Source organism: Talpa europaea, assembly GCF_964194135.1.
Source record: "Talpa europaea genome assembly, chromosome: 10".
Lineage (NCBI taxonomy): Eukaryota > Metazoa > Chordata > Mammalia > Eulipotyphla > Talpidae > Talpa > Talpa europaea.
In genome coordinates, this window is record NC_140077.1 from 20,899,900 (window position 1) to 21,004,237 (window position 104,338).

The 104,338-nt window shown below is 38.7% G+C and overlaps 3 protein-coding genes across 5 annotated transcripts; all 3 read left to right on the forward strand.

The window, feature by feature from the left end:
* Nucleotides 1-4,423: 4,423 nt before the first annotated feature.
* CWF19L1 (CWF19 like cell cycle control factor 1) lies at nt 4,424-30,592 on the forward strand (the record flags this gene model as incomplete). Of its 2 annotated transcripts, XM_084245909.1 has the most annotated exons (14): nt 4,424-4,446; nt 7,568-7,652; nt 8,413-8,491; nt 9,291-9,392; nt 13,120-13,334; nt 15,011-15,129; nt 16,023-16,107; nt 17,934-18,074; nt 19,179-19,293; nt 20,015-20,094; nt 25,208-25,417; nt 27,088-27,207; nt 27,713-27,810; nt 30,448-30,592. In XM_084245909.1, the coding sequence occupies 14 exons, from the start codon at nt 4,424-4,426 to the stop codon at nt 30,590-30,592; spliced, it is 1,617 nt and encodes a 538-aa protein (XP_084102035.1). The 2 variants fall into 2 exon arrangements, with proteins under 2 accessions (XP_084102035.1, XP_084102036.1); XM_084245910.1 differs by lacking the exon at nt 27,088-27,207.
* Nucleotides 30,593-32,322: 1,730 nt separating this feature from the next.
* On the forward strand, nt 32,323-63,408 carry CHUK (component of inhibitor of nuclear factor kappa B kinase complex; the record flags this gene model as incomplete). 2 transcript variants are annotated; one of them, XM_084245644.1, is made up of 21 exons in its annotated part: nt 32,323-32,427; nt 36,629-36,723; nt 38,872-38,986; nt 39,648-39,717; nt 40,799-40,887; nt 41,902-41,991; nt 43,934-44,058; nt 44,248-44,355; nt 45,188-45,323; nt 46,922-47,116; nt 47,992-48,094; nt 51,348-51,471; nt 51,861-52,012; nt 54,271-54,332; nt 55,301-55,410; nt 56,059-56,108; nt 59,194-59,290; nt 59,579-59,726; nt 60,248-60,381; nt 62,561-62,657; nt 63,379-63,408. In XM_084245644.1, 21 exons carry the CDS (start codon nt 32,323-32,325, stop codon nt 63,406-63,408), a joined length of 2,235 nt encoding a protein of 744 aa, XP_084101770.1. The 2 variants fall into 2 exon arrangements, with proteins under 2 accessions (XP_084101770.1, XP_084101771.1); XM_084245645.1 differs by lacking the exon at nt 63,379-63,408 and having other exon boundaries at nt 60,248-60,364; nt 62,561-62,629.
* A 5,874-nt stretch (nt 63,409-69,282) lies between these two features.
* ERLIN1 (ER lipid raft associated 1) lies at nt 69,283-104,066 on the forward strand. Its single transcript, XM_084244589.1, has 11 exons — nt 69,283-69,410; nt 71,116-71,197; nt 74,925-74,971; nt 76,714-76,775; nt 81,731-81,856; nt 83,455-83,528; nt 89,881-89,939; nt 92,693-92,784; nt 100,108-100,197; nt 101,111-101,190; nt 103,827-104,066. The coding sequence occupies exons 1-11, from the start codon at nt 69,298-69,300 to the stop codon at nt 104,046-104,048; spliced, it is 1,047 nt and encodes a 348-aa protein (XP_084100715.1). The 5' UTR covers nt 69,283-69,297; the 3' UTR covers nt 104,049-104,066.
* Nucleotides 104,067-104,338: the final 272 nt, after the last annotated feature.

Genomic DNA, 104,338 nt, shown 5'->3' on the forward strand with positions numbered 1-104,338 from the left:
AATAATTCCTTAACTTTTACTTGAATGTTTCATTGTCCATTCAGGACAGGGAGTCTCTCAGAGTTCAGGATAAACCTGGGCTTGCCAGTAAAATCAAATGAGAGGACCTATTTATTGTGGCGGTGGTTGATACTACATTATTTTCTTAGAAGGCTGGTTTTTGAGTTACTCTGTAAATGGTTGTTCTGTTAATGATGCTATTGCATTGCTAACAAGATACTGAAATAAAAAAGGAAAAAAAAACCCTGTTTTTTACATTTTATCATTTTGTGAATGTCACTAATTTACTTTCCCATACCGTTACAAATAACAGACAATCTTAAAATAATTCCAGGCTGAGTCTTCTAGACTGAGCAGAAACATCGAAAGAAGTGTTGCCATCTCTTGGGGTACGTGATGGGGCCCTGCTAACTCTTCTCTATGTGAGTCAGATGTCTGGGAAGTGAATGACATCATGATATATGTTCCCCTTTGGATGTGTATATGTGTGTTGGAGGGGGAGATGGGGCTGCCACTCAGAAAAGAAATTTTTTTTAAAGATTTATTTTTATTTATTTATGCGTACAAGAATGAGGTGTAGGCAGGGGGTGAGGGGATTCAGCAGAGCCAGAGCAGGGAGCAGAACAGGCAGATCTAATGGAATACTGCTGAGGGGAGCACTGGGAGGTCTGCTGCACCATGTAGGTTAGTTTCCTGGCCAGGGATTGAATTCAGGCTGCAGTGGCTAGTGATATCTTGATAGTGCTGAGACTTAACCCTTGCGCCACCAGGGAGGCCTCCCCCCCAAAATTATATAATATTTTCTTGTGCTTTCAAGGTGAAAGGGGGTTTCAGGGGTACCTGATCATCTTCCTTTTAGACTAAGACATCAGAGGATGGAGGATACAGACTGATCAGTCTAATTTGGAAGATAGGCAACCTCATCCAGAGTTAGGTGTTAGTAGTTAAGAAGGTACTTGAGGGGCCTCCCTGGTGGTGCGAGGAGTTAAGTCTCAACACTATGAAGCTGTCCACAGCCACTATAGCACAAGTTCAATCCCCAGCCAGGGAGCTACCCATATGGTGCAACAGACCTCTCCTGACTCACCTGCTGCTCCCCTCAGCAGTGTATTTTCAGTCATTCTGCCTTTCTGTTCCCTACTCTGTCTCTAGGGAATCCTCTCACACCCCTTCCCCCACCTCTTGCCTATACCCCACTTCTTGCATGCATAAATAAATCAAGCTAAGAAAAAAAAGGTACTTGAGGTCCCTGATTCCTCTACAAAAGAGTTCTTAATTCTCTTCTGCCATTTCTCACTGTCCCAGACCACTATCATTCATACTCTGCTCTTTTGGATTATTGCTGCAGTCTGTTTTCAACTATTCCTCCAACCCGTCCTCCATACTACTGCCAGAACAGTCTCTCTAAAATGTAAACTAGCCAAGTTAGTAACCTACTTGGAATCCTTCAGTGACTTAATGGCCTCTTTGGAAAAAACAAAAAAAAAAACAGAACTTTTAACTTGGAAACCAACATTTTAATGAAATATTTTAATTCCCTTTTGTGTTTCTGAGGATGAACTAGTCTGATGTAAGTTTCTTTGGTCCTTTATTAAGCTTGTCTAAGTTTTTCACCAAGATTTGAAACATGGCTAGATCAGCATCCTGACACAAAAATACTCTGAAATTGGTATACACATATATAGTGGACAACCTCCCCAATTACATTTAGGACATAGGGTACTCCCAAAATAGTATTGATGATAACCAGTTTTTCTATGTGTATGTATGTTGAGAGTTAGCGCTTATCTCTATTTCTTCCCCCAACATAGTTACCTTTTGTGTGTGTGGTAAGGACATTTAAGATTCATTCTTTTAGCAACTTTCAAGTATTCATTGCAACACCAGTCACTGTGTTGTATATCAAATCCCCAGAATGTATTCATCTTATCTTGGTAGCTGTACCCTTCCACCAACATTTCCCCATTTTACACCCCTTCCCCCAACCTCAGCAATCAGCAATTTATGTTTCTATGAGTTGTTTTTTTATATATGTACCCAAAAGGGCAGGTTTATTAATTTTAAAAAAGAAGGAAAGGAAAGGTTTGCATAGACACAAGCAGGTAGAAAGCTGTCCCTTTCAGGGACAGGTTTGTGAAGAGATACCTGCATAGTCAGAGGGGGACTGGAGAGCTGCCTCTGAGTTTTAGGTATGACATGTAAACAAAATCAGACAGTATCTTTCTCTATCTGACTTATTTTAGCATAATGCCTGTAGTTTATCCATGTTGTCTCACAAGTGGCAAACTTTAGCACACAAACCCTCTATTCCCCGCAACCTTTTTCTTTTCTTTTTTTTTTTTAAGATTTATTTATTTATTTATACAAGACTGGGTACAGCCAGAAGCGCGGGAGGGTGAGAGAATTCACCAGAGCCAGAGCAGGGAGCAGAGCAGGCAGAAGGACAGAAGTACACTGCTGAGGGGAGCAGCGGGTGGCAGGAGAGGTCTGTGCGCCATGTGGGTCCCTCTTCCGGTGGCCGGGGAGCAGCCGGGGATCGAACCGGTGCTGCAGAGGCTGCAGGCAGCTTCGCAACCCAGTGCTCAACCGCTGTGCCAACGGGGAGGCCTCCTCCCCCTCACCCCCCAGCCTTTTTCAATTTCACTTCCAGTAACTCTCACACTTACAGTGTTACACTTACAGTCTTGAGCTACCCTTAAATTCCTATAGATGTTTTCATAAACTCTTAATACTATAGTAAATTCAGATTTGCAGGGGAGTTGTGAAATTTATACAGAATTCCATGTGTCTGAGTTTTCATATCAGAGTTATTTCCTCTTTCTGAAACTATTACCTGCCCATATTTGCCAAACTTCTACTTTTCTTCAAGATTGTCTTAATCTTCACACCTGGGCTGTGCCCCATTACTTCCAAAGTAGAAAAAAAAAGTGCTTTGTGTGCCAGAAAAGAGGGAGCATTTATATCTATTGGAACTTGATATTTAAAAATAAACAAAATGATTGCAGACGTTGAGGGAAACCAGAAGTTTGAGGTTCTTCCTTAAACTTATTTTTTATCTTATATTTTTGTTAATTTTGAATTACTTTTTTCTGCCAGTAGTGAATCTTCACTCACTATTTTCCAGTAGGAGATACTGGGTAAGGGGCCAGATGAGGAGAGGATAATTCCAAGGTGCCCTGTGATGGACCAACTGGATGACACTCTCCCCCTTAATTGTCAGGAACTTCCTGTCTTGTTTCAGTTTCCCGAACAAGAGAGAATGCAAAAAAGAGAGAGAGATGAATGAAAGTGTGAAACTTGATTGGATCATAAATGAAAACAAACCCCAGGTATAAAATAAATTTGGGAAGGTAAATGGGGAACTTTAAATATGGGTATGTATTAGATGATATTATTGAATTAATGTTAATTTTCTTGGGCTTGTTACTGGCATTACAGTTATTTAGGGGATATCCTTATTTTAGGAAATTCATGCTGAAATATCTCTGAAGTCTGTGATTTATTTTTAAGATTCCATTAAAAGGGAACCACTAAGCAAATAATCATTAAAGCTCCATGCTAAAGGGTCTTATGCCTGGAGCAGTTAATAATCCAATGCTTTATAATTAACAAGTTTTCTCACTTAACAAATCTTTCCTTAGAGAACTTTCTGACTAAGTTTTAGCTTATTTAAACAAAGTTACAAGGTTGGGCAGCCAGCCAAGCTGGTCTCTCTCTCCAAGGCCATCCCTGAATGCCTGTATCTTTCCCCCTTTGCCTGGGGACTTTGCAGCAAATAGTTGTGTCTGCTGAAAACCGATGCTATCAATGTAAGATAGTAATGTATAAAATAAACCCTTTATCTTTAAACAGGTGTTCAGACCTTACAGGGCTACCCAGATCTGGGACCTCATGCATGAATAATAAAGCTTTTCCTGACCTCACCATTCCTGAAGTACCGCCTGTTCTTCCTCTGCCTGGGAAAAAGGCCAGAATTTCTGCAACACCATGAGAATAAAAGTGCTTGTGCATCTTGAAGCGGAGTGAGAGCAGACGCGGGAGTAATGTGGCAACCTGTTGATACTGAATCGAAGTGATAGCGATTATTCTTTTAATAGGTTAAACTAATAGAAGCATGTGGAGGCAAATTGTCTTGTCCACCAGACTGATATGGTTAAGTTAGAGCACAGCATTTTGCCAAGAACTTATATTGGCTGGGGGTGGGGGGGTGGGGGGGAGAATACAGCCTAATAAAAATCCTTTCTGGTCATATTCCTTCAACTTCCTGAGTCCTTGAAGAAAAATCGCCTAAGAGGTTTCTGTCCCTCAGCGCTCTCCGTAGATAACTGACTCCTCATTGGCTGGGAGCGCTGACGTCTTATTGTGGTGCGGTCGCGTTTTTCCGAGGAGGGGGTTTGTGCTGTAACACATGCAGCTGGGACCGATGGCTCAGAAGCCGCTGCGCCTGTGAGTGACCCTGAAGTTGAAGAGTGTGTGTGTGTATGTGTGTGTGTGTGTGTGTGTGTGTCCCTGAAGTTGAAGAGTGTGTGTGTGTATGTGTGTGTGTGTGTGTGTGTGTCCCTGAAGTTGAAAAGTGTGTGTGTGTGTTTTACTTGTAGGGGTCTTCCTCAAGACTAGAAGGGAGGACGAGTAGGCAGGGGTGGGAACCGGGAGCTCAGATCACTTCTTTCAGTGGCCGGCCGGAGGGAGCGCGGGGGGCTCTGGTCACTTCTTTCCGTTGTCGGGGCGTGTCTGTTTCCCGGCGGCTTTCGTTTCCTAGAGGTAGTCTCTTGGCAACCCTCGCTGGGAGAAGCGGAAGTTGCCAGTCTCAGGTCTCCATCTTAGCCCGTTCTGCCCCAGCACGTAAGTTCCACTTTGTCTCCACATCCTGTTTATTTATTATCATACTTTTCTGGGCACGGAGTCCATTGATGGACGCTGGTCAGTGGTGTGCCCTGTAGATAGATTGATAGGACTCCTGCTCTGGTGCACCTTTTTGGGAGAAGGGTGGTAGAGATCTTCCGCTCATTCATTCATTCAACAGATATTTCTTGAACAGTTGTAATTTGTTCAGTAGGCAATGTGTTTAGGTGTTGGACAGATGGACTTTCTGCTTTAGTGGAATTTGTATTCTAGAAAAACGTAACAACCCAGTAATTGTAAAATCACAGTAATGATAAATGTCAGAAGGAAAACGTTCACTGGTGTGGGACAGTTTATAATAGGGCTTAATATGACAATTCAGCGAAACGAGGATTGAACCTGGATGAATATTTTTGTCTTTATCCTTTATAAGTCAGAGAACTGTTTAAGGACACCTTGGCATGATCAAATTCTTATTTTGGAAGCGATTCTGGCTGCTACTTGGAGAACGAATTAGAGCCAAAGTAGAGGACAGCTGGGTTTAGGTAGAGCGATGTCAGAACAAAAGTGCAGGGATTCCATGTATTAGGGAGATGGACTCAACAGGCGTGGGAGTTGGTTAAGTTGTGAGAAGAAAGAGTCAGCACTGTCAGGAGCCTGAATTTGTTTTTCTTTTGTGGGATAGGAGATATTGGGTAAGGGGCCAGATAAGGAGAGGATAATTCAGAGGTGCCCTGTGATGGACCAACTCCGTGACGACTCTCACAGAAACAATCAGAGTCACACATGACAACTGCTATGATAGGGGAGGTGGAGGGTGTTGTGATGGGAGCAGCAGGAGCTGGTGGCTTATAAGGATTGGAGTGGTCCCTAGAAGAATTGGTGCTCATAAGATAAAAATGTTTAATAGTTTATTACAGAGCTTGCTCTGAAATTCTGTATGGGTTTATGAAGTTTTGAGAAGAGGGTGACTTTCAGAGCCTGTCAGGAAGGCTTTAGAGATGTGCTTGGCCTTGAAGAATGGAAAAAAATAGACTCAGGATGGTTAGGGTGGAACTGTTAGAAATCACTACCGCAGGACTGGCAGAGGCAGAGAGTGATCAGATTGGTAGTAGGAAAAGTTTCTGGTAGGATAATTTGGAGAAGGCACTAGGAAGAGTGATCAGGGACTTGTGGAAGGCTGTTTTAAGGCAGTGGTGTTCTGATGTTTTGGAGGAAATTACATTAAACAAATGACTATATGTAGGATGAATAGGAATAAGTAAAAGCTTTGGAAGAGAATTAAGTGCCTTTTATGCACTTAATATAATGAATTCCAGATTCATTATATTTCTCTTTGAGTCTCCATCTACTGTATCACAGGATTCTCAGTCCTGTAGTTATCTCTATTTTTCCTCTTACCTCATTTCCCATCCTACTTCTCCATTCCAATTTGTGTTCAGGTCTTCATAATTCTAAATTTCTCATTTGTTTCTCTCTTCCCCATCTTCATTTGACATTGCCTTTTTGCTGGAATATTTGCCTATAATCACTTGTTTCTCCAGACCTTCTTTCATTCTGTTACTAAAATAATTTTTCTGAAGCAAATTTGGTCATTCCACTACCCAACTTGAAAATGTTCTGTGAAATGGACAATGACATTTCGCACACCAGAAAAAACATGCTGACAAAATATTAAGAACTGTGATAGCTGAAGATGAATTAAAATACATTAAGAAGGTGATATGAAAAGTGGGAAAACCATGTAAATCAGAATTATAAAAACTCAGAAATGAGATGATAGAATAAGTTATTTCACAACTTGGGGTCAGTCTGATTTATGAAACTCAACTCTTGCCAGTTTCTACCTCTCTGCCCCTTAACACTTTAGCTCCTATTATTGGCCTTTTCATGGAAATTTATAATTATCACAGTATCCCCTTCCCTGATGGTAAACTCCTTGAAGCTTGAGCTGAGCATTCCTGCTCTTTATACTCCTAAGATGTCCTTAGGATAGTGCTTGGATATTATACTTAGCATATTGTTGGTGTCCCAGACTATTTGATGAATGGATGACAAACATTCGGTGCTGAGATAGTGGCAGTGGAAATGAAAAAGGACAGAAGGATTGTGAAAGATATTTGGAAAATGGAATTGATGAAACTTAATGATTGGATGGGGAATTTTTTTTTTAAAGATTTATTTATTTATGCATACAAGAGCTGGGGTACAGGCCAGAGGTGTGGGGCGTGAGAGAATTCATCAGAGACAGAATCGGGAACAGAACAGACAGATCCACTGAAATACACTGCTGAGAGGAGCAGTGGGCGAGACAGGAGAGGACTGCTGCGCCATATGGGCCACCTCCCTGGCTGGGGATTGAACTCATGCTACAGTGGTTGAGGATAGCTGCAGATAATTATAAATTTCACAGTGCTGTGCCTTAACCCCTTGCACCACCAAAGAGGCCCCAAATGGGGAATTTTTGACTTGAATTTTGACCCATCCACAAAACTTGGGAAGAGAGAAGAAACTGGGTCAATTTTGGAGGAGATAGTAAGCTAAATCTTAGATATGATGTCTTGGAAGTAATGTTGAGGCCTTACTGGAGTGGTCAGTAATAGTTCACATGCACTGAACCTCTCAGGGAACCTCAGAGAGACTGAATCAGACATCTGTTTAATAAGGAAAACTGGCAGGCCTTTGTGTTTCTTGAATTGCCTTAATGTTTATCTCTTGTTTGCAGCTTGGCTTGTGGAGATGTTGAAGGAAAGTTTGATGTTTTATTTAATAGAGTTCGAGCAATTCAAAAGAAAAGTGGAAACTTCGATGTAAGATGTTTCTTTTTACTGAATTTAATTTTACTGTTGTAGACAAACATACTGAAATAGTTTGGGTTTCTTATTCATTTCTAAATTGAATGCATACTCTTCCTTTTTTGTCCAAACGAATTCCTTTTGTGAGCATAGGCACACAAAACTCCAGAGTAGTGGGGAAAAAGAAGACCTGTTTACCTTTTAATAATTTTAAAATTTGAGCCTTGTTACTTTATATAAAACTGAAAACAGACTAGTAAAATCTCCCTGGGTTAGATATATTTAATCCACATTAAATCAGATAACGTGTACAAGTGTTTCACAAACTAAACAACCCTATAAACATGTTTTGTGTGTTGCCAACTAGACTGTAGACTCCTGCAGCACAGAAGGCTCTCTTTGGAATGCAGATAATTTGTTCATAGGGCTAAAGATTGAGTAAAGAGGCAGGTTTCTCTTCTGCCTTCTCTCTCTCTCAGTATCTAATATTTTAAAGTTTTGTATTTCACAGAGGAAATCGTTAAGGTCCATTTTTCTATCTTTCCCTGACCACCTCTTCCCCATCCCTATTTGAATTTGATTGCCAGTGAACCAAAATTTAGTAGTAATAATTTATAGAATTAAATAATTACTGTAATCACTACTAAAGAATTATGTGTTGAAATTTTGCAAATTGATTTGGGATCACTGAGTAGGATGATTAGCTGAATGATGTTATTATCAATGGTGTACCATTTGATTAAAAAACTCATATCTGTTTAAAAACTCATTTTAGCTGCTGTTGTGTGTAGGAAATTTCTTTGGCTCTACTCCAGATGCTGAGTGGGAGGAGTATAAAACTGGCATCAAGAAAGGTACAGAAATTATTTTTATTTAACAAATGATTTCTTTTTTTTTTTTTTTTTAAGATTCATTTATTTATTTATATAAGAACCGGGGTACAGGCCAGATGCACGGGAGGGTGAGAAGATTCACCATAGACAGAGCGGGGAACAGAACAGACAGACTGATGAAATACACTGTTGAGGGGAGCAGTGGGCAAGACAGGAGAGGTCTGCCACGCCATATGGGACCCTCGCCAGTCGGCCGGAATTTAACCAGTGCTGCAGTGGCTGCCGATAGCCTCACAGCACTGCGCTCAACTGCCTGCACCACCAGAGGAGGCCCTAACAAATGATTTCTAATGAAGTTTCAGCTTATACCATTCTTTCTGGGTTATTTTTCATGGATGTTAGTTATTTAAGGATTTCCCTTTGAGCTCTGCATTATGCTGGGAAGAATAACCATGCATCTAAATGTTTACATTTTTAATTTGGTTTTATTTAGTTTCAGAAAAATAACTCTTCTAAGTAGCAGAAATTGAGTAAATGCAGTCTGTATCCTTTTTCCATTTTTAGTATCTATATTAAGGTTTGTAGGGTCTGTGTTTTTCTAATTATATATTGACCATTATCTTTAGGATGTCACATCATCAGCCTAGTGATACCATTTAATAGTCGGGCCATAAGGTTGGTTATAGTGTACCCTAAGCATGTTTCACATATAGGATTGCAGGCTCTACTTTGGCTGTGAATATTTTCTCCTTTAGGGAGGCACTTTTCTAGTTTCAAAGCAGGTCTAGTAACTATATGGTATCGTGTTTCTTCTCACTAGCTCCTATTCAGACATATGTGCTGGGTGCCAATAACCAGGAAACAGTAAAATATTTCCAAGATGTTGATGGGTGTGAATTAGCTGAAAACATTACTTACCTGGGTAAGTCAACATTTTTTGCATTTTTTTTCTTTTTTTTTTTCTTTTAACATTTATCTTTTTTTTTAACCTTTTTTTAGACAATATTTGCTTCCCCCCACCCCCATTTTTTGCATTTGTAATGAACATAATATAGTGTGCCAGGAATTAGTCTTCCAGAAATTTGTGGCTGAATTCTTCTGCCATTGCTGCCTAAACATACAAAGCTTAAAGTTCTTTTTCAAAGTCTGTGTCTATACCCTTAATACTATGGCATTTTTTTTCTTTGTGTCTTTCCCACCTGTGTTTCCACAACCCAATATGTACTTTTTCAGCACTAGAGGAATAAGCTACTTGACTGCAATGCATGAAGTACTTCAGGTTTAAATTAAGAAATTCCATGTTTGTGGTCTCATCATAAAACACTGCTTGCATGTGTGCTAGTGATCTCTCTCTCTCTCTTTCTCCCAACCCCTCCCCCCCATATATATAATACTCTAAGCATTTGGAAATTCACATTTTCAGTGCTGATCTTGAGCTTTTCCACTCTGTCATTCTGGCTCCAGATCCACTTTTCAATTCCAGGTTAAAGTTGTTCCCTGCATAATCCCCCATATCTCTAATGGTTCTTTCAATATTTTTAAAAAATATTGAAATACTATCAAATTTTGCTTTTGTCTCACAAACAACCCCCTGCTGCCAGTGTACTGCTTCTTCTATCAGTCAACTTTTTTGTTCTAAAATGATCCCACTGCTCTTTATATTTCCTCTCAGTCACATTTCTCTAAAAAGCTGTGTTTCCTTTGTCACTCTCTCTCCCCATCATGGTCTATCTTCACCTTTATTCTCTACATCTGACTGTGGCCCTCATGTAAACAGTCTCATCTCATCTTGCTCCAATATTATGGATGAGTTTTTGTTCATGATTTTTTTTTTTTTGAAGATTTATTTATTTATTTATACAAGCACTGGGTACAGTCAGAAGCACAGGGGGGTGAGAGAATTCACCAGAGCCAGAGCGGGGAACAGAACAGACAGACTGACAAAATACACTGCTGAGGGGAGCAGTGGGCGAGGCAGGAGAGGTCTGTCACGCCATGTGGGACCCTCGCCGGTGGCCGGGGATTGAACTGGCGCTGCAGAGGCTGCGGGCAGCTTTGCAGCCCAGCGCTCAACCACTGCACCACCAGGGGAGGCCCTGTTCGTGATTTTTAACCACAGTTGTGAGATGCATATTTGGAAATCCTTTTGTTGTACATCTAACAAAGGGCTTGATGTTCATAAGGATGTGGCAGTTCTCAATGTGGCTATTAGATGTATAATAAGATCACTGCTGTAAGGTATTTGGCAGTCATTTTACAATATGAGATAGTGTCAGGAATGTAAGAGCATTTGAGGTTCTAGGGTTATTTTTTGAGATCTGGTAGGATGAGTAAACAATGAGTTTGATAGTGAATATGTGCTAGAGAGCTTGAAGTGCTGGCATAACATCCAATGTACATTTGGAAAATCATGTACAAGGTCAGTATTGTAGAGTACAGGTTTTGGAGAGTTGGTCCTATAAAGATGAAAAAGCTGAGAAGAGAATTAACTTGTTAAGGAAGAAATACAATAAGGGAAGATCAGTATTGTAGAGTACAGGTTTTGGAGAGTTGGTCCCATAAAGATGAAAAAGCTAAGAAGAGAATTAAGTTGTTAAGGAAGAAATACAATAAGGGAAGCAGGCAGATAGTAATACCTGTGGTGGAGGGTGTATATCTGTCTAGAGGGCAGGCAGAGAGAGATGAAAGTGATTGCAGGGGTATTTGGACAGATAAAGAGGTATTGTCAAATTCAGGGACCCTAAGTGAAGAGAGAATAGTGTCGAAGGCCACTCTCGGCAAAATGTCATGTCAGGAGTCCCTGAAAGGATGAGACAGCGTCGGTGAAACTTGAGGGCTGAGGAGAAGGGGAGTGAGGCAGACACAGACACTTTTTTTTGGTGCAAGTATCTCCTACTGAGGGACTCAACGGGTCTTTATTTATTCATTTTTTGCAAGCAGTGAGATTACACCAATATATGCATAGAACAAAGCAGAAACAATCGGTGCATTCTTTTCCCATAAACTTATGGCTCCTAAAGGTCTCAGCAAGATGGTAGCCTTCAAGGTTAATAGATAAAAAACTAAACCTTACACTAAAATTTATTATTTCAGTTTAGATCATTACCTAAGACAGCCTATAGCCGTCAGTATAGACTCTTCTTATTATATGGCCTTCAGCCGAAGACCAGCTGCTTTCTGGTTATCAGCTAACAGGGTTTTCTACCTAGGAACTTCTTAACACAATTAGCGTCATTTAAAAGCTTTCCTAAGAAACTTCAAAAAAAGCAAAAGAAGGAATTACTATAGTAGTTGTCCTGGATTGCTTGTCAGGCAGGTATAATAAATTGTTTCCCCTTGTCAAGTAGACCAAATTGTTTAGTGATTAATTTTTAAGCAGGTAATTTTCCATGCCATGTGCTTACAATATTCTTATACATATACTTTATTGCCCAATGTATTTTTCGAGAATTTTTTTTTTTTTTTTTTTATGACCAAGAGCAAAAAACAAAGGGAGATTTATAGGTTATAGATTAATCTTCAGCCCCACGGTGTGAGACTCTTTGGAAATCTGCGGCCCCACGGTGTGAGGCCCTTTAAAAGTCTTCGGCCCCACTGTGTGAGGCCCTTTTCTTAACTGCTTGCCAGCATCTTATCTGGCTGGGGCAGCAAGGCCCCGCAGAATAGTTTCAGGAAAAGAGATCTTTGGCAATTAAAGGGTGATAGTGACCTTTGAGAGCCTGGTGGCAGAGGGGAACCATGGCAGTGTGCTGAGGACTAACTAAAGGTAAAACTTTTCAGCATCATGTCCTCCTCATTTGAGAAATTTGAAACAGAACAGGAACTTTCTTAGTGTGCTTGTTCCTTTGTTGTTTTTTTATTGGTATGTTTGTTCCTTTCTTGGTTTTTATTAGTATATGCATTCCTTTTCACTAGTCTGTCCCTTTAGTTAGTTAGCTTGTGTGTTCCTTTGTTCCTTCGTTGTTCCTTCATTATTCCTTGTGGTATGTATGTTCCTTTGTTAGTATGTGTGTTTCTTTTCAGAAAAGAATATGATGTTCTGTTCTTTTCTGACTGGAAAGAGCCCTTTGAGAAGAGACTCTGGATGAAAGGAGGGTGAAAATTGATGGAGCAAGGTCTTAGAGGCAACAGGAAGGACTGGAGTCAAGGGCACAGCCAGGGATAAATTTAGAAGAGGGTAGAGTCTCTAATTTTTGCCAACAGTTGTTCTTTCCAAATGTTTTCCTTCAATTAGAAGTTGTTGCTCCATGAAGAGTACATCTGTTCTAGATTAAATTTCTTCAAAACCGCGCTTATTTTTTCTTCTAATTGCCTTTCCCTGTGTCCAGATGTCTGAGTTTTTTAGTATCTTCTGGAAGTTAGAAAGCTTTTTTCTAAATCAGTGCCTCCCACCTTTTTTCATTTGTAATCTGACTGGCCTCCACATAAGGGCGCCTCTTGCTTACTAACCAGGCTGGCTGTTGTGGTCATGCAGCACCAAAGTGGATGGGGGTTGGGGTGGGGGCCCTGTAGGAGAGTTTATAACTCAGGCATGTAGAAAAAAGGAAAAAACAGGGAGGAGGGAGATTCATGGCACAGGAAGCGTCATCTCTAATGACATTTCATTTTGCAGTTTTGACTACAGCATGTCTATTTTTCTTTGAACCCAGGTCGAAAAGGTATCTTCACTGGAAGCTCGGGGCTGCAGATTGTGTACCTCAGTGGGACTGAGTCCTTAAATGAGCCCGTCTCAGGTTACAGTTTCAGTCCCAAGGATGTGTCTTCCCTGAGAACAATGCTGTGTTCAACATCCCAATTTAAGGGTGTTGATATCTTGCTTACATCCCCCTGGCCCAAGTATGTGGGGAACTTTGGGAATTCTTCTGTGAGTAGTGCTTGTTCAGTTGGAATTTCTAAAAGCAACTTGCACTGGCTTAATTTGGACCTTTTTATTTTTTTGCTCTTTATATTTGAATATTTTAGCTCTCGGTACCATTCAATAGAAATTTTTTATGATTTTTTTTTCAAGACACTTCAAACTCAGTTGGCTAGAAAAAGTTGATCTTTTGAAAGCATGATTCACAGATGAGACTGCTAACACCCTAACTATAAATGAATGGTTCTTTAAATTAACGTCTCTATTTCAAGTGCTCTCTTTCAAGCTGCTTCTTAATATGTTTTGTGGTTCGCTGATGTTCAGTGAAAAGATTTATGAGTAGTGGCAGCTCTGAAGTTGTATTTCTCCCCTTCCACTCTGCATCACAGATATCAGCTATCAAAGTATTTTTAAAGATGGAATCATTTTGGGATTGAGGATACTGATCTAAATGGGAAACAAGATGTTAAGAACTTGGTCCTGCTCTAGTGGGAAAGCTTTCATGTTGGAATACAGTGTTGCTCACCATCTTAATAACTGTATAAGCCGTCTAGAAAAAGGTCCACCAGGTTGGTGAGTGATAGCTGTTATGGGAAGAGAAGTGCTACATTGGAAATAAGCCTGAGGAAGATTTTGAAAGTCTATGTGAAGGCAGAAAGCATGTGCAGGGAAGGGAAATGTAAGATGTATTTTGGCACAAATGTCAATTAATAAATTAAGAGTTATTTGTGGAGACCCAATAGAGAGTCTTGTAAAACACCCCCTATGAACTTTATTACAATCTGTTCATGACCAAAAAGGCCATGAGGTATCAACCGTTGTGAGAGAAGGTGTTGAAAGGAAAAGAAGCAATACTTTCTCCTCCTTCCACAAACCCAGGGTTATTCTTCATCTAGAGTGTAAGAGGCAGCATAGAGGAGATTCAGCAAAGCTCAAGAAGACCCCAATGGCCACTCAAGTGATGCTGGAAGCGGAAAAGATACGTGTAATGTCCCATAAGGAAGGATGAGAAGAGTGAGGCCCCTTCGTTTTGGGGGTACTAAAACAGTTTATAATTTGTAATTGAAGTTTATTGAAGTTTGTAAATAACCATACACACAATTTATAGGGAAGAAACCAACATAATTCACCAGTCCCTAAGATGCTGTAACTAACCTCAAAACCAGTTCCCTGCCCTTCAGGAGAGACCTGAAGGAGGCAAGCATAAGACAAAAAGAAGTTCTTGCTTTATGTAGTAGAAAATTAGTTTTGGCAATTTCTTTATTTCCAGCTAATGCCTTCCCTTGGAATTGAGTTCATAAATAATGTAATGGATGAGAGTTCACTTAATTTGCTATTAGTGGAAACTGGAATGTTCTGGAAACAAGTCTAACTCTTGTCAGACTTTATGTTATAAACTTTGTAACAATTGTAAGGTTGCGCCCTTCCACAAACCATGGCATCCTTAACTGAAGCAAAACAGAGTGCATGTTTATGTGAAGTTTTTCAGAGAGAGATACAAAAAAGATTGAAATTTTTCTGATTAAGTGAAATTTTTCTGATTAACTTAAGTGTGGAATCTACCATGCAAATACTGCTGCCCTCATTTGTATCCACAGATGAATGTCAGCGTTTCAGTATCTTCTTATATCTTTGCCTTTCTTGATAACTCATAGGTCTGTTATGATTGAGTTTCTGTTTCCTAGGGAGAAGTGGATACAAAAAAGTGTGGCTCTGCTTTGATCTCCAGCTTGGCCACTGGCCTGAAACCAAGATACCATTTTGCTGCTTTGGAAAAGACCTATTATGAAAGACTTCCATATCGGTGAGAAGTACCTTGTTCATTTTTTGTCTTATTGACGAACTAGCCTTAAATATTCTGTGTGGACGTCTCATGCTCACTTTAGTCATATAATGTCTTGGTTCCACTGAGCCAGCCAGGCACTGAAATGATTAACTCTTAAATCATTCAACTTCTCTGATTTGTTTCTTAATTTGAAATATAAGAGCGTGGACTATATATAAACCCCATTAAAGATTTGAGTGTCTGTGGTACCAATATTAATGAATCGTCGGAACTTAATATAGCACAGTAGGTCCTGTTTTGATCAGGTCAAACCAGTTTTGAAAACTCAGTTCTCAGTATAATCCCTTCAGAAGTATTTCAATTTAGGAATTAAGAGCTTGTATTGAGCTTTTTTTCTTTTTCTTTTTCTTGTTTGTATTTGTATTTGGAACTAAGTTTTTTAAAGGTTGTTTTGCAGAGGAAAGAAAACCAGTGTTTTTTTGTTGAGTGATAGAGTTAACTCCTCTTAACTGGTAAAGGGCATGGATAATCGCTAAAATAATTTATAAAAACCTTTTTTTTAAACAAAAGTAATATATGTGTTGTTGAAAAATATAGGCGGGCAAAATGAAGAGAATAACCTACCTTTTCCCCAATACTACCACAGCCTAAAATACAAATAGAGGTTTTAGGTTTTAAAACCTAAAGTTGCAGTTTTTGTACTTTGGATATATGATCTTGTTTTTTCCTCATAGCAGTCCTGTGAGCTGCCACCGTCCTGCAGACATGCAGGGAACATCTGAGATGATGTTACTGATGATAATGGACTTAAGACCTGGGCTTTTTTGTGGCCTGTGGAGTTTACATATTTCATAATTGTGAATCAAAAGTAAAGTTTGTTGGTAACCAATTACCTCTCAAATATGTTCTAGAAACCACATCGTTCTGCAGGAAAATGCACAGCATGCCACTAGGTTCATAGCGCTGGCAAATGTTGGAAATCCAGAAAAGAAAAAGGTGAGAATTTGAGTATTTAGGGGTAGGTTAATACTCATTGTCTCTTGCCCAGTGGGGCATTCAGATCTTTTCTTTTCCCAGCTATAAGGTCCTAGAAGCTCAGTGACTCCTTTGTAAAGATATGGTAATGAAAGGTCAAGTTTCCTTGGGTCTTTTGTACAAAGGATTTGAGAAACTAGGACCAGTGGACAAAAGCAAAACTTCAAGTGAACGATGTTGCTTTCTTCCCACATGTTCCTTTCTTACCCCTGCTTCTGAAGGTATTCACGAGTTTGTCCTCGGATAGTACTCTTGCTCTGCTTCTTTTATCAACTTTGTGTGGAAATAATAAAATCCTCCCCAAAATTTATCTAACCCCTTCTTAACTTTGGGAAACGTGGTGATACCTGGAACTTAGCTTTGTATTGGAAAACAGTGCAGGTAAATTTTTCTCATTCACCTGAGAGAGCATTTCTGACTCTCGGGCCAAAAGCAGCATGTGGTTAATTGTGACACTTAAGACCAGAACAGTCTGGCAACTGGGAAAATAGGCAGTAATAATCTGAAGAGTACTCACGGTAACATGACACAAATAATGTACATACCAATGTAAGCAAAGACAAGTTTTGTTTTTTCTATAATATCTTAAGTTTTTTAAGCCCAGTGTATTCTTAGCAAGGTTAGATTTGTAATTTTTTTTTAATTTCACTTTCAAAACCAAAGCACACTCACAGCATTTTCATTCTGCTACTTTACTACCAGAGACATGTTAGCCTCAGCAATTCATACTTCAAAGTGCATGCACAAAATAATTAATTTAAAAAAAGAAAAAACAAGGAAAAGTTAAAAAGAAAAAAAAGTGTTTGCATGTTGTAAAATTTGGCAAGCATCATTAAATTCATCTCAAAATTTTGTTCTAATTTATACCCTTGCTGGGGTGTGTGATTTTCTTTTCTACACACATTCTCACTGGGTAGTGTCAAATTTTTATTAAAGTTTTTGCCAGGCTGATAGGTGAAGATGGTGTGTCACTATTAATCAGTGGCATTGCTCTGATCACCAGTGACATTATGGGTCTATTCTTGTCACATGTGAAGTTTCTAATATGTATGTCATTAGTCTGAGATTGTAGGGGTGTGTGTGTGTGTGTATATATACATATATATGTATGTGTATATACACACACATGTATATATGTACATATACATGTATATATGTTATATATACATGTATATGTATGCATATATACATATATACATGTTATATATATGTACATATATATACACAATTTCTACTGAATATGCTGAAAAATTTTCTAAGGATAAGCAGCAAAGAAGTAAATATATATATATTAGATTCATAGTGCTGGCTGTTGTATAATATATGGCTGTTGTATAATATAATATATGAAGTGGTGAAGTTGTCCAGTTTAATAATTTTCTTTCCTTTTTTTTTAGTTTAGTTTTTATTAGTTAAAAAAAAAAGAATGCTAGTACATTGATTCTGTTGACAAATTATGCAAAGATACAGGTGTCAGAGACAGAAGCAGTTTGTCTTTAAAGGTTTCTGAGCAAATCCCTCTAGGCATTGTAGTGATGGTTGTTCTGTGTAAGGGGTGATTTTTGTAAGGCTGGAGTTTTGATTTGTTGCTTGTTACTTTGTCACTCTTGGTTAGCTCCTGCAGAGATTACTGGATTGGCATTTGATTTACTGTGTTTTCTCTGAGCTACAGATGGGCCAGTTGTACTCAATTTCTGAAACTTTCTGTGAAATCTTCACCATAAAATCGGTTGATTACATTTGAGTAAACAGTATTTCTCTTAATGTTGTTTTGTTTCTCCCCAAAGTATCTTTATGCATTCAGTATTGTTCCTATGAAACTAATGGATGCAGCAGAACTGGTGAAACAGCCTCCAGATGTCACTGAAAACCCTTACAGAAAATCTGGAAAAGAAGCATCCATAGGAAAACAAATTCCCGCCCCGGAGGTATGTTCTGATTCAGAGGTGGCATTTTCTGGGCAGGATTGCCCATAAGCAAATCTGCTTTTCTTGGTTATAGTTTAGTTCATAAGACAAATTTAATCCTTAGCATCTAACTCTTTTTTTAATCCTTGGAAAATCATGGTGGTGTTTAGAAAACCGTAGCAGATTTCAGGTACATTCAGGGTGTTTTATTGTGGTTTGGGTAAAGAGAGGCATATGTTAAGTCTTCTCTGTGTGATTCTGATTCATATGTTGGAATTTCATATATTGCCTTCCCTTTTCTAGTGTTAATGTTTCAGGGCAGATCCAAGTGCTGGGTAGCAATGTAATGAGTGTAAGTAGGTAAATAAGAGTCACACTGAGGAAATTTCTTTATAGTAAGCTTTCCTGATCATTTTTTCCTTTAAACCAAGGAATATTAAGTTCCCTTAGTAGTATTCATGGCTTGCTTTCTCAGACTTTTTTTTCCCTTTATGAGTAAACTCATCTTTATAATTAAAGCTGAGATTTTTGTGACCCTTGAAACTTGTATGATGCTTATGGCCCGTCCCTGTTTTCGGGAAGAATTGCTTTATTACTTGTGGTTTTTGTTTTTGTTTTTTAAAGATTTATTTATTTATTTATTTATACAAGCACTGGGTACAGTCAGAAGCGCGGGAGGGTGAGAGATTTCACCAGAGCCAGAGCAGGCAGCAGAATAGGCAGAAGGACCGAAGTACACTGCTAAGGGGAGCAACGGGCGGCAGGAAAGGTCTGTGCGCCATGTGAGACCCTTGCCTGGTGGCCGGGGATCGAACTGGTGCTGTAGAGGCTGCGGGCAGCTTCGCAACCCAGTGCTCAACTGCTGCGCCACCGGGAGGCCCCCTATTACTTGTGTTTTAACTTGTTTTTGCAAAGAGATGAATTTGATGGTATAAGCCTGATAAGTGTTGAGAAATATTGAAAGTCCAGGCATCAGGGCTGGGAAGATGTTTTCACTTGACTAGGCAGAAAGGGCTGAGAAGGAAAGCTGGACATGACAAAGCAGGTATATTTGTATGTGAATTTTTGACTACTTGTCTAACAGTTTCTTTAATAATGTTTACTCTTCTGCCTTGGCCATTGCAGGAGGAATCAGCCTGTCAATTTTTCTTTGATTTAAACGAAAAGCAGGGAAGGAAGCGTTCATCTACTGGCAGAGACAGCAAGTCTTCTCCTCACCCAAAGCAGCCTCGCAAACCTCGTAAGTACTTTTGTACCAAAGGTCTCCTGTGTGAGCAATAATTGCTATTTCAGGTCTTATTTGGGAAACAGCATGGCTAAGACAGCCTGTTTAGGCAGAGGAAAGTTGTACAATGAATCAATAATAAAAACAATACAAAGATGGCCTGACTTGGAAATAGTCTCAGGTGATTCTTATAAGACTAGGGAAAGACCTCTCTTCATATCTGTGAAACATGGGGTAAAAAGCCTGTAAAACCAACATATCTTCAAAAAATAGTGGAGTAATCAAACTGGTAGAATTTGAAGGCTCTTTTATTGAGATCCTCTTTCTCCACCCTTTTATTTCAAAGATGAAGAAATTGACCTTGGGAAAGTAGTCATCTTATCCAGGGTCACATGGACAGCTAGTGGCTTTGCTGGGGTTAGGATTGAAGCTCCTGACACCCAGATCAGTGTTACCAGTTGCATGCTACTTTAGTCAATGGGTAGTTATCCTTTTGTGGGTCACTTACATATGGATTGGTTACAAATTCAGAAATTTTCTAGTAAAGATTAGTTTTCATTATTAATAGTGAAGGGGTGGGGGTAGGTTTCATAGTAAAAAGCACAACAGCACATGCCACTGTGGCAGTGCTCATACACCAGTTTTTGCAGGATGTAACGATCAGACAAGATTGTATATGCTGGAGTTGTTTGCTGGAATTCTTGACACGCTGACATTTGGCATTCTTCCACATAAGCTCAGCCTCCAGGACCCTGTTGGTTTTGCCTTGCCAGTCCTGAAGTGGAAAAGCATTTGGTGGTCAACATTGGCACACATGTGAGTTACTTCCAAGAATCTTTTGCAGAGGTGATACCTGTTTGTTTTCTATTAACTTTGAGTTATAGTTTATATACAAAAATTACCCACTTTAAATATGCAAGCCATCACATAATGTGATTTTAAAACATAGCCATCACTTCGATCCCTCTTGCCCATTTACATTTAATACCTGTTCCACTCTCTGCATCAGGATTTGCCTTTTCTGGAGATGGCTTGACTTTCTCTTAGCATAATACTCTTGAGGCTCATCCATGCTGTAGTATGTATCAGTATTCCATTTCTTCCTGTTATCGAATGGTATTCCATTATATGGACATACTACATTTTGTGTATACATTCATCTATTGATAGGCAATTGTGTTGTTTCTACTTTATAACTATTAGAAATAACGTTGTTATCAGCATTTGTATGCAAATCTTTATCTGCATGTTTTTATTTCATTTGAATAGACACCTAGGAACTGCGGTAACTTTATGTTCAACTTTTTTTTTTTTTAAACATTTGTGTTTTATTTATTTATTTTTTAATTTATAAGCACTGGGTACAGTCAGAAGCGCGGGAGGGTGGGAGAATTCACCAGAGCCAGAACGGGGAGCAGAGCAGGCAGAAGGACCGAAGTACACTGCTGAGGGGAGCAGAGGGCGGCAGGAGAGGTCTGCGCACCATGTGGGACCCTCCTCCAGTGGCCGGGGAGCAGCTGGGGATTGAACTGGCACTGCATTGGCTGCGGGCAGCTTCACAACCCAGCGCTCAACCGCTGCACCACTGCGGAGGCCCAACTTTATGTTTAACTTTTTAAGAAAGTGTCAAACTTCCAAAATAGCTGAACCATCTTACATGCTCACTAGCAATGTATGGGGGTTTCAGTTTTTCCACATATAAGCCAGCTATTATTGTATGCCTTTTTCATTATAGTAATTCTCCTGTGATTTCCTAGAGCCAGTTTCACAAGATTTCTTGGTTTCTCCCTCCCTGACAGGTATTGATTTTGTAGGGTGATGCTTTTATATACTTTTGAACACTGTATTTTTAGTGTATAACTACTTTGAAGGTGATGAGTTGCCTTTATTAATAATTCGCTTTGTCTTAAAAAGGGAGTCTTATTGTCTAGAAAACCCTATTAGGTTAAAAATGTTTACATTCTTTTTAATATATCTTCAATCAGAAACTTGACTTTTGTGGTATTTATATAGATTTGTATCATGCTGAGAACTGAGTCACACTAAATATATTAAACTAAAGGGAACTGAGTCACACTAAACATATTAAACTAAAGGCAAAACTAATTCTCAGTTTTGCCTAGTAAAGAGTATATAGTTCCTAATGACAGATATACCCATATCCGCATTCTTGGTGTGAGTACCTGGAAACCTGAGATAATAATTTTAAGATTACTTGATAAGCACTGAATTATACTATGAGGACTGGATGTCAAGGGTGATTTTACACAGGCTGTAGAAAACTTATGAACAACTGTGTGTGTCTCACAGGAAAGTCATTCTATTTCAGTTTTTCCTGGAGACTTTTCCGTGGACAGGTCTGTTAGGCATTATACAATATAATTCTCTGACCCTTTGTCTCAGGCTGCAAGTAAACCATGATACCTCCTTTTCTTTCTTTTTTTTTTTTTTTTAAAGTACAGGGTTTTTTTTTTTTTTTTAAAGATTTATTTATTTGTTTGTTTATACAAGCACTGGGTACAGTCAGAAGCGTGGGAGGGTAAGAGAATTCACCAGAGCGGGGAGCAGAGCAGGCAGAAGGACCGAAGTACACTGCTGAGGGGAGCAGCGGGCGGCTGGAGAGGTCTGCGCGCCATGTGGGACCCTCCTCCGGTGGCCGGGTTGCAGCCGGGGATCGAACCGGCACCGCAGAGGCTGCGGGCAGCTTCGCAACCCAGCGCTCAACCGCTGCGCCACTGGGGAGGCCCGATACCTCCTTTTCATTCAATAAGAAGTTTAATTTTCAGTATTATAAGTGTACCTTACTTACCTGTGATTAGAATTGGCTATTTCCCAAGGCTCCTGAGGGAAATCTTTACAGATGTTTCTTAGTATGTGGTACTTCTGCAGACAGATCCTGCTATCCATTTTCCATTGATTTGTTTAAGTATGGTTTTTCAAAGTGACTTTTTCCTCCACTTCTCTTGACAGCCTGATTACCCTTTATTGTGAGTTCTTATAGACTAGAGTCTCAGTTTCATCTTATACTTTAAGTCACATTCCTCTCCTGACTCTGTTGTTTCAGACTGAAGAATCCTAGTCTTTTACATGTAATATTTGTCTTAATTATGGGCACAATTGCATCCCTAGGAGTCTGTATCTGTAGGGGTCAAGTCTGTGACAGAGTTGAACCATGAAGATGAACTCTTCATTGGAAGGAAGAACAAACTTGAAAAACTCCTATTTATACAGGAGTGCTGTTAAGAGTCCAGTATAAATGCTGCAGAATTCATGCATTTTACTTAGGGGAACAGCATTTATTCAGATCCTGTTTGCACATTATTAGAGATAATTCAAGTGTAGAGGTGATTAGAAGATGAGAGATTGACAGGGAGGGAGGATATGGGCAAGTGTGAAACTATTCACAAGAAATGTTTGGGGGTGGGTATTTGTTATTTAGTCTAGACTGGAAACCTTCAAGAACCTCAAAATGTGCAACACAAAGTAATAAGTGGCCTTTATGGCGGTGACTTTCTCCGCCCCAACATAAGAAAAGATGAAAAGAAAGTCTTCAAATACAATACAATAAATAATGGTTTTTATTGTAAACATTTTTAAGTGGTTGTGCTCAGTCCTCTGTCAAGGATATAAGTCAAGGTATGCTTTTAGTTTGGTTCTGATACCTCCCAGGTCAATCTGCTGGGACTTTTTTTCATGGTAGATGAGAAATAACTGATTCCTTCCTTCAGTCTTAACTTTGAACGCACCACATTGAAAGTATAGTTTGGATTGTTTTTTCTAAAGCTCCAGTACTTTCATTTGCCTGTACTGATAGTCATAGGCCCTTTTCTATTCCTCATAGTGTTTTCCCTTCAAATTTGTCAAGAGTGGTAGAGCCTCTTGCATGTATGGTTTTAACAGAAATAATTTTAGTTGATACTTAGGTTGCTGACATCCAGTGTTAGGAACCATACTTTTCTACCCCTTTGAATGTATGAGTATGAGGTTTCTCCTTTTTTCTTCCATCCTTATATGTGTTTGCTTTCATTTTATAGAGGTTAGTCAGCAATTTAAGGCTGTAAGGACACTGGATGCTAATCAAGTCACCTTAGCCTTATTTTGTGAGCCCAGGGCATTGTGTATGGGGTCATGTGGGGAAGGAGTGGGATTGGATGCTATTATAGGGAAAGTAGTCATTTTGAAATCAGAAGTGAAATCTTTCTGTGTCTGAAGGTGACAGCCAAAAAATTATTTTTAAGTTTAGAGCCTGGTTGGGGAAACCAATTGTTGTTTGGGTTGCTCCTCTATTTGAAGCCAACAGCCCTCTTGTGTGCTACTCTTTTGCTCCGAGTTCATTTGAAGGTTGCATAGAGATTTGTTACATTATAGTACTCAGCTTTACAGGCTCAGCCTCATGATCCTGGAATTCCTTCCATAGCTGCCTTCTTACCACATGCTTCTGCCTCTCAATTAGAAATCTGCAGTAAGTCTTGCTGGAAGCTAGAGCTTGGGCTATAATCTAAGAGCTGGATTATATGTTTCCCACACTTCAACATTTGTTACTGATAAATATATTGGTTGGAATGTCTCAGTTTAAAGGGTAAAATAGAAGTTTCTGGTTTTTGCTTATTCATGTGTGAAATAGGTCCCAAATGAATGACTTACTTCACTACAGTAGATCCCAAAATTGATCTCACCACTTTGTGCCCAGCCATCACTCTCTCTTAGTGACTTCCTTGCAGCAGAGCAGGGCTGAGGGGAGGAGTTCTAAATGTTTTATGTGCTTGTCCATAGGCCGGGGAGAATCATGCTGCTCCATCATAAACTGACACTAGCACCACCAATCACCCATTCCCCCTTCCCTGTCCACCACCTAGATGTGGAAGTCAGGCCATGGACCTGCTGCCACTAGGGTTGCTGATGGAAGGCCTGAGCTGTTTGTTTCTTCAATGTAATTTGTAATGTTGTACAACCAAATCTACCATCCAAAGCTCTGGAACCTCATTGGCTCCACTCAAAAAGAACTTTCGGACTAGTGTAAGCCCGATGGGAGAGAGAAATGGGGAGGGAAAAGGGCACACCATCCCTCTAAGTCCTTGATTGCGCCTTTGCATTGAGCCAAGGTTTGTATCTTTCACACCATGTATGACTTGGATGTCTACAGGTTCCCTTATCTATGGCATATATCCTGTGCATTTGGGTTGAAGCACCACTTGACATTACAAGAAGGATTTGGAGAGAGGAGATTTAAAAAAAATTTTGTTGCATGGAATCTTACTCTTTAGCAGATACCTGAGAACATTGTTGTTATAACTTCTAAAATCAGATTTTTTTGCAGGTAGTAATTATTATTATAATTGTATTATTTTTATTGAGGTAATAATGGCTTCCAACACTGTATATGAATTGAGGGTATAAGTTCATACATTGTCAGATGTATATATACCATGCTCACCACATAAAATCAGATTTTCAAAGTCGGAGAATTTCTTTGGATAGCCTCTTAAGCATTTTTTCCACCCCTTCAGGCTCATTCTTTGTATAGGCTTTTCACCCTGAAGAATCATATATTGATTTTTTTTTTAAAAAATGGAGATGGCCTTGATTTAAGTCTAGCTCCAGAAATACTTTTTTTTTTTCAAAGATTTATTTATTTATACAAGCACTGGGGTACAGGCCAGAGGCACAGGAGGTTGGGGTGAGAGAATTCACCAGAGACAGAGCAGGGAGCAGAACAGGCAGAAGGACAAAAATACACTGTTGAGGGGAGCAGTGGGCGAGATAGGAGAGGTCTGTCGCACCATGTGGGAATCTCCCTGGCTGGCCAGGAATCGAACCGGCACTGCAGAGACTTCGGACAGCTTCATAGCGCTGCACTCAACCCACTGCGCCACTGGGGAGATCCCGAATAATCATATATTGATGGCACGATTCTGTGTTTTCTCTTCAGTGCTACCTTGCTCTAGCCAAGGGAGGCTTATCTGATGACCATGTCCTCATTCTGCCCATTGGACACTACCAGTCAGTGGTTGAGCTTTCAGCAGAGGTAGTAGAAGAGGTGGAGAAGTACAAAGTTACACTGAAACGTTTCTTTAAGAGTCGAGGGAAACGGTGTGTTCTATTTGAGAGAAATTACAAGAGCCATCACCTCCAGCTACAGGTAAGTGGTCTCTGTCCTAAAAGCCCTTTGGGCACCTGGATGTTGATAAATATTTAAATAATGTCAGTTTAATACTCAGTTTTAATTAATTTTTAAATATTTGGTCCTAATCTAAAATTAAACACTACTTTTTTAATATTTGAAAATTTACTAGGAATTTTCTTACTAATATTTAAATAATGATCATGTAAAAGGTTAAAAAGTTTCTTTTAAAAGGTGATGACTTGGGCCTCCCTGGTGGCACAAGGGGTTAAGAAGTATCGTGTGAAGCTGTCCGCAGCCACTGCAGCACGAGTTCAGTCCCAGCCAGGGAGCTACCTACATGGCGCAGCAGACCTCTCCTGACTCACCCGCTGCTTTCTTCAGCAGTGTGTTTCTGTCAGTCCATCTGTTCTGTTCCCCACTCTGTCTCTGGCGAATCCTCTCATCCCCCCACACCTCTGGCCTGTACCCCAGTTCTTGTATGCATAATTAAAAAAAAAGAATTTTAAAAGGTGATAACTCTAGAGACTTCACAGGAAGATGCATCATCACTACAATTAACAGCACAGACAGTAAGGGCCTTGTTTAGAAGAGGAATGTGTAGTTGAGAAAGGTTCCAGGAAAGATTTGGGTCTTGATAACTAGGGTTTGGAAGAAGTGAATATTTTATGTGGAGGCCCAGTGTGAGTAAAGACTCAGAGATAGTGTTATAGGACAGGGAGAGGGTCAGCCCAAACCCTGCAAACCTGCCTATTCTAAATGGGTTCTGCCATCCGCCGCATCAACACAAAACATATGAGACTTTAATGGGAAGGAACTTTAATAAAACTAGGAAACAATACAGGTAAGGCAAACAGTCTAGTTTCTAAATGAAGCATCCAGAGTTACCTGTCCCCTCGTGGGTAAAAGTCCATCCAAATGGGATTGGCCCAGAACAAGGCCCCAAAGCCTGCTACAAGTCTAAAGCATCTTCCAGTGGGGACCCACAGAAAAGGGCCAGAAACAACCGGACAAGCCCGGAAGGAAAAGAGCAAAATCAACATCAAGATAAAAGCTGCCATTGTCACCTCCCCACGGGTCTCACCCACATCTGTGTCACCCAGTCCACGACCAAAAGACAAGCACAGTTTCTTTACGTGTCTCTAGGCTCCATGCGCCTCCTCCAGGTCTCCTTCTGGCTCCATCCTGCTTCCTTCCTGTCTCTTCTGCAGCTTCTCCTCTTCCTGCTCAGCTCCACCCTCCCTTGGGTGGGGCAGGGAACCTCCCCCTTTCCTGGGGACCACCCTGTTACAATAGGAAACAGTCCCTGAGAAATTCACTTTGTTTATAGACAGTTTATTTATAGCTGTGGTGGATTTCATTCTGGCACATTTGTTTAAGTTTTCAAATGGGCCTGATTCTGCCACAGATATTGCATAGGAGCTGGTAAAGGCTGGATGACAAAGCGATCTTTCTCCAGCCTTTTCCACATCAGAGATTGGCTCCCACATGTGGCAAGCTCTCTCATAAGTTTAAGTCCTTATAGACAGGCTGACACAGGCCTGTCTGACCTGAGGAGAATTTATGCTGAGGGGTTTTTCTTCACCCCTGTGATGAATTTGCTACTTCTCAGGGACTGTGCAGAAGGTCTGAACACTGTGGGTCCTGCACAAAGAATTGCTGGCAATCTCTTCTTCCCCCACCCCCAGCTTATTCCTGTGCCACTCGGTTGCTGCAGTACTGACGACATCAAAGATGCCTTCATTACCCAGGCACAGGAGCAACAGATAGAGCTGCTGGAAATCCCAGAGCACTCTGACATCAAGCAGGTAAAACAGGAGGGGAGGATGACGTTCAGGGAGAAGGAAAGATCTGGTTTCTGATATATTGAGTTTGAGGTACTAGCAAGGAATTCTAAAAATGTTAAATACAGGTGGCAGTTTGGAACTCGAGCTTAGGGTACTGTTTAGACTGGGGATAGAGATGGCATGACAGCAGTGCCTTCATGCTTTCCTGGGAAGGGCAAAACATTTCTTAAGATAGGAACTAGAAGGATGGGTGTCACTGGGAGAAACTGCCAGTCTGGCTTAAACTCTAGTTCCGCTAAGTGGTTTGGGACCTATAGCTGCTCATATCCTTTTTCTGGTGCTTCTAGACTCAATTCTTTGCAAAATTCAAGCTTAGAAGAGAAGAGTTAGGGGTTTAGGGTTCTAGAGCAGTAGTGTGTCCTCATGCAGCTCTGTTTACTTTTTAATTATAGTACTAATATTACCAAGCTGCTCTCTACTTAAAAAAAAAAAATTAGTGGAATGTTTAATTCTGTTTACTTTTTAGATTGCACAGCCCGGAGCAGCATATTTTTATGTTGAACTTGACACAGGAGAGAAGCTTTTCCACAGAATTAAAAAGAATTTTCCTTTGCAGTTTGGAAGGTTTGTATACATATATATGTGTTTATACGTGTGTGTGTGTGTGTGTGTGTGTGTATTTTAATGTATTTTCAGTGGACCCACTATGAACATAGTAGTGGACTGCATAAAAAGCCACATAAGAAAAAGTCCTTGTCCCAAGAAACCAATAGTCTTAAGGCAAGTCAGATATTTATATATATATATGACAGTAACTTAAGGCAGACTGTAAAAAGTACCATAATAGAGTTTTGAGGGCCAGTGTAGTTTAGAAAATCAGAAAAGGGAGAACTTGTTTCTACTTGGTCAAAGACTTCATGAAAGATAGAATTTGGGTCTGAGAGGTAGATTTACAAGGCAGACATGGGGTGGTTTTCTAACCTGAAGGAGTAAAGTGCTACCATTAATTGAGCATATACTCTGTACCAGGACTATGCCAAGAATTTTACATGCATTGCTTCGTTTAATCTTCAAACTATAAAGTAAGGACTGTCACCCCCATCTACCAATGTGAAGAAAGAGATTCTAGAATTGTATCCAGTGGAACTTTTTTTTTTTTTTAAAGATTTATTTATTTATGCATACAGGCCAGAGATGCAGGGGTGGGCAGGCAGGGGGTGAGAGGATTCACTGGAGACAGAGTGGGGAGCAGAACAGGAGGATTGACTGAAACACACTGCTGAGGGGAGTAGCAGACTGATCAAGAGAGGTCTGCTTCGCAATGTGTGTTTCTCTCTGGCCGGCCAGGGATTGAACTTGTGCTGCAGAGGCTGTGGATTGCTTCCTAGTGCGGTGCTTAACCCCTTGCACCACCAGGGAGACCCGTCCAGTGGAACTTGATGTGATGGAAATGCTCTAAAATACGTACTGTCCAGTATAGCAGTCACTAATCATATGAGACTACTGAGCAATTGAATTTTTAATTTAATTTCAATTAAGATTAACATTTAAATAGCTATATCTATCTAGTGGCTCTTGTAGCAGACTGCATGGCTCTAGAGGGGTTAGGTAGCTTGTCCATGGTCACACAGTGGTAGGTTCAACAGGGGACCCCAAAATATCTTAACCTTATTATTCTGTAATGTCCTAAAGACCTGAATGAGACTTCATTCCTGCTTCTCATATCAAGAATATGACTGCAGAACCATACAAGGAATGGTATAAATTAGGCAAAGACTAAAGACCAGAAGTGGGTGAAAAGAATATGGAGGGGAGGAGAAAATGTGCAGAATAGATTATCTGATGCCAGTGTCATGATATGCAGCTATTTTTTTTCCTTTATTAGAACTGAGCTTTAAGGCAAACTTGAACCCTTTTCGTACTAATTTGGAAAGCTTCCAAAAATTGCCATCATTGGATAAGTGTAGTAAATGCAGTTGTCTGCATTTTCAAAAAGTTAATTGATAAATGAGAACAAATATGTTAGGAGCTTCAAACATCAGACATCATTTTGTTATTGTTGCCATCACAGTAGATGCAAAAGTGGACTCTGGTGACAAAGGCACACGATTACAGATCTACATGGCACATCAGCCACAGAAGAGATTCTTTGAATGACTTTGTGCTCATGATATAGTTAGTTGTTTTGTCAGCATTGAGGATTTTCCAAAATACTAACTGTTACATAACATTTCATTATTAACAAAACACTTAAAAAGACATTTTCCCCCCCGCTCTACAAGAAAGGTGATTCTATCTTCATTTTATAGGTGAGGAGGTAGAGTCAAGGTTCTCCCAGGGAGCTTGAACTTGAGCGCGGGCCCTTTGACCTTAGAAGACTTATGATTTTCCTTTCCTTTTTTAACTCGTGATATATATTCAACTCTCCCATTTATTGTACCTTCATAATGGAAAGTGAGCCATATAGATATGCAAATAAAGTTACTTCTAATGTATCATTATAGGTAAAAATAAATGTAAAGCAGTGGCAATTAGAAGGTAGCATGTGTATGTGTGTCTGTGCATGCACGTAGTTATACTTTAGTCTGAGAGCTAAGATAAGTTATTTTGTGGTGTTGAGCTTGTGCTATTGTGCCTATGTGTGCCCCAGTCCCCTGCAAGGAGAGTCAGGAGTTTTAAGCCAGAGGGCTATGACACACTGTGCCTGACTCTGAACCATGCTCTCAGCAAATTCATGGTCTATTTGGGATGACAAACTGCAGTTTATAGCAGGATGTAAGCACAGCAGGTTTGGTGCTTTGATTGTTACCGCCATACCTCAAAGAAACCCTTAATTTGTATTCCATAGATGAGGGAATCAAGACTGAAAGTTGAAGTAATCTGTTCAAGTCATAGATAGCAAGTGGTGGAGCTATGGATGAAATCCAGCCTCTGACCTTTCTGACACCAGAGCCTGCCCTCTTACTGCTGTGTCATATTGCTTCAGTAATATAGTTCCAAGTTGTTCAAAAGAGAAGTAAATGGAATATGAAGGTTTAGGAAAGAGGTAGGACCTGAGCCAGTCACTTGAAATGCATGTGCACTTGATAGATAGAATGGCAGTGATGGCACTAGGGTAAAAGGAAATTGTATAAGCAAAATCAGAAGAATTTGCCTACCTTTGTTGGGTGATGCTGCGGTGAGGGCTGTGATTGTAGAGAAATGGGAGAGGGAATTCAGGCTGCTACTCTCCATTTTGACTTCCTTGTGCTTTTTCTGCAGGGAGGTCCTAGCCAGTGAAGCCATCCTGAATATTCCTGACAAGTCTGACTGGAGGCAGTGTCAGATCAGCAAGGAAGAGGAGGAGACTCTGGCTCGTCGCTTTCGGAAAGATTTTGAGCCCTTTGACTTCACCCTGGATGACTAAGCAAGGGGAAAAGCACTTTATGAGCTTCATAGGAAGTAGCAATCTGGTTTTTTTATGAAATGACAGTCTCCCATGGGGACTGTTTCCCTGCCTCTTTTTGGTGCATTCCCATGGAACCTGCCTGGTGCGAGAGGCTTAAAATGGAGTATTTTAGAAAAAGTCACATTCTAGGGTGAACATTTTGTTAAAAAGTACAAACATCAGCTACAAATATAGCTTGATTTTGTCAACATTTTCAGAAACGTAAACTATCAAATAAAATCCAGATGCTTTTCTATGGTTGGAAAGTGTGGTTTCATGTTACTTATAACCATTGAAATGAAGTACAGTTGATCCTTGAAAATATGAGTTTGAAATGTGTAGGTCTACATGGGAATTTTTTTTTTGGAGATTTGCAACAATTTTAAAAAAACAAAAACAAATTACTCAAATGGACTGCATTGTCTAGAAGTATTGGAAAAATTAAGAGAAAGGAATGTAATGAATGCTTAAAGTGTACTCTCATTAGGCACTATAAAACATACAAATTTATTTTTTTATTTATTTTATTTTATTTTATTTTTTTTAAGATTTATTTATTTTTATATAGGAATTGGGGTATAGGCCAGAGATGCAAGGTTGAGAGGATTCACCAGAGACAGAGTGGGGAACAGAACAGGCAGACGGACCAAAGTACACTGCTGAGGGGAGCAGTGGGTGAGACAGGAGAGGTCTGTCCCGCCATGTGGGTTTCTCCCTGGCTGGCCGGGAATTGAACTTGTGCTGCAGTGGCTGCGGATTGCTTCATAGGTTGCATCTTAACCCCTACGCCATCAAGGAGGCCCAAAACATACAAATTTATTATGAAAAGTTAATTTATCAAAACCTTCACACAAACAAGCTGAATGTGGTGCCATTCACAGTTGAGAAAAATGTAAACAAATGTAACTACATAAAATTAACTGTAGTATATGCAGTAATTTCATAGCCACGACCTGTTGCTATTGTGAGTTTAAGTGTTGTGAATATTACATATGTCTTGGCTCAACCATGTTACAATATGTTAGTTGGAATCCCAAGTACTGAGCTGACAGGCTGGGTACACACGACTTCCCAGAGCACATGACTCCACTAAATAGAGCAGCACATCCTTAAGTTGTTTGGAATTACGGGGGAGAGTATCCAATAGGTGTATGAGAAGTCAAGCAAAGGAAGAGCTCACGACGAATAGTTTATGGAAGATTAATGATTTTTTTTAAATGAACTATGAAGGCGAGTGCATCAGCGGACCAGTTAGCACGGGATTCTTCCTAGTTCTTAGGATTCCACCTAGTTCTTAGGATTCCACACTATTTAAATCACTGGTGGCCTTTGCCAGTACCAGCGCAGTGGGTGGTGGGGGCTGCAGGAGATGGCAAGGTCTTGAAGAGAGGCGTGTAGGGGAGACTGGTTTGGAACGTGACCGGGAGGCGATGCAGGGTTCGGAGAGAGCTTTGTGAAACGCAGCTAGAAAACGTCCTGGGAACATAAGACAGCGGACGGAGGGCTCCTCAACGCCTCACCCTCTGGAGGGCTGAGCTGCAGCACCTCGCGCGAGCTCGGGGCGGGGCTTTGGGGGACAATAGACACCCTCGCTCGGCCAGTACGGAAATGACGCATCGTCTCGCGAGAGGACGGTTGCGCGAGCCTCGGCGGCCCGGAACCGGCCTTGGAGCGGTGGCGGAACCTGCGGCCGCCTGCCCTCCCGCCCCATGGAGCGGCCCCCGGGGCTGCGGCCGGGCGCGGGCGGGCCCTGGGAGATGCGGGAGCGGCTGGGCACCGGCGGCTTCGGGAACGTCTGCCTGTACCAGCATCGGGTGAGGCGGGCGCGAGGGAGCCGCGCTGGGTGCTTGTCATAGCCTGTGGAGCCGTGACTGTCAGTACGTGAGGCTGTCGGAGAGACCGGGGCACTGTTGTGGCCGGAGAGTGCCCCGCGTGCGTGCGTGTGCGGGGGGGGGGCGAGAGGGAGAGGGCCTGTGAGCCTGGTGACCTCGTCTCAGGTGGTACCTGAGGTCTTAGGTCAGTGTGTGGGGTATATGGAACTGTTAGGGGAACTTTTGGTCTGAGTGTCAAGCTATGACAGGTTGTTTACTGAGTGTGACAGCGCATGTGTCTCTCAATGTAGAGGAGTGTCAGGGCGTGTGAGGCAGACACAGCAGAGTGTACGTGTGAACACGAATGCGTGAGTAAAGGGAGCTGATGAGGAGGGCTGTCTGTTGGAGTGTGTGTGTGTGTGTGTGTGTATTAGGAGGACATGTGATGCCAGTAGGGGCTGGGGTAGGCAGGTTTCATGGAGGGTGTACAATTAAGCTTTTGGAAGCATTGGGTAGGCTTTGGGATTGGGGGAACAGCTTTTTAAAATGATCATGACTTCAGAAAGGAAGGTCGTGGAGCTGGGGTAAGGTTCTCTGGGGGTGGAAGACACCTGCCTTCAGATGTGGGATTTTACTTTGATTTAACAGGAAATGTTTGACTGCTGTAGCAGGAGTTAATAATTATGTTTGAGTTGAGCTTCTTTTGAGGCATTTTACCAATAAAAACTATAAACCCTTTTGCAGAAAAAAATGCATAAATGCACATCCACAACACTATATGCATTGCCATTTGAGGGTGTTTATGCACTCCTAAAGGACATTCTCAAATATGTAAACGCTGGACTATTAATCTCTGCAGTATCACCTTTGTTTTCTCATCTCTTAAATGTGCATAATAATGTAAAATGTTGTGGGTCTGTTTTGAGAGGTAAATAAGATAATAATGTGTGTAAAGCCAAGTATAGTACCTCGCCCATGGTAAGCTGTGAAATATTAACTCCTGCGGCTGTGTTATTCTTGCTATTATCATTCTTAAATAGGTAAATATCAAGATGTAGTGGTGTTCTAAGAAGATTATTTTGTAAAAGATAAATCTGAGTGGAAAAACATGAAACAAGATGAACAATTAAGATTTTACTATAAAATGCCTGCATTTGACCTATAAATGGAGAAATTATGATTTGCTGTCTTAAGGAATATGAGAACAGTGGGGAGAACCCACACTTCAGGGTGGGAGATGAGAGTTTATGTGGCGGAAATAGTAACTTTTGTGCAGTTAGAATGACAGATGTCACTGATAGAGTTGATGAAATTCTGTGAAGCAGATTTCATAAGAGGAAATTTTGGGGAGAGAGAGGATGGAAGGTGAAAAGGATAAGGCATTAAATACTTTGATAGTCAAACAGTATATTTAATTATTCTCCTCATCAGAGGGGATGTAAAGTACTCAAAGAGAAAAGAGAGGGACTCAAGTGCTTCCAGTAGAATATTGCTCATGGCCTTGCTAACTAAGCTGCCCATCAGCCTGGTCTTAAGAAAAAATGTGTTATACATGCTGGCATGCTTTTGTGGATGCTTTCCTTGTTCCCTGACTTGGGGTTGGGTGAATATGTCTTTTTTTTTTTTAACTGTGATAAAGTATACATAGCTTAAAATTTATCATTTTAACCATTTTTAACTGTATAGTTCAGTTGCATTCAGTTGTGCACCCATCACCAACAACCATCTTCAGAACTTTTCAGTCTTCCCAGAGACTCTGATCCCATTAAACAATATTTCCCCATTTCCTCCTCCCCCATTCGCTGACAATCACCTTTGCTACTTTCTGTTTCTGTAACAGTCATCATTTCTTAAATGGAAGACATTTGGCTTCCTTTAGAATCTTAAAAAATCACTCAGGAGGGCCTCCCTGGTGGTGCAGGGGTTAAGTCTAGCACTATCAAGCTATCACTAGCCACTGTTGCCTGAGTCGGCCTGAGCTCTATGGCCTGAGTTCGATTCCTGGCCAGGGACCTGACCCACATGGCACAGCAGACCACGCCTGTCTCGCCCGCTGCTCCCCTCAGCAGTGTATTTCAGTGGATCCACCTGTTCTGCTCCCTACTCTGACTCAGGTGAGGCCTCTCAAACACCTCTCCAACACCTCTCCTCCCACCCCCCCCACCCTGCCCCCATGCCTTTGGCCTACACCCCATTTCTTGTATATATAAATAAATAAAATGAATCTTTTTTAAAAAAAAAAATCTCTTAGGAACTTTCCAATTGCCAGCGTGACCCTTTCCCCAAACTGGGACATTTGACAACAGAACCTATAGCAAGAAGAGAAGACATGCTTTGTCATAAGAGTTGGAAGCAATATCATTCCTTTTCCAAACCTGACTAAGGTGTGCATTTATGGTTTTCAAGATCCCGGTGTTCTGGTACAAGCCACATCCCAGGATTTCATCCACACCTTTTAAAACAATGAGGAAGAGAAAAAGATATGAGATAGTTTATTTAGCTCATTATTTTGCTGGATGCCTATGGTAAATCTCTTTCTCTGTCACACGCACACACACAGACACACACACCCCCACCCCTGGATGATACACACTCACACACACACACACACACACACACACACACACCAAGGAGACTTCAAGTCTAGTGGTGGCTAGAGACACAGAAACACTTTAAGTGCAGTGATTACAATGAAGAATTTTTAAAGTGATATGGAAACAACAAAATAACCAAAGAACTCTACCTCCAGTAGGGTAGCACTTCTTTCTCAAAGTGTGTTTGGAAAAACTAATCTCAGAAAAGAGGTTGGGAAAAGAGGTTATGTTGGTCTGATACATTGGGAAATCGTGCAGTATTCCTTTATTTGGAGATTGACAATTCACATTAGCTTACTACAAGCTCTGAGAAGTTCTGTAAGTAAAGAAACTAATTTAACTTTCTATTTTCCTTTGTATTTTTTAACTGTTGTAAGAGAAGCATAATGTTTCCATTTTAACTATTTTTAAATTCTGGAACATGATGTACATTCATACACTCTGCAGTCATCACCACTACCCCTCTCTTTATTTTTTAAAACAACTTTTTTTTTGGGCAGGACATTTATAAACTTTTCACAGAACATTCTGAAAAGGTAGAGTAAGGAGGAAGGCCATCACAGAGTAGGTGAAATATAAACTGAGGAGTTGAATAATCTTTTAGGATGGGATCTTTTTAAAATACATAGCTTCCTGTCTCATTCATATGAAAATTTAGGACTGTATGTTGTTCATGCTTGTACCAGAATGTCTCATGAGTTTACATGGCACTTAGCCACAGGAAGGTACATGCTCAGAACAAAAGAAAGATCGAGGGGAGTGAGGACTGTAGTTAGGCTAGATTGTAGTCTTAGTTCTTTTCTTCTCTCTGTATGCATTGAATATCCTATCTGTAGCCTCTCCTCTGTGTCCCGCCCCCTCCCGCCCCACCTTTAGACTGTTCCATCCATGTCTTATTTCCTCATCTGTATATTTTTTTCCTTCCTGTTTGGTCCTGACTGCTGGTCCTGAGCCTCATTTTTAGTGATGCCTGTATGTGATGAGCTCTGGCTATTTCCTGTAATGTGCTTCTGGGTGGTTTTAATTTTAGTCAGAATTGACTAAATCATTAGTCAAAGGCAGGAGTGGACAGGTTCATTTTATAATATTTGGAAACAGAAGTATAATCATTGTAGGATTATTTTATATGTCATTTGAAATGTAAAGATTAGGAACTAATTCTGGAGTTTTTATAATAGACTTGGTCATATTAAAACTATTTCTTGGAAAAACTATTTCTTGGAATTCAGGGAATTCTGAATTCTCCTCTTCATTCTATTTAGTCTAGAGGCTTGTTAATTGTCTTAACTAACTTTGAATAGAGTTTGGAGGGACAGGGTCCTTGGTATTTCTCTTTCTAGTAATATATTGTGAGACATTGTACTGAAGAGACCTGATAGAGGATCAGCCTTAGTCACTTTTTGATTGTGTGTCTGAAGGTCAGTTTTAAAACATTGCCTGTGTAGCTTCATAGTTTACCTAGCAAAAGTGTTGACTCAGGAGAGCCATGGATAAATATTTAATGAGTAGAGCTAAAAGAGTTTTGTTTTCCCAAGTTGACATTTCTTTGATAACAAGTAAATATGCACAAGAGCCTAATATATTATTTTGTTCATTTTCTATGTTGGCAGGAACTTGATGTCAAAATAGCAATTAAATCATGTCGCCTAGAGCTAAGTACCAAAAACAGAGAGCGGTGGTGCCATGAAATCCAGATCATGAAGAAGTAAGTGTACTTGATGACATTTTCTCAGTTTTGCAGCCTACCTAGATGGCATCATAGGGAAGGGGGCCAGGAATTTATCCTTCTCAGCATCTTTTTGGGTACATATTTTTTTCTCTCTCATGAAATAAGTGTGTTCTATTTCAAATAGCATCACATTATGATTGTTATAAGGAAGTTTAGTTTAAAAAGTCATCTAAGGGGCCTCCCCTGGTGGCGCAACGGTTGAGCTCTGGCCTGCGAAACTGCCCGCAGCCTCTGCAGTGCCGGTTCGATCCCCGGCCACCATCAAGGGTCCCACATGGCGCATAGACCTCTCCTGCCGCACCCGATGCTCCCCTCAGCAGTGTACTTCGGTCCTTCTGCCTGTTCTGTTCCCCGCTCTGGCTCTGGTGAATTTTTTCACCCCCCACACTTCTGACTGTACCTACCCAGTGCTTGTACAAATAAATAAATAAATCTTTAAAAAAAAAAGTCATCTAGGAATTATAAAACTTTCTCCAAGGGCAGAATCTATCTCTTCTGGATCTTGGGCAATACTCATCTGCTATATCTTCTAGTTAAAGATAAGTTACTCTTATCTCTTTACTCTTATCTATTTTAGTTGAATAGTTTACTTACTGCTTTGACAAAAATTACTTGAAAAATTAGTGGCTTAAAACAGCTAATATTTAATATCTCACAGTTTCTGTGACTGAGGAATTTGGCAGTGACTTAGCTGGGTGCTTCTGACTCAAATTTCTTCTGAATTATGTCAAAATGTTGACTGGAGCTATAATCACCCAAAGATGTGACTGGAGTATTTCCTTCCAAGTTCTTTTATATGACTTTTTGCCAGAGACATCAGTTCCTCAGCTTGTGGGCCTCTCCACAGGGATGCGTGAATGTCTTCATGACATGGCAGCTAGGTTTCCCAACATGAGGGATCTGAGACAGAGAGCAAGAAGGAAACATATCGGTTATGATCTTTCCTTGGAATTCATTTCATCATTTCTACCGCACTGTGTTTGTTAGAAATGAGTCACTAAGAACGGTCTACTCTAAAGGTGAGAAAAAGTAAGCTCTTGAAGGGAAAAGCAGACGTATCTTTAAAACTCCAAAGGTACTGTATTCAGTTCTTTATAAATAATTCTTCTAGTTGTCACAAAAACTCTATAGTTAGGTATTATCTTTGTTTATAGGAACAAAGTTGAAGTTCATAGAGTCATACAACTGGTAGATAATAGAGTCTGGGTTTAAAATAAGCACTTTCTGACTTTAGTGTCTGTGCCCAAACTTGGTAATGTGGGGGCAGCATCAGGAAAGTGTGTTCACAACCCTCCTCCTGGAGATTGTTTCTTTAGGACCTGTGAGTCAATCCTAGGTTTGACATCTTCTGTCTGATGATGATGGTGGTGGTGGTGGTGGTGGTGGCGGAGGCTGGAATGATAATATTGTTAAGTTAAAAAAACCATGTCAGAAAACAACATATAGTGTGGTTCAATATTCATTGAAGAAAATATATTAGTGTACAGATTAAAATCTGGAAGGAAATACAGCAAAATTTTAATAGACTCAGCTTTGAGTGACATTGTGATTATGGGAGAGATGGTCTTATATAGGCTTTGGAACCAGGCTGGCACATTGTATCCTTACACAATCACCTACAAACTGTGATCACATGTTACTTAACCAGTTTGTGCTTCAGTTTTCTCTTGTGTGATATGACTATTAAGTCTACCTAGAATTATTGCGATAAGTCAGTGAGTTAATATATGTAAAGTGCTTACTGTTTTCCACATAGAAATGTAGTAGTAGTAATAGTATTTTTATCTATATTTTCTTTATAAAATTTTTTATTTTTAATTATACAAAAGGCAAATTTTATAAATAATGCCAACCTTCTTTCCCCTCATTGCCCTCCAGTTACTTACCATTTCCAACCTAGTCCGTTTTCATTAGAAGGTAATTTTTATTTTATTATTTTCATTTTTTATTGTGGTAATGTTGGTTTATGCCACTGTTTGTATTTGAGTAGTGTGGGCTCCCTGCCTTCAAGCGTTGTTGCCATAGTGCACCCCCCACTATAGTCCACCAACGCTCCCATAGTCCACCACCACAGTCCACTGATTGAAAAATAATTTTTAATTATATTTTCCCCTTCTTTTTCAGGTTGAACCATGCCAATGTTGTAAAGGCCTGTGATGTTCCTGAGGAGCTGAATTTTTTAATTAATGATGTGCCTCTTCTAGCAATGGAATACTGCTCTGGAGGAGATCTCCGGAAGGTAGTGTGAATTTTTGAGATGATGAGAGTAAATCAGGAACTTTAGCAGTGCTTGAAGAACTTTCAATATGGTCATTGAGATTATGGATCAGAGAACTGTGACCAGTTACCTTTTTTTGGTTGTTGTTAAATAAAATTTTACTGGAACACAGCCAGGCTCTTTCTTATGCATTGTTTATGGCTACTTTCGTACTGCTGTGACAGAGTTGAGTAGAATAAAGTGTTCGCCATCTGACCTTTTACAGGAAATGTTGACTGATCTCCGGTTTACAACAGGCCTTTTTTTGATATTGGTGTTTACAGAATGGAATTATATTGATGTTAGATCAAAATATCCATGTTGAAGGTGTTTATAAAAAAGTTGTTTTCTCTGCTGCAAATCTTTCCTGTCTCATTTTAAATCTACCATATGGCTATTGTTTGAGTTTTCAGGGTTTTTTTTTTTAACCTTCCAATTTCAAATATTTTACTTTACTTACATAAGCTTTGCCATGAAATTTATGTGTCCTCAGTATGGATTTGGTGATTTTTACCCTCATATTTTATTAATTACAACTTATTTTCTTGTCTGAATAATCTTATTATAGTGCTAAATGTGTTGTTATTATTGCCCAGCAATATTGGCAGTATACATTTTTTTAGACTTCTTTTTATTTCTTTAGCTACTGAACAAACCAGAAAATTGCTGTGGACTTAAAGAAAGCCAGATACTTTCTTTACTAAGTGATATAGGTATGTAAGCAATATAAAATTACTATCATAATTTAATGCCCCTGGGCCTCTTTGGTGGCCTAGGGGTTAGGTCTCATTTCTATAACTGCTGTGGCATTGAGTACATAATTCGATCCCTGGCCAGGGACCTAACCCACATATGGTGCAGTAGACCTTTCTTGTCTTACCTGCTGCTCCTCTCAGCAGTGTATTTCAATAAATCTGCCTGTGTTGTTCTCCACACTGTCTCTGGTAAATCCTCTCACCTCTGGCCCACACCCCATTTCTTCTATGCAATTATTATTATATAATGTCCCTTTGGTAGTATAAAAGATTCTCATACTACTGCTTGGGAATTAAGGAAAATTGTTGCTATATATACAAAGCATAAAATTTTAGTATGTATGTGAGACTTTTTAAAAAATTTAACTGTTACTGTGGATGTTAAATTAAAGTTAAGATATTTTGTAATTAATTTTTATTTTTGACTAGGTGTCCATTTTTGGTTAATAGATGAATTAATTGCTGATGAAAGATTATGTGAAATGACCTTTCAATTTTATTCCTCCTCCCCAATTAACATAGTAACTATTTACCAGTGTCACTGTCTCTTGGGCAGAGGTTTTAAAGTCAGCTTTTCAGGTGAAACATCTCTTTATATTCATTACTCCTGAAAAAAGCCCTAAAATAACTAGTACTTAGGCCCTTGGCGGAAACTTGAAGACCAAGAATATGTTTATATATTTTAGTTTTGCTTTCTTTCTTGGGTCATAGTGTCCAAAGTCTAATTGAAGAGGGTGATGTAGGTTGGAGGGAAAGGCTGCAAGGGTAAATATATGCTTTTTCATTTATTTTTAATGTTCTTTTCAATATTAATTTTCATAAGTTAAATGAGCATATATTATAATTCTGTAGTATTTGTCTTAATGTTACTGGATTTTCTGTGGAGAAAATCTCAACTGCTTTAATATCATTTATTCTTTAGTTGTAGTGGCCCATATGAATTTGAGCATTGGAGCGGATTTGTACAAAATGTGAAATAAATTATTTTTTATTTAATTTAGTGTTTGCTATTACCTCAAAATGCATCTTAAACTTTTAGGGTCTGGCATCCGATATTTGCATGAAAACAAAATTATACATCGTGATCTGAAACCAGAAAACATAGTTCTTCAGGATGTTGGTGGAAAGGTAGGTGGAACCTGAAGAAATGACCCATGCCTATTGACTACAGTCTCCCTGATGTGGCTAGTCTTTGAGGTTTGGTGCCTTCCTGTATACCCCTAGCATTTTGTTCTTTGCTCCCCCAGTCCTTACTACACTGAACTATACTTTCGTGTTTAGTTTTTCTTCCCTGCTAATGAAGTAGCTCTTTCAGAGAAGGAACTACCTTGTTTACTTGTTTTTCCAGCACAGTTTCTACCAGAGAGAGAAGGCAGTGAGTACATAATTTGTTAATCCTTAGGAAGCACATCCAAAAAACACACACATCCTACATCTGCCTTACTTTAAGATTAAAAAACCCCAACTAATTTAAGGAAAAAAAACCCAACTAATTTTTCTCCCAAAGGTTCCAAGTGCTGTTATTAAATTAAAATCCAAACCCTTGATTTCTCAGATTCCTAAGTGAGTCATCTTGGGAAAAAAAAAACAAACAAACAGAAATTGTGAATTGACTCCTAAAATTTTTATTTTTATCAGAATAATTGGAGCAGTTTTCTTGCTTCCAGTGCCCAGAATCTGTGTAGACCCAAGAGTCTGAACCTTGAGTTCTTTAGTTAGTGAGATGTTGGTCAGTTTTAGGTGATACGACATAGCTGATGCTTTTTTTTGCAGAGCCTTTCATTTATGCTTTGCACCAGCTTTGCCTTGTTGTGTATCCAGGATATTTTTGAGGTTAGATAGGCATTTGCTCGCATCAGTCCATTCTAAGATGGTATAATGCTGCTTCAATATTTTCACTATTTCGTTGAATCCTAATAACAATTATGTAGAGTAGGGATTGTTAGTAATACCATATATAGGAAACTGAGAGAAGATAAGTAGCTTAATCAAGATCACATGACTAGTAAAGTGGTAGAGATCAGACTTGGAACATATTTGTGTTATTACAAAATGCAAGCTCTACTACAAACTTCTCTAGGGACTGTTAAGGGCATTGTTGCCTTTCCTTTTCATATTTGTCAACCATTTAATATTTTGCAGATTATGCATAAAATAATTGATCTGGGATATGCAAAAGATGTTGATCAGGGAAGTCTGTGCACATCTTTTGTGGGAACGTTACAGTATCTGGTAAGACGTATTTTTTTTTTCATTGTCTTATTTTAGGTTTTTTTAAAATTATCTTACATTGTTTTTCATTTTTTGTACAATATTTGAGTTCTCCTCTTGGGTGTAGTCCCATAAATCTCCCATTAGGACATCACCCTGTGAACCATCACCATAGTGCCTTGTGCTCTTCCTTCACCTGTTTTGATCCCTCTCTCCCTCCCCCTCCCCTGCTGTATATCTCAGATCTCTAATTTGCCTGTTAGTTTTGTCTTTTTTTCTCTTTGTTCAATTTCCCTGTATTCCTCCTCTAAGTGATATCATCTGATATTTTTTCTTTTTCCTTCTGACCTATTTCACTGAGCATAATCCTTTCCAGCTCTACCCATCTTGTTGCAAATGGAATGAGTTTATCTTTTTTGATTGCTGAGTAGTATTCCATGGTGTATATATACATCTTCTTGAGCCATTCATGTATTGGGCATTTAGGTTGTTTCCATATCTTAGCTGTTGTAAAAAGTGCTGCGATAAACACAGGAGTGCAGTTTTCCTTTCAAATTAATGTTTTTATGTCCTTTGGGTAGATTCCTAGGAGTGGAATTGCTGGGTCGCATGGTAGCTCCATTTTTAGGAATTTGGGGATCCTCCACACAGCTTTCCATAGTGGCTGGGCTAGTTTGCATTCCCACCAGCAGTATAAGAGGTTCCTTTTTCTCCACATCCTCTTCAGCATTTGTTGTTGCCAGTCTTTGATACGGGGCCGTTCTCACCAGTGTAAGGTGATATCTCATTGTGGTTTTGATTTGCATTTCTCTGATTATAAGTGAGGTTGAGCATTTTTCAAATGCTTATTGGCCATTTTAATTTCGTCTTTGGAGAAGTGTCTTTTTAGCTCTTTGGCCCATTTTTTCACTGGGTTGTTTGCTTTGTTTTGGTTGAGTCATGTGAGATCTTTGTAGATCTTGAAATCAGTACCTTATCAGTTGTATGGAATGCAGATATTTTCTACCAATCAGTAAGATGTCTCCGGGTTTTGATTATTGTCTCTTTTGCTGTATAGAAGCTTTTTAGCTTGATGTAGTTCCTGCTTTTCCTTCATTTTGTTTGCTTCTGGATGTTCTTAGTGATTCTGAGGTATATGTCATGGAGTGTCTAGCATGTGTTTTCTTCTGTGAATTTTATGGTTTCAGATCATATATTCAAGTCTTTTATCCATTTTGATGGGTTTTTGTATATGGTATGAGGTAGTAGTCTAGTTTCATTCTTTTGCATGTAGCTCTCTGTTTTTCCCAGCACCATTTATTAAAGAGACTATGCTTGTTCCATTGCATATTATTTGCTCCTTTGTCATAGATTAGTTGACCATATATGTATGACTTTATTTCTGGTTTTCAATTCGATTGCACTGGTCTGTGTGTCCTTTTTTTGTTCCAGTACCATGCTACTTTAATTATTATGGCTTTGTTGTATAGTTTGAAGTCTGGGAGCATAATATCTCCATTCTCCCTCATTTAGTTAGGAGTGCTTTGGCTATTCAAGGTTTTTTTGTGATTATTGCTCTAGCTAGAACTTCCAGTATTATATTGAAAAGCAGAGGTGAGAGTGAACATTGGCTGTGGGTTTGTTGTATATGGCTTAAAGTATTGTTCCTTCCATCCCAGGAGTTTCAGGGACCTTCATCATAAATGGATGTTGAACTTTGTCAAATGCTTTCTCAGCATGTGTTGATAGGATCATATGGTTTTTATCTTTCTTTTTGTTGATACTTCATTGAGTTGCATTAATTGATTTTCATATGTGTATTTTTAATTGAAATTATATTGGTTTATAACACTCTAAGTATTGTTTCTTTGAATTTAAGTGGATCAATTTCATTCTTAATTCTAAAAGTCATGAATATAATGGTACAAAATAAGGTAACTTTTGTCTTATCATGACGGCATCTAAAACATTTTTTCTTTTTAAGGCCCCAGAACTCTTTGAGAATAAGCCTTACACAGCCACTGTTGATTACTGGAGCTTTGGGACCATGGTATTTGAATGTATTGCTGGATACAGGCCTTTTTTGCATCATCTGCAGCCATTTACCTGGTAAGAAGTAGAAGAGAGCTTTGGTGTGCTTGGGAAATGGAGATTTTCAATTGCCTGCTTTATTTTTCACTTCTCTATTCATGGTACAATGCTTTTAGATATGTAATTGAATACAATAAAATGGCAAGAAAAATCTAAATGTGTTTATGAGAATCAGATTGTCAACTGAGGCAGCTTTTGTTTTTATAGGCATGAGAAGATTAAGAAGAAGGATCCAAAGTGTATATTTGTAGGTGAAGAGATGACAGGGGAAGTTCGGTTTAGTAGCCATTTACCTCAACCAAATAGTCTTTGTGGGTAAGTGCATTTTAGTAGAGGAAGTTCTTCAGGGTTTAAAAAAGAACAATAGAGGGTCTCCCTGGTGGCTCAAAGGGTTAAACACAGCACTGTGAAGCTATTCGCAGCCTCTGCAGATTGAGTTTGATCCGTGGCTAGCCAGGAAGCTACCCATATGGTGCAGCAGACCTCTTCTGTCTCGCCCACTGCTCCCCTCAGCAGTGTATTTCAGTCAGTCTGCTGGTTGTGTTCCCCACTGTCACTGGTGAATCCTCTCACCCCCTCCATACTTCTGGCCTGTACTTCAGTTCTTGTATGCATAAATTAAAAAAAAGAAAAGAAAAAAGAACAATAGAGTAGTTGTGTTTTCCAAGTAGCATTATCCAATAGAACTGTCTGTGTTGATGTAAATGTTTTATATCTTTGCTGGTCACCTGAGGCTGTTGAGCACTTGAAAGGTAGGGTAGGTACTGTGACTGAAAAATGAATTTTAAATTTTATTTAATTTTAAATAATTTAAATGTAAATTCACGTAGTCACTTGTGACTGGTGGCTACCATATTGGACAGCACAGATCTAGTGGAAACCAGAACTACTGCCATTTAACTATTATCTTCAGTGCCAAGAAAATTCTTGGGATGGTGCAGTTAATGAATTTCTTGGTGAAAGAAACTGGATTCTTCTGTTGGGGTTGCCAGTAACTAGCTTATATATATGGGTTTATCATGTTTATTTTTTTTAATGGGAAAAAAGTTTGTCCTCTGTCATTTCAGAATTGATATAAAATGGTATAGATAAGTAATGACAAAGGACATTGACAACTTGTAAATTACCTTTTTTGTATATTTTCTAGTTTAATTATAGAACCCATGGAAAGCTGGCTACAATTGATGCTAAATTGGGATCCTCAGCAAAGAGGAGGACCTATTGATGTTACTTTGAAGCAGCCAAGATGTTTTGTATTAATGGATCACATTCTGAATTTGAAGGTTAGTTCAAAGGGGGTCTACCTAATAAGTCTAATATTGAAGTTAACAAGTTTATTCAGAACGTGAACATAAATATATTTTAATAATCTTGATGCTTATTTGAAAAATAAAATAATATTCTTAGAGCTGACATTTTAAGCTTTCTCTGTTTTACTTCTTTGTGGTATTGATTATTCCTTTGAAGTTTTTTTTTATTTTCCCCTTCCTTATATTGCATATACTGGTCAGTGTAAGGAATTATATACTTGTCAACAGATAATAATTTTGTGTGACTTACCTAAAGGCAGTGGGAGGAAGAGGATTTAAAATGTTTCAGGGCCTCCCGATGGTGCAGGCAGTTGAGCGCATCGCTGTGAAGCTGTCCGCAGCCTCTGCAGCGCAGGTTGGATCCAGTCCGGCCGGCAAGAATCCCACATGGCGTGGCAGACCTCTCCTGTCTTGCCCACTTTTTTTTTTTTTTTTAAAGATTTATTTATTTATTTATTCAAGCACTGGGTATAGTCAGAAGCATGGGAGGGTGAGAGAATTCACCAGAGCTAGAGCGGGGAGCAGAACAGGCAGACTAAGAAAGTACACTGCTGAGGGGAGCAGCAGGCGTGGCAGGAGAGGTCTGTGCGCCATGTGGGACCCTCGCCGGCAGTCGGGGATCGAACCAGAGCTGCAGAGGCTATCGGCAGCTTCGCAGCCCAGCGCTCAACTGCTGAGCCACCGAGGAGGCCCCAATCTGCCTGTTCTGTTCCCTGCTGTCTCTGGTGAATCCACTTACCCTCCCACGCATCTGGCCTGTACCCCATTCTTGTATGCATGAATAAATAAATCTTTAAAAAAATAATAATAATAAAAAATAAAATGTTGTTTCAAAAGACTGATTTCTAGTTCTGTGGCTCCATGGTAAAGCCCCAGCTGACTCATTCTTGCCCTCTCTTGTCCCCTCTCAGGCTACTTTCACTAGGGCTTTAAGTGAGACTAAGATTTTTCTTATCTAACTTTGGGCCCTTAGCCAGATCAGTGCTCTCAGATTTGGGTCTCATATCTGGAAAATGAGGATAACAATGCATTTTCCTGTTTAAATAGAGGCCTATCTTTTCTGTCAGGTAATTATTTCTTGAGAAAGTAGTCAAGAAATTTATGAGTTCATATTTGAGCTCTTAACAGTTATCAGCTGTGTGACCTGACAAGTTATTTAACTTCTCAGAGAGCTGGTTTCTCTCCATTGCCAAATGGTGATTAGAAGTTCCAATTAACAAAATATTATGCACATGGTTGGCATCTATTAGGCACTTGGTAAATGGAATGTTTTCTTCTAGATCCATGATATGTTTTGCAGAATAAATGTTTTCTTTTTAAATTGGAATTTTTAGTGCTGGAATTTGTACATCCTTAAACCTTTGAAATATTTTCCCTTGAACTAACATCTGTTGTAGTAGAAAAGTAAACTCTGCTCTTCAGCTTCCAGTCTGTCATTTCATAATTATAGGAGATCTCACTTTGAATATGATTGAACCTTGTTTAGTCCAGCGATAGAATCTTTTTCTCATCTTGAATCTTTTATGTACTTGATGATCAATAATCATTTCTCTTTTTTCTTATTTGTACAGATAGTACACATCTTAAATATGACTTCTGCAAAGATAATTTCCTTTCTGTTGCCACCGGATGAAAGTCTTCATTCACTACAATCTCGCATTGAGCGTGAAACGGGAATAAATACTGTTTCTCAAGAGCTTCTTTCAGAGATGGGAATTTCTCTGGATCCTCGGAAACCAGCCTCTCAATGTGTTCTAGATGGAGTTGTAAGATAATTCTAATATACTTAGAGTATAAGAAATCTGTTTGCTGTAAGGGTTTGCATGTCTCATGTTTTTTGTATGTATGTGGGGGATGGCTCACATTTTATAATTCTTTTAGTTTTATCTTACTGTTACTGGTTATCATTGCTTTGCCAAGTGAACAAGATACAAATGACTTTCTCTTTGGTGTCACTTCTCTCCTCCTTCTTCACGTTTTGTACTTAAAGCCTAGAACCTTGAAATTAGACCAGAAGCCTCATAGATCCTGCCAGAGGATAGATGGATGGTAAAATATGATTGTGGTCGTGATTTATTTTTTCATTTTTCTTTTTATCACTTTATTGGGGCATATTGCAACTAAGTGATTTTTTTTTTTAACCAAAATTGTGCCATCACCATAAATCAGTTTTAAAACACTTCATCTCAGTAAGACCTTTCATGTCCATTGACTGTTAATTTCCATTCTTCCCACCCCAGGCAATCACTAATTTACTTTATAGATTTGCTTTTCTGAACATTTCATGTAAATGGAATCATATAATCTGTAGTGTCTTGTGTTGACTTTTGCACTTATGTTTTGGAGGTCCATCCATGCCATAGCCTGTATCAGTGCTTCATTTCCTTTTGATTACGGAATAGCATTCCCAGTGCATGGATATATGTTGCTTTTTTGGGGGGGTGGGGGTGGTGATTGTTTTTTACTTTAACCCATTCTGCAGTTATTTATTTTTCTTAAGCAAAAGTTTTGACCCTAAGTCTGAGAGTTATGTTAATAAGTGTTGGCTTCATTCATTTGCATTTCAATGTAGGAAATCTATGGCTTAAGTACTTAGAGAATATAGGATTTTTAAGAAACTTTTTTTTTAATTCTTTTTCAGAGAGGTTGTGATAGCTATATGGTTTACTTGTTTGATAAAAGTAAAACTGTATATGAAGGACCATTTGCTTCTAGAAGTTTATCTGACTGTGTAAATTATATTGGTAAGTACAGTCCATTTATTAACTGAGTTTTTAATTCTGAAATAATATAATGTTGACTCAACATAATTAGTGGAAATTGTTTTTTGGTGTTTTTATTGTGTCTCATACTTGAGGTTTCTATATGTGACGAGAAATGTATTTATAATTTGAAAGGTGAAAAGACAGATTTTAAACCCTACCAGATTCCTCATTTGGGAGAAGACATATTCCTAACCATAGGGCTCTTATAGATAGAAGAATTGCCACTATTAACTAAGCCTACTTTTTTAGTTGCTCCTTTATTATTTAAGTATGTTCAAATATTTATTTCATTTTGTACTGTATACTGAATTAGGCAACCTTGGTGTTCAAATGTTTTCACTTCTCTGTGAGAATTATTTCTTTCTTTGGAATAAGTTAGGTGATCAATTTCTGTCTAGTCAAAATTAAAATCAAGTACTAACTAGTAAAATCAAGAACAAAATTGGACATAAGGGCTAAAACTATATAATCTTTCCTCTCTGTTACCATTTTGTTGTTGTTTTTAAGTTTTTTATAGTTTGAATATAGTGAAATGAACAGATCCTATAGTTTGGTGATTTTTGACAAATATATGTACATGTATAATTGACATCACTATCAAGATACAGAAATTTCCTTCACCTCAGACAGTTCCTTCATGTCTCTTTCCAGTTAACCCTCCTCCCAGACTTAATTTTATTGTTATTATTATTTATTAATAAGATTTTTTTAAGGAATGGTTTTAGATTACAAGAAGCTGAGCAATATATAGTATTCTTTCTCATGTTACTCCCCTTTCTCACACATGGTTTCCCCGTTTATTAACATCTTACATTAGTATAGTACATTTGTTACAATTAATGAACCAACATGTTAATATTAACCAATGTCCATACTTTATTCATACCTTAGTTTTTATTTGGTGTCCTTTTTCTGTCCATGATTTCATCCAGGATGCCACATTACTTTTAGTTGTAATGTCTGAAGAGGCTCCTCTTGGCTGTTAAAATTTCTTAGACTTTCCTTCCTTTTGACGACCTTGATAATTTTAAGGAGTTACCATGCAAGTATTTTGTAATTTGTCTCTGTTTTATAGATATTGCAGTTTATTTCTGTTGTAATTTATCAGATTTTTCCCCCTACATGATTGGACTAGGGTTATAGTGTTTTCAGAAAAAGATTGCAGAAATAAAGTGCCATTTTCATCATGTTATATAAAAGGTACACACTATCAGCATATTTATGACCTGTATGACTTTGATTCCAGCTATAGTAGTGTTTGTCCATTTTCTCCACTCTAAGTTTAGTCTTTTTTACCAAACCCATACTCTACTCTTTGGGAGGAAGTCACTGTGCATAACCCACACTTAAAGAGGGGGAACTATGCTTTCCCTTCTTTAGGATAGCATATCTACCTAATTTATTTAAAGATTTGTCTCTTCTCTCCCATTTATATATTTATTCAATCATTTATTGTGTCAGTTTGCATTCATGGATATTTTTATGCTTTAGATTATAATCCAGTACTAATGTTTGAGTTGTTGAAGTTTTGCAGTTTGTGTTATTGTGTTGTTGCAGTTTTGGTCATTTGGAGCCTTTCAGTTGGTTCCAGTGCATTTTTTTTAAAGATTTATTTATGCATACAAGAACCGGGGTACAGGCCAGAGGTGCGGGGAGTGAGAGGATTCACCAGAGACAAAGTGGGGAACAGAATAGGTAGACTGACTGAAATACACTACTGAGGGGAGCAGCAGGTGAGTCAGGAGAGGTCTGCTGCGCCATGTCACTCGTGCTGCAGCTGCGGATAGCTTCATGGGTTGCGTCTTAACCCCTTGGACCACCAGGGAGGCCCCCAGTGCATTTTTCTTTTTCATACTTCCCTACATTTGGGCCTCCCCGGTGGTGCAGAGGTTGAGCACTGGGTTGCAAAGCTGCCTGCAGCCTCTGCAGCACTGGTTCGATCCCCAGCTGCTCCCCAGCCACCAGAGGAGGGTCCCACATGGTGCGCAGACCTCTCCTGCTGCCCGCTGCTCCCCTCAGCAGTGTGCTTCGGTCCTTCTGCCTGCTCTGCTCCCCGCTCTGGCTCTGGTGAATTCTCTCACCCTCCCATGCTTCTGACTGTACCCAGTGCTTGTGTAAATAAATAAATAAATCTTTAAAAAAACAAACAAACAAAACTTTCCTACATTTTAGCACTATAAGATGTTCCAGACTCATCTTGTGTGTTTCCTGCCATAGTCATAGAATCAGGTATTTCTCCAAGGATCCCTGGCTTCTTTAATTGAAGAATGGTATTTGGAAACCAAGATCTGGACTCTAGGTGTGCTTGTTGCTAATGGGGTATCATTCCTTTTAAGCTCTTTCAGATTTTATGTTTTAAAGAATATGTTTTGTGGGGAGGTGCATAAGGTTCCCCTCCCTCAGACATTTTATTTCAAAAAGTATTTGGATTGTTTTTGTTTTGTTTGGGTTTTGATATTTTGGTCTATTATAGGAAGTCTTATGAAAATAGAAGAAAGGTTAATTGAGGCTATTAATAATTATTATGGGAAATAAGATTTTTCCAGGTATTGTTTTTTCTTTTTTTAATCTACTTCAGAAAGTGTGGTTTCTCATATGAACACTAGTAGAGCAACCTGTCCATGAAGGTTTTCACTGGAAAATAATCACAGAAACTACCTTAAAGTCTAAGGTTAATTTCTTCCAGTCTTGGAGATTTCAGTAAACTGAACACTTACCTGCCATAGTTTTAGAAAATAGCATTCCCTTTATCAAAGAAAGGATAAAAGATACATAAATGATTTTGTGAGTCTGGCATTGAAGAAACTGTATCTTATTGAACTGCCATTTACCCTGTATGTTTTTCTGAAGCTGGGTTGGTAGTCCAGGAAATGAAATTCATTAGTCAGTGAGGGGATCAACTGTGGTGGATTTAGAACTTGAAAGATAAAACAAATTGGATTAGTGGAAAGAAACAGTATTCCAGTTTAGAGAGAAGCAAGGAAAAAAAGGCAGGTACAGAAAGGGTAGCGACTATGCTCATATTTATTTCCCTTTGCAGCTGAAGCAAGGCTTGTCTATTGTAGGTGCTCAGTAAATGTATATTGAATTGAATTAAACAGTATCAAGTGGTTATTTGTAGCATCTATGGGAATAATATTTAAACATAAAATCGCAAAGAATGATAAAAGACCTTAAAATCTTAAAAAATAACGCCCCCTGTTTTCTTTTTCCCCCATCTTTTTACATGTAGTACAGGACAGCAAGATACAGCTTCCTATTATACAGCTACGTAAAGTATGGGCCGAAGCAGTGCACTATGTGTCTGGGCTAAAGGAAGACTACAGCAGGCTCTTTCAGGGACAAAGAGCAGCAATGTAAGTAGATTCTGTTGCTTAGAGGAGCAGTGTCATGTGCATTAATACTGAAGAACTAATCTCACCAGTTTTCATTTATCAATATACACACAATAGTAAGATATTGGCCTGAATTGAAATGTAATATTGTCAGATTTATAGAATTCTTACAAATAGTCTGGAACTGTCCAGTTGGAATAACTTGAGAGTAGTTCCTGAGTGGGCCTAGTGCAAAAGATTGTTTTATTACAGAAGATCACAGGAAGGAATAGAGAGACCAGATTCAAGAGATTACCAGTTTCTTGTAATTTATAATAGACACAGGCTTTGGTGTATTGCAATTTAAGTTTTTAAATTTTGTCTAATGTTTCTAAAATGTTGATTTTTTTTTCTTTTTTGGTATGATTTAGGCTTAGTCTTCTTAGATATAATGCTAACTTGACGAAAATGAAGAACACTTTGATTTCAGCATCTCAGCAATTGAAAGCTAAATTGGAATTTTTTCATAAAAGCATTCAGCTTGACTTGGAAAGATATAGTGAGCAAATGACTTATGGCATATGTAAGTGTTTGGACAATGTGTTTGAAAGATATCTAGTCTTTAAAACCAGTATTGTTTTGCCTTCATTACTCACTAGCAGTTGTTTCACTTATGTTTTTGTTAGAACAAGAGACAGGGCAATTCGTCATAAACCATGTTTGTTTTGTATATTTGGTTTTCTAACCCTTAGTTGAGCAACTGTACATTCTTATTTTCACAGTTGAATTAAAATTAACTCCAGAAAAATACAGAAGTGATTTAAGAATCTGTGATTTTCAAATCTTCCTTTTAAAATAGATATAAAATACATGCTGAAGTAGCTTCTAGCCAGGGAAGTCTTAAACTCATCTTTATACTGTAAATAATTCTAGGATTATTTCTCCTCCAACCCATACCTTTTACTCTGGAGTTGCACTGTTTTTTATTGTACACAGTCTTCCGTTTTTCAGTATTTCACACCAAGCTTATCTCCCTTCAGTTGTACTAAAGAAATGTAAAAAGCAGAGTTAAAATTTAAATAATAAATTGAAGAGATCATCACCAGTATTTGTGTTTTCTTTCACTTTTTCCTTTCAAATATTATTAATTTGTAAGTTGTTTACACTCTGGGAGCGTATTTTCACATCTTCACATGTACATGAGCTTCACTTACCCTCCACCAAGACTCCTATGCCCATGCCCTGTCCCCTTCCTTCCTGCATCCTCTCTTCCCTCGCCCGCCTCCCCTGTACCCAGTGTATTTTTCAGAGCTGAGAATTATCTTTGCTGTGCTTTGCCAGTTTGTTTTCTTTAGTTATTTATATTCCACAAATAAGTGAAGCTGTTTAGTATCTGGACTCTCTGATTTATTGATATGAGTTTTATTTTCTGTCTTTTTGTGTTTTTTTTTTTTTAATTGTTTTGCCTTTTGGTTGTTTCTTTTTTATTTGTTTCTCTCTGCATTTTTATTTGGGTGGCTTTCCTTGGTGGTTCTTTCTGTTTCTTCATTTCTTCTTCTGTGTCTTGTCTAGATTTTTGCTTTTGGTTACCATGAGGATTATGTCAAATTGTCCAAGAAAGTCCTTTATGAACTGGTATAGACTCATAGTCATTCTGCTTGTTCTCATCTCATCTTCCTCCCCTACAGTGTTTTATTGTCTGATATTACTCTTGTACTCTTATACTTCTGATTCTGCATTCTTATTGTCACTGCTCAAGAATTTGTGTTTTATTTTTTTTCTGTTCTTCTAGAAGAACTTCTTTTAAGATTTCTTGTAGGGCAGGTCTGTAGTAGTTGACTCCATTATGTTTTTTTGGTCTGGGAAAGCCTTGATATTGCAATGATAATTTTGCAGGTTAGAGTATTACTTGACTGGCAGTTTTTGTCTTTTAGGACTGTGAACAGTTCATTCCACTCTCTTTGAGATTAGAGTAACTGCTGAAAAATCTGAAATGTTACCTTTTTTTCCTCCTAGCAGTATTTAATATTTTTTCCTTATTTTTGACTTTTGATAATTTAACAATGATGTGTCTTTTTTTTTATATTTAGAAATATGGCTGTTCTTTCTGCTTCCTGAATCCATGTTTATTTCTTTTCCTAGGTCTGGGAAGTTCTTATTTACTCATTTTACTAGAGTCTGTTGCCTTCTGTCTTTCTTCACTTTCTGGAACACCCATTGTCTTATGTCTCCTTTTTATCATAAATGGGTGCTGAATCTTATCAGTGCTTTCTCTTCATGTATTGATATTTATCATGATTTTAACCTTTATTTTTTTGTTGATGTGTTACATTGGTTGATTAATATATATTAAATTGTCCTTACATCCAGAGGCAAATGTTCAAATTTAAAGTGTTGGCAAGGCCATAATCCCTCTGAAACCTATGGAAAAGAATCCTTTTTTGCTTCTTCCTAGTTACTGATGTTTTGCCAGCAATCCCTAGTTTCTTGACTTGCAGCTGCAGCGCTTTAATCTCTGCCTCCATCATCAGATGGAGTTCTCCCATGACATGTCTGTGACTCTCTATTCTCCTCATTTTGTAAGGATACTAGTCAGAGTGCTTTAAAGGTCCCCCTACTCCAGAATGACCTCATCTTAACTTAGTTAATTGTATCTGCAATGACCCTATTTCCAAGTGAGGTCACATTTTAAGATACTGGGGTTATAACTTCAGCTATCTTTTTGGGTATAGTTTAACCAATAACACCATTTTTGATGGTGGTGTAGCAAGGAGGTAGGTAGGTCAGTAATTGAGGTTGTGATTATTTCTGAGAAAACTAATTTATACTTTTTTTTTTTAGCCTCAGAAAAAATGTTAAAAGCGTGGAAGGAGATGGAAGAAAAGGCTATCCACTATGCTGAGGTAAAACCACTGAGCTCATTCTCTATGCCTCTTAATTCCTGAGGTTTCTCTTTGAAATTATCTCTGCTTTAGGTATGTGAAGTATCTTTCATGTCACTCCTGAATATCAGACAAATATCTAGTGGATACTTAGGGATAAAAACAAGGGCTTTGGGAAAATGAGATTAAATTAAAGCCTCACTGGGGTTCAATTTCCATATTATATTATGGGAGTTATATCTTTTTTGGCAGAGTTATGCAGATTAATTTGAAGGGAGTAAAAAATGGTAGCTCTTGCTATTATTTTTATCACTAGTTTAGATAGGAGGGTGCCGCATCTTGTTAACTTGGGATAGTTCCAGTCTCTGTCTTACCATAATTAGCTATTGTACTCCCTTCACTCTCAAAATTATGCTATTTTGAACAATAATATGGTCACCCAAGGTGTAGAGCGTACTCCAGATTGCAGATTCCTTCTTTACCCTGTACCTGAGCATCATTCTTAGGCCTCCTAAGTTGTTGCTGTCTGTGATGCCAGTTCTTACCTTGAGAACATGGATGAGGTAGTTGATATCCCAGGCTGATCTGGCAGATTACTCTTTATCTCTTTGCCATATTACTCAAGGCAGTAAGGAGTAAGAAGCAACAAAAACTGTGGAGGTAAAAACTAGGGCAGTGAAAACCACATCAATTGTTTTGGTGGTTACTTTCTTGGCTTTGTTAGTGACACTTCCATCTTTTTGCTTCTCAGGAGGAGAGAGTAAATGCTAGTAGCTTATAGTTGTCAGAAAAGGAAGGAGAATGGGAAAAGTATGTTTTTGGTTAGATTAAATGTCAGAATCTAAAAGATAAAAAGACTTGAACAAAATCAGTTTGCATATTGAATGATTTTGTTCTCTTGTGTGGTAGCAGGCCATTGCTTACAATCTGAGTTCTTTTCTGCATTGTGTGGTGGTGAGCCTGTCATTTCCTTTGTTTCTCTGTTTTAGGTGGGTATCATCGGTTACCTGGAGGATCAGATTATGTCACTGCACACTGAAATCATGGAGCTACAGAAAAGCCCCTATGGAAGACGTCAGGGAGACTTGATGGAAACTCTGTAAGAATGTATTCATGTTCTAAAACCGATGTCTGTAATTTTTTTAGCAGGTTGTTTCTGTGTAGATCTGGCAGATTAAGCATGTACATGGTTCTTCTTTTTATAGTTTTTCTTTCCTCAAGTATATTGGCATCATATTTTAAAAAGAGTTTTTTTTCTTAGTCATAGGAAATTTCAGAAATGACTTTTTGAGTTGATCTTTACTTTTTAAATCAAAGCATCTTCTCACATAATGGGTAAGAATTTTTCAAATATGCTAAAATATAAATGATTTCCTTACTTATCATAATTATTCTGGTCTAAGATATTGTGTAGTAAATGCCCTAAGTGAGGTTGATGTCCTAAGTGTTTGAGTTAGAAACTTAACACTTTTTTCTCTAGTCACAGACCATAATATTTGCCCAATTAGGTGTTTCTGTGTTAAGAATTTTGTATATATGGTGGTAGATTAGAACATATATGAAGTACATTAAGCTTTACATTTTAAGACCTTGCTTATTACTCAGTGAAATACTCTGTAAAATATTCATTGGTTATATGTATTTGCTTTAAAAAGTGATACTTTTTCTATTCAAACGATATTAAGTGGTGGATTATTAGCGCCATTAAATTATCTGTACACATAGAAGCATGCCTTCTCTTTTGCAGGGAACAGCGTGCCATTGATCTGTATAAGCAGTTAAAGCACAGACCTCCAGGTAAGACATTTTTATCTCAGTGTACATAGGCTTTTTAAGAAGGCACCAGTAGTTTAGCAAATTCAGGGGATTGAATTTTAAAGAAGCTATAGAATAAATTCCAGCTTTGATATTGCCATTGAGATGTTTATAGTACAACAGCTTTTACGTTTGTGGCAATTTAAGAGATGACAGTCTTTTAAAAGGGAAGTGGGGCCTCCATGGTGGCACAGGTGGTTGAGCATTGCGTTGTGAAGCTGTCCATAGCCTCTGCAGCGCGGGTTCGATCCCGGCCGGCTGACGAGGATCCTCCATGGCGGGGCAGACCTCTCCTGTCTTGCCCACTGCTCCCCTCAGCAGTATATTTCAGTCAGTCTGCCTGTTCTGTTCCCCGCTCTGTCTCTGGTGAATCCTCTCACCCTCCCGCACGTCTGGCCTGTGCCCTGGTTCTTGTATAAATTAAAAAAAAAAAGGGAAGTGAAAGGAATGCATGAAAGAGAAAAAAGGACTCAAGAAAGGGGGAGAGAAAGCAAGAAAATGTATGGAATGATGAAAAAATAAAGGGAAATGAAAGAAAGGAATAAAAGAGTAAAAAGGAAGAGGGAAGAAAATATGTGGAAGTATGGAAAAAGTAAGTGCTCATTTTTAGAGGGGCAGGACAGAAGTTGATGCAGGGGACTCAGGTATGGAATGGTCAGAGGGAGGTCCAGTTCCCAGTACAAAGCAGTTTGCCTTGAAAATAACACCTTTATCTACACTGGTCACCAATTATTTATTTCATTGCCAAAACAGTTTTGGTAGTCATTATACTTTTCACCGCAATCTTAAGTTTCATTTAAGAGTACCCTTGGTAAAGCAGCAAAAATTGTATTTAAGGAAATCCATTTCCACAGTTGTTCACATTGCTTGTTGACTGACCTCTTGTTTAATGCAACATCATTTTTAATTGAAAGAGTGATTGTCAGACAAACTGTGGCTATTCAGATTGGGGTACATGTCATATATTTCCTCAAAAATTAATGAAGCATACCTGTCACTATTAGGGGAGAAACCAGTATTTGTTGGCAATGATAAATTCCATGTGTCAAGGAAGGAATTCTAATTTAGGAAAACTTGTGTCTATCAACTGAAATTTCTCAGCTTCCCAATACTTAAAAGACTTTTCTTATCAGATCAGTGGTGATATTCAAGATTTATAAAAATGTAAAATAGTGCCAGTTTTTCATTATATATTGTTTTGGAAAAGATAGTTATTTTTAATAGCAGTATGTTAATAGGTGAGTTGTTACTATTTTTAAGTGAATACATATTTTAAAATATCTGTTTAATTCCTGAAAAACACTTTGGTGTTCTTTCTTTATTTTTTTTTAAAGATTTATTTATTTATGCATACAAGAACTGGGGTACTGGCCAGAGGTGTGGATGGTGAGAGGATTCACCACAGACAGAGTGGGGAACAGAACAGGCAGACTGACTGAAATACACTGCTGAGGGGAGCAGCTGGCAAGTCAGGAGAGGTCTGCTGCGCCATATGGGTTGCTTCCTGGCTGGCTGGGGGATGAAACTCGTGCTGCAATGGCTGTAGATTTCTTCATAGGTTGTGTCTTAAACCTTTGCGCCACTGGGGAGGCCCCTTGCCTCTTATTCTAAAATAAGAATTGGGGTTAACTGTAAGGGAAGAGGTAATGACATCAACTTTTTAAAAAACTTTCTTAAAGCTGGTGTGTGCACAGGAAGATGTTGCTTACCCAGAACATTTACAAAACAAACAAACAATTCAGAGCAGAAGTGAGAACCTGTGAATTAGTAGACAGCAGAGTGAATGATAGTATACTTTTTTGCTTGTAGTGGTTAGTAGTTTGGATACAGGACTGATAGAGCAGATGTTTAGCCTGATCCAGAGTTAGGATTTTGCTGATAGAATATGAGAACAAAAGTACTGGAGATATTGACAAAAAGTGATTTAAGTTATAATGGTTATAATGGGCATGGTCTGCGGGATGTAGGGAGGGATGCTGTTTGGAGCCCTTTTGTAGCCTCTGTGTCTGGTGGGTGAGGAACAGATGCCGGAAATAAAGTTGAACTATAGGAGAGCTTTTTTGCAGCTTTTTTTTTTATACCTCTTTTGAGACTCCTTTCATAATAAAATGTAGGTAATGATAGTAGCCATCTCACTGCAGTAACAGTTAAATGAGAACACTGTAAGCAGGTAATACCAAATAACAATATTATTTTTGCACCTGAGATTAAATATTGTCCAAGGAAATACAAGCATGATTCATGAGCAACCTTGTAATTTTTTAAAAGCTAAGTGGTCATTTTCTGAAATTTAACAATTAGTGTTAATTTTTTGTTTTGAGATTTTAAGGGTTTTTTTTGTTTTTTGTTTGTTTGTTTTTTTTTGAGGTAGCATCTCCTATAAATTGTAGATCTCATTCATTGTGACCATACAACCTTCCCATTTAAGGACATTTATCATCTACCAGTTTGCCTTGAGATGATACTATCCTCAAACTGAACTTTTAGGGTATTTGGAAGTCCTTTTATTAATGTATCAGATTTGACTTAAGTCACTCAGCTTTTTCACAGTTTTTGTGGACTAGAAACAGATGGTTAAACATGAAATTCCAAACCACATATTTGGGGCAAGGACCTTTTTCCTTTGAGGCATCCAGAGTTTGATGAATTGTCCTTCTGTTTTTAAATGAGTGATGTTAATCATCCAAGAAAAATGGATCTCTTGGCCAGAGGTTGCATATGTGTCTAGGTCTTGCTTTAGTAAAGACTAAACACAGTTAAAACCATTCTTCTCAGAAACAAGCAACTAAGGTCTCTGAAGAAACAGCAGTAAATTTATATATACATTATATGCACATAAACACATTTGTTTTTAGGCATATATTTATAATTTATTTACAGAAATATACTATATAATCTTAAAAATCTTCCATGTTTTAAGATTAAGATCTTCTTAATCCAATTTTTTAATTTAAATGGAGCTGCTTTTTAGTTAAAATTAATTTCAGAGTTTTATGAACTTTTTATTTGGAGGCTGATATATTAATGCAGAAAAGAGTTTGTGCCCACTGACTGAGGTCTTTTCTAGATCACTCCTACAGTGACAGTACGGATATGGTGAAGATCATTGTGCATACTGTGCAGAGTCAGGACCGGGTTCTCAAGGAGCTGTTTGGTCATCTGAGGTAGAAAAGTTGTTTATTTCTTATTGAAAATTAGGGTACTTTATCATGTTACTTTCAAACTATGATACCCTTATTTGCTAAATACACTAGATCTAGATATAGGTTTGGCAGCGCCCTGGGCAGCTTGACCACAACTGTGAGCATGTGTGTCCTGCCTGTGTTCATTGCTTTGGAAATCAGTCATTAAATGTGATGCTGATAGTGAATAACTTCTCCAGCTGGGTTTGGGATTATCATGTACAGTATTGGGGGATGTTTGAGTGTCTGACACTGATTTAATCTCTCCAGCAAGTTGTTGGGCTGTAAGCAGAAGATTATTGATCTCCTGCCCAAGGTGGAAATCGCCCTTAGTAGCATCAAAGAAGCTGACAATACTGTCATGTTTATGCAGGGAAAGAGGCAAAAAGAAATATGGCATCTCCTTAAAATTGCTTGTGTAAGTAACTATTAACAAATTATTTAACTATTAACAAATTATTATTCCTGCAAAAGGGAAGTTCAACAGCATCATCTGTGTCCTCTTGAAGTAGTGTGTATTTTATGTGGGTTGCTGTTCATGTTCCTTGCTTAGTCTGACTATCAACTCAGATACAAACTTCATGATCATCTGTTACCTCTCTCCTTTCCAATCTATTTTTATACACTCTACCCCAATTTGGGGCTAACTTATGCCTGACTATGTAATGAAACCAGTCCTCTGTTCACCTGGGGTGTTTTTTTTTTTCCTCCTACTAAACTAGAATTAGAGGAGCAGATACATTTTATTTTAGTCAATGAAAAAAAAGGGGACAAGGACAGAATAGTTAGCAGTGGTGTGTAAAGGTGAGGGTACTTTGTATAGAAACTCCGGTTGTACATATTATTAATGATAGAAATGTAAGTCCTAGGAATATGGTAGAAAATGATACGAATAAGTAAAGGTGCTTGCATATAATTAATTTTTTTTTTCCGTTTTAGACACAGAGTTCTGCCCGATCCCTTGTAGGATCCAGTCTAGAAGGTGCAGTAACCCCTCAGTCATCAGCATGGCTACCCCCAACTTCAGCAGAACATGAACCTTCTCTGTCATGCGTGGTAACTCCTCAAGATGGGTGGGTTCACTTTATAACAATAGATAGTTGTATTTTCAAGAGCAGTGGCAGGAATGAGGCAGTAGAGCAATGGTTAAGGCAGTCTTCAGTGCCTTATAGACCAGGATTGAGTCCTGACTGTCTCTTTGTAATAGATAACCCTATGCAGTTAACTTGACTTTTTAAATACATTTCCTTATCTATAAAATAGGGACTACTGTGAAAATTTAATTAGGTAATATATGTAACGTGCTTGGGAAGTAAATAACAAATGTTACTCATTACCTCAATTCAAGTTCTAAGTCCTTTGTGTTATTAGCTGTCAATTCTTTTACCCAAACCTTATTCCTTCCTTAACTATTTATCTCCATGAGAAATTATGCTATCTTTTTACATTTGTCACTTGCAGGTCATTGATTACCCCTCTAATAATTGTTCAGTTTATTCTGTTTTATAACTTGGTGTTTCTAAAATCAGGCTTTTTCAATGCCTTAAATCAGTTTGACAAATAAGAACTCACGTTTTAATCCCTATATTTTCTTTTATTAATACCTGCTCTTCTGCTAAAAGCTGAATGACTATCCATTTCTATTATTTTCTCAGCATAAGATGTGCCGTATCGAGAGCCAGTGGCTCTTTGCTAGCTTGTGTATTGTCGCTTTTCTCACAACTCATGGAGACCTCTGCAAGCACCAGCATTTCCTGGAAGCTGTGCCCATAATTAGTTTTGCAGAAGTGCAGCCATGTTACATCACTGCTCAGGAGGTCATGCAGTTGCACATTCTGTTACTCTACTTTTATGACAGAAAAGCACATGGCAGGAAGGCAAGTTGATATCAGGTATTTTATTCTTTTAAAGAAGGCAAGTTCCAGGGTATATCTTGGGGTCATTATAGAATTGGCCCAGTGTAAATACATCCATAGCTGTAGCAGAGACTATAATTAATTATAGATTTTAGCAAATAAACCATCAATCAGAATTGAAGCAAACAAAAGTTAATATTTTGCTAACCTTTTTGCTTTCATTAAAGACATTTATGTTTGTTGGGGTTTCTAATGGTTGCAAATGTCACCCCTATACAGGTAATTTCCATTTGAGGTTCTGATTATTTGCAAAAGTGTATCTGACAGGGATTTAAATTATATTTTATAGTAGGAATATGTTGTAAAGGAAAACTGATTTCACTTATAATGTACCCATGGTACTTAACTGTCATGGATTAGGAACTTTTAGCTTCAATTTCTTCATCTGTTGAATTAGAGCTGAATTGGGATTTAGTTCTGAGTTAATGGTGGCTATCATCCATGGTCCAAAATTAATTCTCGTGGGGTAGGGACTAAGGGCTGGTAAAAGATGAGGATAGGGCCTCCCCTGGTGGTGCAGCTGTTGAGCGCTGGGTTGCGAGGCTGCCCGCAGCTCTGCAGCGCCAGTTTGATCGCCTGCCACTGGTGAGGGTCCCACATAAAAATAAATAAATAAATAAAGATGAGGGTAGAGGCCATATGGAGAGGAAAGCGTGGAAGGTGGAAACCAGAATCAGATTTCCCTCAAATATAAACTTCCAGGAATACTTCTTGGTTCTGGGCACTCCCCTGTCACACTGTTTCTTCTGCTATCCTCAGAAATCAGCTTGCTTGTATTCTTTTTCATTGCTGTCATCTGTAGTTTTCAACCAGAGATTTTTATTTCCCTGATCTTTGCAGAACAAATTATATTTTCATATCTTGTCTCTTCATTTGTGTCTCTGAAGCACACTGATGTTTTAACTACTTGTAAGGAAAGGGACATATTTCAGAAATAAAAAAAAAAAGAGAGAGAAACTTTCCATCTATCAATGCCACAGATTCCCTCCCCGACACGAGTTAGTATTTTCAAGAGGGAAAAGTAGTATCTTGCCACTTATATTTCAGAGACAAATCCAGAGTTCTAGTGAACTTCTTATCATTAGGGTTGGGCGGAGGCAACAGCCTGGAGTAACCAGCAAGGACTCTGCCTCTGGGTGGGACTCTGCCTCTAGGTGGGACTCTACTTCTGGGTGAGGAAACACGAGACTAAAGGAGTCAGCTGCATTGGGGTGTTGACTGGAGGAGGGGCCAGGGTAATTCTGACCCTGAAGACCAGAAATTGGAGGAAATTCACAAGTTCTTTTGCTGAATTTGAAAAGGCTTTGTTTTTTGTTTTTTTTTTTCCATCTCATAGGGAGACTTCAGCACAAATGATAGAAGAAAATTTGAACTGTCTTGGCCATTTAAGCACTATTATTCATGAAGCAAATGAGGAACAGGACAGTAGCATGGTAAGTTTTATGTGGATAGAGGTGTATTTGAGGTATGTTGATTACCAAAAGGTTAAGTTTCCCTGCTAGCCTTGTATAGGGTGTTTGGGAAGCAGATGGGCAAACAGAGGGACTCAGAGGAAAGAGCATTTGAGGACTATCTTCAACCTCAAATCTCCATCTTCTCTTACTCAGGGATATACTGTGATTATGTCATTAGGGGTATTTTTGGTCAAATGAGTGGTGAGCTTTCTTTGCAGTGTAACCACTAAAATTGAATGGTTTGTACCTTTTTGCTCAGCAGTCAATTTTCTCCAATAAAATGGGGCAGAATTTGTATATAATTCAAATATAATAAGTGCTATGTGCAAAATGAATAATGTTATTACTGTTGTAATTAATAGTGTTTATATTAAAATTTGGTTACTTATTAAAACTTGGAAGAAACTCCAATAAAATGTTTATTGAATTAACTTTTACTACATTTAGTTTGCTGTCAACTCTTTGTGTTTCCTTTTTTCATTAAGAATAATTATTTCAAATACTTACAAAAACCAAAATTTTTCATTAGCAGAAAATAAGGTAAACTAAATTTTCTAATTGTAACATATTTACCCTTTTGATTTTTTAACTTTTTATTTAAAAATGTTCAAACATACAGAAAACTTGCAAAAATAAATGCCTGTATACCTACCACTTATAGTCACCTTCTAATTGTAACCTTTTTCATGGCTTATTTTAGAATCTTGATTGGAGTTGGTTGACAGAATGACTATCTGTTCACTGTCTCTCTGTGGAAGTTGTTAACAAGTGTCAAAAACTTGTTATCACTCATGAACCCATTCTTCGGATACTAGTCATCGGAAGAAACGTCTATGGTTAGAAACTACTTATGATTTTACTAACACAATATTTTAACTTTGGGTAATTTCAACTTTGAACAGATAGAACTTTGCAAGAAGTCAGTGAATTTGTTTAAATACTACAGCTATGTAGGGTATCACTGCAATTCATTTGTCTTCAAACTTGGGAAAACATTACTTATTTAACTGAGTAAAAAGAATCTTTTAATGTTTAACTTTTGGGTATAAAGCCACAAATATATACAGAGAAGAAAACCTCAGCTAATAATTATGTATTCCTAGTAAAAGTTGTCTGCCTATGTTTCAATGGAAGAGACTGCTCACAAGTAAAATTATATTTCTTGAAGAAAAATCCCTACCTCCTTGTGTTGCACAGTGCTCTTCCTGGCATCATAAGGAGTTGGCTCAATTACATTTTTGCTTTTACTGCACATTTGACAGTATTCCTTTTCTATATAAGAGATTGTGCATCTGTGTTTTTAATACCAGGTGCCTTACATGAGTGTGCTATGTGTATATGTATTTAAGATGTACATTTAAATAATATCATAGTGATGATGTCTGTTAATTTATAATGTATTTGAAAACTCACCTGTTTTTTCAGTTGTAAAAATGGTTCATTTGTTTAAGAAATCTTTCATTTCTTGTCATACAAATTTATAAAGGTCTATACTCCCTTATCTATAATTCCAAAATTCAAAAAGCTATATACAGGTTTTTTGTAAGCTTGGCAACAAAGCTCATTTGTTTGCAAGCCTAATTTGAACTGACATTGACTACTTCTCCCATCAGTGTGAATATTCATTTATTTTTCTGAAGAACTAATAATGTGTTTCATAATGAGGGGGCAGGGTGCTGTCATAGACCCTGCTTGGTGGGGTGGGGGGGGTGGTTATATAGTATGCTTTGTGCATCGAATTACCTTTGTGAAACCTGAAAATTTCATAATTCCGAAGCATCTGACCCTAAGGGTTTCAGATAAAGAATTGTGGATCTCTGTCTTCAGTTAAGTAAGTTAAAGGGTATTGTTTGTTTTTAAAAAATGTGAAATGCTTTTGTATTGTAGACAGTTTTTCACTTTGCATATTAAATGATTTTTAAATTACTTTTTGAATCTTTATTCTTTAAAATTAGAGTCTAACATAAATATGTAGGGAAAGGAGGCCTCCCTGGTGGCACGGGGGTAAAGTCTCAGTACTGCGAAGCTGTCCACAGCCACTGTGGCACGAGTTCGATCCCTGGCCAGGGAGCTACCCACATGGCACAGCAGGCCTCTCCTGTCTCGCCCGCTGCTCCCCTCAGCAGTGTATTTCAGTCAACCTACCTGTTCTGCTCCCCATTCTGTCTCTGGTGAATCCTCTCACCCCCCACATCTCTGGCCTGTACCCCAGCTCCTGTATGCATAAATAAATAAAAATAAATCTTAAAAATAATATGTTGGGAAAATGTGAAGGGTCCATGATGTGAATTTGGAGTAATGAATAACATAATGGGCTCTCTCTGTACTTTCTTTAGGAATTAAACAGGACTTACAGTAAAGACAGTACTGGGCAGCATGTCTTTTCTCATGACATGTCCCATTGCCACAATCCATATCTGAAAATATGCTCATATCATGTTCAATAAACTGTCATACTCACATCATTCCCATTTCTGCTAGAAATGTCTTTTCCCAGTCTTCCAGGTTTGAAACCTTGGATTAGCTTTGAGCTTTTTAATCATCTGGTATAATATTTTTCTAAAGATGGAAATTCTGTCAGTTGTCATATAGGGGTCTCTCTCTCCTTTCTATTGTTCTGGAAATGTTTAATAAACATTTCTGTACCTGTTGATTGGAAGTTACTGAGCTTGATGGCAAGCTCAGAAACAGTTAACACAGGCAGTACTATAAGAATGCTTATCTGGAGAGGGAGGGATATGGGAAGAGATGACAATGAGGGGGAGAGGGAGCACAACAACTGGTGGAGGACTATGGGTGCTTTGTTGGTGGGAGAGCTATGATAGTCACACCTGAGTGGAGAATCGTACACTGTCAAAATATTTTTTTAAAGATTTATTTATTTTTGCATACAAGAACTGGGGTACAGACCAGAGGTGCCGGGGTGAGGGGGGGGGGGTTGAGAGGATTCACCAGAGACAGAGTGGGGAACAGAACAGGTAGACTGACTGAAATACACTGCTGAGGGAAGCAGCGGGCAAGTCAAGAGAGGTCTGCTGCACCATGTGGGTAGCTCCCTGGCCAGCCCGGGATTGAACTCATGCTGCAGAGGCTGTGGATAACTTCATAGTGCTGTGCTTAACTCCTTGCACCACCAGGGAGGCCCCAAAATATTAACAGATATAAAACAAATGATACTTCACTAACAAAAATATAAATAAAAAATATTTATGCACAGACCAAAAAAAAAGAAAGAATGCTTATCTGGGAGTCTGAACATATGAAGCCATCCAAGCACTAGAATTATTGTTAAAGTAGTTTATTCACTTACTTAAAGGATTATGCATTTTCTAAATGATTACCATTTTTAAGGGGTATGGCTGGGGTGATGCAGCCTGTCTACATGATATGGACAGATGATATGAATCCTAACATTTGCTTTTGGTGCATTAATTTACCTGTGTGTGTGTGTGTGTGTGTGTGTATGTGTGTGACAATGTTTCAGAGTTGAATGGCAGTTGTAAATTGTATACATTTCATCATCTAATTCAAGCACTATTATGAACTAAGAGAACCTACCCAGAAAATGGACAATTTACTTTCTTTTTGCAAGTTGAAATATCTGAGCTCTAGGGCCTCCCTGGTGGCTTAGGGGTTAAGGCTTGGCACTACCACCACAATGGCCTGAATTCAATCCCCAGGCAGGGAGCTAACCCACACAGCAGAGCAGACCTCTCCTGTCTAGCCCACTGCTCCCCAAAGCAGTGTTATTTCAGTAGATCTGCCTGTTCTGCTTCCCACTCTGTCTCTGATGAATCAAACCCCCCCATCCCCACACCTCTGGCCCACAGTTCTACACAAAAATAAATAAAATATTTAGAAGAAAAAGCAAAAAAATACGTATCTAAGGTCTGCAAATATCTGGAACAGCTACCATCCCGGACATTCCTAGGCAATAAAAGTCCAATGAATGATTCAGGTTAGTGCATTTATTGGCGAGAGTGGATAGAGTGGTCTGGGAAGTCTTGCTCTAATGATGACTTGAACTGAGTCTAACCCTTTCCATTTTCATTGTTAGTACTAGTTATACCGCTGTAATTAACCACTTGGAGTCCCTCACTCCCATCTGCCTCCACTCTAAGCCATTTTGCAGACCTACTGATCCTAAAGCTCTGCCTTCCCATATTTTCCCTGCCCAAGTCACAGGTCCCTCCAACCCAAATCTCCTTGTCCAGTTGTGACTCCATCACTAGCCTTGCAAGGTTTACACCATTACTGCCCAATCTACTCTGATATGCTGCTCTTATTGTAATAGGGTGGTCCCCAGGAAAGGGGGAGGTTCCAGGTTTCCTGCCCCACCCAAGGGAGGGTGTTGCTGAACTGGGAGAAGCAGCAGCTGGAGAAGGGACGGAGGAAGGAAAGAAGCAGGATGGAGAGCCAGAAGGAGACCTGGAGGAGGCACATGGAGTAGAGAGACACGTAAAGAAACTCTGCTTGCCTTTTGGTCCTGGACTGATTAAAACATATGTGGGTGAGAGATCCGTGAGGAAGAGACAATGATGGTTTTTGTCTTGATGTTGATTTTGCTCTTTTCCCTCCAGACTTGTCTGGTTGTTTCTGATCCTTTTCTGTGGGTCCCCACTGGAAGATGCCTTAGAATTGTGGCAGGCTTTGGGGCCTTGCTCTGGGCCAATCCCAATTTGGATGGACTTTTACCCACGAGGGGATGGGTAACTTTGGGTGCTTGATTTAGAAACCATTTTCTTTGTCTTTTCTGTATTGTTTCCTAATTATATTAAAGTTCCTTCCAATTAAAGTCTCATATGTTTTGTGTTGATGTGATGCATAGGATGGCAGAACCCATTTAGAGCAGGCAGGTTTGCAGGGTCCGGAGTGCCCCTCTCCCTGCCCTGTAACATTATTTCCTTGTAGTCATCTCACTCATATCTCTACTCTTTAACTTTGTCCTTTTGTTTTTGGTAATATATGCATATAATGGTGAATTTTAAAAGAACAGATGCAGTAAAAGAAAGTCTGTCTTTATCGCCAACCATCCAGTTCCACCTCCCTGTGGAAAACTGCATTCCAACCTTTTAAAATCTGGGCTACAAAAATAGACGACTGGATCAAGAAGATGTGGTATATATATATATATATATATATATATATATATATATATATATATATATATACAAGAGAATACTATTCAGCAATCAAAAAAGATAAACTCATGCCATTCACAGCAACAAGGCTGGAGCTAGAAAGGGTTATGCTCTGTGAAATAAATCAGAAGGAAAAGAAAAATATCGGATATCACTTATAGGTGGAATATAGGGGAACAGAATTAGGCATGGGGGGGAATAATAACAATACTAAACACAACACAACAAAAACAAACAGACAATTATAAGCCAGAGACATCCTGCAGGGGAGGGGGAGAGGTCAGACAGAGGGAGGAGCACAGAGGACTATGGTGAAGGTGCATGGGTGAATGGGTGGTGGAAATTCTGAGGGGACTAAACCAGAGAAAAGAAAGCAAACATTGTTTAAAAGTGAACAATGATGTAAAATATATAAAAGTTAATTTATTAAAACTTGGGATAGCTAGCCTGGCCTCCCACTCCTACCACCGGCATAAGCTGCAAGGAAGCTCAAATGCTGTTCCTTTTAGTCTTCCTGAAGGAACCTCAGGTCCCCACCACACAAACACACTCACAGGCTTGTGCTTCGTTCACTCTGTTCCTATTGGCCAAGAGAGACTTTAAAGTCCTCTTGGGATCAGCATTCTGGCACATACTAGGTGCTTAGAACAATACTTGGTGGTGATGCAGTTAGAGGGAGTATCCTCTTCTCAATTTCCCTAGCAAATTACTTGCAACAAGTCCGACTGCACCTGAAGCGCTTGCTTGCCACACAGTAGAGTTGGCTGTAACCCACAAAAGGACAAACCGACAGCTATCACAGAGAGAGTTCTTTGCACAAAAACAAACGAACAGGTCCCTGACAGAAAGCCCGTCTCCTCCCCTCTGCACCGCTGCCTACTCCAGATGGCCCAGTCCCCTGCTTTTCCGGGCCAAAGAGTAGCTGCGCTGCAAAGGGAAGAGCGCACATTCCTATGCGGGGACCGCGCGGCGGGCGGCTGGGAGAATTTTGTCCCGCCCGCTCGCCGTCTCCCCAGCCGCGGGGCCGGCGCTGCGTCGGCGTGCGTGCTCGCGCAGCCGCAGTGCCCGGCGAGTGGGCGGGGCCGGCCGTTGGCGGCGGTTGGCGCGGCCAGGGAGGCGGTGGCACGTGCGGGCGGGGGCGATGCGTCACTGATCGGTGAGGCGCCGCCGAGGGGTCGGCCCCCAGCGGAGCCAGCGGCTGGCCCCCTCCCCAGTTAGTGCCTCCCTCGGGGGGAGCGTCACGGGGGTCACCGCGCGCCCTGAGCCGGGCTGGCCCGCGGGCCGCTTGCACGGCGGGGCTGGCCCTGGGGGGCGGGCGCCGCGAGAGGAAGCGTGAGGCGAAGGGGGCGCCGGCCGCCCCAGCCCGGCCTGCGGGAGGGCTCCCGGGCTCCGGAGGGGCAGGGCGGACGCTGGACGGGGTGGGCTTGGCGCTCACGGGGCTGGGGGGGCCCTTCTTCCCGCACCCCGTAGGAACAAGCATGAATATGACTCAAGCCCGGGTTCTGGTGGCTGCAGCGGTGGGTCTGGTGGTGGTCTTCCTCTACGCCTCCATCCACAAGATCGAGGAGGGACACCTGGCCGTGTACTACAGGTGAGGCGTGCGCGGCCCCGCGGCGCTCCGGGTCGAGCGAACCGAGGAAGTTGTTGCTTCCAACTGCTGCGTCGGGTCGAGCGCTCCCCTGCCCGAGAAAGTGCTTCACGTCCCGCCGCTGGGGAGAGTGGCCCGGGGCAGGCTCTTGGCGGAGCGTCCTGCAGGTGTTGAACTGTTTTCGTGCCTTGTACATTTTGGGCAGAATTGGAGGCCCCCTACAGCGATCCCGGGCGCAGCGAGCTCAGTGACTGGTGGGAAGAAAGGACGAAGGAAGGAAGGCAGCGGTGACTCCACCTGTAACTGGGGTTGCATAAGTCGTACCATTCCATACGAGTGTAGGCTTTTAGTTGGCAACTACAGATGCTGTTTATTTACGGTTGGCCCAATGTGATGGTGGTTCCGTAGACTTTTTTTTTTACTTTAAAAGCGCCTCGTGTCTGGTTTTGACCTGTAAGTCCGGATGACCATATATCCCTGGACCTGCAGAGCCTAAAACACAGCGTTGACAGGCCACCCTCCTCCCGCCGTGCCCTTTTCAAGTTGAAGAAAGATATGATGTGGCGTGTGTTGCTCTTTATTTGTAAGATCTTGACTAGCTTTTCCTTCAGCATAATTGTCACCAGTTTCTTTTGATAAAAACAGAGGGCAGTTTGGAGAAGTTGTGATAGTGGTGTATTTGAAAGAGCTTCAGTTTTTGTTTTCCTCATTCTGCAAAACTGATGTTTCTACTTTATGTCCATCCTGAGTCTTAGAAAGTCTTCCCTGTGCAGTGCTAGTTTTCAAGGGCAGTTTTAATGATAGTTTTACCAGATGGGTATGGTAGATACCATTAAAAATGGCAGTATTCCATATTTCTGACTAGTTCAGCATTGTCCAACTGACAGTAAAATAACAAAAGAATATTTGAAACTATGACTCTCAAAGACTTAGAGATGGACCTCAAATATTTCATCTTTTCTAAATTATTTGTCAGGAATTCTTTGCAACAGTATAGAAAGCTAAGTTCTATTAAATTGCTATTTGCTATGTAAAATAGGACTTAATTTTTATATTTGCCCCCTAAATGCTTCCTTTTTATAATTTCCAAGAGGTGCTTTCATGCTTTTCACCTTCCAGAATTTGATGAGCTAGTCCACATTTACATTCTATCTCCTTAGAGTCTTATCTCATCTTTCATCTTTCCATGCTAATTTTTTGTTGTTTTTAAAGAGACTGAATGCCCCTAGTAATATAATCACCTTGTAAGTAGATTAAAAGAACCTTACAAATTTTCTCCACCCTTGAAAGTTTGTGTTATTTTCTTTTTTTCAACCTGGTAATTAAATATAGTATGTTTTGATTGGGCTCATGTTATATACACTTAAAGTACAGCAACTGAGAGCCATTAGAATTTTTTTTCCACAAGTATTTTCTCAGAAGAAAGACCAAGCAGAATCCTTTGAAACTGAGAGTGCTATTGGAGACCCAGAGGTATGGTTGGCTAAGCTTATGAGACAAGGTGTAACACTGGCAATTTAATTTGCTCTTTTCACCTTTTTAGATGTGGCAGATGTTTTAGGGAGTGGTTGTTGTTCAGCATGAGTAATTCTTATTAGTGAGGCTTTAGTAGGTCAATAGCATAAGAGTGAATATTATATAGCATTTTAGATTTAGAAAGAGAAGTTCTCTCTTTATAATCTTGTCAAATTGAAACATCTTTTTGCAGGGGAGGAGCTTTACTAACTAGCCCCAGTGGACCAGGCTATCATATCATGTTGCCTTTCATTACTACGTTCAGATCTGTGCAGGTGAGTGATTACTAGGGAAGCCCCACACTGGATAGACAGGTGTGACAGGAGCAGTTACCACACTTGTGGGTGGAGCTGGATTTCCTTATTGCTTAAGCAAATTGGTATTTACTTAAATACAGGACTTAAAGTTCAGAGTACAGTTGTCACAGCAGAAGTCATGATCTTGAACCACCTCCCTCTCTTCAAGTATGTTTAAAGTATGAGCTAGGCAGTTTAGACCAACTTCTCCTGCCTAAATAGTGCAAGTGTTCATAAGCAGGACTTTGGAACACAATTAAGTGGAAATACAAATGAGTGATTCCTTGGTTTAGAACAGTGTTTGGTTTCCCTAAAGGCAGTCTCCTTGCCTACTCTTAACATGAAGATCTGAATTTTTATACACAGCTTTTCTGCTTTACATTTTTGATTGGGACATTAAGCACCATTTTACATTGAACCTTAGTGAATGTTTAATTTTCAAAGTATCCCAGGATGTTTGAAATATGTGGTCATTCAGAACACTGTCTTGGCCATGGGAGACTCTTGAAGTAAAATATCTTGACATAACAAGATGACGAAACAATATTAGATTATGACTACTTTTCAAGCTTGCTGTGAAACAGTATTAGATTATGACTACTTTGCAAGCTTGTTGTGATCATAAATCTTTGGATTCAAGATTTATTCTATCTGCTGTTAATTTTTCAGGAGTCAGAAAAATTCAGTGTATTTAGTTAATCATGTAGGTTTTCTGTTAAGTGAGAGTTCCAGTGAAATTCCTCAGATTTCCTTCCTTTTCCTTTTTTGCATGAGTTAGGACAAGAATTATGTTTGTTGAAGTAAAATATAGTGTTCTTTCCCTAGTCACACTGATTTTTATATCATTTTTATATCCTCTGTTTTGTTCACTCATGATGTGGTTACCTTTCTCTCACATTCTCTCCCTCCATTCCTTCTTCTACACCTAAATCTTACATCTTTTTAAAGGTCATGGTAGGATCCTCCTTTTCTAATCCATAACTCTTAAAGTCTATTATGTATTTTGGGCCAGGTCTTTTTTCCTTTAATCATATTATCTGATACTGTTCTCTAAGTTTTTGTATATATTTTCTTTCCAGAATATCAACCTTAAAGGCAAGGGTTGGGACACATATTTATAACCTTTATAATTGTGGTAAAAGTTGTTAAATTGAGCTGATTTCTCAGGTAGCACTGTAGTATAGTAAACATGGGTCCAGAAACCTAGAGACTTAGATTCTGGCCCTGACTCTACCATCAATTTGGTTACATGACTTTGCAAAAAGTAACAATTGTAGACTTCAGCTCTTCCTCCATGAAAGGAGTTTTGATTATGTCACCTCACCAACAACCCAAGCAGTCTGTACTGATTATGTAAATAGCATCATCAGACCCTCAGAGATCAGGGACTTTTTTAGATTTTATTCAAAGTCAGAAAAATCTGTTTCTGCTTTCTTGGAGCTTGGTGTGTTGAGTCATACTGATGCAGAGACTTATAAAAGAGGTATAGACTGTAAATATTAGAGAGATTTTGGAGTTTAGTTGTATGTATAGCAAATATATAACATTTGTATGTATGTATGTGAATAAATACATAAAATACCTTATATAATATACATGGCAATAAACTATCAAAAGAAATGAAATCAGTGAAAAGTTTTCTGTGTAAATCAATATATTTTGCATTTACAAAAAATATGTTTATGCTGGGGCCAGTGTGACTAAATAGGAATGTACTTTCTTTGTATGTGAAGCAGTAGTATTCTGGGAAATAATTATATTCCTAATTCCATTTTTAAAAATTGTTCTTGGAAGATTGTGATGTAGATTAAATTTCTTTTTGGAGTTTTTCATACATATCAAAAGATAAAGCCTGTAAACAAATGGGTTAACAAACTTGCTAACTGAAAGGAATTTATATGACGCATCTTGGGAAATGTGAAATCCCATATATGATGTAAAGGGGGAAAAAAAATGCTGCTGGAAATGATATGAAAACCTTTGGCCTTTGAAGAATATATAACATAACTAAACACTCATTTTTTAAACATTGTTTGTACCAGAAGAATCACTTGTGAGATAATATTTAAAAAGTATATGCAAGAACATGAAGAGAGGGTATAAAACTGAAATGGAACATTTGAACTCTCCTAGTTCTTTTTTGAAAACTAGCTAGAGAATATCCTTTAAATTTAAAAATGTTTTATTAAAGTTGATGTGGAATATGGAAATTGGATTTGATTAATGCTTTGAAGAAAATAAAATAGAACTCCTATCTTTATCACCTCCCCTCACTTTACCTAGAACTGCCACTATTGTTTACCATCATAACCCTCATCTCTCAACTCTAGATTTGTATTCTTTTCCCTCCTGGGCTTTTTTTATTTATACATTTCAATGTCCATGGCTTTTATTACTAAGTTAACCTAAATAAATACTTCAGCTTCCCAACCATTGTTTTTTTTTCTTTCTTTGCCTCCAGAAGTGATGAATAATGAGAACTGTATCATGTATGAGCAAAGGAATTAAGTAAAAAACAAATTTTTGAGGGTTCATTTTGTGAATGTATGAGATGGACTAGGGAGAGCCCAGGCTCTCCAGTGAGCATTCAGGACCCACTACCCATTCTCCCCAGGTTTTCTTCTCAGAATTTCACCTCTCACGCCTATCACTCTCACGCATATCACTCCTTCTGTTCTAGGCAAGCCTGCTTTCTGTTACCTGTATCTGCAGTGTGTCCTCAACCTGTGTGCCTGAAGAGGATATGATGGAACTTAAGATGTTCCTCCACGTCCTCTCTTCTTACTTCTCCCCTGTAGACCTGATTTATAAATACTTAGAGTTTTTCAGACTATGATTTTACTCTGTCACTTAACACAGAATAGTTGATAGTCTGTTATTTTGCTTCTGTTATGAATTGCTCGTAAGGATTTTATCTACTATACTGGAGTGTAAACTCTTAGGAAATAGGGATCATTCTTCCTCTTTCCTTTGTATTCCATAAAGTATGTTGCTATGTGCTTAATAAGAGGCACTGTGTGCAGAGCACACTTACTCGGTGTTCATCAATTGGAGGCCTTAGAATGTAATAGAAAGTCATTCTGGACCTGGCAAAGGTGTGATGGGGGCATAGTAATTAAATACCAGATTGTTGGTTCATTAGGAGGAAGCAGGACTGGTGGTGGGACTTCTGTTAAAAAGGAACTGAATATACCTTTTGAGAGGTCACTAGGACCTGAACTAAAATACTGATTATAGCTTTAGAGGGAAAAAAGTTGTTGTTAGGTTCAAGGGCCTTTGAGTTGTAGGCTACTTGTTTGCCTATTATAGTTATTTTCTTACTCTCAGTGTAAATAGCAATATTAGCAGTGGAATCAAAGTTCACAGCATAAGTCTTAGCCCTTCTGTCCTTGTGGGTAAGCCATGCAATTTGCAATTCAAGGCCAGTTCCAAGCAAATAAGGGGCTCTGATTTGGAAATTGAACATTGAAACTTTCCTAGTACATCTTGATTCAAACACTAGCTATAAAATATTTTGTCTTAAGTTTTTTATGTCCAATGGAATGCAGAAAGAAATGATTACTTTGATAGCTAATCTTTGGGGACTGAAATTGTAATGGAACTCTCCTGTACTTATCTCTCAGCCATTCTCTAGAGGTTTTCCTCAGAGACCAGTACTTTGACAGTATGTGTCCTGAATATTGATGAGATATTTTTTCCTCCCCAGACAACACTACAAACTGATGAAGTTAAAAATGTGCCTTGTGGAACAAGGTAAGCTTTCTTCCTGCTTACCAAGTTCACTTTCATTTAGTTCTGATGGAGTTTCTTTTCACAAAGCTATGATCACATCTGTTAAATCGACATGATAATAATCCAGGGAAATTTCTCAGGTCTAAGACCTTTGAGCAAAGACCTGTTGCCAATAAGGAGCTTTCCTTCTTAGGAGCCATTGGGTGCTATTAGGAGAAGGGAATAGTGAATTATAGAGCCAGCAGACTTAACTTCATTTATCAGGACTGCCATAGCATGCTTTATTGACTTTTATTTTCAGTAGACTTTATTTTTTAGGTTCATGACTGAATTAAGCAGAAAGCACAGAGAGTTCCCATATGCCCCTTGCTCCTATACTTACTTGCCTTACTGACTTTTCTAAGCTTAGTTTCCTCATTTGTAAAAATCAGGTAATAAGGCCTGCCTTGAAGAATTCCTATAAGGATTAGAACTAATGTATATAAAGTGCTTAATTCAGCACTTGATCTAGGGTAGGTGCTCAGTAAAAGACAGTTAAAATGAAAAATCAGCTGACCTGCTTGTCATATGTAGTACTTACTGAATGCTGTTTAGTTTAGAGTTTGTTCATAAGTCTAGAAAAAGGCCTGAGAATTTGCATTTCTGGCATATTCTGGCAAGTTCTCAGGAGATGGTAATACTGCTAGTCTGAGGAGAGGACCTCACTGAAATTGCCCTAAAAGAGGTTCATAGAGACAGGCAAGTAAAACCCAAATTATTTCCAGAGTATAATTAGTATATTGAATTGTATCAAAAGAACAGTGTGAAATTCAAACTATTTTTTTAAGTATCCCAATTATAAATAACTAGAATGTTGTGTCTTTAAAATCAGCGGAAGGAGAGAAATGCCTTTGAAAAGGAGAAAACCCCCCTTTGTTTTAAGTTAACATATATGTTTATCAAGTTCTTCATAGGCCTATCTGTGACTCTCTTTTATGGATTCTCTTTAGAGATGACTCAAAATTAGCTGGTGAGATTCTGGATAAATTTTATTTTCATCTTCATACTGTCTTATATTTCTCATTGCTTTTAGTAAGCCTATATTGCCCTTTTTTAATCAGAAAAAAAGGTCATTGTAAACTGGTAGAAGGCTTAATTGTTCAGTCTCAAAAAGCTCATCTTTAAATTGCAGTTCAATTTGAAGGTCTGTGTTGGTAGGCCATGAAGTGTGGGAAGCTATGGATTACCAAGACACGTCTTTCTGGAGTGTCAGTTTTACTTGAAGGTTAAGGGGAAATTTCTTTTGTTCATATTGTTTATATTAGAATAAAGACAGATTAAAAAGTAGATTAAAACTCTTGATCAATCATTAAGATAAAGCAGGAATCCAAGAGTTTCAGCCTGTCATTGGTCTCCATATCTCTTGGGGAATTTTTTTTACTTTGTTCCTTGATGGAAAAGTTTGAGAAGTATGCCCCCTAAATGTTGACTTCAGGTAATCAGGACAAAGCGCTAAGTTGCTCTTGGCTATAGGTTTAGTATTCTTGTGAGCTGACTTGATCACAACAGTTACAGAGGTGAGCTTTTAGTTATGAGAAATGCCAGCTAAGTATGTGTAGTGTTACCTGAGTAGTGATTATTGGGGTCATTTTTTTAGCAATATATATTTCTTTAGATTTCACTTCTGAATTTCTATTTGTGGGATATGTTTGGCAATGTGGGATTAATCTGAGATTATAATAGGTTTGTATTTGGCTCACATGTTTTCTATTTCTTGTTTTCAGTGGTGGGGTCATGATCTATATTGACCGAATAGAAGTTGTTAATATGTTGGCTCCTTTTGCAGGTACAGTTCCTATCTATTCTATTGTTTTTATAGTTATAATTAGTTTATATGTAACTGAGAGGTTTTCTAAGGAGAGGAATAATGTTAAATTTTTATAACCTCATTCATTTCTGATAAATTAAAAAGAATTATCACTGGAATGTTTTCCATTTCTAGGGAGTGGGGGCAGAAGTAGGTCACAAATTTTAGATAGAGTTGACTTTCTAAAATTTTCTCTGAACTGAATGTTCTAAGAAGGTAGATAATTGAGTATTTCTAGAAAGGGAAAGAGTATTTTTTTTCAGTCACACTGAGAGGTAATTACCTTATTTGCTGGCAATTCCTGTACCCTATGACTTGTGACCATAGAAAACTTTTCCAGTTGAGATGTGCTATAACTTGCAAAGCAGTCAAATTGGAAAACACTTTCTTGGTAAAAGATGAAAACCCACAGTTCAAATCAAAAACTTAATTATAAGTTTTAAAGGAAGATCTGCCCTTTTTTTAATCTTTAATTTTTTTCCACACTTTTTTTTTTATGATTTATTTATTTATACAAGCACTGGGTACAGTCAGAAGCGTGGGAGGGTGAGAGAATTCACAAGAGCCAGAGCGGGGAACAGAACAGGCAAACCAACGAAATACACTGCTGAGGGGAGCAGTGGGCATGACAGGAGAGGTCTGTGCGCCATGTGGGACCCCCTCCGGGGACCGGGGATCAAACCGGCACTGCAGAGGCTGCAGGCAGCTTCGCAACCCAGCGTTCAACCACTGAGCCGCCAGGGGAGGCCCCTGCACACATTTTTTATGGGGCAAAAAGCATAAAACTATGGAATTTACCTTCTTAACCATTTTTAAGTTTTCAGCTTAGTGGTTTTAAATACATTTACATTGTTGTAAAACCATCACCAATATTCATCTCCATGACTCTTTTTTCTTAGAACTCTATACCCATTAAAAATAACTTCTTATTCCCAACCCCCCGCCAATACCTGGCAGCTGCCAATCTGCTTTCAGTCTCTTGTGATTCTGAATACTTCTGTTACCTGATATAAGCATCTTTCTATGATTAGCTTAATTTACTTAGCATATAGTAGTCCTAAGATGTATTTATGGCATATGTTAGAATTTTCTTTCCTTTTTTTTTAAAAAGATTTATTTATTTATTTTATGCAAGAACTGGGGTACAGGCCAGATGCGCGGGAGGGTGAGAGGATTCACCAGAGACAACGGGGAACAGAACAGGTAGACTGACAAAATACACTGCTGTGAGGGGAGCAGCGGGTGAGGCAGGAGAGGTCTGCTGCGCCATGTGGGACCCTCGCCAGCCGGCTGGGATCGAACCGGCGCTGCAGAGGCTGTGGACAGCTTCACAGTGCAGCGCTCAACCACCTGCACCATCAGGGGAGGCCCTAGAATTTTCTTTTTAAGTCTGAATAATATTCCATTGTGTGTGTTTGTACATATATGTATGTATGTATGATTTATTTATTTGTTTGTTTATCCATTCAGATAATACTGGGTTTGCAATACTTATGGGCAAACTTTGAATTCCATACTAAGGGAAGTATCATTATGTTGAAGGGAATAAAGAACTATCAGCATTTTCCATTTTGTTTAGCCAGTAATCCACCACTTGTGCTCCTTCCATGTCCTAGTAATGCTGTTATGAACATGGGTCTTCATGAGATCCTACTTTGAGTGGAAAGAAAGATCTGCCATTTTATCTTTATTATTAAAATTGTCATGGTTAGCATGTACAGGATACTTTGTTTGGCAAGAGGAATTTAAAAAAGGTAAAGTTAGGGCCTTTGTCCTTAGGGATTTTTTTTTATTTTACTTGAGAAGACATGATACAATCTAGAAAATAAAGTACATATATGTAAGGGCAGGACTGACCACTAAGCAGGTTTTCTAGGATCCCATGCAGACCGGGTAAAGGAGGAATCGGAGTCCTCAGTGGTTTTGCAGGTTTTTATTGGGGTTCACCAGGCATACGGCAGGCACGGGTGCTGAGGGGCTGGGAGGCTGGCAGTCCTCCCAGCCTTCCCAGCCCCCAGCTTATCTTCACTCTATCTGGGCTCTCCGGTCTTCTCTCTGCTTCTATCTCAGCTTCTGCTGTTCCTTTCTTGGCTTCTTCTTTTGGCTTCTGCTGGCGTCCCTGTGGCGCCGCCCTTAAAAGCACAGTCTCAGCCCAGGTGAATCCCATCTACCTATGCCCACACCCTATTCCAGGTGCCCGCCATCAAGCATGCATTCAGGACCGCAAGGATCCATCATCTATCCTGATGGCGGGAGGGCAGAAAAGCCTGACATTTTCTTTACCCTACAGTCCACCCCCTCAGGGTTTTCTGCCATATAGTCTTCATATATACAATTTTCTTAGCAAACATAAACAATGCAGCCATGGCCCACAAAAGCAAATACATCACAATATAACAACAAAATACAAAGGAACACAAGTAAGTCCAGGCAGGGCCCCAACCTAGTGCAAAAGACAATTATTGGTACCAGCGGATGAGCCACCAAATCTGCTGCCAAAGGCACTGCTTATACAAGGGAGGGGAATCACTGACGGCATCTACTGTAACACGCCAGGAGCCGTCAGGCTTCCTGACCTTCTCTGGCTGTAGTCTCAGCTACAAGCCACACGCCGCATCCACCCCCAGGATGCATTCACTCTGGGATTGGCGATTCTATTCTGTTGGGGTAATCGCCAACCCTCAGGGTTTCTGTCTGCAGTCGCTCCAACATTCGGCCTTCATAGCCACCAATGCGACTCGCAGACCTCTGCACTCAGGCCAACCCACTGCACAAGCACATGGATTGGGGATCCAAACTGTACATTTGGCTTGGGCTCCACCTAAGCCACGTTCCCCACCCGTCCCCCAAGGGCAGGTTCCTCAGCTCTTCACCTTCACTCAACAACGAGCAGGGTATCACCCACAGGTGATTTTACGAGACTCACTGGCTTTCAGCATACTCAGGCTGCTTAACAGCCACTCAGGGCTTCTCAACTTAGCATCAGCACCAGCTTTTGCCTTCTCAGTTGGCTTTTCTCCTCCGCCTAGCTGCTGGTCATACACAGACTGCTTTTGGCCATCAAGGCCCACTGGCCACCCCCAGATTCCCAAAAGACATAACCTGCCAAGGTCCTCCACCTTCTGGCGGGATTGTCAGTCCAATCCATCAGTCCAAGTCCATTAGGCCAAATTCGTTGGCCTCTCCCTGAATCAGCACTGGCGAGCTCCGAATTGTGGTCCTCTCTTCGCCGATGATTCTTGCTGCCTCGGGGGTCCTTGGCTGGTCCTCTCGGGCAACTCCTCCACACGAGGTCTCATCCTGCAGCTCCTGGACCTCATCCATCTCCTGTGCTGCCATGACGCCTCCAGCGTCGTTACAGGGAAACAGTTTGTTACTCCTTAGTCTCTCCAGGTCTTCAGAGGGCTCCATACCCATCTGCATGGATCATCCTGCCAACTACGCCAATTGTAAGGGCAGAACTGACCCCTGAGCAGGTTTTCTAGGATCCCATGCAGACCGGGTAAAGGAGGAATCGGAGTCCTCAGTGGTTTTGCAGGTTTTTATTGGGGTTCACCGGGCATATGGCAGGCAGGGGTGCTGGGAGGCTGGCAGTCCTCCCAGCCCCCAGCTTATCTTCACTCTATATGGGCTCTCCAGTGTTCTCTCTGTTTCTCTCTTGGCTTCTGCTGCTCCTTTCTCAGCTTCTTCTTTTAGCTTCTGGTGGCGTCCCTGTGACGCCGGCCTTAAAAAGCACAGTCTCAGCCCAGGTGAATCCCATCTACCTATGTCCAAACCCTATTCCAGGTGCCCGCCATCAGGCATGCATTCAGGACCGCAAGGATCCATCATCTATCCTGATGGCGGGAGGGCAGAAAAGCCTGACATTTTCTTTACCCTACAATATATATGTATATATGTATGAATGTAAGGGCATGCTAAAATTCAGCATGGTATAGGCACAATTAGCCAAAGGATTTCAGAGCACAAAGCAGGAGTTTTATTGTCAAGTAGATTTGAGGTTAAATTTTCAGTGATTGTTTTCCTTGTTTCCCTGGTCACAAATTAGTGGGATGGGTTATGCCTAGAAAAATAGAAGAGGAGTGACTGCTTGTTTTCTTACCAGAGAGGAATAGAAAACTATTGGATAACCAGTTTATTTGCAAATCACCAAACAAATGAGTCAGCAAGTATTTAGTGATGGCCTACCTTGTTTGTGATCTGCAGTCCAGTTGTGTCTTCACAGGAAAATCAGTGGAGCAAATCCTTGGGTCTAAAGGGAGAAAGCAGCACATTTAATACATAGAGCACAGGTTCTACCTGGTCTAACAGGTGCCTTTTGGCATATTTGTAAAATACTCTTTTTCTTTGTTTCCTTATTTGCAAAATTAGGAGACAGTTTGTAAGAATTAAGTGCTAATGTATGTAAATTGCCTAACATAAAGCCTTTGGCCTTTTTTTTTTTGTTAACCACCTTTAAAAACTACCTTTTTGAAAGTGATCTTATGCACCTGCTTCCTTACTTTATTCCCACTCTTCCTCAGTTACCTTTTAGCTAAACTTTTGCTTATAGTGATTGGCTTACCCTTGCCCTGACTTTGTTCCCTATGCCTTGCTTATTCATCTTCACACTACTGCCACAGTGCAAATCTGATTGTATCATGCCATTGCTGGAAAACTTTGTTAGTTTCTTATACTTTCCTAAGAGTGGACTTTGAACCTTGCCCATTAGTATTGCAAATACAGTAGTATCTGGAAAACTGAGAACAAGGAACACATCGAAGTTTGTGAGTTGTGTTTCATGTTTTTACTATTTTATTGACACTTTCCCTCAGGTATATATCACTGACTTTTACTTGGGCTGAATTAGAAGATGCTGGGCTAGTGTTGTGTAAAGCAAACGTGAATTATACTCTAAACAGTTACAGTGCAGTAAACTCTAAACTTTTCTTCAGTGTTTGATATTGTGAGGAACTACACTGCAGATTATGACAAGACCTTAATCTTCAATAAAATCCACCATGAACTGAACCAGTTTTGCAGTGCCCACACACTTCAAGAAGTTTACATTGAATTGTTTGGTAAGTGTTTTGTTTTAAACATTTGACTAACCAATGGAAATCTTGACCAACTTGTTTATGGATGCTGTAGTGATGTTAGTAAACACTGTGTTATTTGAGCATTCTTCTGAATTTACAATAAAGCAGTTGCCTTTAAAATATTCTTTAAGATTTCATATATTTAAATTAAGAAAGTATACAGGTAAGCTATTTTAAGGATTATAACCATCTTTTAAAATGTATAACATGATTTGGTAATGATTGCCAAAACTTCCTTACAAATTATAAGGTTTTTTTACTATGATAACTTACTGAAAATTACCTTTATTGCTATTTTAATAGATTATTTGGAAAATTTAGAAGTTTCTGTCGTGAGGCATCCCAAGACTCACCCCTATATTCACTAGGAGGACCAACAGGACTCAGTATAGTCATACTCACAGCTAAGATGTATACACAAGAGGATACAAAGCAAACTCAGCAAAAGGAAAAGGTACATAGGTGAAGTTTGGCAAAAGCCAAGCATAAGCTTCCTAGAATCTTCTCCCAGTGGGAGTCACAATTGTGACAACACCTGTGAAAGTTTTATAGTAGGGAAACTCATTAGAAACTCAGGGACGAGAGTTTTCATTGGGTGCTGATCGTGGAGACACCCTCTGCCTAGTATAAAGCCAGACTCCTAAAGGGAAGCAGCTATTCAGCATAAACCACATTGTATAAACAGTTAAGGCACAGTGAGTCATTCCTAATCAGTTCTGGGGATAGTGGAAACCCTCTTAAAATCCAACCTTCCAGGTAACAGCCTTTCCAAGGATAGCAGTTGTGAGCTTTCTTGTGCACAAGTTATTTTCATTTGTAATAGCGAAAACTGTAACCCTGTATGGGGTTCTTGGTGTTGGTTACTCACTTCTCCCTCCTAGAATTCTTAGTGAACTTCTATAGAGATAGTTAATCCATTTAGAAATCAACCAGATGATTCCTGTTTAATGATTGACAACTACTAGGCTGTTGTATGAGGAAACTTATCTGTCCTGATTTGTCACATTAGCAGTCATTTTAATAATGTGAAAGTGCTATTGAGGTAAATAAAAAATGTATGCATTCCAAAGCCAAGTGAGGAGATTATTGCTATTGTCCATTTTTGTTTGCTTCAAAGACATTCCTGTGAGCTTTTTTCTCCTTTTACATCCAAAATAATAGACTAAAGCCCATGGAAATGAAATTTAGTTATTTGGGAGGTTGGGTAAAGATTGATGGTGGGATTTTTTCTTTTAAGAATCAGGGCATATTAGGTAAAAGTGTTGAATTTAGATATTAGAGATCTAGATTCATCACTTATTAGATAAACTTAAACTTGCTGCTTGTCATCTTTCTTCCTAAATTTCTTTGTTAGATAATTCTTCACTTTCTTGCATACAAAAAGAAAACTAAATACATATAAAATATATATAAATATGTCTCTCTCCTCAGATATATGTGAGGTGGTTTAAACTATAAAAGAATAGAACTGTGAAAACATTTAGGTCTAGTAATGATTAGTTTTGTTCCAGTGTTAATGCACTGTATAAAAATTAAACATTGAGTATCATGAGAGCTGTTGTTCTTGGCTTCAAAAACAGATCAAATAGATGAAAACCTGAAGCAAGCTCTGCAGAAAGATTTAAACGTCATGGCCCCAGGCCTCACTATACAGGTAAGTCCTTTCCTAGGGAGGTTCTTGGGGATTTTGAGAACTTTGAATTCAATAGTCCTTTCATTGAACTGTTTATTCAGCAATTATTTAATGGCGGTGCTGGGGTGATTTATGTGATTCCTTTCTAAGTCTGACTTTAGTTCTCTGCCAAAATAAAGTTCTCTTGCAGTTTAGCATGGGTGGCATTTTCTTAAACTCTTGGAAAGAGATGCACATCAGCTGAGGCTTTTACAAGGAATGGAAGTCCATACTGTCTATGTGTGAGGCATTCTTAAGCTACGGTAATGGTTATAAATCAGTGTAAGGGTGATCCTTGCCCTCACTGGGATTTAGAGAAAGGATTTCATGTATTGAATTGAACAATAATTCTAGACAGTATAGATGTCTCAAAGTAGTAATTAACAGATGAAGTGAGTGTGGTTAAGAGTTTAGGAGAATACATCTCCAGAGAGTCTGCCAGGAGACAACTGATTGAGTTGGAATTTTAGGTGGATCTGGAAGAATTTTTAGGATTTTATATGGGGGATAGGAGTAAAGAAAGTATTTCCAGTGGATGAGAGGATGGCTTGAGAAAAGGCAAGGTAGCAGATAGCAGATGAACTTGGTGGTGGTAGTGATGATGGTGGTACTGGGAGATAGAATAGTGGGAGACTATGTGCTTTTTTTGGCAGGGGGGAGGTCAGTTTATTTTCAAACTAGATTGAAATCCATTAATGGGTTCTAAAATCAATTTCCATGGGTTGCAACCAGCATTTTACATAAAATGGAGTTAAATAAGAAAGGAAACCAGCTTATGGCATGTAGTAAGTTTTAAGTATTACTCCGTGAAACTTTTTTCTTTGAATTAAGAGTGTGGGGTAGGTGTTTATATGTGTTATCAATATAAAATGCGTTTTTTTACTGTGGTCATGTTCAGTGACATTTGGAAGCCTAACTCTGGCTCTGGATTACCTGAGAAATGGTAGTGTGATTCGCTAGTGTCCTCTCTCAAAGTTAATAGATCAGTTGATTGTGATGAACATTACTATAGCCAAAGATGCAGCTGCTTTGGTGTCATGTGTCTCAGGTTTTGCACTCCTCCTGTGAGTGTGCATTCATTGTGAGTGACCATACTTGATCTCATACAAGACTGGAAAGATGGCAAGTTTTCCCAGTAGTGATTGATGCTGTACCGTTATCTCTCACTGATAGCCTGGGAGTGAGCTGCCAGAGTTAAGGGATCATTTGAAATGTCCATCCTCTTGGACATTTGTAAAATCTCAGTTTTCCATTTAGTTGTGGTTGGAGTAACTTTAAAGATAGTGAATGTAAATGTCACAGATTCTTATATATTGTTACTTGGAGGCCATCTTAACAGCCGCCTAGAATTCCTTGCTTTATATTACCTAACCATTTCCCTGTTTCCTTTAATTTTAGTGAACAGCAGTGTAGTGAACATTCCTCACACATCTTGTATGTGTGAATTATCTTCCAAGAGGCTGTAAAATTCCACATTTTTACCAACACTATATGTGAAGAGTTGTTTTCCCACAAACTTATCAGTATTTGAAGCAATCAGACATACTGCTATTTGCCCAGTGTATAGGCTATGTTATATCTCTCTTCGATTGTATTTCCTTAGTGAAGGAGATTATCTTTTAATATTTTTATTGGCCATTTGTACTCTTGTCAATTACCTATTCATTTTCTTTCTTCATTTTAACTGTTGGATTGTTTTCTTTTTTCTTACTGATTTATAATAGTACTTTATACCGAATATTTTTATAATCACACATTATGTATATTGCAAAAAAATTAGATATTAGGAAGATGAGTAACAGTGAAATTCATGGAAAGATAACAAAGTTTGTTGTGTGTTTCTAGACTCAGTGTAGAGGATCGTATGTTTAGGGGTATAAATAATGAGAAACTAAAGCAGAATCACAACATACATGTTTTTCACAAGCTGAATATATGAGCATCTTTCCAAGTCAAAGATAAAGATTTGCTGTATCATCTCATTTAATGGTTTTATTGAACTAACCTCTGTAGTTTCTAAATTTTCACTGTTACATGTAAATTGCAATGACCAAGCTTATGCAGCCTTTAAAATCCTTCCCTTAGGATAAATTCTTAAATGTTGGGTTGATGAGTCAAGGTGTGTGTGTGTATATATATATATATATATATATATATATATATATATATATACACATACATACATACTTACTTTTGGGGGCTTTTTGATGCATGCCAAATTGCTTTTCGGAAAATTTTAGCTTATACTCAGCATTGGCAGTATTGGTGAGCTATAGTTTTGTACACACGTGTGATTGTACTCAAATAGTTAGCAGATGCATGCATGTTCTTTTAATCCTTTTGGAGAAAATCAAGATTTTATGTTAGTTATTGAGATTGAATGTCCTCCTGTATTTATTGGCCATTTGTATTTTATATGTGAATTGTTTTGGGGTTTTTGCTAACTTTTTAGTTGTTCATCTGTTTTTATCATTTTTTAACAAGTATGTTATTGCACCTCTTTTTTTTTAATGCTTAGGAAACATTTTCTGCTAGTTTTTTCTTTGTCATTTAACTGTTTCTTTCCCCTGACAATTAGTTTGTAAGTTTTCAACTCTTACACAGTAGTTTCAGTATTTTTTTCTTTATAGTATTTAGCTGTACTAGCATGCTTTATGAACCTTTTACCAATATAGGAATGTAAATAAAATTAGAAATTACAAGTTTTTCTATCCTTACACAGTTGTAATTTTAAATTTAAATCTTTAGTTCATCTGAATCTGTTTTAATATCAGTTGTGAGGTAGGGTTTCCATTCCCTCCCCTCCCAATTCAGTAGCAACAGTTGTTACTGATTATTTATACTCTGGTCTTTCCCTCCCTCACCCCATATATTACTGAGATGTATGCTTTGTATTGTTTTACCTATATTTTCTTCTATATATTTTATGGTTTGGGGTGTTATAATAATTGTTGAGCCTTTGGTCTTTTCTGTCCAATCTACTTCTCCTGTTTTTTCTCCTGTTTTTTTCCTTCCTGTCAATAAATGGTGTCTCTTCCACTCAGGCTAATCTAAAACAATGAGAGGGCATCTTTGACAATCCTTTACCCATAACATCTAATCAGTTCCCATATCCTGATTTTACTACCAGATTCCATTTAAAACTATTTACACCTCTGTCTTCATTACCACCTCTTAAAGCCAAGCTATAATTTCTTGCCTGCCTTTTGCAGTCGTCTCCTGTTTTATTTCCCCACTTTCACTTTCACTCTTGCCCACATCTTTTTCTGAATAACAGCAAGAAGGATCTTTTTTCCCCCACTTTTTTTTTAAATGAGGTAACACCTTACAGATACATTTGAGTGTATATTTGTATATGCACGTCAATGCCATTTTCCTCCTACTTTTCCAGGAGAAAATAAGTGAAATTTTGATGTTTTTCATTCTTACGCATGCTTTTACACTTTTAGTATAGTATACGTCCATCTTGTTTTGCACATTTGAAAACAACTAAATCATATCACACAGCACATATCACTTGGCTATTTTTTTGATATGTAATAAACATATATACCTTATATTAATTCATTTTAACAGACATATACTACACATACACCACAATTTATCCATTCGTCTAATAGACATGCATTCCAGGTTTATAAAATTTAAAATAATACTGCAATGAACTTTCTGTACTTGTCTCCTTGTATATAATACACCAAGAATTCCTATAGACTGTAATACCCAGAGACTGAGTTAGTATGTAAGCATCTTCAGCTAAATAAGATTTATTCAATGTTAGATTATTTCACTGTCACCAGCAAAGATTAGAGCCCATTGCTCCAAACTCAGCAACATGTAAAGAATCAGACTTTTTAGTTTTGTTTTCATTTTCAGATGGCCGTCAACTGGTTATCTCAATTTTATTTTAATGTGCAGTTCTTTGATTACTAGTGAGATTAAGCCATTAAATTGGTTACCATTTTCCAGAGATTGGAAAAAATCTAGAGTTAATTTTAAATATCTATTAGGGATGAGGAAGTCATCCTGTTTTCAAGAGTTTACAGTGTAGCGAAAATCTAAGAATAATAGAAGAAAATATTTTTCTCTTCCCCTTGCTACCTCCTACTTTTTTGCAAACTGATTCTATAAACTATTTCTGGGGAGAAAAGTCAGTTTCCACTTTTAATTTGAAGAACATTCCCCTTCATGCATAAAAGAAAAATGCCGTCATTATCTATTGGATATCCAGGACTTACAGGATCCAAGAGTTCCAGGTTGGGAAATAAGTGAAACTAAGATGTAGTTAATATCCTGAAATTATATCTCTTTATGGTCCTGCTAGTCTTTAGCCATTCTTATTGAGAGTATCCAAATCCAAGCCCACTTGATTTTTAGAGGGGTCTGTAGCAAACTTCTGGGTGGGAACACAAGGACCTGAAGACCCAGACCTGCCTTCCCCAAGGGATTCTATCTTTATGCAACCTCCACCAAAGTGGAGAGTGAGCAAGAAGGATCTTTTAAATTTACCCAGATTTGCAATTCCTATCAAGGTTTCAATGGCATTCAGTGGCAAAGAAAAAGAACAAACATTGCTTGAAATTGTGTGAAACCACAAAAGACTCTGAATAACCAAAGCAGTCTTGACAAAAAAGTATGGGGATATCACACTCCTAGACTTTAAACTATACTACAAATCTACAATAATCAAAATAGTATGGTATCAGAATAAAAATAGATATACAGCTCCATGGTATAGAATTGAGAGACCAGAAATAAACCCACAGTTGTGTGAACAGTTATTTTATGACAAAGGAACTAAGTAATCCAATGGAGAAGGGAAAGTCTCTTTAACAAATGGCATTGGGAAAACAGGACAGCCACATGCAATAGAAACGAGGCTGCTGTCTTACACCATATACAAAAATTAACTCAAAATGAATTAAAGGCTTGCATATAAGACTTGAAACGATTTCAAAATTCTTAGAAAACTTTGGCAAAATATTGCATTACGTAGGCTTTAGGAATGTCTTTGGGAACTTCAACACCAAAGGAAACAAAAGCAAAAATAAACAAATAGGATAAATAAAATTAAAAAGCTTCTGGAATAAACTATCATTAAAACAAAAAGATACTCTACGGAAAGAGAGAAAATAATTTGCCTGTCATACATTTGGCAAGGGACTAATCCTAAATCTACAAAGAACTCATACAGCTCAACAGAGAGAAAACAAAAAATTTAATCAAAAAATGGGCAGAGGGCCTCCCCTGATGGCGCAGCGGTTAGTGCTGAGTTGCAAGGCTGCCTGCAGCCTCTGCAGCGCCGGTTCGATCCCCGGCCACCGGTGAGGATCCCACCAAAAAAAAAGGGGGGGGGGGCAGAAAAGCTAAACAGACATTTCTCCAAAGAAGACATACATGTCCATCAGGCTCATGAAGGAATGTTCATCATCACTTATCAGGGAAACGCAAATCAAAACTATGAAATACCATATCACACCTATGAAAATAGCTCATATCAAAAAGACCAGAAACAGCAAATCTTGACAAGCATATGAAGAAAAAGGAGCCCTCTTACATAGTTGATGGGAATGTAGATGGATCTAGCCCCTATGGCAAAGTATGAAGGTTTCCCAAACTTAATTAAAAACAGAGCTACTGCATGACCCAGCAATTTCACTCTTAAGTTTCTATTCACAGAATGTAAAGATACTAATTTGAAGGGATATATACACTCCTTCTGTTCATTACAATACCATTTATTGTTTTTTTTTTCCATAGCCAAGTTACAGAAACAACCTAAGTGCCCAATGATAGATGAGTAGATTAGGAAGATGTGGCATATATATATATATATATATATATATATATATATATATATATACAATGAAATACTACTCAGACATTAAAAAAAAGATGAAATCTTGTCAGTTATGAAAAATGGATGGAACTGAATGGGACTATGCTTGGCAAATAGAAGGAGAAAGACAAATATTGGATGTGAAATACAGAGAAGCGAAACAACAAATCCTAGAAATCTGACGGTAGTATTGAGACTGATCTTTTAAAGAAGATCCTTTACCCTGAAGGAGTTTACTGAATTTAGTGCCTCAGTGGGTAATTTTTCCCATAGCCAGCCTCCTTTTTTTTTTTTTTTTTTTTTAAGAAAACAAGAAGCAGCTTGTCTTTGATTTTTGCTGTGGTGACACAAATAGTAGATTTTCTAGTGGGATCTCCATATGTTCGATAGACAGCTATGTCATAGTTGTCTTAGTTTCTTTTGAGGTCTTCTATAGAATTAGTTTCAAATTTTCTTTTTCAAATGTACTTTGGCTTTTTTACTTTTATTTTTTAGGCTGTGCGTGTAACAAAACCCAAAATCCCAGAAGCCATAAGAAGAAATTTTGAGTTAATGTGAGTAATCTGCATGGGATCTCAATATTTTTATTTAGGGTTGTGTACATATTAATATACCAGGTTAGAGGAAATTTATGTGTGAGATACCACACTCTAAGGTGGGGTATATGTCTAGTCTCTTTATTTCTATTCTAGTGATATTGCCTATTCTTGTGTCTTAATTCCCACTAGACTCTTAGCAGTTTTCTCTTTACATGTGAACATCTCAGGAGCAGTTGCAGTGGCTAAGGATACAGTTGCTGTGGGACTGTTGCTGGTAGCCATATGGGCTAGCGTTTAGATGTGAATAGTACCTTAAATTAAATATTAATAGAGGTGAGAGAGAGTCCTAGCTGTTAAGGTTGAAGAGAGTACCTGTATTTTATTACTGTTTTATAATAGCAAGAGTTAGACACCCATCATTGGTAAAAAGTTGGGATTTCTATTGTATGTGATTGTGTTTCTAAAATTACTAGATCTGGATCTTCTAATTTGCCTGTGGGAAAGCCTTGCCTGAGTTGACTCCTGGTAGTCTTCTCTTTTAGGTGTGCAGGGCTGACTGGGAAGAACTTGCTTGCATAACATTAGTTTCTAAGTTTTAGAGTATCCCTTCAGGAGAATATGTATTGTGATTTATTTTTATTTTTGGTATTTTCACATGTTATTAGCTACAGCATAGACCCTAGTGCTTCCTCATTCCCTCCCCTCCAGCCCCTCCCCCGCACCATGCCCCTGTCATCATTGCCTGGGCCCTCTGGAACTCCTGCTGGATCTGAGCATGGGTCTTCATCTGTTCTGACTGTTGCTTACGGTCTCAAAACTGGGATTCGTATCTTAATTTCAGCTGTGAAAAGTCCAGCGCCTCCGTGGCCCAAACACCCCCCCCCCCCGCCCCCAGGTCCTGTTTGACCAGCATGGGACCCAGAAGTTTAAAAACCATGTCGGAGCCCTCCAGCAGGAATGGTTCCTTTTTCATGATATTTTCTATTAGCTGTGCCTTGAGCTTCTACCACCCTGACTCAAATCCTTTCATAGCTGTTGATATTTCTCCACTTCTCCTTATAACAGCTTCTGGATTAGTTCAGCCATGGTGGGGATGAAAGTCTGTGGGGAGCAGGAGAGGGGAGTGCTGGATTTCACATTCTGAAAGGGGCTGGAGCTTACCTTTTTGACCTGGTGTTCTTCCCTCAGTATTCTGTATTGTGATTTAAATGGCAGTATTACCCTCTTATTACAGTACTAAAAAAGATGAAACAAAATTCTTTAGGAAATTTGATATGTTAAGGGGGACAATATAAAATCATTCTGAAAAAATAACTTTGCAAAAGTCAAGGATGCAATAAATGTATAAATACTGGAGGTTCATGAAGGAATAATAATACTTCCTTATGGAGTGATATACTCTGGAGTCCTTTTTGTTCCTTGTCTGTATCTTTTGTTACGCAGAGTTTTATATTTTTTCATTGCAGGAAAGGAACTCTCTTTTTAAACTTCTAAAACATACCATGTCTTTAACATCAATGGAATAAGAGAAATGCATTTAAGAATCTAAAACATGAAGTGCCCGGCTTTAAATATGATAGTCTCTGGTGATGGAAAGATGAATACTGTGGGCCTCCCTGGTGGCACAGGGGTTAAGCACCGCACTATGCAGCAGTCCACAACCTCTGCAGCACAAGTTCTATCCCCGGCCGGCCAGGGAGAAACCCACATGGCGAGGCAGACCTCTCCTGTCTTGTCCGCTGTTCCCCTCAGCAGTGTATTTCAGTCAGTCTGCCTGTTCTGTTCCCCACTCTGTCTTTGGTGGATCCTCTCAACCCACACATCTCTGCCCTCAGCTCTTGTATGCATAAGTAAATAAATCTTTAAAAAAAAAAAAAAGAAGATAAATACTGTGTATCCTCTACCCTCATATAACCCATAGTATCCAGACAGAAGTGTCATTTTATATCTTTATCACTGGAGAATATGTTAACATGAGAAAAGGGGGAAGCTTTTCCCTGTGGGGACAGAGCATTGTTTTGGAGAAACTATTGGAGTCACTTCTCAGATTCTGTATCTTTCCTAATTTGTGTAGACTATTGGAATTCCAAAATTAAAAGCCACATTGGGATTATCTAACCTCCCACCTAATAGTCCTTTTTTTATAGTATTTCTGCCATATGGTCACCCAGGCACTACTTGTACATACTCAGTGATAGGACAGTCATTTCCATTATTAGAAAGCTCAAATCCTTAGAAAGTTCTTCCTTACATTGAGTCAAGTTTACAACCTAATGACTGCCACCTAGTTACATCTTTTGTCCAACAAATAGCACCACTGCACAAGGGTGACCATCTTAGGAGAGTCTGAAATCCAGTTCCATCCTTGCCAAACCATGTACCTGAGAAATAGCAACTGCCCAGAGATAGATGCCCTTCGCTTACTGGCACAGTGCTGCTATGTGGGCTCGCATAGGAAATCTGCCAGCAAAGGAATCATGTATATATTCCAGGTGCTTCCCAGGTCAGGCCTTTGCATGATGAAATTAGAAGAAATAGTCTAAAGTTCAAATGTGCAAAATTTGATTCCTATTTCCGGGTGACTTTGAGCAAATAATTTAACCTTTCACTTCTGATTCATTACAGTCAAAATAGGGTAAGTCATCTGTTTCTCACTGTAATGGATCAGAAAGTCTTGTTGAAAATGATTCTCTGAACCATTATAGAGTGATGATTGTGATTATACATTAGAGAATCATTTCTAATTTTTATAATATTTTATTCCGTAGGGAGGCTGAGAAGACAAAACTTCTTATAGCTGCACAAAAACAAAAGGTTGTGGAGAAAGAAGCTGAGACAGAGAGGAAAAAAGCTGTTATAGGTACTTGGATTTCTTTTCTGAAATGGATGTCTTTTAAGTACATGCATTATGAGTTTGTTCTGTACTCTCATTCTCATGTTGGATGTTAAATGGGACTCAAATATGATTGCATCATAGAGTGGAAGAATTCTGGAAACTTCTTGGTACAATCAGATGTCATAAAAGCCTTGTAAAAGTAAGTGAGGTCTCTACCATGTTATTGGCTGGCACAATTGTCTTTTTGAAGACAGGAAGAGTGGATAAGGTTTTTGGGCAGCGTTCGAGTAGGGTTATTGTTTATATACAGTAAGAATAGGAAAGTGTTTTGGCTAAAGCTCAGAATCATTGTATACCTCCTTGCTGTTAACATGCATCTAGTTTTATCTGGATAGATACTGCCTTCTGAAAAAAAATACAGCAGTATTACAGCTCATTTTGAATTACAGTGACTTCTCTAACACCCTCGGATACTATGATATTAAATTGCCATCTTAGACTCTCTAACGAAGCCTTAACATTTTGCTATAGTTCCTTCATATCATACTTTCTTTTAAGAAAAAATTTATATATCTGTTTGAAACTTCCGTTGTGCCCTTATTGGTCTTACTACTTTCACCTTTCTTCTCAGATAGCTTCTATTCTGAAGTTAATGTATCTTCTGTGGCTACTACAGTAGTATGGAACAATAACACATCATAAAGTTGTTTTAAACTACAAAAATAGTATCAAGCCCTACCTTTAATTTCACCACCTGCCCTTTTTTCTTACGTAATAACATTAGTTTGAGCCTTACTAATATTGATACATACAGAACTAGTTCATTTTTAACTGTTGTGTATTTCATTCTGAGTGAACCCCAATTCATTCTGATGTGAAGATTTTGTTAGTCTCTAGTTTTTCCTTATTACAAGCAGTGACCCTGAGCTACCCTTTTCCCTGTTTCCTTTTATGCAAGAGTTTTCCGGAGTAGTGCTGCCCAACCTGTGGTGTGGGTTGATGTCCCATCAACAACATTTTTGTTCTGATCTACAATGAGATGAGTACAGAAATTGAGAATGAGTATTTAGAAGTCCTTATAGCATTTTAATGCAGTAATTTTATGTTTTTTGAATCTAATAAAAAGCCAGTTTATATTTGTATGTTTTTAAATTTGTATCCTAGTAATTCATTTTTTTGTTATGTTTCATAAAGTATTGGTTCCTACTAGATTAAAATACAAAAAAAAAAGGAAAGAAGAATATTTTTTCACAGGTGGTTTGAAAAGTACTACTCTAGAATACATATCTTCAAGTAGATTGATTGGTATACTCATCTTCAAGTTTACAACATTGCCAAATTGCTTTCCACAGTGATTTTTCTATTTGTTTGAATTCCAGTTTCTGTGCTGCCATATTGAATTCCCATTTCTGCATATTGTCCTCAACCTTGAAATTATCAGACTTTTAAAAATTTATTGATTACTAGTAAAATTGAGTATTAATTATTTCCCTTTCTTTGTGTAATTGTTAATATCCTTAGCCCATTATTTGGTGACTTTTTGAATTGGTTTACAGGAGTTCTTCATATCTTCTGGACATTAATCCTTTCCCGGTTTTATGCTTTGCAAATATTGTCTCTCTGTGGTTAACTGTGAACTTCCTGATGTATAGTTTTATGTAATCAGATTCATCAGCCTTTTCCTTTCTGGTTTGTGTTTTTCCTATCTTCCTATCTCTTTTCCAGCTTAAAGTAATAATTTTATTCTAAAAGTTATAAAGTTTTGCTTTTCATATTTAGGTTTGAATCCCTTTGGAATTTAGTGTTCAGTGTGACAAGGAATTCAGGTTTTTTTTTCCAAATGGCAAGTCATTTCTCTTAGATTATTCAGTAAGTTCTCTTAGGTTATTTAGTAAGTAGTTCATTATTTCCTCTACTTATTTGTAATGTATCATCTGTTATATAACAAGATCCTGTATATGAATTGTTCTGTTATTAGGGTTGTATTTTATTTCAATTTCATCATCTGTCTTTCTCCAGTATGACCATGTTTTAGCTGTTGTAACTTTTACAGTTATTCTTGCTATCTGGGAGAGCAAGTTTCTCCTTAACTATTTTTCTTAACTTTTCCTAACTATTCCTAAAATTATCTTGGACAGGGCCTCCCCAGTGGCGCAGCGGTTGAGCACTGGGCTACAAAGCTGCCCACAGCTTCTGCAGTGCTGGTTCCATCCCCAGCTGCTGGCCGAGGGTCCCACAGACCCTCCTCGCAGACCTCTCCTGCCGCGCCTGCTGCTCCCTTCAGCAGTATCTTTCATTGGTCTGCCTGTTCTGTTCCCCGCTCTGGCTCTGATGAATTCTCTCACGCTCCCTCACTTCTGACTGTACCCAGTGATTATATAAATAAATAAATAAATCTTAAAAAGAGGATTTTTTTTTTTTTAATTATCTTGGACAATTCTAGTCCTTTTATTCCTCCATATAAATTTTAGAACCGACTCCTTGATTTCTGTAAAATACTGTGTTGGAGTTTATACTGTAATTGCATTTCCTGTATACATCAATTTAGAGAGAATTACAATATTTATGAAATTGAGTCTTGTAATTCTATTTCTTCACTTATGAAAAATGTCTTTCAAAAAAGTGTCATCACTTTCTTCTTGATGTTCTTGCACATTCTTTATCAGAGATTTATTCCTATATAGCTCTTAGGATTTTTTTGCTATTACAAATAGGATCTTTATTTGCTATTGTAAATAGTCACATTTTCTAACTGGTTATTGCTTTTTATAGGTATGTTGTTGAATTTTTTAATTTAGTTATTTTGATGAAAATGCTGTTATTTCTATCAGTCTCTCAGATTTCCCATTTGATCAGTCATGTATCTTCAGATCAGGACAGTTACGGTTTTTTCTTCACAGACCCATACCTATTAGTTCTTACCTTTTTGCTGTAAGTGTTAAAAAGACATAAGTGATAGGCATTCTTGTCTTATAATTAACCTTAAATAGTCTCAGTAATTCTTGCTGTACTTTTATCAAGTTAAAACATTTCCTTCTGTTTCTTGCTTGCCAAGAATTTTTGTCATGACTCAGTGTTAAAACTTATAGAGTTCTTTTTCTATATCTGTTGAGATAACCTTACGACTTTTCTTTTGAAAACTGTTCATGTGGTGAATTATATTAATAGATTTTCTTTACTCAATTATTTTGTGTTCCTGGGGTAAATCCACTTGGTCTTGATATTTGAAGTTTATCTCAGTATCTTTTTCTATTTGGCTTTCTAACAGTTTCTTTATAATTTTTACTTTCAGAAATGAGATCAGCTTATAAATCTCTTATATTCTTATTGTCTGTTTTTTGTTTATGCCAGCCTCAAAATTAGTTGGAGAGCATTTCTTCTTTTTCTGTGTTCTGAAACATTTTGTATCAATGTGTATTCTTTGCTCTATAAATTTGGTGGACTTCTCTTGTGAAAACCGTCTTGGTCTAGTGGGGTTTGTGCTTTTTTTTTGTTTGTACCTTTGTATTGTGTGTGTGCGCATTTTACTTACTGATTTAATTTGTATATTGGTTTTAGATCTTTTCAGATATTTCTTTCTTTGTAAGCCTAGTGCTTACATTTTTCTCAAAAATTGTGTTTCCCTGCTATTTCAAAATGGGAGCATAAAAATACAGAATTCTCTTATGATTTTTAAAACCCTGTATCAAATATATCTTAATTATCCTAAATTTTGTATCTAATATTGTTTGTGCCTTCTCTTTTACTAGATCAGTTTTGCCAGAGGTCTGTCTTATATTAACCATATTCAGAAAAATGCATTTTGATTTGAATGATTTTGTTGTTACTTTCTTTACAATTATAATATTTTCACATACTTTTATTATTTCCTTCTACCGTTTTTGAGTTTATTCATTGGTTCTTTTCTAACTTAAGTTACTTAATTTTTCACTTTCAGTCTTTTCTAGTGGAAACATAAGAATATATGTTCTTTTATGTTCGGCTTTAGGCACATCTTTACAAGTTTTACAATTTTTAACGTTTTCATTGTGATTTCTTCCTTGACTAATAATTTATTAAAAGTATATTTTTAAATTTCTGATTGAATGGGTTTTCAGTGTGCTATCTTTTTATTGTTCATTTCCATTGTTCCTGCATTATAGTCAGATAATATGATCTGCTATAGATTCTTAAGTATTTGTTGAAATCTGTTTTGTGGCTTATTATACATGGTTGCCTTTTGGTAAATATTTTGTGTGAACTTGAAAAGATAGAATATATATTCTCTATTTGTTGGATATAGGTTTCTCTGTTATCAGATCAGACTTGTTGATTGTGTTGTTCACATCTCTGTATTCTTCTAAAATTTGCCTTCTTGAACTTGAGAGGAGCTATCAATTATCTGAGCCATCAGTTACTGAGAGGAATCTCCTACTATGACCAGGGGTTTGCTGACTTCTAATTTTTTTTTTCTTTGTGTATTTTGGGGCTCTATTATTAAGGGCATTCAGGTTCAGGAATGTTAAATCTACCTGGAGAATTACTTCTGTTATGTAATAACCCTCTTTACCCGCTAAACTTGCTTTTTCGATTAAGGTCTATTTTGTCTGATGATACTATAGCTGTGCCAGATGTCTCCTGGTTAGCTATTTTCTTGGTGTATCTTTTCCCATTCTTTTACTTTCAACTTTTCTGTGTCATTATGTTTTAGGTGTGTCTCTTGTAAACAGCATATAGCTGGATTTTGTTGTCTTATCCAATGTGAAAATCTGTCTTTTAACTGGTGAGTTTTAGTCTTTTTATATTTCTTGTGGTTATGACTACATTTGAATTTGTTATAATTTAATGTTGTGCTATTTTCCATGCATTTTATTCTGTGCCGCTTCCCCCCCCCCCTCTCTTTTTTGGTTGTTATTTAATTGATTGAATCTTCTTTTTTCTTTTACTTGATTGGAAGTTTTACATTATATAACTAGTATGCATAACTGGTCACTCCTATAAAATGTAAATAAGCATACCTGACTTGACAGAGGATATAGTTAATCATTCTTTCCATCCTTTCTTGAACAATACTTTTGAATGCTTTAACTTTTATCACATTCCTCCACGTTGAAAAGATTGTTTACTAGTTTTTTTTTTTACATATTATTTTTTAGATTCTGTCTTTTTATTCCCCCATTGATTACTACCATCACTATTAACTCTTACTAATAAATCCTTATTTTGATTGACATTTGTTAAGTAACTTTTTCCTTTCTATTGCTTCTGGCAAGTCATTCTTTTTTTCTTGCTAGTTGTTTTTCAGTGATGGGTAAGGAATGGAAAACATCTTTAGTCTTCCTTGGTCTGAAATGCTTTTATTTCATTCTTGAATGGAAGTTTGGCCTCTTCTCTTTGAAGATTTTTCTCCCTGTCTTTAGATGTTCTCTAGTTTCACTATGATGTGTATAAATAGAGAAAAGCGTACTTTTCCACTGGGCTGGTTCTCCCTGGATTGCAGCCTTTAAAGGTCTTGATTTTATGCAGAAATCTCAGCTTGAATGTCTTAAAGTCTCATCTCCTTGCCCTGTACGGTCAGTAAGCCAAGTCCCTCTCCCTTACTTATCTATAATTCACCCACAGGGCTGCCACCCTTACCTCTCCATCTCCCACGCTTATATCTCCTGTGATTCTTTCTTAAGATCTCAGCCATGTGTTAAAAAACAAATTTTCTAAATTTTTTCTAGCACATTCAGGTGGTGTGAGCTGAAGGCTTTTACCATCATTTCCCTGTTATTTTTCTAGTACTAGGATATCTAGTCATGCTCTTTATTGGTTTATCCGCAAACATAGAATAGTGTCAAATGGAGTTACTGCATTGGTTAGTCCTCTGTTGAGACAACATTCTCTGGATTCTATCAGTAGGCTCTAGATCCCTCACCTTTTATTCAGGTTTTACCATTAGTTTCATCTTATAGCTGAATTTTTAGCTCAGTTGAACAGTATAGTCTTCAGAATAGAATGGCACAGAATGATTTTTTTGCTGCTCAGGAAATAGGAAAGTATGTCCTAGAGTAATTGGTAAAGGAGATTGTCATCTGGAAAGAAGAAACCACTTGGAAATTTTCTTCCCATTCTCTACTTGCTTCAAGAGCCAGAGATAAGATATGTTAAATCTTTGGCTGAAGAAGAGAATTGAGAATGTTCTGTAAGAACTGCAGTGATTAAAGTGTTAAAAAGTCTTCTGTCATCAGGTCCATTGGTTAGACCACATGGTGTTTCATTTCTTTGCCTCCGACTGCCTGCTACAGCTAACTTGTTATCTCCCAACACTTGTTTTCACATTCTCAAACAAACCATCCTACTTTCTCTTTTATCTTCCAGAGCAGTCAGAATATTCCTTCCTTTATATTGGCTTGATCACATGTTTTCCTGATGGTAACTTCAGAGCTGATCCTGCTGTAGAAAGCTGTATTCCTTAACCTATCACTTAAGACAAGGATCTTCTAGTTCTCTTTCTGTTGTTATTTTTTGTTTTTTTCTCTGTCAAGCTCTGCATCACCTTTTCATTGTGATTTGCTCATTTTGTACCTTCTGTCTTTATACTCTGCATGTCCTAGATCATGTGCGCTAATTCCTTTAAGATTTCTACACAAGCCTCACTTGGTCTACCTTGACTTCCTTTTTCTTTCTTTCTCTTGACACATAATTGTCCTATGTTGCCATGCATTTATGTTGCTGCTTTTGTTCTGTGCACTTTCATGAAGTGTCTTTTTCCCTATTAGCTTGTGGACCATTGCTGTTTAATCCCATGAAGGACTGGAGCTGTTCCATTTTGTGTGTTTTTCTCCCCCCCCCCCAAGATTTATTTATTTATTTATTTATACATTTATTTATTTATTTATTTATTTATTTATACAAGCACTGGGTATAGTCAGAAGTGCGGGAGGGTGAGAGAATTCACCAGAGTCAGAGCGGGGAGCAGAGCAGGCAGAAGGACCGGGGTACACTGCTGAGGGGAGCAGCGGGCGGCAGGAGAGGTCTGCGCGCCATGTGGGACCCTCCTCTGATGGCCGGGGAGCAGCCGGGGATCGAACCGGCACTGCAGAGGCTGCGGGCAGCTTCGCAACCCAGCGCTCAACCGCTGCACCACCGGGGAGGCCCAGCTGTTCCATTTTGTATTCCCTTTTCCCACAAAACTAGCATTGTGAAGTAGGAAATAAGTTCCCTTTTATTTGTTGCTTATTTATAGTCTAGATAATGAAAGTTAATGAAATAATTAACCTATGAAACCTATATAAGCAAATGTTAGACTTTGTGCTGCTGTTTCTAAATGTCTCCTGGACTAGGAGAATGTCTTTGAATGTGTCTTTTGTCACATAATTACAGAAGCAGAGAAGGTTGCACAAGTGGCAAAAATTCGGTTTCAGCAAAAGGTGATGGAGAAAGAAACTGAAAAGCGCATTTCTGAAATTGAAGGTACATCAGAGAGAAAGAATTTCTGACTGTCCTGAGCTGCCTTTCTGACTCTTTTGGTAGCGGTATGAGGGGTGTGCCAGGAGAGGAGGGGTGGGGGAAGCTTAGAATAATCCACTCTGGAGGAAGCGACTGCCCTGATATTTTAGATGCAATTTTAAAAATTGTTATGGTTTGTGATTATGGGTAACTAAACCTTTCATTTTCTTTCTTTAAATTGGGGCTTATTAGCAATCACTTTGTTTTCAGTCAGTATGGGAATGCCCTATAATCAGCTGTAAAGGCTATGCAAGATAAAAGCACTGCCACCCGTTAGTTCCTTCTGTGAACCAAAAAAAAATTAGCTGCAAAAAACAGAAGGTCCAGTTTTCACAGAGGCTCTCAAACTCCTTAATTTTACCTAGAGATATGGTGATGGTCTTAGCTCACAAGTCTTAAAGACCAAACATTTAACCTCTATTTACTTATAGACTGCTACTTTCTGTCAATCTGCATGAAGTAGATTCTGAATCAAATTTAAAGGCAGTGGGGACAGTGCAGTGGGGATAGAGCAGAACTTTCTTGTCTGGACTTAGTTACTTTACTTGAAGCCTAGAGGGGTGGGGTTGTAAGGCTTTGGAATATATTGGGCGTAGAGGAAAGAAGGAACAACTTTAGGTAAAAAATGAAATGGGTTCAGATGAATTGAGAATTATTTGACATTGGCAAAAGTAGTTCCCTTTAGAAGACACTGGGGACTGGGATTTAAAAACTGCTAGTGCCGTTATAGCCTTTAAAGTAAAGTAAGGTGTGGAAACATCAGGGAGTGGAGAGAGGGACTCCTACTGAAAGTAGAGTCTGACCTCTTACCCAGCTGAGGAAGTATATTGGCATCTTCCCTTTGTTTTAAGCACCCTTACTCTGCTTTGCTTGCTAGATGCTGCGTTCCTGGCCCGAGAGAAAGCAAAAGCAGATGCTGAGTACTACGCTGCACACAAATATGCCACCTCAAACAAGGTGCCCTGCTCTCCATGTCACTTTCCCGGTGATACAGTTTGGGGTTTGCTTTTCCTTATGGGCCACTCTGATGTGATACAAGTGATTTTATCCAGTATCAAGGAAGGGTAGTTACCATCATGCCCTTTTGCTCAGCCAATCATTTAACAAGACATATTGCACACTCACTGGGTAGGGGACCTTGTATAGTTCCTTATAAAATGGGGGAACTAGAGCTAAGGGAAGCAGATAAAATCAGGCCAAATGCCATAAATCAGGAAAGTTAAAAGTCTTCTCTTGACCTGATGGGAGTGACAGGAAAAGAGTAGAGTTCATTTAAAATTCATTTCCAGATAAAGCCTGATTTTGGGTTAGATACGGTATTTCTACTCAGACATTCAAAATACACTGTGGTATTGTGGGGTAAGATGTGTTTTCATTGTTGGAAGACAATCTCATGCATTGTGGGTTATTTTGTATCCCTGGCCCTTACCTACTAAATGTCAGAGTACTCAAAAATTTTAACAATCCAACACACACACACACGTTTCCATAATACCCCAAGCTGAATATTGCTTGCTAGTTCTATTTTTTAAATGTTCTGGTCATGAGGAATTTCATGTGTGGTAACTTGAGAGAGGAGATTACATAGTGTATGGGTGAACAGTTTTTGTGTAGGGACTGGGGTAAATTGACCACAAAGTAGAGGCTTTGTTAGTGAGAGTTATTTAATTAAGAAGCAGCTAGATTCCTGTGGTATTCTGAAAAGGGGTGAATATGACCAAGGTTCATAAGATATTTTAGAGTAGACTAGAATAGAGGAGGAGTTGAGGTAGAGGTTGCTAAGGTATGTGATACATCTTGAAGGATTATAGAGTTTAAGCTATAAACAGGGCTTAAGTAGAAAGTTGAAGGAATTCAGCTGAAAATTGAAAGTTAGAAAGGAACAACATAATCTGTATTCAGAAGAAATAAGACATGATAGGTCCACAGAATGAGAACTGTCAGTATTTTGAAATGCAGTATAAATTTAGAAATGAACTTGACATAACTGCAATATACAGCTCTATAGAAACAAACAATTTGATGAAGATGAAGGCAAGAGGAGAAACTGTAATATTTTACAAAACTAGCCATCAAAATCTGTCATGGGAGAAGCTGGCCAGGCACAAATATCCAAGACCTTGCCATTGAGGTTAGCCTTCTGCCAGAAAGGGGAATTCCCCATTTTGGAAAATGTTACTTCAATATTAACTCATATTAACAAAGCTTCTGTGGCCAGATTTGATGGCAGTATTTGACAGGATATGAAAATGGGATTGGGAATACATCCAGGGAGTGACAGCTGTAGGAGGACAGTGAAGGACAAGATGGGCTTTTGTCTGGAGGGCAGACAGGAACTCGAGATGAGGCTCAACCAATAATAGTAAAGGTTCTGAGTCTTTGGGGAACACTGGAAATTAGTTTTAATCAAAACTGTTCCAAAGAACATTGGATTTTAGTCAAACCCAGAGAGATTTTGGTTGGATGTATCTTGGCAGTATGACTTAAACAAAACACTATGGCAAGTAGAGAGATCTGGTGTGATTTACACCTTTTATTTTCCTACAGTCAGGTCGGTGGCCTGCTGGGAAATGCCCCTTGTCACCTAACCAGAGAGTCCACGTAGAACTTGCCAATCACTAGTTTACTACATTAGTAGGCTCAGAGAGAACTTGGTTGAAGTTTCGGGTGAGAGGAAACCTTTACTTTGAACCAAAACTCTGGGACCCTGCATTCCCCCTTCACAAATCACCTGTCCTTCACAAACAGTTTAAATATCCAACATCTGGGGAGGCAAGAGGCCAGACCAGGGAATTTCTTGGGATTTTTTTTTTTTTTTTAAAGATTATTTATACAAGAACCAGGGTACAGGCCAGATGCGCAGGAGAGTGAGAGGATTTACCAGAGACAGAGTGGGGAACAGAACAAGCAGATTGACTGAAATACACTGCTGAGAGGAACAGCGGGCGAGACAGGAGAGGTCTGCTGCACCATGTGGGTTTCTCCCCAGCCAGCCGGGATCGAAGCGGCACTGCAGAGGCTGCGGACAGCTTCACGGTGCGGCGCTCAACTGCCTGCACCACCAGGGAGGCCCATAGGATCTTTTCCAATTCTAGAATGTGGTCAAGAGAACAGAATCACAGAGAACTGACTATAAAGTTATGCACCCAAGTCCTTCCTTTGATGCTCTGTCACTCTCATCTCTTCACCTGTTCATTTCTCTCGAGAGCCAACAGAAGTTCCCGATTGATTACAGGTAGAATTTAGCCATATGAAATGAGAAAATATATAGGAAAGGACACTAAAGGTTCCAAGTCACCATGAGAATGTTACTAAAATTAGTTATTGTTCCCCAAACTCTTCCCTCCACCCCCATCCTCTTTTTATTAAAAATGAACAACTTCTCCTGCATTAGGACAGGAACTTGTGTAGGAACTTTAAGTGTGCAACATAGCTATTAATGGGATAGCTGCAAATCAGAGTGCAAGAGGGTCATTGGCAACAAATCAGAGTTGAGTAATGATACCCTTTGGTGAGCAGTTGGGAAAATGCATGTGGGAGAAATGATTGTTGCACCAGAGTGTCCTCATGCCTTACTCTTGTTTGCCCCACAGCACAAATTGACCCCGGAATATCTGGAGCTCAAAAGGTACCAGGCCATTGCTTCTAACAGTAAGATCTACTTTGGCAGCAACATCCCTAGCATGTTCGTGGACTCCTCTTGTGCTTTGAAATATTCAGACCTCAGGACTGGAAGAAAAAGCTCTCTCCCCTCTAAGGAGGCTGTTGAGCCCTCTGGGGAGAGCCCCATCCAAAACAAAGAAAGCACAGGTTGATGCAAGAGGTAGAAATGTTCTACCATATCAGTATGTGACCCAAGGGTTTAAATGGAAACAATGGTTATACAACTCTTCAGATTTACCGAGAACTTGCGCGCCGTCTGTTCTGCCTCTCCTGTGGTAGTCCTGGTTTATCAACTGATTGCAGGATAGAGCCAGCTGTCTGGCACCCAAATGGTCTTGTCAGCCACAGTTTTATCAATTATCCTGTATGTGTTCTTTTCTAAACTGGTACTTGTGAATGAGGGAAAGTCTGATGCTAAGATACTGCCTGCACTGGAATGTTA

What these genes read in the sequence shown, in the direction of transcription:
- ERLIN1 (XM_084244589.1), top strand. Translation starts at nt 69,298, where the DNA reads ATGAATATGACTCAAGCCCGGGTTCTGGTGGCTGCAGCGGTGGGTCTG. An exon ending in CTACGTTCAGATCTGTGCAG is followed by an intron (nt 71,198 to 74,924) that starts GTGAGTGATTAC and finishes TTTCCTCCCCAG; the next exon opens with ACAACACTACAAACTGATGA. An exon ending in TATGTTGGCTCCTTTTGCAG is followed by an intron (nt 76,776 to 81,730) that starts GTACAGTTCCTA and finishes ACTTTTCTTCAG; the next exon opens with TGTTTGATATTGTGAGGAAC.